Here is a 132,445-nt window from a genome sequence, read left to right on the forward strand (position 1 = left end):
AATTTAAATGAAATTTGTATAAGAAAAAGCGAAGAACGTGGTTGAGAGGTGTGTAGTTGGGATTGTGGAACGAGTGAAGAGGTTAAAATGACAATAGAAGTCATGCAGCTAGAAGAATAGACAAAAGTGGACAATAACAGTACTAGAATGGTTCTCAATAGAGTGTTAAAGGATGTGAGGAAGGCCACTAGTGAGATTTGTAAAGAACACTCGATGAGTGTTCATCGGAATAGAAATGAATGAAAATAAATTAGAAAGGTTCTTTTCTAGTGTAAAATGTAAATCTAATTCTTTAAAAATGTAATAAGAAAACTGTTTAAATCCCTTTTGGCAGCCCTCAATGGGTGAGAATCTGCTCAACCAATTCGATATTTTCCCCATAGAGATTTGTATCGATTAAGCTGTCAATAATTCAAACGTGTCACAGCCGCCACATCTCATCTCGGCACAAAGCCGCACGCGGGTGAGCTTTCATGTCGGAATAATAAGCTGTCAAAAAAAGAACATGTTTTTCGCGGGCGGGGCGCGCGCGTCAGTAATGGACGAGGATTTTCCGAGGCCGACCGCACTAGGGGTGGGAAATCGTCCCTTATCACGCGCGCAACAATGGGGCGAGATTCGCGCTCCGTCTGTTTATCTTGAATTAGTTTTTTCTTCCGGTTTGGCTGGCCCCGAGGCGTTTCGCACGTTTCCTGTGTGTCATCTCGAGCGTGTTTCACCCTCACATTTTTCATCCCTTAGCACTCCTCTTCCCCCCCCCCCCACACAGTCCTCGGGGCGACTTTGAGACTCGTGTTTAGGGGGTGTGAAATGCGCAACGATACGCCGACACGCCACTTCCGTACTGAACACCTTATGATTTGATACTTTTTTTATATTATTTATTCTGATGCTATTTCAATGTATTTTGGATTTTGAATAAAAATGTGAATCTAAAATTTGCCTCGACATTTTTTATTTAATTCATTTTAACTATTTGACTATTTTTCTTTCATTATCACACTCGAATTTAAATAGATAAAGAAATTAAATAAGAATAATTTGTTAAAAGGTTTTTGATTAATTTCTCTAAACATTGTACACCTTAAAAAACACTTTCATTAAAATAAGACAAGCATCTTATATATAATTTCGAAAGAGACTTTGTAAGTTTTAATGTAAATTTTGGTTCGTAGAATCCGTAATGTTATCGAAAAAAATTAATTTTCTAGAACAACGAAATCGATTCAGTTTTCAATTCCGGTTACATATTCCTTTTTTCAGTTCCGGATCAGGATTCCGTTCTCAGTTCCGGATCCCAATTCCTTTTTCCGTTCCGGATCTGGATTCCTGTTTCACTTCCGGATCAGGAATATTCTATTTTTCAGTCCCGGTTGTGTGTGTATAATTCATTTCTGATTGGCTGTCGTTAATTTTTTTTTTTTCGATTAAAATAAATTTAATAAAAAAAAAATTTATGTTTACTATTTATTACATATATTAGCCATTTTTAAGCGGTTTATATTACAAATGCTTAACGAAACCGGGTAAAACCACTAGTTATAAATATACTTAATTTGAAAAAAATATATAAAACAAATAATTTTTGACCCAATAGATGTAATATATACTAGATAGTATTATATAATATTAGAATATATGTACATAAAGAACTTTTGAATAATAAAAAGATTTAAAAAAAAAATAAGAACCAATTTCTCAGAGAAATTCTCAAAGGGATGTTAAATGTGTATGATTTTCTTTTAACTTTTATCTGCATATGATACATATATACATATGTATGTAAATAACGTCTGCCCATGGTAGTCGCTTACGTCTGAATATGGATTTGGAAAAGGAAAAAATATGTACAAAATATGAATTTTTATTTTTATTATTATTTATTTTACATATTTTGCCACAGCGATATTACAGAATACTCTTATACGTCACTGTGACCAGACATATAAGCATAATACAAATACTTAGAATTAGCAAGATATCTATGTTATAGATAAAATTTTTTTAAATCATATTCAAATAGTGGTGGTAAAATGGTTTTTTGCCTATTTGATGGGGGAACCGCCTCAACAATGAAATCAGATAAGAGATAAGAGATATAAAAAATTACCTCTTACACGAAAACCATGTGAACTGTATAATAGGTATGTAATAAATTGGCAAACTCTGATAGGAAACGATCGACTTAGAGTCACAAATATCCAAGTCTGACCAGCAGCATTAAGATTATACTCAGAATAAAGTATTTTCAATCGAGGCCAGCTCACGAGTTCGAACCCGGTGACCTCTTGGAGCTTAGTATCAACGTAACCACCGAGCCACGCTGCTGGCTACATAATATTAAGTACTAGTGGTTTGACCCGGTTTCGTTCGGTATTTTTAACATAAACCGCTTGAACATGGCTAATCTAATAGTAAACATTCATTAAAAAAAATAATATTTAACTACAGCCAATCAGAAACGAATGTTTATTTAATATAAAAGGGAATCGGATCTGAAATCCGAAATGGAACTGAAACAGAAATCCGGATCCGGAACTGAAAAAATAATCGGGAAAGGAATCCGGATCCGGAACTGAAAAAGGAATCAAAATCAAAAACGGAATCTAAATTGATATCGATATCGAAACTTATACTTATTGGAAAGTTCAATTTAGCCCAAATTTTTGGAAATGTGAGGACCATTTTAATGCCATATTTTTAAATGTAATGAAGCATTTTTGAATTTTAATATGGTTTTGCGTTTCTTCCTAAATATAATAGAAATAAAATAATGAACGGAATAATGACTGATTCCAATTCTATATGAATCTATTTCAACAGTTACTTTTAGCCAGAATCAGAAATTTAATAATGTGATCTCAAATATAATAAAGTAATTAAAATTCGTTCATTGTAACTTTCAGTTTATAAACAAGGTCTTCGATTTTAAACTGAATAAAAGTAATTAAAACTGGGTTTATTTATAGATAAAATATACTTTACTTTGAAGCCCAAAATATTATTCAATAATTGGTAATATAATATATAATTATTTTTATACATTCATTTTAGGGAAACAATATACATAATATGCTTTAGCGATACTGGAAATATGTACTAGTTTTCTACTGAATAAAATATGATAATATAATACCACGAAGCAAACTTTAATGAGGAAATTTCGCCATTGGAGAGTTTCATCAAAGTTTTCATAATTTTCCTCACTCAAAGTCTCCAACCAAATATGTTTGAAACCAAATGAAAGTTTGAAAACCAATTCGCCCGGAGGTGGTTTCCCACGTAGATTTGAATTTGTTAAAATTGAATCGGCTCTTGCGCTTCGACGCCCCAACAGTGCATTCGAAGTTGCATAGCTTCGGAAATAAAATGCAAATTTCGCTTTAAATTCATGTAAATTGCGCGATCAATAGTGTTTGCACAGAGGCATCTGGTAGTCGTGCGATAAAATGAAAATGCACCTATGATTCCTAAAGGAAATGCATATACGTACATATGCAACATTCTCGACATGCATACGTATTATAGTATTTCAGCTGCACATTTACATTATCTAATATATAATTTCGAAAGAAACTCAAAGGATTCGAAGACCCCGGGGGCAAACGCGCCGAGGGTGAAGCCGACTTCGCGCCGGGGGCGGAGCCCTAGGGGTAGAAGCCCTAGGGGCAAAACCCTAGGGGGCGCAGCTTCGGGGGCGCAAGCGCCGGATTCTGGTATACATATAATTTCGTATACATATGATTTTTTATAAGAGACTTACTATATATTTTTGTTTGTTCGTGACAGTCAATTTAATAAAAAAAAACAAATGAGTATTCAAATAAATTTATATAAAATAATGCTATTCAAATAAATTTAATAAAACGTTTACTATTATATTAGTGATGCTTACGCAGCTTATATTACAAATACCGAGCGAAGCCGGGTAATACAGCTAGTATTATATACATACATATAATACACATCAAGCGTATAGGTCTACGTTTGCGTTAAATTCTGCGCGCGCACATTAATACGGGAGGAAAAGCCTGTTCCTCTTGTTCCTGTTGTATCCTGCTCGCGCAAATTAAATGAGTATGTACGTGAGTATGTACCGTTTACCATGCACCATTTTTTTTTTTTTTGATCTTTCGACTTAAGATCCGATATTTGCGTTTTCTGTAATTTAACATTCTGTCTCGTCACGGAGACCGCAAGGATATATACTACAAGGAATATATACTATATTAACTTTAGCATCATTAGAGCTCAAGTTGACCCAAGAGAATGTACATACATACGTGTAGTGATAATCAGGCCTGGCTCAAAGGTACAGCAGATTAAGCACGTGTGTACTAGGGAACCATTGACAAGGAGCACTGCGAGACGCCCCCATTATTCTTTTTTTTATTATTAAATTGAAAAAATAAAAAAATAAATAATTTGACTTTTTTTTTAACTTATAAAACACTCCATATTCAACTTAATTTTTCTACTCGAATTAACAATACTGATTGTAAACTACTATAATTTATGAGGAACGCAGAAAGTCGGCTGTCAAATATCAACGACTCACGATTAAAACTTAAGACTTGTAAAGGTGCAAACTTGTGCAAACTGTCGTCGGCACAAATGGTAATTTGGAATTTTATTTAAAATACCACTGAAACATATGTATCATCATCATCATCTCCAGACATTCAACATCCACTGCTGGGTGAAAGCTTCTCCAACACGTTTCCACTCGTCTTGGTTTTGTGCAACTCTCATCCATCTCACCCCACACATTTTTCCTAATTTCATCTACCCATCTTCACTGCGGTCTTCCTTTTACCCTTTTGCATTCTCTCGGGTACCATTCTAGCACTTCTTTTGTCTACCTTTCGTCCATTCTTCTAGCTACGTGGCCTACCCATTACCATTTCAATCTCTTTATTCTATCCACTATGTCCACTACCCTTGTCAAACTTCTCACCCACGTGTTCTGCTTCCTGTCTTTTTTCATGCATGCAGCGTTCCATACTTTTTTGAGTGCATTGAACTTTATGTAACATCTTGTCATTCAGTGTTCAAGTATCACATCCATACGTCATCACTGACAAAACTCATTGACCGAAAATCTTTTTCTTCAGGTAGAGTGGCATTTTTGATTTAAAAACAACATTCATTCGTCCAAATGAACTCCATACTAATTTCATACGTCTCTTTATCTCTTTATCTTTACTACCGGACATGTCAATTATTTGACCTAAATATAAATAAATATTTACTACTTCTACTGGTTTATCATCTAATAAGATGCTATCAGGCATGCAATAACTATTGAACATTAGTTTTGTCTTATCTACATTGTGTCCAGCTGTGTTAGTCTGTTAAATAGGTCAGCTGGATCGCGAGCTTTTAAAACTTTATCGTCTGCGAACCGAAGATGATTCAAAAAGCGACCGTTGATTTTTACATACCTCCTTTACGTTTCACTTCCGATTATTACTCCTGCTTTGTCCCATTCCGAATTCCTGAAAACTCCCTCAAGTACCGCATATGTATTTATATATATATGTACATACATATATATCAGGGGTGGATTTGTTTTACGAAAATAAATATCTTAACCATTCATACTCGAAAGAAGAAATGTCCATAGTTTTCCGTATTTTATTTTATTTTATTCATCTATATAAAATTGAATGTCTGTCTGTTTGTCTGTCTGTCTGTCTCGTATAAGCTCCTAAACTACTTAACCTATTACGAAGATCCTTTCAGGTTTTGTTGTATGCATGTCCGGGAAGCTTAGTGTGAAAAAAAAACGGGAAAAACCTCTTAATAATAACATTCGTAATTACGATTTTACCGACGCAAAAGTTTGAAGCGCCATTGTGTCGTCAAGGAAATGAGTTCGTTGGTAACCACGTTACCAGTTGGTTTATGACGACACGGCGTTGAAGAGAAGTTAGTTAGTTGAGCTCCAACCATCACTTAAAACGGGAACGGGAATTGCATGTCTTGGTTCAGCTAGTTTTTATATACATATAAAACGTGCCTATTTTGAATAAAAAAAAATTTTTTTTTTTTTTTTTTATTAATGTATTTTTCTTCAACATAAAATTAAAAGAACTTTCATCAAATTTATTGTTTAAAAATTTAAGGGGGTGGGGGGCGCTGAAGCTAATGTGCCATATATACGTACCTTCGAGCCGGGTCTGGTGATAGTTTACCCGCTCGGTTAGTCGACGCTCTCGTCCACTTGGGGCTGGAATTTCTTCATTATTCAGGTAGATTCATTTGCTTCGATGGTTGTCGACGATGGTACTCATCGTGGTGAATGTGGTTGTTTAGTTCTTGTCCGTGACACATGTCCTGTGTGCTTGCAATCGATATTCGAGCCAGAGCTGCGGGTCGTCGGAGGCTGTTGACCCAAATACCTACGCCGTAGCCCAGAAGAGCTCGTAGCTCTCTCTCTCTACGGCCTGGGTTTATTCTGGCCCGACCCGTATGTATTTCAGATCTTGGTGGCCGATCGTGAACTACATACATACATTCCGGGCCAGGTCTTTTGTGTCTCGATTAATTTCGCAGATAGATTCGCGCGCGACGAAGGTTCGAGATTGGATTTTTGCAAAGAAATATGAACGGGTGATTTCGGGTTTCAATTTGCAATGACGATTGGGAGTTCGTGGTTTGTTGTGTTTTTGCGGTGATTTGCGGATTTATTACAGTTCGGTGATGTTTGTGCGCGCGTTTCGACTAATTGAATTGCTCGAAATTACGGGGAAAATTTGCACGCGAATGTGCTTATAACACGAATTTGCTTTTCGGATGATTCATATCTGATATTGTTGCCTGCAACGCGATAATAACACTGTGGCAAAATAGTACTTCTACATAATGTTATGTATTATGATGTAAATTTATCTGATTTGTTGGAACGCCTCTTGAAATGTTGATGCCAAGTGTGTTAATTAAATTTTAATATTATACATTATGTAAATTATGAACATTAGTTGTATGAGATTTTATTAGAATGATCATACGTAATAACAACCAGCGTGGACTAGATCATATTATGCTTTCACACTACACTAGTAGTTGTTGGCCAGATCTTGGTTTGTGACTCCAGGTCGATCGTTTCCTTTCAGAGTCTTAGAATTTTTCTGATTTTCATTGAAACGTTTCCCATAAATTGGCGAAGTCTTGAAGTTCGCCAATTTCTATAATAAAATTCTGCAAAAATGTCTCCATAGATGTCACTATCGGTGGCACGACAAATCAGACAACGACGATTCAGCACAACGACAATTCAGCGCAAAATCAATTTTTTCAATAAGTTCTAAATGCGTTTTCGAAAATAATTACCGTATTGAAACTGTCGGCCATATCTACCTACATGATAATTTCATAAATGCGAATAAATTTATTTGATACTCTATGTGCCTTGAAATATTACGCAAGCAGGGTTTCTCAACTAAGGCCGCAAAAGATTATTTTTAAACAGGGTTTCTAAACCGGGCAGCAATTTTTTTTTTCAAATAGCTATCCAAACTTTTACGTATGCCGGGTTTCTAAACTAAGGTTCGCAAATCGTCATTGTGAACTTTTCTTTTGATAAAAATGGGAGAATCTTTGGTTTTCGATTTTTTCCCCAAAAATTATGTTTTAAATCCTCAGCCGAGTTCCGCAAAAATATTTCTTAAAAAGAGTAAAATCTTACGTATGAACGGATTCTAGACCAAGGTTCGCAAGCCTATCTTCATGGGTTCTGCTATTTATATCTAAAATGTACACGTATACGTATGTATGTATGTATTGACATATTTATCGACCATTGATTTAAATTATCGTGCATTTCAATGGGTGACTATATTGTGCATTTCAACCAATTTAAAACTTATTGAAAAAATCGATTTTACGCTGAATTGTCGTTGCGTTGAATAGTCCTTGCGCTGAATTGTCGTTGCGCCGTCACTGTCGATGATGTTTGTATGAATTCGCATTGTATTAATTGTATTGTATTGTATCTGTACACTCGTCACTTTGATACTGAAATAAATAAATAATTTGAATGGGTACAAAAATATGAAAATATATTTTACCCATTTTGGTCATAGGCCAAAAATCTCATGTTGGTTATTTTATAAAAATTCTTTAAAATGTACATTATATTTGTGCCGTTTTAAAGGCAAAATTAGATGAGTCTTCACACGGTTAATATTTAAATTTAAACCCATTCAAAGCTTTGTACGGGATTAAAACGAAAACCGCTTAATTCTCATAGATAACGCCGGGTACTTCCAACTTCAAATTTATATACAGGTTGATTCGAGTTTAAATACCGAAACTTTCAAGCACAAACTAAGCCATTTAAACCCACATTGCGCACACTTTTTCGCCGCGCCGAATAATTCCTCGTCTTGTTGGAGCTTCTGAATATAAATTTATATTTTATGATAAACTCGCTGGCCCCCATACAGCCCCCATGATTATTTTTTAATGCGGGCTATTTCATCAGAGCGGGTTGAAATTTCGGAATATATATGTATGTACATATATGCAAACGTGACACGCAATATTCTTCAACTTTACGAGAAGCTTTCAGCTTCCACTCTCGCATCCTTCAGGAGTGATCCTTCAGAACTCGCGGATGAAATGGGAGAGCAAACACCTCTCGACGGATGATTAATCGCGAGAGCAAACGCATCACTCGACAGCGATTACACACGCAAATCGCTACGATTTGCGTTATGTTTGACTTTAATTTCAGTATATTTGTTTGCATGAGTGGTAACAGGTGTATATTCGATCTTAGCGATGTACAATCGAACAGGTAAATCGATTTGGTACTATGATTGAGCCATTTCAATAAAATATTATATATAATTAAACGGTTTGAAAGGCCTGCCTCCCGTTGATGAAAGCTTTTATAAAATTAGATACTAAAATTTTTCGTCAGTTGATTAGTAAGTTTTAAATTAAATGATATAAAAACTGTGGTCGATTTATATTTTAATTTGGTCAGTGCATACTACAAGCGGTTTTAGTCGGCTTCGTTCAGTATATGTATGTAATATAAACCTCTTACACATGGCTAATCTAATAGTAAACATTCATTTGTTTGTTTTATTAAATTTATTTTTATTTTTTATTACATTTTATGCGAGGAAGGCCTTACAGATAAACCCCAATGCGCCTTCCTGGCCAATTACAATTAATGCAGCATTTTTATTACACCAGTCGCTGAATTACGAGACACTTGAAAACTTGCAAATTAACGAGACATTTTATTGTACATTGATCATACTCAAATAGTGGTGACATAGTAGGTAGGAAGATTTTTAGTCAATTTAATCGGGAACCGTTTCAACAATGAACCGTTTCAACAGAGAAATTGGCAAACTCTGATAGGAAACGATCGACCTGGAGTCACAAATATTCAGGTCTGACCAGCAGCACAGAAAAAACCGGGCTATGCTGCTGGCTATATGAAATGAAAACACAAATTTAACGACAGGCAATCAGGAATAACACACACACAACCAGAACTGAAACAGGAATCTGAAACCGGAAATAAAAAAAAAATGGGATCCGGAATTGACAAAGAAATCCGGATCTGAAATTGACAAATAAATCCGGATCCGGATCTGAAAAAAGAGTCCGGATCCAGAACTAGGATAGGAATCCAAAACCGGAACTGGGTCTGCAAAAGGAATCGGGATCGGGAACTGAAACATGAATCGGAATCGAAATTTGAACAAAAAAGAATCTAAATCGATATAGACGTCATAGAAAATTAGATTTTTTCGATAAAGTCACGGATTCTACCACCCAAACCTTACATACATACTTACATTAAACCCTACAAAGTCTCTTTCGAAATTTTATATTAGATTATTAAATTCATAAAGTTGGCATGCATGAGTAGAATGAATGACGAGGTTGGTAACATGCAATCGGAACACCTTAAATCGTTGTGACTCTCCGAGTAATAAACAATGTTTAAAACCGCCCAACGAGTCTCTCTTTACTATACCGCATATGTCTCCTGACAAGCAGATCCTACATTTGCATATACAAATAATCGATCATTTAAAATTTGTTATAACCGACCTTTTGTATAGTAACCTAAATTTACTGACCGATTTACAGTGTAGAAAAAAAATATGATTTTTTTTTATAATGATGCGAACTTGAGATTTTTTGGACTTTACAATTCGACTTTAAGATTTTGACTGATTCGAACTCAGAATCAGTCACTGATCACGTATTCCTATTCTTATTTTAAATGTGTGTGTTTTTTATTAACTGACCATTTATTATAGTCAAAACTTTTAAAGCAACTGAGACTTATTGAAAAAAGGTATAAATAATTTTTTTTTGTATAAATTATATGTATAATTGGAGTAGTTTTGAGTTTTGTTCTTCGGAAATTATGCTTCAAATTTAGCGAAAACCGTTTGTATGTATTTTATTATAATAAGGTTGAGAAGGTCTGCCAATAAATTAATTTTGTTATTCTCTGAAAGCTTCAGTTACATATGCTTCGTATGTAAATAGCCACTGAAGTATACTTATGTATATTTGAGCAATGGTACCCGGCCTGGGGCCATATGGTCCTTTGCGAACCACACTTTCTAAAGGACTACAAGTAAAAAACATACCATTGCCATTAGAGTCAGTGTAAATATCTGAGTGGGGCCACCAAAACTTTGCTCTCGAAATAAAATATTACAAATGTGAAGGGCAAAAGGACGCAGAAGCAATTTCAAACTCGACGAGTAGACCACGACAAAAAATCTTGATTGGACGACTGGCTAATTAAATAAATAATAAGAAAAGGAATGTAAGGAACCGTCGTTGCGAATTGGAAATTAAACCACATTGAAAATGCCATACGTAGGTACATAAAAGAACGATCTATGAAGGTTTAGCGGACAACGGACAGAATAAATACGGTTAAGTACTACCCCGGAGTGGTGCTTCGGTTTGAAGAATGGATCAACATTGGATGGGTAGGGTCTCCGAATGTGACCCGGGAGGGATGTAGCAAACCCCAAAAAGGGACCACGACCACGAGAGATGGACGAAATTAAAAGCCATATATGTAGGGGACCCGGGGTGAATTGATGTCGAAAGATATCGGACGATATTAAAATGCCTGCGATTTCTAGTCAAAGGAATTCCACCCCTTTTATTTTTGCCGGGGGATTTTCAATTGCCCCCCTTCTTCCATTCAATTTTATTACAATGCCGCGTTTATAAAGATAATAGATGGTAATTTTCGGCAAAGATGATAGTTCGTGACGTGTAACCTTTTGCGTGCCGTAATTAATTCGGAACGGTGGTTGTTGTTCTCCGAGTTTGAACTCTCACCTTCGCGCAGACGTTCGTAACCCATCTTGCGGTCGTTTTCCAATAAAATCTAATATACAGCTATCTGAAAGTGGAAGCCTGTAGACTATTCGGGGGTTAGCTACAAATGGTTGCAAACCACACCCCTGCACGCTCATTTCGATTGAATTTTGACTATTTGAAGTTCAGCATGTACGAAAGACGAGATATTCATGGGGTTGTGCAGATGGCATTTCGATGTACATTGGTGATTGGCAATTCTTAAAATTGAGTTGGATCTTTCTGGCAAGTTTAAAATTGTAAAAGCCGAGACAAAAGTATGAAATGAGCATGCGGCCGCGTGGTTGACAATCATTTGTAGCGGAGCGGCATTTGTATGAGATTTTGAAATTAGTACACCGATACGATATTGTTAAATAAAAAAAGTTTTTTAAAAACATACCTCTTCTATAATTTGTATATAAAATTATTATTTTGAATAAAAATACCAATAATTTTACTTTACCACCGCCATCTATGTTTAAAACTAAGAACTCGATAGACGTCAGTCACTTTTCAGAAATTCAAATTTCAAACGCGTCTTACACGATATTTTTTCAACATCGTAATGGCGGAGGATCCATTTACTTATATTGATGACCAAAATGAGCAATATGGCAAAGTATGAAAACGATCGGATAACAGGCTAGCTTTTTCCTGAATTGTTATCGTAAGTGAAACGTGAAGGCGGTATGTAATAATGAATCGCTAAAAGAAGCGATTTTTTAGTAGTTTGTTTATAAATAGTTTATACACATATTATACCTATAAATAGTTTTTATATTATAGCACCAAGAGATTGTTTGGTTCGATCCCGGGCTAATCTTCAATATACTGCTGGTTAGATTTGAATGTTTGTGAGTCTAAGTCGATTGTTTATTATCAGAGTTTGTCATTTTTATCTGATCATTGTTGAAACGGTTCCTTAAAATTGCCAAAAAAAATCATCCTACCTGCTGTCGCAAATCTTCTGTATCAATGCATGTACAATTTGAAAAAAATTATGTACAAGTCTAAAAATCCATAGATTTTCAATAGATTAATTAATTCATTCTTAATTTTGTGTTCTTCAGTTTCTCAAATTACAATGATTTATGTAATAATAAAATGCTGCATTGTTTGTAATTAATTGTCCAGGAAGGCGCATTGGGGTCTTCCTGTCAAGCCTTCCTGGTATATATCTATGTAAAATAAAATAATAAAAAATATGTGACTTTTGCATCGAAGGAATCCAGACAGAAGAATATTACTCAGTGATATTTGTCTATATTGATTTGGTCCTAAGGAGACGAAACAAAATGTATTATTAACTACAAATATTGAAATCATACTAATTTATTAAGGTAAATATCGGTACGTAAACAATGATATAAGATTGAGAGGCTAAAAATCCAGTTGATGGACTATTGGCCGAATGAACACTTGGCCGATGGACACTACATAGACCGACGGATGCTTGGCCGAACGGACATTTGGCCAAATAAAGACTTTAATTGTTTAAATTTATCAGAAATATCTAGTTTAAGTGAGGTTTGAATATTATCGATACATTATTATTCATTTTTCTCAAAATAGGTCAGACAGTCCTATTAAGTAGCCAATAAGCATCCAATAAATAAGCATCCAATCAGACAATGATAGCAAACAAAGGATAAGTTTGTGAGGAGCCGTTCCAACAGTTAAATTGGATAAATTGGCAAAATATGATCTACTTTGAGTCACATACATACATATATCTAAAACTTACCAATAGCACCGCTGGAATATTTTAAATCATATCTTCTTTTCAGTCGAAGTATAGCCGGGGCTCGAGTTTGAAACCTCTCTAACCTGAGTTGATTATATTTATTTATAGCAAATTGCTAATGAATATATAACAACAGTAATAACTAAAATTATAACTATTATATAACATAATTAACAAAAAAACTATAATTAGTAACCATAACATAATATTATAATGCCAAACATTGCATTTATTAACTTATATAATTTATTTATTTAATAGTTTTGGACCATTGTGGCATTACAGGAAGAACCTAATGCGCCACAATGGCCCACATTTGAAAAAGATATAAAAACAAGTAAACTGTAAATAAAGGAAAAAAGCAAAAGCAGAAAACATGGTAAAATAAAATAATAAAAAAAAGTAACAAAAGGAAAATAATACATCATTCAGAGAGAAAAATAACAAAAGTGTAAAAATCAAAAATAAAATCCATAAATCCCATTCTTTGTTTACACTGAACAAAATTAAAACAGTATATAAAAATGTTAAAAGGAGAAAGAAAAAGTAAAATAAAATAAAACAAAATATGAATAAAAAAATAAAATCACAGCGAGGCCCAAATGGAAGAGAGTAGATTAAGATTCCACTCATTCATCACATTCAAATTAAGAAAGTAATGATGAGCGCAGGTTACCAGATAAATATGTTAAGATAATATCCGATAATCTACGCTCCCCAAGGTGGAAAATATCACATTCAGGGACAGCAGCAACGATTTCATTGAGAAGTCGAATAGCTCTTGGAATAGGAGCCATTCGAAAAAGAACTGTGCGAGCAGCAGGTACAACCATCAAATGATGATGTCTACCACGCACATAATTATTAGGGACATAAAGTCCCTACTGTTCCAGCAACAACGGGCATGACGTATTAACACGCAATAGCTGGAGAACGAAACGAAAATTACATAATTAATTACATCATCTTCCACAGAGGTATCCATTAACACCCTTCAAGAAAGCACCAATGTTATTAGCACTTCCAATGCTCTCAGGAAGGGCAGTATACATTTGAATACCTCTGTAAAAAAAACACCTTCTGTAGTTCTTGCTTTCTTAACTCTGCCTATAATTAATTTATTCATATTTCTAGTATTATAATTATATTAATCTCTATTCCTAACTATGTATGATAATTATTAAAATATTTGAGTAATAGATTCTTATTTAGGGTATATACAAATTTTGAAGTGCTAATTTAAGACTATTTCTAATATCCAACCATTTCAATTCATCTAACATTTGTACTTCTAACATTCTTACGTTTCCTCACATTCAAAATTTGCACGCATAATTTGAGACTAGTAAATGACTTTTTTATGATTTGGGCAGGTATGTTATCTACATTACATTTTTTTTGGTCGTGAATTTAAAGCCGTTCTGCGCACAATGAGCATAGCCCACAGACAGTGTTGTCGGCAGGCTATGTCGTTAGCAGGTATTATCGAAATCCCTCCGAAATCAGCAGTGCGAATTGCGACTAATTAATTCAAATCCGAATTTAATAATAGTGCGCATTGTGAACGACATAATTAAAGTGAACTCGCTCGACTTAAACCGGGGATATAATGTGTCGGATTTGTGTTAAATATGCAAGCGGAGCGAGCGCCGTAAGTCGAGAGAACACATTCATACGTAACAAATGTACGTCGGGGCTTTCATACACCTTTACCAAGACAAAGGGATTACGAAACCCTTTGAGATAATAGAAATATTTACGTGTAAAGGACTAAGTGGCTTAACAAAATATTCTCGTTCCGGCGTCGCCGTTGAAAACTGCCTGGTTCACTCGAATTTGCACACAAATTGGACCGAACCTTCCGTTACGCTTTCCTACCCCCCACATTATTACTATGAATTGCCATAATTTCATTTCAAATTTTCGCCGAATAATTGTTGCGCATCTTGTTTGTGGTCCGTCATTTAAATTATTGCAAATGGCGGCGTGCTTACACCGCGGAATTGTTTGAAGTATCAGAAAAATGGGTATATTTACAAGCCTCATCTATGTTTGCCTTCGCTCGTTCGTCTGACAACATTTTGATTTGATATCCTACATTATTTCTATCGTTTTGAAACTTTTCGATTTCGCGCAGTTTTGCCAACAATATACATAGTATATATTCAAATCAAATACGCCAGTACGATGGTGAAAAATGATCGAAATAGACGAGTTTAGAAAATTCTACAATTTTGACCATCTTGTAAGTTGCCGTATTTATTGGCCTTTGAAGAAAAGGTGGACTTAATGCTACTTTTAAATATTTATTTATTTAAGTTTAATTTTGGATCATTGTGGCATAACAAGAGTCTCTAATGCGCCACAATATTTTTATTTTTAGTTCAGTTATTTATCGGATGGCTTCCATTCCAAGAGTTATCGGACTTATCAATGAAATCGTTGGTGCTGAGCCTAACTGTAATCTTTTCCACCTTAGTGAGCGTATCGTAGATTATTTTAATCCATTTTTTTTATTTTTTTTTATTTTACATATATTTTATTTTTTTACATACATATATCCAAATATACCAGGAAGGCTTAACAGGTAAACCCCAAATGCGCCTTCCTGGTCCACATAATTATTACATCTTTCTCAGAATCGGTACGGGGAGACCCAATGTCGTGGAAATACATATCCGAATACGTGGCTACGTACTCGGATACGTACAACAAGTAAACAGATTAGACGTCCTGAGAGATCTACCATTTATAAGGCGGTACGTAGGCGATATCAAGTCATTCTGGACTGAGCACTGCCGGTGCGTGTATCTCCTTAATCATCAATAAATGCTGTGAAACGACTGTTGGCCTTTTACTTGGATCCTCCACCCACCCCTACGCAACAATATAATAAATAAATAAATTATTATGATAGAATCAATTGCTTAATAAGTTTTAATCAAAGGGTGAATTTCGATAAAATCAAATGGTAAGTTTTATACATTCGATATTCAGCCGGTGGAGGCGCGTTAAGGCTTCGATTTTAGCAAACCAACCCCTAGTAAATTGGTTTATTTTTACATTTTAAATTATAATAGACTACTCGAATAGTCTATTATGGGGAAACGCTTTCATTAGTATCGAATTCAATTTTTGTTTTCAATTTCGAATATGACAATTGCGCCCGGTGGCAAATTCGGGTCGGTGATGATTAACGATCGGCCGTTTCGGTATCTGGCCATAAGCCGATATGCACCCATGGGGCATTAAGCGAGACTTGATTTATGACAAACGACGGAAAATAAACCACAAATTCAATTTAATAAGCCCGTTTCGGGATAATCGAACAATGTCATATTTCTCCATCCCCGTTTCGATTCCCTTTCTCTACGAATCCGGCGGATAGGACACGATGCGTATCGAACAAATAGGATATTCGTACGTTCAGCTAATACGTGTGGCATGTATGTACATATGTACCTACGAAATAAGTTGGAAAATCAATCATAATTTATAATGTGGAAATGCAAGATGAATTTTCATATTTCTGAGAAAAATTCAGCGTTTGTTATATACATTTTGATATTATTGGGAAACCGCTTAACAGCAAATCCGTATCGAAATCGATCGAAACAAAGCCGTATAAGTCTTATAGTATCAAATAATCGAATCACAAGTAATCTGCTGTCGAAATAAATCCACATAAGAGATCGAAACAAATCTGCAAATATATTTTACTAGTGTTGTGCCCGTTGGTTTTAGCAGGTGGCTTCGGAAAGGAATTGATACATGAATTAAAATAAAGTTATATGTTGAATACTAGCTGAACCCGGCATGCGTTGCAATGCCAGAATAAGGCATGCAATTCCCGTTCCTGTTAGAAGTGATGGCTGGAGCTCAACTAACGTCTCTTCAACGTCGTCATAAACCAACTGGTAACGTGCTTACCAACGAACATATTTCCTTGACTACACAATGGCGCTTCAAACTTTCGCGTAAAATCGTAATTACGTATAATATTATTAAGAGGTTTTTTCCCATTTTTTTTTCACAGTAAGCTATTAATATGCAGATGATACAGCTTGCTTCACAAGTAGCAAAAAACCAGACACTATTCTTAAAAATCTTGAATTTGCAATTAAAACAATGACTAAACACTTCACTAAGTGGAAAATTCAAATTAATCAAACCAAAACAGACGCCATATTCTTTAGTGTTAGAAAGCATAAGCCAAGTTCAGATCTGAAAATCCCTTCTGGAGAAAGTCTGAAATGGCAGTCAGTAATAAAATATTTAGGAGTAACGTTTGATAAAAGAATGAGATGGGCACCTCACATTGAGGCAGCGAAATGCAAGGCGATGCGGGGTATATCCTCAATATATCCAATATTTAATCGCCATAGTTCTTTATCAACGCTAAATAAAATAAAATTATATCGCGCGCTCATATTACCATTATTAACCTATGCTTCACCTGTATGGAATAACGCCTCGACTACTAACCTTTCCAAGCTCCAAGTAATACAAAATAAATCCCTAAAAATAATTTATAATACACCCATATATACTAACCTGAAAAAACTGCATGCCATATATAATATTCCGTTTGCTACAGACATTACTAACAAACTAACCAGTAGATTCTATGACAGAATCACTAATAACCATACTAACACACTTGTGAAGAGTCTCGGCGATTACAACAAAATGTATATACCCTTCAGGTATAAACACAGATTACCTAAACACAATCTGCTTTAGGTCATCGACTTTAGAGAGTCTTTAATTAATATTATGTATTAGATGTATTATGAACATTTATAAGGATTGTAAATAGGTTTTTGAGCTCTTTTTCCTATTATTCTTTAGATTAACATTAGAATAATATAATACTGTGATTACTAACCAAATTAAATTAAATTGTAAAATAGAAAATGATCAGTAGATCAGTAGCTATTAAAATAGATATAAGATGTATTGTGAACATAATTTCGTAATAATAAAAAGCATTTAAAAATCAAAAAAAAAATGCATACAACAAATCCAGAAAGTTCCATCGTTATCGGTTGAGTGGTTTAGGAGCCTATACGAGACAGACAGATAGACAGACAAATAGACATTAAATTTTATTTATTTATTTAATAGTTTTGGACCATTGTGGCATTACAGGAAGAACCTTATGCGCCACAATGGCCTACATTTGAAAAAGATATAAAAACAGATATATTTATATACTTGTATATAGATATATAAATATAATGCAAAGTAATTTATAGGCACACGTATTAATCGTAAAAAGTTGCGTACGCGCATTACACCCTCGCTGATCCAACCCGTTCACCCATTCGAAATTATGAATAAATGTGTGTGTGTGTGTCTTTGTAGATATGTGTGTACGCTCATGCGCAGCGCATCTAACGCTGACATCACCCGTTCCAAGTCAGGTACTCATTATCAAGAGCACATACCAGATGCTCTACACTCCCCCACTTTCCCGCTATCCCACTTCCCTGCATCTCCTCGACAGGATCGGTCAACACGCCACATCCCTATGCATAATGTATACTCCTGGTATTCTAAAATTTACATGAATTAAATTAAAGCTATATGTATAAATATAATGTAAGGTAATTTTATATATATGTATATATTAATGTTCTGCCCGTTGATTTCAACGGGTAGTTTCGGAAAGAAATTGATACACGAATTAAAATATAGTTATACGTTATATATAAATATTTAGTAAGGTAATTTATGGGCACGCGGCCACACGTAATATTAATCGTAATAAAAAGTGCAATCATTACACGCTCACCAATCGAACCTGTCCGAAATGATGAAATAAGTGTATGCGTGTATATTTCACCCGTGACTCGGCCCAACGTCACACATGCCTGTCGTCAAAAAACGCTCCACACCCCCTCCCCCTCCCCCACTTCCCCGCGTCTCGAATACTTTGCTCTGATTGGGTGTGTGTCCACGCGTCTGCCACATACCCACATGGTCACATACCAACATACGTCGCGTTCGTTTTTATATATAAAATACATACAGCCAGCAGCATAGCTCGGACGTTAAGCTTCTGCTTACCGTCAAGAAGGTGCCGGGTTCTATCCCTGAATGAAAAATGAATTTTTCAGAGTATGCTGTTGGTCAGACCTGGATTTGTGACTCCAGGTTGATCGTTTCCTATCAGAGTTTGCCAATTTTCTCTGATTTCATTGTTGAAACGGCTCCCGGAAAAAAAATATTGGCTAAAAATCCTTCCTACCTACTATGTCACCACTATTTGAACTTTGATGGATGTACAATAAAAATTTATGTACAATTCATAGATGTCTCGTTAATTTGCGAGTTTTTTCAGTGTCTCGCAATTCAACGACTTATAATAAAAAAATGCTGCATTTGTATTTGTAATTGGCCAGGAAGGCGCATTGGGATTTCCCTGTAAAGCCTTCCTGGTATATATGTAAAAAAAAACAAAAATAAACAAAAACAAAATATATTATATTTTTCTCTTTTGTAATTATTGTTTATATTATATTATATGATGTATTGGGTTTTTACCTGTTAGTAAATATATAAATAAATATGGTCAATTTAAGAACTTTTCTATTCTGCTGGTTAATACTCGCATAATAATTTCACGGTTCATCAAACTGGCTGGTACAACACGTGTGATCGAAAAATAGACGGTCCAAATCAGAGCCCAATCGATTTTCCGGTCATCGTACAATTCAAACTGTTCTATAAATAATAATTATTATTGCGATAAAGCGTATACGCATCGGTGAATGTAAATAAATACGTCGTATTGCGTCTATTCGCAAACTTTTACCGCAAAACTTTTGTGCCCGTTATTCGTATTGGCTAGATAAAAAGGAGCTCCGGCCATCATATAGCGTGTGCCGCCAACTAAAACACTTTTTATAGACCTATAAAACTTCAGACTACGAGAACAGAAAAAATATACTTACCTAGCTGTACACACATATCTATAATATACATAAGTGTAGGAGGAAACTCCCGGGAAAACTTTCGGGTATACGAACGTTTAACGTCGACCTCAACGACACTTTATTAAACTTATAAAACGTCGCGAAGAACGACTGAATTTTTAAAAGCACCGAGCTTTGCTCTCCTTCAGATTTTCCGGAAGCGAGAACATTTTCGATTTTTTTCTACGTCGACAAAGAAAAGCGCTGTACAATCTCTCTACCTGATGCTCAAGGGAGGCTGTGTTTGGTTTTCGTTGCTGTTTTCTTTTTCATATTAATATTTTCTCTCCCCGTTACAAGCTTTGTTCAACAACAACAACAACATCACGTTATTAAAAAAAATGTTATAGATACAATATTCCATAGATAATAGTTATGTTCTGCATCGCAATCTTGTGTATGGCGAAAAAATACAATCAAATTATCAGACAATCTTCTTCTTTTTGCATGGAAAATTTCCATACAATATATGCTTTCATAACCCATAAAAAAAACTCTTATTTTATTTAAGAATCTTTGGTACAGAGTTGTTTTTGAGCAAATGTTTTAGTTGTAATTACACTGAGCAACAAAAAATCACGTTTTTTAGTTACCAGATAGAAGACTAATCAGTCTTTACTAAGTTTGACCCACTTAATTCGAATATTATAATTATTTTTGTTGGTTCACTCTTGTTTACGAGACATGAGTGTTTAAAAAAATGCACACTTTTTACAATTTTTTTGGCTTTTGCGGTCTTTATCTCAAAATCTAGTATTTCTGTGTTAAAAATGAGTATTGGAATAAATAGTCAGATGTTTTTCCTATTGATTGTGAAAGCAATGTAATATCACAATCAATAGGAAAAATATCTGACTATTGATTCCAATACTCAATACATTTCCAAGCTCCAAATAATATAAAGTATATCCCTAAAAATAGTTTATAACACACCCATATATACTAACTTGAAAAAACTGCATGCCATAAATAATATTCCGTTTGTTACAGACATTACTAACCAACTAACCAGTAGATTCTATGACAGAATCTCTAATAACCATACTAACACAAATGTGAAGAGTTTCGGTAATTACAACAAAATGTCTATACCCTTCAGGTATAAACAAAGATTACCCAAACACAATCTGCTTTAGATCGTATTATGTATTATAAGAATTGTAAATAGGTTTTTAAGCTCTTTTTCCTATTATGCTGTATATTAAAATTAGAATAATATAATACTATGATTACTAACAAAATTAAATTAAAATTGTAAAATAAAAAATGATCAGTAAATCAGTAGCTATTAAAATATATATAAGATGTATTGTGAACATAATTTCGTAGTAATAAAAAGCATTTAAAAATATCGAAGCTGGTTGAATTGCATATTTTGATTCTTTCCTATGTTTCTCTCGTCTCGTCCAATTTCGAATTGATTTTAAGTACCCAAAGGGTCACGATTCACAATTATACAAGTTTGTCAGAAGCTTTTTCGAAACAGAACTTTCAAAAGAACTTGGTTGAAGTTGAAAATTAGTTGATTGAATAGTCAAAAACACGCATCGATTTGTTTGCTTAAATCGTTCGAACACACGCATTCATCTAATCTACAGAGGAGCGTTTTAACATTGGCACATTGTTCCAAATGGCAAACACAATATGCTATATAACACCTAATAGGCTATTTTAAACTGGAGTTTTAGTCATTCGGTATTGTTTAGCGTGTGAATGTGCGGCATTCGCGAGTGCTAAAATGTGATGGTGTTAACGCGAACGTAAACAAACGCATCCGAGAGCTATTTTTTGTTTAACGCTGTGGTATTGATTGATTCGAAAAATTCCTTCGATTTGATGGGAATCGTTTAAGTATGTGGTTGAGTCATTTCCGAATAGTAATTCACTACGAAAATCAAATTCAGTGCTGCTCTTGTGTACATTTTGCCGTAATGACGCGCGAATGCTCATTAATCGTGAGTTGTTTTCATGTGATGTATCGATTTTATTTATAAATATGAATCTAACCGACTTTTGCTATAGCTTGAGAGCTTTGCTTTTACCTTATATATTTTAAGGGTTTAAAATTCGTGAAGTTGTTTCACGAAATGCGCTTTTGTTCGGAAGACATTTATACATTTCTCGAGCTTGGCAATTTTCTTATAATACAGTTTCCGTGGAAAAGTGATTTCGTTGATGTATGACACTTTTTGAGTTTCTTTTTTTTTTTGTCGAGTCGTCGTCCCTTTAAATGGCCCTCGGCTGAAATCCAACGTCCGCTGGGAAAATTCGGATGAGATATTTCTGAGACCTTTTGATGATGAGTCTCATCTAAAAGAAATGTTTTTTGCGGTTACCAAATCAACGAACTTTGCATGTTATTTATATTTTTTAAATTATTATACTATTTTTACTTACATATACATATATCTTCATTCGTTTCAAAATGACAAAAAAATTACAACACTAGTGTTGTACCCGATGAAATATCATCGCATGGGTGTTGGAATATTAAGTTATTAAATTAAAAAAAATTAAAAGAAATGTGTCTGTCCTGTGTTTGATCCGCACGCCTTAATTCCTTTTACATATATTTAATTTAATATTTATATTTAATTGTTTAATATGGAAAAAAATTATAAAAACTACCTACCTACATATAAACAATATAAAACACCAATAGAAAAATTATTATTGAATTAATTTATTATTGAAATAAATGCTCAGAGACTTCCGTCGTCTATTGGCCTAGAGAAAAAATTGATAGCAAACAGTACATATAGAAGTTTTTCTTTTGTTATTGTTGCGTAGGGGTGGGTGGAGGATCCAAGTAAAAGGCTAACAGTCGTTTCACAGCATTTATTGATGATTAAGGAGATACACGCACTGGCAGTGCTCAGTCCAGAATGACCTGATATCGCCTACGTACCGCCTTATAAAGGGTAGATCTCTCAGGACGTCTAATCTGTTTACCTGTTGTATAGTCACGTATTCGGATATGTATTTCCACGACATTAGGTCTCCCCGTGTCGATTCTGAGAAAGGACTAATAACAGTCATTGTTTAGCTTAAATGCACTTAGAGTCCAGATATAGTCCTGGAAGTAAGTGCAAACACTTAGTTAATCCGTTAACAGATAACCCTTGAACGGTCACATAGTCTCTGGGATTCTATTCGCTTAATCCGCGGCGTACGTAACATTATTATATACGTACGTTTTCTTGGCATTGTTTTAGCTGTGACGTGCATATGTATATCAAATCGAAACGACTATTATAGCATATTTAGACAGAATAGCGATATTATATATATATATATGTATGATATGTACATATGTATATACGTACATATTTATATATGGATGTACCTCATTATATGTACACACACGATTGTAGCACGCACTTTTTAATGTATTTATTTATTTTACATACATATTTACACAAATATATACATATATACCTGTAAGGCCTAACAGGTAAACCCCAATCCACCTTCCTGGCCAATTACAAATAATGCAGAATTTTTATTACATAATTCGCTGAATTACGAAACACTGAAAAACTCTAAATTAACGAGACATCTATGAATCAAAACTTATACATAAATTTTTCTATACATAAATCATACTAAAATAGTGGTGACATGGTGGGTAAGATGGGTTTTTAGCCAATTTTAATGGAGGAACCGTTTCAACAATGAAATATAGATAAATTGGCAAACTCTGATAGAAAACGATCGACTTGGAGTCTCAAATATCCAAGCCTGACCAGCAGCATTACAGATAATATAATCAGAATTAATTCTTTTGAATCGAGGCTAACTCACGGAATCGAGCCCGGCCACTTCTCGGTGCTAGGCAAAAGCTCAACCGCCGAGCCATGCTGCTGGCTATTATATAATACATATGCAAAACTTATTGAGGTTGCTTTTTTGGATCGCGTAAAACGAAACCGTGGATAACAGAACCCTGGCAAAATCCTCTCGTCAATTTTGAATAAGCTGCGACGTGTGAGGGGAACATAAAGCGCGAGTGGACGCACGATCAATACGGCGAGAAAGCTCGCCCAGGATGGCAAGATTTCTCGACCGCGTAAAATGAGGTATCACATGCAAAAAAAGTCACCTGAGATGACAGACAAGTGAAGCCAAATGATTTTTTCATTGTATTTTTTTTAATATATTGTTTCTTTGGGCGAGGTCTTTTGGAAAGCACTTGTTGTTTCAGTTGGAATGCATGTAATTGTTCTAAGAATGCAATAGACAGATTGAATTATAATTGTTTAAAACCTGAAAATTTAACAACCGACTCATTTATAAATGTTATTGAAAATTGCATTTTTAGTTTATCTGTGTACGTAGTAAAAATAGACGAACTAAGAATAATAGACGAACTAAGAATAATAGAAGAATAATAATAGACGAATTAAGAGACGATTTATTTCAATTCTTAACTCTTTTATAGCCGATTCTATACAAAATTTTATTCATACATGTGTACATCTTTTTAAATCCATTGATTTTGTAACAGCAATCTCATAAATGTTATTGTATGTAGTTGAACATACATATATAGGTATAAAACTTTTTGTGGTTATTCATAATTTGTTAGGTTCAATAAATATACAAATTAAAGTATTTTATATAACTTTTAAGTAGTCATGTACAATAATTCAAAACTCATATACATTATTAAGTCAAAAATACATGTGATACAAATGTCGTTCGTTTTAACGATTCCGGCTCTGACTCCAACTTCATCCAATAAGTTATGACTCCACGATTCCAACTCCAAATCCTTATAAACTTTTTTAAACAACTTTTTTCGTAGCTCTGTAAATACGCAATGATGATATGCTTATATAAAATATCGAAGTTAAGATCGTTATTAACTATATATTTCAAAATGATTTCATAGAAATGGGAAATTTCTTTGCAATACCGTCAATTTACTCTCTGCAAGATTAGTAGACTAGTGGTTAGCATACTATACTTTTGAGCAGAGTGTCACAGGTTCGTTTCCCACTAGAGTACCACTGCTGGCCAGGCCTTGGTTTGTGACTCGAGAATTATCGTTTCTTATCACAGTTTGCCAGTTTTTCTGATTTGAATTGAAACTGCTCCTGCAAAATTAGCATTCCCTCCCCTATTTCTTTCAAAAATCTTGAGTAATTCAGCGTCTTAAAGTTCGGTGGTTTGTATGAAAAATGCTGCAAAAATTTCTCCATAGATTGTCTCTCTGGAAGATTATCGTATAAAAATTCATATTTTATAAATGCTTATTGATAGTATTATATAATAAAAATGATTGCAATGCACTTTGCAATGTTTGAGTATAGATGTCATGTATAATGTAATAAAAATATATAATAATTATGTATTGATATATAATCTGGTGTGTTTCTCGATATGTACCGATATAGTACATTCGTTGCATTGGAGCGATCTGTAAAACGAATGTACATGATTAATTGAATAAAAATTAAAATAATGTCCGACATTCGATGAGTCGATTGATAATTTCATTGCCTCACCCACTTAAGACAATCATGCTTGGAGAAATGTGTAAATGGCAATGATTAATAACATTCCTTTCCTTTTGGTTTACTTTCCTTTATTACTGCTTAACCCTCCCTCGCCGAAGTGGGGATTGAATGCAAGTGGCCCAATTTTTACGTTTTTCGAAATAACTATGTGGTTTTCAAAGCTATACACCCTATATTTCTTGTATTCCTAGAATGAACTACAAGAAATTATTTTAATAGATTTTGTATTGTATATATTGTGATTAGAAAAGGTGTGCATCGTCAAAAAATACATGAATACATTTCTAATATCCAAAGTATGATTTAAAGGCGGTAGCGATAAGTTATGTTTTTGACTGTTCGCTTGCATATTCTTGTTGATTGATGAATCAATGCCAGAGAAAGAGATAGCTATATTTTCGTAAGCTATTGTTTTCGTCGCTTTTGGCGCGTGGCTATTGAGTCACCCAGTCGCCTGTTGGCCTTATCTATATGCGTTTGCATATTGATGGTTGTCGTTTTTTTTAATACAAAAATAGTCAAAAACATGCTATAAGATTAAAACTTTTTTATGTTGATGTATAAAATGATTAATAACATATATATTGAACCCATTTGTATTGAGAAAATCTGTATTTTGATTAATAAATACTGATGTCTTACTCGACCCCGGTTCGGGACACTCGTTTGGTCTTGACACTCCGTCCTTCAAAGGTTGAAGTGAAAGAGGGAGTGCCGGTCGTGTGGCGCAGTGCAACTGGTCACATCACTAAACTATGTAGTAATGAGCTGATAGCAGCTACACAAAGCTTAAGCTAACTGACCGTAGCCCTCTATTTATACCTATAATATAATACATTTAAGTGGGGAGTGGCCATAACAATATGAAGATATACCGATTGATTAAAATTATGTCGAGCCTTTTGTTTCGATCGAATTTATCAGCAATAGCGTGGAAAATGTAATAGAATAGACCGGAATTGCGATCATGCCTGTGTGTGTGGAAACGATCCTGAGTGCAATTTGGCGGGCACGTCACGTGCTCAAAGAAAAATGCTTCAGATATAAAGGTGTGCGGCAACAACGGGGCTGGAAAACTTTTTGGGTCGTTATTTCAGGCACACAGCCTGGAAAAAAAGGCACTGGAAAAGTGATCTATGAGGGATCACGTTCGCTAAGTGAAGGCACGTGATCAATACCTGCCTATCTGGAAAAACGGCACCTGTATAAAATATTGAATGTTTTTTAAAGTAAATTTATATAACGCAGAATTGGTTGATTAATAAAAATAAATAAAATTTTCATATGAGAATGGTTTGAATGAGAAAGCTATCGATCAATGAAAATACATATGTATATTTATGTTTTGTATGGAAACGTCTAAAGAATTATAAAATGTTGAAAACTATGTTAATATGTATACTTAGATCTATGTGAACGGTTGAGGAAAGTTTTCGAATGGAATTTAAAGGGATTTAGTGGAAAATTAGGAATGGAAATCGGAACGTTGTATAGATAATCTAATGAAAATTTATAGGAATGCCTGGTATTTAATCTTGTTTATATGTATGTATGTGTGTACGTTTAAATTTTCCCAAATGAATAATATAATATTCAGTGTTTCTAATAATGTATAGTATACATATTATTTATTTATTCAATTCAATTACTAAGATTATATTGCTAAATAGTAATATTTTGAATGTGCTTAGAGTATTATGAACTCATAACGATTGAAGGAATCATACTATATGTATATATGTACATATGTATACATTTTTTATGTCAAAAGTTTTTAAATAATAAAATAAACTCTTCATGTGATGATATAAATATATTAATAAAGATATGTAGATATGTATGTATATATATATATATATTTATATAATCCATCATTGGATTTTCAAATTACACATTATTATTAAAAAATTGAAATGTTTCTCAATATGTTTTTAATATTTTTTTCAGATCATCTTAGATTATGTTTATATAAAATGTATTAGGCTTTAAATTCTAGCATAACACTTGCCACACTGATGGATAGCGAGTGACCAGGACTTTTGTTTTGTTTTATTTCTGCAAACATTCTGAATGCTGGGTCTTCATATTTGATGTATTCCTCATGAAAGCCTTAATGATTAGAATTATGTCATTACTAAATAAAAACATTGATCAATATCAACAGAAATAGTTATTTTCGTGCAAATATTTTGTACTCATGCCTCAAATTGTGAGAGAGGGGGGGAATTCAGCGATTATTTTTCCATTTCTTGATCTTATTTTATATTATTTGACGTTTATATACGATAAAATGATTTCTATGGCTAATTACAATAATCAACTTTCCAGATTTAGCATTATTTTGACTTAAAACACACATTTTTTAACTGGAAGATTTGCGTCCAGCACAGTGGCTAGCGGATTTTTTAGCACGGTAAGGCAAGTGTTATGTCAAAGAAGAACATAAAAAACACGTTTGCATAATTTATGTACAAGTAGATAAAATATATGTTGGTTGATTTATATCAGTGATAATTAAAGAGGAGTGAAACGATGAACTTGGACTAGTAATTTATTAATAGAACGTGAAATATTATATCAGAAAAGCAAGACAGGATCACTGTTTGGAAGCGTATGAATATAATTTAAATAGTAAGACATGATTGAGAGTAAAAGTTGAAGTAACGATAGTTAGGTATTATAAATGGTTGATATATGTATGTATGTATTTATTTATTTATTAAAAATACATGAGCTTTTTACATTTGACTTAATGTAAATAACAAAATAAAAACAAAAATATTCACAATATTAATAAGATAAAAGAAAAAAAGTAAACATGAAAGATACCAAAAGAAGAAAAATAAAAATAAAATATCTAAAACCGTAACATAATAACTAAAAGAAAACAAAAAAATAGAAATTGGAAAAATGAATCACAAAAATCACAAAAGTTTAAGAAAGACATGTAGCTTGTTTTTAAAAATATAAAGGTTTTCAGAATTGACTCCATTGTTGGGAAGACTATTTCAAACTGTAAACACTCTGTTTGAAAAGAAGGAATCTCTGATTTCATTTATTATTTTTTGAGACCGAGAGTGTGACCTCTAAGATGAGTGTTTTCATTGAACTTAACGAGTTTGGACATTAAAATGATAATTTATTATTTTAAAGACTTCCATTAAGTCGCCTCTTATTCTTCTCTGTATGTATTTAAAAGTATTTCAAAGTATCTTAGCCAATGAAAATAAAATCGTAGTCCGAAAAACTAGTCCTCAGATTATAACCAAAATGTAAAATACCTACTTGTATAATATATGTAAGTATTGCCGACATTTGTTTGAACAGGTACAGGTGTTGACACTTCTCGCTCACGACACACATGCATATTAAACTCAATATATGTAAGTGAATCCTTAAAGCTCGACGATAGTTTGTAATGAATTTAATTGAACGAGACTTTGTTTTGAAAGTTTAATTTCATTAATTGCTTTCAAGTTGAAACGCACGCATTGTGTAGCTTTGAGCGTGCGAGTCCCCCGAGCGGAAGAAGTTTTCTCAGAGAGTGGAATATTAACGAAATATTCCGCGCTAAAATGTGCCAAACTTTAAAACTTCGAGTGTGCAAATTGTCTCGCAAAACAAGGTCGGATCGTGTTAATTACTCCGAACAATTGTACTCTGAAATGCGAATCTAAAAAGCAGACTTTCGTCGCCCCCAAATGCGAATAGATCATTGAAAGGCAAATTGGTCAAATAAATATTTGAAGGGTATTTAATTCCCTACTGGAGGTCCTCATAGAAACTAAAAATATATATTCCGTATGAATATCAAATTTATTTTTAATTATTTTTAAATGCTTTTTGTTGTGAACCATTAATTCATCTCGTCAATTCTAATAGTTACTGATCTAGTGATCATTATCTATTTTACACATTATTTTTCTTGTTATTATTTATAGTACAATCTTATATTGATGTTAATGTACATACATATATAGCATAGTAGAAAAAAGGTAGAAAAACTTTTTACAATTATTCTAACATATTCAATTTTAAGCGAGACGATTTAAAACAAATTATGATAAGGTTTGAAATAAATTCATTAGTCTACGATAAATGGTTTCATTTTAATGTAGAATAAGAAGTTTTGTTTTAGTTCTAGTTTTATCTTAATGCTTGTATGTACATAGAATAAGAAGTTGTGATATACTGTTATTCAAAGTAAAAATATAAAAAATAAATAATACTCTTCAGGATTGGAAACTATGGAATAGCAATTTGACACAATTCTCTAACATGGCAAATGGTAGAGAATTGTGTCAAATTAATTAAGCATTGATAAAAAAAATCTCGTTTTTTTTCCTCTATATATTTCTTGTTTACTTGCTGGAACGGAAATTATTCATTCTTCACTAAATTTGACGGATTAAATTCGAACATGACAATGATTTTTGTTGTTTTTTTGTTTATGCGATATGAGCGTTTAAAAAAATGCGCATTGTATACATATTTTTGCCTTTTGCTGTCTTAAACTCAAAATCTAGTATATATGAGCCAAAAAAGAGTATTGAAATCAATAGTCAGATGTTTTTTCTAATAATTGTTATTTTATTGCCTAAAAATATGTACGTATAATTAATTATCTAGGGTATTTTTAAGTAAAAAATATTTTCGTTCGTTATATTATGAGCTAATTTAGCCAATTTTTCACTTGATCACGTTTATAAGGATTGCTTTTTTTATTTTTATAGTTTTTTTTTTATTTTTAAGCGTACTAATTCAAGCGTTAAATTATTTTAAATTACAATATGAAATATTCTACAACATTTTTTAACTCAATTTAAAATCATTTGCCGCTCGAATAAAAAACCAATTTTTATAAACGTGTTAAAGTGAAAAATTAGCAAAATAATCTAATAATATTACGGATAAAAAATGTAGGAGAAAAACGTATATTTTTGACTATTAAAATTTGCCAGATAATTAATTATAAGTTTTTTAAAGCAATAGAAAAAACATCCGCCTGTAAATTTCATTACTCGAGTTTGGCTCAGCAATACTAGATTTTGAGTTAAAAACTGCAAAAGCCTTATAAACCGAAGAAAGCAACAAATTATTATCAAATTGGAATTCATTGGGCCAAATTTAATAAAGATTGAATAGTTTTCGCTTCATTGTTTGTTGCTCAGTGTACATCCGGGCAGTTATAAAAAATAAATGTGGAGTAACAAATTATTAACCTAAATAATTATATATTTCTTTATATTTATTAATAGAATAGCTTATTTACAACATATAAAAAATTTATAGGTTGGAAATCGCTTCAAAACAAGTGAAACACGACCAAAATGCAGCCAACACATTTTTCCCCATTTTTATACATTTCGCAAATAATTTCAATATTTCAATAAACACGTAGTAAAAATTCATAGTTTGTTCTGTTTTAATATCCTTATGATCCTTATCATCGTTTAATAAATTTTTGTACTGAGAATATCGCTATATATAAGGGTAAAATCAAATTTCATAGAAAAACGCAAATGCGGCTTTTTTTTTGTCGCTCACTGTAATTGATATCAAATGTGTAGGTATATAAAATTTCATTTAAAAATGTCTCTTGTCTCGCAATCTAATTCTAATTATTTTGTTTATAAAATTGTTTAATTCCACTTAATTAATACGCATATTTCGAAAAGGAACTATTCGCTTTTCGTATCGGTAAATATTCTTGATTAATTGTTGCCATAATTAATATTAATTTATTTAAAATTTGACAGCCCTGCCTGGCATGTAAAAACAGATATAAACTTTTGTTCTATTTCAGCACGTTGAATAAATCCAATTTTGCAAAGCCCAGCTATAGAAGATGTACGCTCCTCGGTACATTTGATTATACTGGATGCTGGAATAAATAGTGAACACAATATTGTCGAATTTTACCAACAATTTCTCTTTCGTTTCAAATCTTTAATTAAAATTTTCCGTTCGTACAAAAGGAGAACGCCTCGGAAATAAACGCCCTTGAAACTTTTCCGTAACTAATTGTGACAATTTTCTATTCTTCTTCGGCCCGTTTCATTAATAAAAGCTTTTAAGATAATAACTCCGCGTAACTCTTTGTATCGCGATAACGTTAACTTCAACACTAAAACACAAACGGTTTCCGCGATAAATATTCGAATTTTCCATTCGGAAAAAAGTCACCGTGCAATGTTGAAAACGAACGTTTCAACAATTGCTTCGTAGAAATCGTTTTTACAGCCTGAGAAACATCTGACGACAGTTGGGGCAAAGTTTTTAATGGTTTTAACAGTGGGTCGTTTCGGTGACAATTGCTACAGCATCCGTGCAGAAACTTCTGCAAGTAATTGTAATTGTTTTAACGATTTCTACAACGATTTGACCCACTCGGTGCCTCTCATACTATAAATCAATAGGTACTTTCATGTGTGTGGACTTTTTTTCTCGTTCATCTGCGACAGTGAACAGTCTGCTTTTCTCCCTCGGAATAAATCTCGCAAATTAATTCAGCATCGTGCACACTCAATGAAGTCTCTTTACCTAGTATTATATAAGAAGGAATGATGTCAAAGAAAAATAATGCCTCGGTAAGGGCTCTTTTAGATTATGGCGAAATGCGGGAAGGAACCTTTGGCGAAATTTGCGCGAAATTAATTTCTTTGCCTTTGATCCTTCGCGGAAAAACTTGCAGTATCTTGTTAAACTTTCCATTGCCATACTTTCGCAAATTCGAAAGCTTGCAAGTTTATATTATATTTATCTTGAAAAACTTTGACATTGTTACGTTTTATTGAGAGGGGGATTTTCGCCTTATTATGTAATATGTACATAGTTTAATTTGATTCAGTTCCAAAAGTAAGCTAACGATTTGACTTGTGCTCCGTTTGGTTTCTCATTATGATATGAAAGTTTATCAATATGAAAGTCAACAATTGAGTCGTTCAATAAAAAGGCCTCTAAAGACTACTATGTAAACGAAACGTTACTAAGGCTTTTTATAATTGAATAAACAAACAAAATAAATGATCCAATTTATATTCATTTATTTCGTTATGGTTCATTGTATGTTTTATTTTCTTTCATAAATAAACGATTTTTAATATCAACGAGGACGAAAAAAATATAGGTATTAATTGACCGTTTATATTTTCTACAGCAGGGGCTTAGAAAATATTACATAAATGATTCCTTCAGAGAATTCATGAATTCATTATTGTGACAGTAAAGTGGACCTTAAATTATTATGTTTATTTAACATTCTTCATGAATTTTTAACAGTTTAATTCAACATTAAAAATCATAAGAAATTTTAACCCATCATAGATACATATTCCCTATATAGATAGAGCTATAAATTAATTTGAGATTATTTCGTTTGGCTTTAAATGTTTTTAAATATAAGAAAGTCGATATTTCAAATGGAGAATTTAATTAAGGGAATCGTAATTTTCTACTTATTAGAAAAGGGATGGTCCATTTAAAATAAAAACCATGAAATTAAATGGTCAGTAACTTTAACGAAAATTTTGTGATAATAGTGTAATATACATATGTATATACATATGTGGATAAAAACCAACGATTATTAAACTGAATTTTCTGATAGACAATAGTGAAACAGTCAGTGGCCGATAATATAAATTATTGATCATTTATTTACTTACTAAATCAATTGCAGTTCCTGACCAAACAAATACGAGCCTATTCTACATACATACATTGAGTAAACGGAATCCCATTTATTTTATTAATTAAATGTATTTTTACAATGTAAACATAAATTTTCAGTAATTTTGTGCAAATTTTTTCATACATTTATTTTATTCAATATACATATGAGCCGTTATATTTTAAAATGATCGAAGTCCAATTTTCAGTTCCAAAACCACTATTTCTGTTTAGCTTAATTCACAAATTGTGATTTAATTCATTTTAATTCGATATGTCCATAATCTTGGAGAAGCAAAATAAACGTATTTTTAAATATTGTAAAACACAAAATATTATATTTAATGTTTTGCGAGATATTTCTCGAAATCAAGAAAAGTCAGCTTACGCCAATTACAAATATAACGGCTCATATTATGTTCAATAAAAAAAAATAGAAACAGTAAAGGTGAAAGATTATTATTACTAAATTTTATACGTTCGCCATTTTATTGTAGAAAAATAGCCTTGAAGTCGAGATTGTCAAAAAAATAGTCCTGAACTTCATCTATAAAACTAACAGTATGTCTCGGTGGTTCATTCGTTAATGCTAACTACCGAGATGTTCCCGCGTTCAAGCCCTGGGTTGACCTAGATTGAAGAGAATTCATTCGGAGTATTTCTGCAGTGCTGATGGTCAGACTTGCAAGTTTGCCAGTTTGTCTGATTTCTGAAACGGTTCTTCATCAAAATTGGCAAAAACGTCCTACCTACTTACTACTATTTGAATATGATTTCAAATTTATATACATACGTATAAGTTGGTATGGCGTCACGGTAAAATATATGTAAGTAAAAACATTTTATTAAGCTGTAGTAATGTATGTTTGTTTATATTATAATATTTATGATAAAATGTTATCCAATGAAATATTTACATGAAGTCTCAAACTCATCTGAATATATTGATGGATTTTATCAAAAAACAACACCACTCTTACGATGAGAAAAATTGATCGAAAAATAAGCAAATATATCTCGTGGAAGAAAGCTAGCATGTGCCAAATGAGTATTCGAAATCAATATAGAAAAATTATGAAAGAACTTCTATCGTCAGAATGAATAATAAAAGGAGAAAATGTGTGAAGAAAAAAATGAACGTCACTTCCACAACAATTTAACGACCATTTCTTTCTCTCAAAGGCGACAACAACCTTTTCGATAAAATTTAATGCGAAAAAGCTCTTTATGGCTTGCCTTTTAGGCGCGACCGAAACCGGGGGGGTGAACCATTGTTCCCGCAAAACTTGTAGCTTTACAAAAGCTTTTCGGAAAAGACGGTGAGGTGGCCACGCCGAGAGGAAAATGCGAATGAGGGGGAGGGGGTGAAAAAAGTAGGAATATTGCTGTCATTAATCATATTTGCCTAGACAGTGTGTCCAAGTGGAGGGGTGTTTAACCAGCGTGGGGTATCCCGAAGGATGCTCGCTATCAGTTTGGAGCTGGGTCCTGCCCATAAATATTTATGCAAAAGCTTGCGAAAGCTCGGCAAAAGCGCCTCCCCTAATGGAAAAATGAGAGCAACAGGGTTTTACCTTGGAAATTATATTTATAGTTTTGGCGCCGTGGCCTAATAGCCGACTGCTTGCCAAATCTCGATTATTTACTTACCTCGAATTGAACGACTCACTTCATTTGGACTAAATTAAAAGTAAAAACTATTCACAATACTAACACAAAAATTAAAAGCTCGTTTTCAATCAATAAACGTTCTTAAAATGTATTCGCTTACTTGGATGCTTGCTTTATTAAAAAATTGTCGTATATTTTTACTTACCTCCTTTACGTTTCACATGGCTTTCATGTTAGTGGTTATTTTTATCTCTTATCCAATCGTTTTCATACTTTGCCATATTGCTCATTTTGGTCATCAATATACGTTAATGTATCGTCTGCCATTACGTTGGAGATAAAATATCGTATACAATGCGTATCAAATATCCAGAATCTCGGGTACGGTGACATCTATGACGGTACGGCGAGCTACCATAATCTATCTTCAACCTTTTCGCCTTGATATGGCCATTTTAGATTTTAATTGTTTAATCGCCTATAATTCACTCTATATTTTATAAAATTTGCTCTATAGGTTTTCGTTATCTCTAATATTTAAATATTTATAGTTTTAACTCTCATATGTATATATAAATTTCAAATTTGGCGTCTAGCTTCATGTAATATATTATTGAATATATATTGATTTATGGCCAAATATGTCAAATCTGACATTTCACGGAGTTTTATCTGCGAGAAAAGTATTCAATAAGAAGTTATGTTGTATCTAATTGTTAATATGATTTACAATAAGCTTACATAAATTTAGTTTTTTACAATAAGCTTATTATAATTGTTTTCTTATTATTAAAAAAGTGTAGTATTCCATCCATTTTGTCACACTTCAGTACATGCATACTTTTTAAATTGAAATTGAAATTTAATTTAAATGCAATTTACTTTTTAAAATGAAATTATTGGATTCTGATTATTATTCTTTACTAGTGTTTTTACCCGGCTTCGCTCGGTATTTGTATTTTAAACCAACTAAACATGGCCAATCTAATAGTAAACATTTATTAAATTTATTTGAATTAGTTTTATTTTATTTAAATTTATTTGAATATTCATTTGTTTTTTATTACTGTTAGGATCCGTTAAGAAGGACCATGTTCGGGCTTGTATCAGGATTGTGTTCGGGATCCAGAATGATGAAATCAAATGCTTGCTCCTCTCTTTGTCTTACATTTATTTGTAATTTAAAAGTACACTTTCCTTTGTTGTTCCATACGATGCGTGCCGACGACTGTTGTGTGTATGAATGGGTCTTGAGTGACTACTTTCACGTATCTATCTATGCTTCCGAACTGCTCAGTGATGTGAGTAGTTCGTCTAATATGAGTATATCGGTTGACTACCTCCACGTGTCTGTCTGACTGTGCGTGAGCATTGCACTTTATAGAGCATTACACTGAATGGAGAGGGAAATTGAATGCAACTATGCAAGTCTGTCTGCAAGTCTGCAAGTCTGACATTGAACGTCAAGAAATCTATAACCCAAACAAACATACACACATACATACAAAGTCTCTTTCGAAATTATATATTAGATTTAATGTTCCTCGATTTAATCTAAAGCCATTATTAATGACTAGTTTTTACAACATGCATACTTCACATTAAATGTAATTCCTATATTCAATGAAAAAAAAAACATTTTAACTAAATACAACGTTACTTACATTCACCGATCGATAGATGCCAAATATAGATTTTAATTTCATACGAAATTTTCAAACGTACTCGAATATAATTCTGACACAACTAAATGCTATCGAGAGTTTTTAATATTAAATCATTAAAATTTCAGCTTGCCGGTATTAAAATTCCCTTGAATACTATTTCGGGACTTTTAAATGGAATTTTATCGACATCTCGCATTTTCATGTTATTGACATTCCTTTTCAAACTATCTCCGATGAAATTTTAAGCGATCGTGAACGAATCAATATTTATATAAATTCGTTTATCGTATAAGAATTAGCTCGATCCGTTCGTTGACGACGCTGAAGAATTTCTCGAAAGCTAAAGCCGTCTGAAATTTCGTAATATATCAAACGAAGTGTAAAAATGGATTCAATTTAATTAAAATACATTTATATAAAATCGTTATAATTCCACTCGGAAATAATCCAGATATTTCAACGTAGCTTTCCTTTGCGATCAAAGTATCAAGTACGAGTCCGAATTGTATCCATTACTCAGTTTGAATTAAAAAATATTGTCTATTTTACTATAAATATTACGGTATAGCATTTTCATTTTGATTTATGGCTTATTATAAACCGATATTTCGTTATTAAAAAAATGAGTGTATATGAAATTGTATTAAAATTTCGTATTTACATTCGAATACCAATATTTGCCTTAATTAATCTTCGATGCTTTAATTAATCCTCCCGTTCATTAATCAAAGGGGGATTCAACGAAATGAAATTCTATATCTCCCCATTTTTTTATCCATTGGCAAACAAAAAACGAATCGTTTCTCTTTGAAACAAAATACGAGTATATTTCGTACATTTTCGAATAAAGTCCGTTTCATATGCGTACAAATATATTTCTTTCCACGATAATATTATAAGCCTGTTTTTAATTGTTAATAACATTGAATGCTTTTGGTCAGTTATAATAAATAATCTGCAAATAAAATAAGTAGTCAATACATTCAGGTTAATAAACAGTCAGTTATATATAATGTATGTACATATATACATTATATCAACAAATATCAATAGTTTGTATTTCAATCAAACGTTCAGTATATTTTAACAGTTGGCCTTTAATTTGACATATGAAGTTTTATTTTGTATTTGGTATTTCGCGAAATCCATCAACTGACCATATTTGTAATTCATAATTACTGATCTTTTAATTAAAAATTTCTTGATCATTTCCAACTAATAGCTGAACAAAAATTTAGTTACTTTTAACAAATTGGAATACTTTTAATCGGAGAAAGGAAAGAGGCATTAAATATTTCGAATTTACTTTTCGAATTTATTTCGGTTATTTACATATGATGTTTTGTTTATTCGTAATGTTATTTTCGGCGGTTATTCACAATCGAATCGTGCGAAAAATTTCACCCATTCTACGCTGAATTTCATATTCAAAATCCGATAAACCGACTCGGCCTGAATCCGAATCAAATTTCGATTAATTTAAATAAAAATTGAACCGCGACGAGAAAAGAGCGTCATGGGCGAGATCAGCTTATAGCAAAAAAATCGGGGGAAAATGCGTAAATATACACCCGCTGAAAAAAAAAATATATGTACATATATAAAAATTTTCCGGGTCTGTGAAATCGGGTAAGAGGGGAAATATTGCGCTTTTATTTCGGCAACGCATTGTCGTCATCCCACGGGAACGTATGAAAAATTACGGTTTATCTCGTTGAGTAAAAATAAAAACGTATTATGTACAGAATTAAGGCTTTGGTCACGGTGAAATATGTGACGTGCCCAAGATATTATGGCGACAAAAAATAAATAAAATAAAGGGACATCCCTCCTAAGGGCAGTTGACATTTAGGATCGTGGGAATTAATCTAGTGCGTGTTAGTTTTATTACCTAATTTAAAGAATGATATTTGTCTGACCGATTAAATTCGTTGTAGATTTTTTTGAATTGATATTGATAATGTTTTTATTATAAATTGATATAAAATATTTCAGAAATTATTGATGTTATACGTAAAAGAATGGACTAATACATATGTATGTATTAGTCCGAAATAATCTAATTCAGTTGGACATTTAATTGGTTCAGTTTAATGTCATTCAATCAATTAGAATAATAGCCAAGAAACAAGAGCTTAAAAAACTGATAATTTTATAGTAGGAATTCTTCTTTAAGTGTAAAACTTCTTCTTCAGTCCTGTGCCAATTGAAATGCAGTATTTTGGGACAATTCCGTAAGTTCTTTGATTTGATCTAACAATCTTGTAGGAGACTATCCTCTCGCTCGTTTTCTCTGTAGTGTTCTAATGACTAATAATTTCTGGCAATATGGCCAAAGTAGAAAATATGTAACTAGTTAGAAGTCCTACAAGTCTCTATGAAACTTTTAGCTCCTTCAGACGTTCGTGCGTCTTGTGGTCCATGGAACATCCGCTTCCAGCACTAAATTTCATTGGCATTTAACGTGTTCCTTTCTCTTTTTCTTTAGCTTACATTTCTCGACTTCATCCAATGAAATATAAATCACCAGATAGCATCAGTCCTTATAGAATGGTTTTCCATATATTTGTCAGGCTAATTATCGTCACTTTCGCCATTCCTACTATTCTAAAGATTTTTGATTAGCATCCTCTTTCTCTTGGGATCACCTACTATGTAGATAAATAAAATCGTTGACTTCTTCATAGTATTTTAAAGCAATATACTTTAAAAGAGGCTTGATCTGTTAAAGAAGACGATTTTCATTCTGTTTTTACATATCTCTAAACCAAGGTGTTTACTCTCTATTTCTATTCTACGAAGTACATATGTACATACATAGTATAGTCATTTCATCCTCATTCCTGGCCATTATTATCAAATCTAGTATAATCTTCTTTGAGTATAAACCTACATAATATAGATTTTGTTTTATTTTATTGTTACAATCAATATACACTCGTCATTACAGATCGCTCCAATGCGATAGAGATTAATTAAATCACAGCGTAGCTCACTTGAAGAGCAATTGTTCTCCAGTACAAAGGTTGTGGTTTCAAGTCCCGACCAAATACGCTGTTTGCGAGATCTTGGTGGTTATTAAAACACAGATCGACCATCTCCTGCTAGAATTTTCCAACTTATCTAGCTTATATTGTAACGGATCCAATAAATTGGTATCCTCTCCCCCAGTTTCTCGTAAATTCATGTTTTATCATTTCAAATTTGTTGATTCTTATGAATAGCTGCTACCTACAAACTCTGTATCAACGTATTTATGCAAAATTTGCAGTATATATATTTTTACTTTATCTATGTACGTAGTAACAATAGATGAAGTTTTGTGATCATGCAAAAATTTGAAATCGTTTTTATTGTACCATGTTGTCCATAAATGTACATATCTATCAAACTTTTAGTGCTTATGTACAAAAATAGTCTAATCATTGGGGTGATTCCTGTAATTCATGGAACATATGATAGAAATGCATGTAATAAATGAATAAATATGGAAAGTTTTATTAATATTATGAATATTTCTACAGAAAAGATAAGAATTTCATTTTTATAAAATGCAGAAGTTTGAGCAAATTTTTCGAAGAACTGGTAACCGAAACCATTTTAAAAATAAAATTCATGCTTTCCTAAAAATTAATCGGTTTTTGTAGTTCTTTTTATTTGGCTACCATTATTTTTGTTTTTGTTGTGATTTCTTCTAATTGTTTTACACATTTTTTTCTACATATGTATGTTTTATTTTCTTATTTGAAAGATAAACTCGTTGGGTCCATCAGCGATGTTATTTCTCCCAAGTATTTTAAAGATATCAATATATAATAAGTCTGCATACATATGTATACATGTAAACAGCAAAGTAATTGGATGTATCTATTGTAGTTTGTCTAATGGAACCAGCCGACATAAATAATATTAAATATACTTTACGACATCCATCATGAAAATTATTTATCAACATAAAAGCACATGTATATAATAAAGATAAATAAATTTCAGTGTATGCTTTTGTATCGTATAAAAAAAATTCATGTATGAATGAATCGTATGGTTTAATTCCAATAGAAAAAATTTTTTAAGGTTCTTTAATTATCGTTCAATTCACTTTCGAGTCCACCGACAATTTGATTTTCAAAAACGGAAGAGTCTTGTAGTGTTATAATGGTGAACTTGTGTGTAATAGGTTTCATTCCGAGATATTGCCGGAAAATTCGTGGAAAAGCGCTCTCGTGCGCCCACGCACGACGCGGCGCGAGGGAAAACCCCAAAAATAATGAAGTCGAAGCCCCATTGTGCAAAAGTTGACAAAAGATCTCCTAAAATGTCATTACGAGGATCCTCAGCATCCTATAGATGCGTGCCTACCCATCTGCCTCTAATATATTTGCTTCGGTTTTAATGAAAATTTCGCGAACGCAATAAATCGTTTTTCGATTAATGGCGGAACAGACCGGAAAATTATTATGGGAAAATTTCCAAATTATTCCAACGATGAAGGTTAATTGAAACGTTTGAATCTCCGACTAATTATACGTCGTACATGACGTATTCCACTGCGGCTGAACGTTTCTAATTGATATATGTAATTAATCAACGCGATCATTTACTGGAAAAAAATCATCACATACATAATGTAAGCACACACTTGACTGTATCTAGTTTATTAACATTTGATTGTGACGTTGAATTAATATTCCGCTTGGCGTAGTACGAATTCGAATTGATGTCAAATATTGTCATTGGTCATGAATCACAAAGTCAGTCGTAAATCTTGGTTATTATAGTGATCCGACATGTTTGACATGCGGATTTGACAAATTGTCAGATTATGCCGACGTTCCTCAAACGACATACATGGATGCGAATGTATCGATAGGTATTTATTCAAATCGAAATTTGCATGTATTATAAAATACTTGATGTATTGCAATCCACTATTTACATAGGTTGACTCTTCGATCATATTTAGTCTGTTTTGTACAGATTTTGTATTACAACGAAGTATTGTATTCAATCTATCAAATTCGTACACATCTACTGTAGTTCAAACGCTTTTTATTTAATCCCTAAAAATCATTTATAATACACCCATATTTACTAACTTGAAAAAACTGCATGCCATAAATAATATTTCGTTTGTTAAAGACATTACTAACAAACTAACCAGTAGATTATATGACAGAATCACTAATAACCATACTAACACACTTGTGAAGAGTCTCGGTGATTACAACAAAATGTTTATACCCTTCAAGTATAAACACAGATTACCTAAACACAATCTGCTTTAGGTCATCGACTTTAGAGAATCTTTAATTAATATTATGTATTAGATGTATTATGAGCATTTATAAGAATTGTAAATAGGTTTTTGAGCTCTTTTTTCTATTACGTTGTACATATTAACATTATAATAATATAATACTATGATTACTATCAAAATTAATGTAAAATTGTAAAATAGAAAATGATCAGTAGATCAGTAGCTTTTAAAATAGATATAAGATGTATTGTGCACATAATTTCGTAATTATAAAAGCGTTTAAAAATCAAATCAACGCTTTTTATATGGAGATAGAAATCAACAAACATTTAAATGAAATGTCTTTATTTCCTGTCTAAATCAACACTTATATTTGTGTGTATTATTTGTAGCGGAATTGTTGCTCATTGATCAGCGTTGCTAGGTCAAATAAAAGTTGGAAAAAAATAAGTAAAAAATAATACATTTTCAGAAAATGTGTGGGAAAGGGGCTTTGACCTTGAAATTATGTAGATCTCTTGCAAAAACCAACTACTATCTCAATTCATTAGCATCCCGAATTTTTTCATAAATTTGAGAGTTCATGTCTGTCTGGGTTTACTAGCGTCTATAAAAACCGGACATGAACTTATACAATCACTCATATAAATATGTACAAGTACTTAGCGTTGATTGATTGATATATGAATGTATGTATTAACCAAATTGACCATTTCCGCTCGGAATTTATGAATTTACGTTTACCAAAAATTAAAAATGAATTTCGATAAAAATATATTTTTAGCACCTCTTCACTAAAAATAGTTATCAGACGTTAAAACACATATCTAATATATAATTTCGAAAGAGACTTTATATGTAAGTATTTTTGGTTGGAACATCGTTTCTATGACAACGATTCGATATTTTTTTTTTTTCGATTCAAATAAATTTAATAAAAAAACAAATTAATATTTACTATTAGATTCGCCATGTTTAAGTTGTTTATATTACAAATACTGACTGAAGTCGGGTAAGCCAACTAGTCCTTAATAACACTTAAAAAATTGAATATTTCGAACGAGTGCATAAAAATAATAATCCACACTAAAAAGTATTAAGAATAAAAATTATGTTGAGAAACACTGAAATAAATTAAAAAAAAAAACAAAATCACTATCCTTACATCATGGTTTAAAGCTTTCGTAATTTATAAAAAATGTTTGAGAATCAGGGACTCAAGAATGTTTATGTAATTCCATTAACCCTCTGTACGCCAGAGACTCACCCGTGAGTCACGCATTGGCTCGCCTTGTTCTCCAGCGCTCATGGGTAAGTCACATCGATTTCTCTTCCGAAACGTACAATATTTAAAAACAAATACAATTACAATTACAAAAGTATTCTAGGATTCTTTTAATAAAAACGCAACATATCTTATCATAGCTGCCATTTTATCAATAACATATGTATATCAAGAAACCTGAAACGTATTGATACGTATACTAAAAAGAGCTGCCGAGTAATTGCGATCGGATTGGGCCGGGTAGCGTCCTGAGAGACCGTGTGACCGGTGTAAGTGGTTTTAAGGATTAGCGACAGGCTAAGTGCATGTAGGCTAAACAATGGCGACCGAGTTGGCTGGTATTGTTCCTTTCACAGAATTGACCTGTACCGTGGGAGCGAATGTCGTGGGAAGTCATATCCGTACGTGACCATAACAATAGGTAAACAAATTAGACGTCGAAGATGTCCTGAGAGATCTATCCCTTATAAGGCGATACTTAGGCGATATCATGTCATTCTGGAATGAGCACTGCCAGTGCGTGTATCTCCTTATTCATCAATAAATGCTGTGAAACGACTGTTGGCCTTTTACTTGGATCCTCCACCCACCCCTACGCAACAGTATCATCAAACTGACCCATGTTAAGTTTATGCATGCAAGGTCACACCATACCTCTGGGAGCCTCGAATCATTTTGTCTTGCATGTTCAACTAATTTAAAATTACTGGCGTAAAGATCAAATATTTATTAACTGGAAAAATCTACTTTTTTGACTGCGTTTTATTTTTAATACAAAAATATCGCTTTACAAAAATGCAAATTTGAGAAACACACAATTTAAAAAAAATCTAAAACAGATAAAACTGTTTTCAAGAAGTAACCAGTTGATTTGGGATATTAAAAAATATAGTTTTCATTCATGGTCTATCTTTAAAATGGATATAAAGTTCGTGTCGAGCTGAGCTCGACATACGAGTACAAAGCATGCAGAACCATGTCATACGGAGTGGAAAGTGTTAGTGCGTAACATTTTTCGATACATTACGCTTTTATCTGCTAATCAGCGGCGTAGACTGCAAAAAATTCTCCATAGATGTCACTGTGGATGTTTGTATGAATTCGCATTGTATAAAATGCTTATGTATATTGATTGCATTATATCTGTTTGTGCACTCGTCACTTTGGAGCGATCTATAAAGGCGAGTTTTCATGTTCCACGAAATAAAATAAAAGTGTTTTCAGAGATAGTTAAACTCAAATTTTACTGGCTTGGAATTATATTTAGTACCAAGAGGTTGCCGTGTTCAATCCCGTACTTGTCTTTAATATTGATGTTCAGACTTGGATATTTGTGATTCCAAGTCGATCGTTTCTTATCAGAGTTTGCCAATTTCAATGTTGAAACGTCAAATCGAATTGGCAAAAATCATCCTACCCACTGTCGCAAATATCATGTACAAGTTTAATCCATAGATGTCTTTATGTATTGATTCATTAACCCTTTGAGTGCTGACGTCTTTTCTGTTGAAAGCCCGCCCCGTTGAAAATTTCGTCAACATTTCCAACTAGAATTATTTTGAAATCCAATAGAAAGCAGGTATAAAAATTGTGGCTAATCTAAATACACCCTAGATCACTACCGCCGAGGATTTCGAGTTTTGTAAAGGTGTGTTTAGACTCTAATATATCTTGCAACAATATAAAATAAGTCTATTAATGAATGTATGTATGTATGTATTTTTCCAAAACTAGTTCCATCTTCTTCATTGTTATTAAAATGTAATGCTCACAATCTAAAATACTCATCAGTTAAGGATTTCGATCGAGAAATTATGCTATGGTTATAAATTCAAAAATTTCGGTGTAAGCCAGTCTTTATAAACATTGACACGGATTACACGACCCGTATTCAATGCATTTTTTTTTCAATATTCTTGTGTATTTTTTACATACTCAAAAAACAACGCCTATTTGCGTATTTTAGGCTCACGGACTTGTTGGCAAAACGCAGATCGGCGTTGGTCAGCATACAGAGGGTTAATTAATTGATTAATCAATTCCTAATTTTGTGTTCTTCGACCTCTCAAAATACAGCGATTTATGTAATAGAAATTCTGCAATGTTTGTAATTAATTGTCGAGGAAGACACCTGTTAGGCCATCCTGGTGCAAAAATAATCTATAAAATTTAATATAAATTAAAAATTTTATAACCTAATATTTTTACCTGAACCGGAAGTAGTACTTTTACACTAGATAATCGAGGTTTTTTATGCTTTTCTCAGAAATCTTTTGGTTTATTGAACTGAAATTTGATATCTAGAAGTTCAAGCTTAATACCAAGTTATGAAATAAAATTTGGTAAGCATCCATCAATAGGAAGTGGCAGTTTACTCTCGTTTGATTTTTCTTCCACTATTTTTTTCAACCACTTAAACATGTTTGCTCTTCATGAAAAAAAACAAGCATAATTCTTGTAGTAATGAAATGATTACTAAATTGTTTAAACCGGAAGTGGGATTTCTTCCTCTTTGAAAGATCAAAAATGTTGTGGCCACTATTCTAACCACACCGCTGAACGTATCAAGCTGAAAATTTATATTTATATTTTCTATGTACTATCTTAGAGCTGACAAGGCTTTGTTCAGAATTCGTACACCGGAAGAAGTATGTTTTTTGTAAAACAAAATTTCATTATTTTATTTCGACCTTTTAAATTATTTTTATTTTCTTGATATTTAATTTGTATAATACTGTTACGTACGCCGCGGATTAAACGAATAGAATCCCAGAGACTATGTGATCGTTCAAGGGTTATCTGTTAACGGATTAACTAAGTGCTTGCACTTACTTCCAGGATTATATCTGGACTCTAAGTGCATTTAGGCTAAACAATGACCGTTATTAGTCCTTTCTCAGAATCGGTACGGGGAGACCCAATGTCGTGGAAATACATATCCGAATACGTGACTATACGACAAGTAAACAGATTAGACGTCCTGAGAGATCTACCCTTTATAAGGCGGTACGTAGGCGATATCAAGTCATTCTGGACTGAGCACTGCCAGTGCGTGTATCTCCTTAATCATCAATAAATGCTGTGAAACGACTGTTGGCTTTTTAGTTGGATCCTCCACCCACCCCTACGCAACAATACTGTTAGTTATTTTAAGTAATGAAAAAAATTTGAACAACATCCGACAACCGGAAGTAGAACTTTTGTCTTGTGCAAATTTCCATACATTTGCGCTCAATTTGTATCGAAAATTCTGGCATAGCTATTAGCATTTCATAATGCTGCCGGTATGTGTGAATGTGTCTGTACGGTTCAATATCGAATTCTGTTTTGTGACCATCTTATATTCCTCAAATACATAGATAAAGTCATAGTTTGGTCACATCCGAATTCTTCAGATACTATTTGCAATTTTTACAATACATATTATTTGTTTACAAATTCAAGTTGAAGTTTGACTCAGAAACGTAAGCTTACAGTCAGATATTTTCCGAGCGTGTTACCTGGAAGTTTGAATCGAACATGTATGTATGTTGTACTCGTTTGGAGTAAGTCGCACGGGGTTTAGAATCTAGATGGCACTTGAAGTTTGTTTGTTTTGACTTTTGTCGCAAAGTTTTCTTTTTCGCCGGCATATTTGGCGTGGGTCTCACGGCGAAGATTCTCTCCCTCGTTAAAGGCGAACTTTCCTTCCGGCCAAAAGTTGCACGAGACTTGGCGAAGATTCTAACGACCGGCCGGGGCTTTGGTCTTCTTATTCTTGTCGGACTTATCGATTGGCAAAGTCCCCGAAGATGGTCCGCCGCCACCCCAGTCTCCCCCATCGAAAGAATTAACCCGAGCTTTCGTTGTTCTAGGAGGGGGCCGAGTCATTAATACACGTCCGAATGAAAATTTGTCCATTCGGAGATTAATTGGCGCGAACCGTTTTATTGCCGGATAAATTCTCGGAAGAAGCGGTGCAAAGAAAAGTGTGCGGGGGAAAACTTTCGGCGGAAAATTATTTCGCTCGAATCATTTGTGAGACAATTACAAAATTCGGTCATTTTTCATTTTAAATCGTTACGCCTATTAATCAAAGCGTCGGAAAGTTTGTTTCGATGTATTAAAAGTGGGATTTATTGTACTTTTTATCAAAAGTGATATTCCGGAAAAAGGCAATGCTATATACATTTGATAAAATAATTGACTTTAATTATAGATATATTATATTATTTTTAGCGCATACATACCGAGTGTTAAATTTGTGTGTTTTAACCATGAAATGTATCGTGGTTATAATTGATGTTTTCATCTTTATATACATAGTTCTAAATATAACGAAAGTGTTATGAATTTTTGTAGTTTTTTACGTGAAATTGGCAAAATAAAGCTTAGCGTATGAAAAGTGTAATATTTATTCATGATTCATGACATTGACAATCAAATGAAATAAGCATGAATAAGTACATACATCAGTGAGTGTTTTAAACGAAACCAAATAATAATTGACTTTTTTTAAAAAAAACTTATGATTTTCATGACTTAAAATTCTGATTTGCTAAAATTCTCATTACTAAAGCTTTGTTTGGAATCATTTTAAAGAAACGATTTTAATGTATGTAAACTCTCGAGCATTATGTCATAGATCACGACGATGACTATTATCATTCATTATAAGAAAGAAATACGACACATTTATTCCGAAATACTATTTTTTATACTTTGTTAATTCAGTTTTAGTCAAAAATTATATATTTACGTATTGTTTCTTTGCTTTAGAATCTTAAATTTAGATCTTCGATTTAAAAATTGTTTGGTCAAAAACAATATACATACATACTTATATACGTATTAAATGTATTATGAATATTTATAATTATTGTAAATCGGTTTTTAATATTTTTTCTTTCATGGTGTAAAACCCCCACATTAAAATAAGATAATACTATAAATACTTCCGAATAAAATAATATGTAAAATAGATAATGATCGCTGAATTAATAGTTATTACATAGAATTTATGTATCTAAGATTACTGGCGAACACTATTTATGAACAATTAAAAATCAAAATAAAATATATTTATGTGTTAACTACAAATTCAATGGTCAGTTTTTTCAATAATGGTCAAAGATTTTTACGAAGATTTAGTGATAAGTAATAGTACGATATATAGATAAATAATACTGTTCGACAAATGACGACTTTTTTTTTGAAAAATTCTCATAGAAAGACAATTTAATATTTGTATTATCCCTATTAATTCGTATAAATACTAGTACGAGCTTTTAGCTCGCAATTTTACCGATTTAAAATTCAGCACACTTTCAATTAACCCTTTTAAACGAAAACAAAAAATAGTCTGGCCAGAACACTATTCCAATAAATATGTTTCAATAGAAAATACTCAATATAAAATAGTATTAACAGTGGGAAAAAATTCCAAGTGAAAATACTTACTTTTGACTTTTGATTTGAACTGGACGACTACTTAGAGAGATTTGTAAGCTGAAAAGTACTACAAATGAAAGATAAAATACCATACTATATATTGCAATATTCATTTTAAACAGAAAGTTGACAGATTTTGAGACATCGACCGAGCAACACCAAGATATATAAAAATCGCGCGATTTAAAAAACACATATACATACATATCTTCGAATCTCGAGCCAATCAACATTTTTTATTACCAGATTCATATTCACTGGGCATAGATCTATAAGAAAAGTTATATCTCGTCTCTGAACCATTTTTCGTGTCGAACAGTGTAATTAATGGTCGGTAAACCACTTATTGTTTAAGTATTTTTTTTATATAAACAACAGTTTGGCAGTCTGTGACCGATAATATAACTCAGTGATTCTTTATTTACTAACGAAATAAAAACAGGCCATTTAGAATTAGTTTAAGTATATCAAATTGAAGAATATATTAAATTATAAATATGTAGTGTTAAAAATCGTAGGAAAATTCGACAAAAGTTATGTGATAACAACAGTAGATAAAACATTTTTCACTATCCTCAGAACAAAATGTAATTCTGACTTTACAATGCTTAGAAACCAATGAAACGATATTAATATTGTTTGACGGGCTTTGAGCTTTTATTCAAACAATTTTCAATTCGGACTTGGTTCACTTTCGTCTCTGTCCGTTGATTCATGACACTGCATAATGAATACACACCAAATTGTGGCCAATTTACAAACTGGTCCGTAGTTTGGAATTGACATGAGCGCAAACACCATTAGTGTGTGACTTATAATTACGAGTAAACTATGTATAGCTATTACAGAAATCGGGTCATCATCGAATTTGCCGTTTGTTTTAACATGAAATCATGACATGTACACAATGGAGCTTTCCAACGTTCGCTGGGGCCAATATCGAATATTTGTTCCGTGTAATCAATGGAAACGTATTTGTATTGAAAAAAAAACATTCAAACTGACGTTTTCTTCTTGTTGGGTAATAAGTTATGAATGGATATAAAAAACGTGTAATGTCTTCGTAGGTTAAAGCAACAATTTGTGTGTAATCAACAGGTTGGTGTTTACTCCATAAAAACGGACCGAGTCAGATAACATCATAAGGATCAAATTAGAACTTATTTATAAGCCATTAAAAGGCTTTTTTTTGGTTTAATAAAACACTCGGCTGATGTCGATTGTACTATTTCAATTCCGAAACAAACAACATATCAAAAGTATATTTTTATATAATGCAAAGATTAACTATTCATATTATAAACGTTATTTAATCATTGATTCATATTAATTTTTATATTAAATTGTTTTAAACAGGAAAACATACGTTTAATTGTAGATTTAAATGAATTTGCCAACAATAAAGATTTTATATTAAATTGAAATAAGACTTTTACCATTTTCCATTCAAATTTGACACCTTGCTATAATAATTGTTCAATATCTTCGTCATTTCAAATATTAATTACACTTTTATATTTTTATAATATTTGCAAATGTTTTCTTGATTATATTGGACCATAATATGTATTATAAATTGACGTATTAAATTCCGAAAAAAAAAGCAATATGTGTCAAATTTGAGACCCATCTGGATCGAGATAAAATTAATATTATAAAATGGATCGCCTGACATTGGCGTATGATATTTAATCTCATAGCTTGAAAATATGAATATAAATTGTATTAATAATCCATATTGAGATTCCAAATCATCTATTCATGTGTGTTTTTTATTTGTTAAAAAAAGCATTGACGATTTGGTCAATCTATTTATATACGTTTCCGTTAGTATTTATTGTTCCAAATGAAATATACAATTATAAAAAAAAGAAATGTCAAAATCCTATATGTGTGTAATAAAATGACATTGTTTTAGTAATGAAAAAATATTACGTGTGGTTTTGAAGTTGACCTTAATCGCATTGGTTTGCGGTTAAATGATATATAACGTGTATTTTTGAAGACAATTATAATTCTTAGACGCGTTTATAAAGCTACAGTGTAATATTATATATCAATAAGTGAATGATGAGTATATTAATGGCTGGCAAGATAGATTTTTCAAGGCTGGGGATTCGTTATTTATTGTGGGCTTTGGCCTAATTCGCATTCTATCCTCGACATCAAAGGGATATCCTCGAATGTTTCCAGAAGGTTTTCAGCTTCTTTTCCAATTTTTTCTTCCGTTCGTTTTCTATTCATCTGAAAAGATACGGCCAAATCGAGGGTGACTCCGAATGAGAAATTTGAGAAACGCTGTCGTTGTCAATGATCCAATTTCTCGTCGCACAAAAGAAAAAATCGAAATCTTCCCCTGAACACTCTCATTCGACCCAATTTAATATGTATATTGTATATAACCTTCGAAGATATCAAACTGGAACTGATATTTGGCAAAAGCGGAACTTTCGACGTTTCTGTGTGTGTGTTTGTGTTGAATTAAACGATAAATAAAACGTATTGATGTGATTTGATTTCAGTTTAATTTCACAAAGTACTAACGACATATTTTTGATATTCGTACACTATTATTTTTTTTTTCAAATATATACATAATATAAGTATGAACTATAATTCTCATTTGATACTTCATTGATAAATATGATATATTTCACAATAATAATATTGTTAATAGTTTTACTATTATGTATTTCTCACAATTTTTCAATGAGTAATTACACGTGAAAATATCATAGAAACATTTCATTGCTTTGATCACTTTTGTTTTGAAATATATAATATAATTGTATAATATTAAATTTTGTATGTGTATTTTTTTTTTTGTTTTTTGAAACATCGACGTATATATTTTTGCACAGAATTGCTAAAATTTTGTACTACTGATAGTAATTATAATTAAAATCATTATTGCAGCTTTGATATATATGAACGTTTCTCTTTAAAACACAACAAACGAATGAATTTAAATCATTCTTATAACAAGTTTTAAGTCAATATTTATTCATTTAGATTTTATAATCACCATAAGATTTCTTTTTTTGTATAATAACATTGCTTTTTTATTAAAATTCTTTCACATAGAACACGCTATTCATTTCAACATATTCAAAAAAAAATTCAACAAAGACTGCATTTGAATACACAATTTCCCAAATACAGAATACCATGTTTTAATTTTAGACACAATTTAGTCTCAAGTCTGTGAGAATGGATAGTTGAATTGAAAATAATATAAATAGGGAAAGTTTTACGAAATTTAACTATACATGTGTACAATCTATAAGAATTTTAACCTCTATTGGACCATCATCCAATAATTAAAAACTAATGCGATAATAACTACCTTAACAATGTTTTCTTTTTATTTATTTAATTCGACAAAATATAGATATACTTTAGATATACATTGAAATTATTAATTTATGACTTATAAACACAATCAATAGGAAAATAGTTCAACTACATTTTTTTTGGAAGTAAATCACTAATTAATTATATTATATTCCTTTTATTTTTACTATATTCATAGTAAAAATCGTCTAATAATTCAAATAAATAGAACGTACATTAAAAAAAAATACTGAATAAAAATCAATCGTAAAATTAAATAACATTTTACATGATCGATTAAATGTTTATAAACTCAACTATTCAATAGACATTATTTTAAAACTAAAATATCATGTTTTTGGTCTCGATTTGACTTTCCTTAAAAACAGACGCACGTTTTCAAAAAATTTTCTTTTCATTACGACTAAAAAACATTCTCTTTCATTTATTTATTTCATAGCAAAATTTTCAAACATTCCTCATTTTTTTTAATTATTAATTATTAATTATAATTCAAAGCCTTCACAACGATTCGAACTCAACGCACGTTTTTGATATATTTAAATTTAAATTAAACAAAACTAAATATAATCACATTGCAGCAAATTTTATATAATAATAATAATATACTAAATTGGCAATTCATTTTTAAGTTTCTCATTTAAATGTTTAACATCTACGTTTATAAATTAAAAATACAATATAATAGAATTGATATGATTAAATTATATTATAATATTTTTTTGACACATAATGTAATCTTCTTTTAACCAACCTTATACCGAAGGGAAGCGTACAAATTATTTTGTGCACACGGCAATTTGTGTCGACAAAAATAGCGAAACGATAACCAGTACTCATCGAACAGGTTGAACAGCACTGACGTTGTCGATCGATTTCCACCGGAAAGCAACAGTTGGAACGGCCAAAGTTTGTCAACAAACACGTGTCAAAAATTAATATATTTATCCTCACATTTAACGCGAATACTATATACACATATACATTAGTATATTGTATGTATATTAAAACCGCGAGTCTAGACACGGCGAGTATACGATACCCGAACTCGAAACGTGTCACGTTTTACGACACCGGATAACGAGCAAACTCTGAACGACAAGACTAATAATATACATATGTATAACTGATTATCAGATTTGAGGTAAAATTAACATACATTGAAAATAGAGTGCTATGGTCGTTGTCTTACCTAGATATGAATTCAGCGAACGACAGGCACACGATCGACCGTTTTTTTTTTTTGTTTGTTTGTTTGTTTTTGTTTTGTGGTTTGTTTTAATTTAATCCCTGATGAAGACGAATTCGTTATAGTGGTTCCAGCGGTTTTCTTCTGAATCGACGCCCGGTTTCAATTCGGCAGCACTTCCGGCCGTGCCGGACCCACAGCTTCCGACCAGTTTGAAGCCCTGCTCGTGCAACATGTCGAACGCCTGCTCGATGAACGAATGCTTCAGGAAGAAACGAGACGTGTACCGATCCGTCAAACCGTGGTCTGGATCCCTGCTCTCGTTGAGGGTCTCCCCGAAGACGTCCCTACACAGAGTCACCCTTCCGCATACCAGAATCCGAGACAGCTTCCGGAACTTGACGTCTGCTAGGCCATCTCTTCCGAAGGCGAAACTTCCTCGATAGCCGACCGTGATGCTGCCCTTCTCCTTGGACTTGGAGGCTAGCTCGACGCCGAACTGGTTGGCGAGCGCCTCCAGCATCCCTTTGAGCTTGAAGTAGGTGGCTTCGTTCCGGAGTCCTTCCGCTTCCCGGAAGCTTTCGGGCAGGACGAGCGAGTCGTTCCTCAGATAGTCGAGGACGTAGCGGAAGAGGACGCCGTCGCGGTCGATGAAGTGTTTTCCTTTGGCGTCGCGGGCTACCGGCGTCCTGCCGGTGAAGATGGACGCCAGCACGGAGTCGGCATCCTTGGTGAGGGTGGCCAAGGATGTGGTGTAGAAGACGCCGCCGACGTTGAGCTCGACGATGGTCTTGGAGGCGGTGGAGTCGGCCATGGTCAGGGGCGCATGCCGCGAGCCGCGACCGCACTGAGCCGAGGCAAGAGCCAAGACCCACGACCCGACCGCCCACCCACCCACCCACCCACCCCTCCCACCTCCCACAGCGCCCCGCCTGGGGCGGAGCCCCGCCTCGCGCCCCTCCCGCTCCTGCCCGCTGCCGCCGCTCGCAGCCGTCCCTCTCGAGCCCACGATCAATACGGGGGGGGCGCAGGCGCGCTCCCCCCCTACGCGCTCATTAACCATCTGCGAGCCGGAGACTGCGTTTCATCTCCTCTTTGGCATTTTTATTTTTATTTTACCAAATATCAATTCAATCACAAATTTTTATTTTTTTTATTTATTTTATTGTCAAAAATCAATACACACTCGCCATTACAGATTTGCTCCAATGCGACGGGTGTACGTTAATGAAATACATAAACAATCAGAAATCAGAAATACAGTAATACATACATATTACATTAGCCAGCAGCATAGCTCGGACGTTAAGCTTCTGCTTACCGTCAAGAAGGTGCCGGGTTCTATCCGTGAATGAAAATGAATTTTTCAGAGTATGCTGTTGGTCAGACCTGGATTTGTGACTCCAGGTTGATCGTTTCCTATCAGAGTTTGCCACAAATTTTTATTTTTTTTATTTATTTTATTGTCACAAATCAATACACACTCGCCATTACAGATTTGCTCCAATGCGACGGGTGTACGTTAATGAAATACATAAACAATCAGAAATCAGAAATACAGTAATACATACATATTACATTAGCCAGCAGCATAGCTCGGACGTTAAGCTTCTGCTTACCGTCAAGAAGGTGCCAGGTTCTATCCCTGAATGAAAATGAATTTTTCAGAGTATGCTGTTGGTCAGACCTGGATTTGTGACTCCAGGTTGATCGTTTCCTATCAGAGTTTGCCAATTTTCTCTGATTTCATTGTTGAAACGGTTCCCGGAAAAAAAATTGGCTAAAAAATCCTTCCTACCTACTATGTCACCACTATTTGAAATTTGATGGATGTACAATAAAAATTTATGTACAATTCATAGATGTCTCGTTAATTTGCGAGTTTTTTCAGTGTCTCGCAATTCAACGACTTATAACAAAAAAAATGCTGCATTTGTATTTGTAATTAGCCAGGAAGGCGCATTGGGATTTACCTGTAAGGCCTTCCTGGTATATATGTAAAATAAAAATAAAATAAAATAAAATATACAATCAGAATATATAGAATATGACAATTAATCAGAAATAATAATCATAGTGACATCTATGGATTATTTTTAGATTTTTTTTTTGTATACAATTTTTATACATACAATAAATACGAAATTATAGAGATGTCGGTATAAAATTATTATATACCCGTATAAAACTAAAAAAAAATCCGGAACCGGAACCGTTATTTTCGTACACTCTCATAGATAGTTTTCAATTCTTTATTTGTAATAATTTTCAATTCTTAAAGTTAACGTTAACAAAATGTTAATTAAAGTTAACAAAATTTAAAATTTTCCGATTATACACAAACGGTCATTGACCTCGTAACGTTAAATATTATTATTACACATTACAAATTAAGTACAAATTCATATGATGTGTATTTACAACACATTTCCTGGGCGAGGATATGGCGTGTGGTGCGGGCCCGTGAGCACATCGCGTTTGGAATCAGAGGTCCGAGGCTCGATTCCCGGCGCCCGCCCGTAAATAAAATCAATTTTTTTCGAATATCGTCAAAATATAAATAATTTCAATTTCAATTTAATTAAAAATATATATTTAATTGTTTTATATGAAAATAAAAGGTTCAAAATTGGTTTTAATGGTTTTCTATCTCAATATTTTTTTTATCTAAACGTACTAACTAAAGCGGTAATTGCAATTTAAATTCTTTCGTTGTATATATGGTTGTATCGCGTATATGTTAGGTGCAAGCGAGATGGCATGTAGTCCGACCGCTGTACTCTGTGAGGTGGATTATATGCCATCTCGCTTGCACCTAACATATTACGCGATACAACCATATATACAACGAGAGCATTTAAATTGCAATTACCGCTTTAGTTAGTACGTTTAGATAAAAAAAATATATTGAGATAGAAAACCAATCCTTATAAACGTGGTGAAATAAAAAATTTTCCAAATAAATGAAAAATAGCACGGAAAAAAAATCCGTAATAAAAAATATATTTTTGACTTTTAAAATTCGCTAGACAATTAATTAGAAGTATTTTAAAGCAATGAAATAAAAAAAATAATAGGAAAAATATCCGACTATAGATTCCAATACTCACTTTGAGCGTAACAATCCTAAATTTTGAGTTAAAGACCGCAAAAGCCAAAAAACTGTAAAAATCGCGGATTTTTTTAAACGCTCATATCTCGTAAACGATCGCCCACCAACAAAAATCAATATCATATTCGAATTCAGTGGGTCAAACTTAGTAACGATTGGCTAATGTCCGCTCTGGTATTTTTTTTTTTGTTGCTCAGTGTAATTATATACTACTTCTACTGGTTTGTCATCCAATGAGATGCTTTCAGGCATGCAATAACTATTGAACATTAGTTTGAACTTATCTACGTTAATTTTTAATCCCACTTTCCTACTTTCCCTGTCCAGCACATATGAACATACAAATATTGAGTAAATTTTACGCAATTCAACCAATCAACATTTGACAAACAGGCAGACAGACGTATGTAGATTAAAACCCATTTAACCATAATTATGTGCATGCATACATACACATAAAGACGGACCATTAGTTCCCGTTTATTATAACTATGACAACAAACCAATATGCACTTGAACCAGAGAATTGTTATAGTAATAGAAGTGGCTTTAGGCGTTATATTGCTGTCAAGCGACGATTGTCCAGAGACATACCTAAATAATTTTAGCATCAGTCGTATTTAATGCTTGTGGTCGACGTAAGTCCGATAAAAACTTATCTGGGCAAGGGCAATGGGCAAATGCATCGTTAAAAATTGCACAATGGCATTCAAAAACACATAATAAACAACATGGGATACATTTTTACAAGTAAATTGATCATTTAAGTAACATATTATTCAATTAAAATCGCAGTTTGACAGTGTTTAAAGGTTTCATGGCGATCGCCCGCATTCTACATAACATTTCAGGGGTGGCACCAGAGAAATGTAAAAATTATTTTTAAATAAATGTAAAAACATTTCTCTTCATTGCACCGAATACTCAATTATATTAATAACCAATTATTTAAGTTTAATTAATTAATATAAACATCGTTCATTTAATGCTATACATATTTTTGTTGAAACTATACATTACACGTTAATTTAAAAGTTCCCAAGGACAGACAAATACAAAAAAGTGGATAAAAATGATCCGCCAACTGAGAAAAGAAACGCATTGGCCACCAACGCCCAACACCACCATATACTCAAATTGTTTTATTTTATTTTACATATATACCAGGAAGGCCTTACAAGTAAAGCCCGATGTGCATTCCTGGCCAATTTCAAATTACAATTATAATGCAGCATTTTTATTACAAGTCGTTGAATTGCGAGACACTGAAAAACTCACAAATTAACGAGACATCTATGAATTGTACATAAATTTTATTGTACCATAATCATACTCAAATAGTGGTGACATAGTAGGTAGTAAAGATTTTAGCCAATTTTTAATCAGGAACCGTTTCAACAATGAAATCAGAGAAAATTAGCAAACTCTGATAGGAAACGATCGACCTGGAGTCACAAATATCCAAGTCTGACCAGCAGCACTACAGATATACTCAGAAAAATTATTTTCAATCGAGGTCAGCTCATGGAATCGAACCCGGCGCCTCTCGGTGTTAAGCAGAAGCTCAACGACCGAGCTGTGCTGCTGGTCAGACTTTCCACTTTCACTGGACACTTTCGCCATTCCTACTATTCTACAGATTTTTGATTAGCATCCTCGTTGACTTCTTCATAGTATTTTAAAGCATTATACTTTAAAAGAGGCTTGATCTGTTAAAAAAGAGGATTTTCATTCTGTTTTTACATACCAAGGTATGTTTGCTCTCTATTTCTATTCTATGAAGTACATACATACATAGTTTAGTCATTTAGTCAGCCAGCAGCATAGCTCGGACGTTAAGCTTCTGCTTACCGTCAAGAAGGTGCCGGGTTCTATCCCTGAATGAAAATGAATTTTTCAGAGTATGCTGTTGGTCAGACCTGGATTTGTGACTCCAGGTTGATCGTTTCCTATCAGAGTTTGCCAATTTTCTCTGATTTCATTGTTGAAACGGTTCCCGGAAAAAAAATTGGCTAAAAATCCTTCCTACCTACTATGTCACCACTATTTGAAAAATTTGATTGATGTACAATAAAAATTTATGTACAATTCATAGATGTCTCGTTAATTTGCGAGTTTTTTCAGTGTTTCGCAATTCAACGACTTATAATAAAAATGCTGTATTTGTATTTGTAATTGGCCAGGAAGGCGCATTGGGATTTACCTGTAAGGCCTTCCTGGTATATATGTAAAATAAAATAAATAAATTTCATCCTCATTTCTGGCCATTATTATCAAATCTAGTATAATCTTCTTTGTATAAACCTACATAATATGCCTAATAAGGGATTAATTAAGTCACAGCGTATCTCACTGGAAGAGCAATTGTTCACCAGTAGAGGTCGTGGGTTCAAGTCCCGACCAAATACGCTGTTAGCGAGATCTTGATGGTTATTAAAACACAGATCGACCATCTCCCGCTAGAATATGCTGCTGGATAATTTTCTGTAGTGATTATGTGATGACCCTGATTATATTCCATGCGTTTTAGCGTATTTATGGAAATGTACCGCGTAATATTACCAATAATTTATTTATTGGTAAAGGCGCTTCTATTATTATAACATTTCTCTGACTTGAACGTGTTAATATGGTATAGATTATTCAATTCTGATGGAACTGTCTGTAACGGGCACTAAATAAATATATTTTGAAATAAAAATCCAACGATATTCCCGACCCAGGGTGGTTGCTTGGGGGTTAGCACCACATTTTCGGTAGGCATCTGTAGGGAAACATCCGCGGGAATGAACCGTGTCATCTGAACACACCTAAGCAAGGCCTCTCATTGCCCGACCAATAAAAGCTTTAAGGCACAGGCTCAACATAATGCGTAAACGAGAGGGCAATAGCTACTGAGTTGGCTACCCCTGACTATAATCTGGTCGCGTGCACTCGAACCCTGTTGCTCGCCAATCACATTATACAATATTATTATATATCCCACTAGACGCCCGCCAGTTAAAACTTTGTGTGTTTGTAATTCGTTTAAAATGCTCGAATGTGTGTATTCCTAAATTGAATTCAATCCAGTTATAAAAGTAAACCCAACAAAACTCTCAACTAACTCAATTCCGTAATCTATATCACCATCATTGTCGTCCTATCATACATATGTACGTTGCTGGACACGTCCATTGCTTCTCAAACATGTATGTACATATTTTATTTTTATTTTATTTTACAAAATCAATTAATCAAGCACACTCGTCTAACAGATTGCTCCAAAGCGACGAGTGTGCTAAAAAGATTAAGAAGTACAAAAGGAAAAAATCCAAGTTAAGAGGGCTGGACAGCAGCGTCTTGTCCATACAAACGTACTATACTTCTCCCTTCCTCAATTATGGCACTAGAGAAAGTATTTTTTAATATGCTATGGATATCCACCATTGGGGTGCATCTATCGTTTTATTTTTTTGATTAATTATTTTTTATAGGAGCTAGGAGCCGCCAAACATCTATAAAATCGCCTCTTTTTTACACCGACGAAACGAGTCCAGCGTGCTTATTTAACGGTCGATTTAAAAAAAATACGCCAATAGATGCACAGAAAGTATCTTTCTCATACCGATGATGAAATTTTTTTAAAAATTGGTCTAGTTTTGGAGGAGAAAATAGTAGAATACGAAACCTCGATTTTGTCAATTTAAAATACGTTTTATCTGGTCGAAGCGCAACTGTCGCATTCACTCAATATATATATTGATATATATTGTCGCATTCACTCAATATATACATACACTCAATATATATATCGAAGAAAGGAACGGTAACAAAATTAAGGTTTCGGGTGTACAGCCCTCTTAAATAAACAAATTATATATACAAATATACAAATTAAATAAGGAAAAGATAACTAAATAAAACATGAAATCATAATTAAAAACACTAACTCAACCTTTCTATATGGTCGCGACCTCCATAACGGTTAGCTGACAACTCGTTCACAGATTTTCCGTAAACCGATGATGCGCTCCAGGCATTACGTATACGGCCATCTCTTTCTCACCCCGTCTGTTCACCATGATCTTGTTTACTATGCCATTACGTATGCAGCCATCTATTTCACAGACCGTCTGTTATCGGTGAAAAAATGGTCTGTGAAAGAGATGGCTGCATACGTAATGGCAGAGTAAACGAGATCATGGTGAACAGACGGGGTGAGAAAGAGATGGCCGTATACGTAATGCCTGGAGCGCATCATCGGTTTACGGAAAATCTGTGAACGAGTTGTCGTGTCACCCTCCATAACTTAGGAAGTGGTGCAGAGAATGAAGAGAGACGTGACAAATGTCAATGGCACCATCCAGTGAATTTAAGAAACGGAGGCCGCGAGGAATGGGAGAATAACTGAAAGCCACAGTTCTAGCCGAAGGAGTGTGAAAAAGGGGACGATGGCGGGTCCATATCACACTCTCTGGAGCATGAAGGCCCAACTCAGCCAGGATGGACGGACAGGAGATATAGCCTCTAAATATGGAAAACAAAAACTTGATGAGGGCAACACTCCTCCTGTGGTCAAGAGAAGTATATGTAATTTCAAACATTTTCCTGTTATCTTCAATCCACTAACATCATCGTAACCAGCAGAATAGATTAGTGGTTAGCATATAATGCTTTGAACAAATTGGTTCAAATCTAGGGTTGCCAAGTGTCATGGACAAAAAAATAAATGTATATAAAAAAACCTAACTGAGAAATCACCAAATTTTCTCTCGATTTTTAAATGCTTTTTATTATTACTAAATTATGTTCACAATACATCTTATATATATTTTAATAGCTAATGATCTTCTGATCATTTTATACTGATAACAATCAATTGATTAATTAATTACAGAATTAATACATTGAGACAACTATGGATTTAGATTTTGTACATAATTTTTACAAATTATACACACAATAAATACAGAAGATTTGTGATAACAGGAAACCGTTTCAACAATGATCAGATAAAATTGGCAAACTCTGATAAGATACGATCGATTTGGAGTCACAAATACCCCCAAATCTAACCAGCAGTATGGCGGATTGAACCCACTGATCACTTGGTGCTAAACATACACGCTACCATTAAGCCATACTGCTGGATATATATTTTGGCTATATATTGATTTTTGATTTTTAAATGCTTTTATTATTACTTAATTATGTTCACGATACATCTTATATCTATTTTAATAGCTACTGATCTACTGATCATTTTCTATTTTGCAATTTTATTTTAATTTTGTTATTAATCATAGTATTATATTATTATAATGTTAATATGTACAGCGTAATAGGAAAAAGAGCTCAAAAACCTATTTACAATATTCTTATAAATGCTTATAATACATCTAATACATCATATTAATTACAGACTATCTAAAGTCGACCATCTAAAGCAGATTGTGTTTAGGTAATATTTGTTTATACTTGAAGGGTATAGACATTTTGTTGTAATCACCGAGACTCTTCATAAGTGTGTTAGTATGGTTATTAGTGATTCTGACATAGAATCTACTGGTTAGTTTGTAATGTCTGTAACAAACGGAATATTATATATGGCATGCAGTTTTTTCAAGTTAGTATATATGGGTGTATTATAAATTATTTTTAGGGATTTATTTTGTTCTATCCGTAAACTTTGATCATGATTATTGCAAAGTGCTCAATCTGCCATAGCGAGAGGGGGGCGAAAAGGGAAAAAAACGATCAGAACAGTGTGGACGATAAACGTCACCGTGAACGAAGATGCAGTATTTTCAAACGTGTCTATAACGATTATTTTTACACCATTGTAATGACGGACGTCATTTCCACTTATATTGATGACCAAACCGAGCAAAATGACAAAGTTTAAAAACGATCGGATAAGAACCCAAACTTTGTCACCCGACAAAATAGATTCTGAACTAAGAAGAAGTTAGTAATTAGTAAAAAAAAAAAAGAGAACATCTAACAAAAACTGTTAATTTTTTACAAATTTCTTTATAATTGTGCTGGTTATTATTAAAATGAAATAAGTCCTTTTAGGGTACCAAAAATACCATTATTTTACAAGGTAATCGTAAAATTCCATCACTACAGGAAAGATTATATATCTACATAATGTTTTCATATATTTTATGTAGTGTCAAAATACATAAAATATACATCGTTGTATAAACTTTTAAATCTCGTTTCCTTCTACATTAATCTAAAAAAAAAATTATTTTTTAACAAATCATCAATATCTTTAAACTTCATACTTTCACTGTATAGAATTATCAACTATTATGAAACTCGAGTACTGCAGTACCCCGACTAAAACATTTTTTGTATGAAAAAAACTATATATAGACAAACTTTTCCACGAGCCGCCACTGCTATGGCCTACTTTGCTTCCTCGTACTCTCTTGGGTACTATTCAAGAATATCTTTCATTCATCTTCTTTCCAAATTTCATTTCGGCTTCATTAGGTCCACTACTTTATTCATACATCATAATGTATGAATAATATTTTAATATCTGTCCCCTTACAATGTTCCAAGAACACTAGTTTTGAATCTTTCAAGCACTAACGTACAAAATTAATCTCAATTTTATTCCCATTTACTTTTTTAATATGACATATTACTTCCATTGAAATATAACAATGGTGACAATTTGTATGCATTAACCAAAACACCACACTGCAATTATTTAATTTAGTTCAATCTGTTCTCTTCTACTCGTGAATCATTCGTGCGTTTGGATGAATTGATCATTCGGATGATACAACATGATTCTACGTATGTGAGTGTTGGCTTCTTTTTTTTTGTTTATTTATAATAACATTTTATGTGAGTAAACATTCTGCCAATAAATTAAATTCCCCGTTTTGAGTTCTCCGAACGGCTGTAAACTTTTCGGAATATCAACAGGCACTAAAGACCGCCGGCTTTAATGACCCATCGCACAATCTGTAGCACTTGCTCACGGATTCAACGGTGTTTACCGAGTGGCAACTCTTGAGATATTTATGGTAATCTGTACGCGTGTAGTAAGCCATGACTTTCGAAGCAACACGGCTATTGTTCAGAAGTTGCCTTTGAACGTTTATCTAGGGATTTACTTTCCTCGCACCCTCTCAAGGGAAGTTGTGGAAAGGGGGGAGGGAGCAGGACCTCTGCCGGCTCCAATGTTCGGACAATTTCGCTCAGACAATCGGTGGGACGATTTATTAAATTCCCGGCGATGTGGGTCACGGTCGTGGGTCCCCCCCTTATTAATAATTCGCCGATACCCAACTCCATTATAGATTTGGGAGATCTGAAAGGAGGAAGAGACTGTGGAGGCAATATATTTCACCACCATTGACCCCTACAGTCTGTCTTATATTATACCTATACAATATCTAATTTTTGGTGTATAGTTTTTGTCCCGAGAATATCCTCAAATATCTTCTCCTTTGTAGCATTTTTATAAACCTCTTTTTAGTTTCACTTACGATTACAATTCTGAAAAAATTTGCCTCTTCTCCGATCGTTTTCATATTTTGCCATATTGCTCATTTTGGTCATCAATATAATTAAACGGATCCTCCGCCATTACGATGGTGCAAAAATATCGTGTTAGACGCGTTTGAAAATTCTCCCACGAATTAGTGCCTGACGTTAATATGGTGGATTTTTCGCCTATGTTTGGACCAAAAACACAATTTGGCTAAATTTAGAACTATTACAATGGCCTAGTCCTAATTTTTATATTCATTTTATGTCGTATTTTACCTAAATAATCGAGATTGCAATATGTGGATTTGTAATACTATTTCAGATACTGTTTTTTTTTATCTTTATTAATTATAAAATTCATATACTTCTTAGTCTTCCAACTGAGCATTATGTTGAATATAATTTTCCAAATGTAATAATACGTACTTCCGGCATCCTAATTTGTATTCCCAAACGCGTCAACTGGAATTGTTTTTTATTTAAATTTATTATTCCGTTTCTGCTGAAAAGGGTTGAAAACCCGTGCTCTAAAGTCATTATTTGCTAATTAAAGTATCGTCGAGTGTCTCCATATAACGTGTGGCAACCGCTTTCTTCAGTTTAACTTGGTCGCCTTAATGAGTGTAACTTTGTTTCAACTAACAGGGTCCCAACTCGATTGTTAGTAAAGCAAATAAAATCGTCCCTTCGTTCACGAAGAATATTCCTACAATTTACTTACTTGAGTTATGCTTGTTATTACAAAGAATTCGTTGGAATTTACATATTTGTTTTTCTTAATCAAATAGCTTGAAATTAAATACGAATTATCATGATTTTTAAATCTCGAACTATTCTGCTTCACCATAACAAAAATTTTTCAAGTCACCGGCTAATAGTCATTAACCATTTGGATTTTTAAAATCTAATAGAATTCGAAAGGACTTTGTATATGTACAATATTACTCTTATTCGGTATCAATAACTAACAGATGTATACATTTGTAACTTCACTTTGAACTTAAAATCCAAGTGGTCAACATAACTTTGATCTCCCCATTCTCTATGACTATAACTACATATACATAGATCTATAAACTATACTTCAATATTTGTCGTTTTCTTTTAATAAAGAGAAAACGTTAGATTGGGACTCAAACCATAATATGTATATGTAATATGTTTTCCAATTTCTTAAAGAAGTCTACCCCCCATCTACTATTTCCTTCATCACAAATCATCGCATTATATCAGACCCCCTCCCTAATTTTACTTTCTCGCTCATGATGATATTAAATAAATATTGTGGCAACCCCTCAGGTACTGTCCGTAAACCAAAGTGTGATACATCGAGTCGGTCAGTGCTTCGCGGGAAGTAACTCACTTACTTCCCGGCCGTCAGAATAAACAGTAGTGCATTAACTACATGGTCGTTTCTCTCTCACTCCCCTATAATACTATGGCTTCACAAACTATATGCTAATTTATATATTAACAACAAACTTATATATAGGTCTGTTACCGAAAGTTGGTGCGAACAAATGCATTTGTGTTGTGTCGGTGAATAGGTGTTTAGCATGCTGGCACACTGCATTCAATAATAAAAAAGATGCTCTGTCGCTTTCGCGCGCTTCTGTTTGAGTACGAGAGCGCCCCAACTCCCAGTAACGGTTCGGTGATTACTGGTCACTAAGCACTGGTCACAAAGTCACTAAAATCTCTATAACGGAACATCTGGCAGCCGAAAAGTCCATCATACTAACAATAACTATCATACTAACGAGAACTTGAGTGCCAAATATTGCGTATTCGCGATTTTCATCGCAAAAATTGTATTTGTGACCACCGCAATGTGACTAATAATCCAACTACCCCCAGTAACAGACTTGTACTTATAGTTCATCCGCAGTAGGAAGATATGCACGTAATTGCAATTTGCACAATAATCCGCTTACCGGTTTTTCCATTGCCCTGTGTACGGCAGAATTTAAAATGGCAAGGACCAATGATTTTCTCATATTAAGTTTGTGACTCACTATAGTTGGTCCGCTGTAGAAAGACACTTAGACAAAGCAAAACGTACATGCTGTCCCTTACACCCCATCTCGACCAATAGCATTTGGCACATACAATGTTTTATTGGCCGTACGAAATGCTATTGGCCAAGAAGCGGTGTAAGGGACAGCAAGTGCGTTTTACCCAAGTGTCTTTCTACAGCGGACCAACTAGAGTGAGTCACAAACGTAATATGAGAAAATGGGTTTGGTGCAAACGATCGAAATGCGCCAGACATATTGAACCACAGATTAACAAGTCGAGTTTTTAATAATTTAATAAGGAAAAATTCGGAACTAAAGTATCAGAAGCACAGAACGTATACAGGGTAGGTATGTCGGGACTTCGGGTAGATTTCGCTTAGTGTAAGTGCGAGCAGTGCGCACGCATAAGGTACACGTGTCGTTAATCTGTGGTTCAGTCTGTCTGGCACTTTTCGATCGTTTGCACCGCATCGGAGAAAATCATTGGTCCTTGCCATTTTAAATTCTGCCGTACATAGGGCAAAGAAAAAACCGGTAAACGGAATATTGCGCAAATTGCAATCGCGCGCACGACAATCGTTGTCACAAAAATCGCGAATACGGAATATCTGGCACTCGAGTTCTCGTTAGTACTTTTGGTGAATTTTCGAAATTTTGGGTGCCAGATGTCCATGATCGAGATTTAAGTGACGTGAGCGCTCGCTTTTTGCGGAATAATCACCGAACCATGAAAACCATTAGAAAATTCTAAGCGCTACAAGGCAAACAGGTTTCACACTCGATAGCCGAATAATCATTAGTTGTGGTTTTAATTTTCGCCGATAGATCGTGCTTATTAACTGTCACTTTGACGTTTCGAGCACAGACTAAACATTCTAAACAGTTCTTAGCATTTGTACAATTCACGTAATCTTCTTTTATTTATAATGCATATTATATTTTAATCATATAGTATTTAAACCAAATATAAGTATTTATATTCGATTATTAAGTGCGTATTTTTAATATTTTTGAAACTCGAGTTGAGGTTATGTTCAATTAAATTCTGATACATATACTTACTGATTTCTAACATGCCTCACCTGTGACTTTCCAACCTAGTTTTAATTCTAATCAAGAATAGTTTTGATTTGCTTTTCACCCTTTATATGAATCCATATGAATATGAATCTATACATCTTTTCCAGACGTTCAAAAATGAACAGGTCCAGAAAGAAGCACTCAAACTACAGTTATTCGAAGCTTGCGGATAGAGAAGACTTTACCGATGAACAGTTTCAATTGCCGCCTACGAAGATACCCTGGAAAGCAATATGTTTGGCCACATTTTTGTGCTGCGTCGGATTCGTCCTACTTCTGATCGGAAGCCTCATCATCACCGGACACATTGACTCGCAGTACAGCGACAGGATGTGGTCCCTCATCGTACTGGGAGTAATCATGTTCCTGCCAGGATTTTATCACTTACGAATAGCTTACTATGCGTTCAGGAATTTTCCCGGTTATTCATTTGATGATATTCCGGAGTTTGAGTAAACTTCTATTTACTCGATCAAAATAAGTATTATAATAAATTTTGAGCATTTATGATTGTTATATATTTGTATTTAACTCTAATGTGGATTTATAATACAATCGCTATTCGCAATCACATACATATGTAAATGTTAAAAAAACCCGTTTATATGATTTATTCAAATGTACTGTATTATTTATTTATATTTGTTAAATGTCTATGTGATTTATAATTTAGACATAGAAAATAAGTGCCTTTTTATTTAAGTGTTTTATGAATATTAAATTATATTTATATCATGCAATTATTATAAAGTTATTACATAGCTATTTGAATGTAGAAATATATATTGTAATATTAAGGCTTATCTTGTATTTTATTTTATTTGCTTGACAATTAATACTACTGTTGCGTAGGGGTGGGTGGAGGATCCAAGTAAAAGGCCAAAGTCGTGTCACAGCATTTATTGATGATTAAGGAGATTGTTACGGGGACGAGAAGGAGATGGTGTACAAATATTATAGTCACAGTTTTTTATAAGATCTTCATTTAATAGTAGTAAGTATACACGAGATTAATATACAAGTTTGTATTACACGTTACTAGTTAGGCAGTTTAATCACAAGTGCCTTGTAAGACTGTTTGATCGCAAGTGATCAGTTACACTATTCAATCTCAAGTGATTAAATAGTGTAAGAGTGTTTGATCGCAAGTGACTAGTTACACTGTTCAATCGCAAGTTACTAGTTAGAGTGTTTGATCGCAAGTGATCTTCCATATGTTTAACATCAGTATATATTCAATAAGGGTAACAATTTGAACCAATCATAGCTCGTGAGAAAATAATATTTTAGGGGGGAACTCGAGTTAATTAAAAACAATATTTTAAGACTTTAATACTTTGACCCTTGAGTGTATCGAGAAATGGTTTACACACAATTAGTTACACAATTAGTTACGCAGGTTTAAAAAGGAGTCGAGTCGTGTGAAAAATGCTGGTAAAACTAATTAAAGACAATATTTTAGTGTTTGCATATGTATCCCTTGAGGTTAGATATACACAATTCGTTGTGCGGATTAAGAAGGGTTTTGATATTTGGGGGAAACATAATTTGTCACGCTGGTGGCGTGTGAATAAGCAATAAAGTTAATTAAAAACGATATTTTTAGTGTTAAAATATGTGTCTTGAATGTATCGAGAAATGGCTGAGTAGATGTGCACACAATTTGTCACGCAGATAGCATCGAGTCGTGAGAAAAATGCAACTAAAACAATAAAGATTTTGGAAGTCTCATAAATAACATTAAAGGAAAATATCAATTAAGCGTGCGTTCAAAGAATCAAGATAACAAGCGGGAATAAAGAGTAATATAAGTACATACATAGGTTGTAAGATATTCACAACAAAACAAGATACATGCACTGGCAGTGCTCCGTCCAGAATGTCTTGATATCGCCTAAGTACCGCCTTTTAACGGCTCGGTCGCTCAAGGCATCCAGTTACTTCCCTATTATTTAGGCATGTACCCGGATATGTATTCCCACGACACCCAGTCCCACGGTATTGGTCACTTCTTCGAAGGGACCAATAATAGTCACTTTGGTGGCCATTGTTTAGCCTACATGCACTTAGAGTCTAGAGATAATCCTTGAAACCAATTATAACGGTCACACAGTCGTGGGATGCTACTCTGCCTAATCCGAGTGTACGTAACACTACATTAACGTGGAAAATGTAAAAATGTAACTAGTGCGGTCTATGCTTAGCTTTGTATGTGATTGTTGATGTCGGGGACCTAACTTAAGATTATTTTAGTATTATTAAGGTGCAAACACTGAATCGTACGGAACGGACACGTTCTTGGCCTCATGTGGTGGAAAATAATAACACAAAGATTTTTGGCTGGGTGTCATAGTATAGATCAGGCATGCTGGCGTTTTTTTTACATGTGTAGAGCTATCTGAAAAAAAAATACGTGCCGTGTACTTCTCAGTGTGCCTTTATATTTAGCGTTTGTACAGCAGAGATCGCGATCGGGCGGGCAACTGGGGGAATCCCGCATTGTTATGAAAAATATCTGGTCACATTATTGTAAATGGTTGAGTCGAAATGTTTCAGATGTGCACAAGGCTAAGTTTCCAATTATGCTTTGTGTAATTGGAAACGGTTCCCTACGATTTATAATTTTAATATAAACGGCCACTGAACGTAGTGTTTCTTTTAACCCTTTGAATGCTGAGCCCAAATCTGTTGTTTTCGTGCAAAGCTGGTGTTCTTGTCCGTAGGACGATAGCTGTCAATGACTGAAGCATCAAGCTTTGATGACTTGAGGACAGGAACAATAGTCGTCCTTGAAAACTCTTCAGGTACATGTTCATGCAAAATCATCGGATTGAAAAGCCTAGCAAGGCTTTTCAATAGATGAAGAAATTCTTGCCACTGTGCAGAACATGATCCGTACTGATGCTGTCCCAACCAGTTGCTTTCCCTCCAGACATTGACCTTAACGCAGATTCAACTTCATCGCCAGCTATGACACAAAACGAATCTTCTGAGTTAGACATAACCACATCAGCCATGGCCATCAAATCCGAAACACTCTTTGAAATGCTTGCTAAATATATTGGCAATACTCCGATGGTTGTAAATTCCGTTAATATGTACCGGAATACTATTATTTACTGCTAAAATAGCATTTGTAGAATTCCAAAATTTATTTTTTAGAAAAGTCTTTATTTCGATGATGTAGAGCTATCTTATGCATAACACTTTGGTTAGCGTTGCTTTAACATACTGTAGGAATATAGCACGACTTGTGCTATTACGAATCAAAATCAGTGATCTCATCAACGATCCTGTACACATAACTCAAGGGCAACGACCCTTCGACCATTCCAGAAGAAAGAATTCATCACTCGATCGTAAAAACGAACGAAACCCAACAGTGCTGTAATCAGGATAGCCAAACACGTGAAAGTCGTTAGCGCGTGGCACATGCCCGCATTCTCAAACGAACGATGTTCTGTCGCTGACAGAGAAGTGTTATACAAGTGTTATACAGAAGTGCCTTTTTGAACAAATACCCTGTGTCAAACGCGTTCACAGTACAATAATTAGTAATAATAGTTGTTTCCGTCACGCTCGTAAGCGTGTCCGCGCGCGAGAAAGAGTCAGAACATCGTGTCTACGTGCCAGATTTTAATTAACAGATCTTTTTTTACGAACGGAGTGTGGCTGCAGCCACACCGCAACTGTCGACACTTTTGATGCCTTAGGGCACTTCTATTGTATAACACTTCTCTGGTCGCTGACCCCATAAACCACACATGTATCGAGCACGCGCCTCGAAAATAGGTCAACACGTGTTCCCAACGCTCGTGTCCTGGAAACGAAGACAAAGCAAATGCACACGGCACGCTCCAATCCAAAACGTATATAAAGTAACGCAGCAGCTCGCAACACCAGAGTGAACCTCTGGAGTTCAACCAGATCACTTCTCCGAAGCTCAACCTCTTCGTACATACAATAACCATTGTAACAATTGAACAAAAATAAACGATCCTCTTTCAAACTCAACTGAGTTTCCATAGGCCGGTAAACGGTCGAAACCTTTAACCCGTACTATAATACCTTCAGAGCTTTTTCAAAAACATGTCTAGCATGACGACGTCGGTCGGCAACTTCTCCTGTAGAAGGGCGGCCCGCTGCGACCCATTCTATGAATGAGTTTCTTGAATCTAGGTAGAGTGACGCTACCTGATCGTTCCAACCAGGAACCACCTTAAACCTCTTATCATTATTTTGATGCGTTGGTGAAGAAAACGATGTCGAAGCAGCATTTCTCAAAACATCTACAATCGAATGATAGAGGTAATGAATGCAAGTCCTATGCTCAGTATCTGTGCATTTTCTCAAATTGCAATTTTGAAGACTTTTATCACATACAATTCAGACCATTCGAAGCAATTATAACAAAAAGCGGGCGATGATCTGACCATACTACGTCAGTGTGGACTTTAAAATCTTGAATGGATCGTAAAATTCCTATATAATTTAAGAATGACGGCGTACCGTGATGTGTGATGTGAGCTAAGGTCGGCTAAAATTTTTATGGCATAGAATGCCATATTAAATTTTTCATTTTCCTTAAAAGGTTTCTGATTTTCACTATCACTACTGAGAAATTCTTCAACTGAATTCGAATCAATTCGTGATTCGACTTCAATATTTTGATTTTTGTATCTTTGATGAAAACATTCCTCCGGAAATGCGTCGATTTTTCGTTCCTCCCGCACAAATATATAATATTTTTTACTGCTACCATATTTGAAATTTTCCCTGACTTTGCCATTTTCCTTTATTGACATGTTTGCTTTATAAATAAAAAAGTAATTTTAAAGATCTGTGATATAATTGCATACCTCCTGCTGTTAATTTGTATGATGCAACATCTAGTAATTGCCTTGTTTCAGGAACTGGATCCATTATTCGATAAACTTTTTGTTCCATCATTGCCTTTGAATTTTTAATTCTTAGTGTGATGTCGTTAAGAAGTTCAATAATACAAATTCCAATAGACGGAACGGAACGAAGCTTGGTTTTAATATGGCTTTTGAACGTCCAAAAGGACCTTTAAATTCTATTTGTTGTAGAATCACCCATCATTGGGAAATACTTTCGAAAACAATGTACCCACATTTCCCTGCACGAATCCCAATTTTTACTAAAATATTCTACAAGAGAAATTTTTCTATTTTTGGAAAATATCTCCACCATTCTTGTTTCCTTCAAAAAATCAGTTTTATTTACATCATACTCTTCGGGTGTCTGCGAATACAACATTTTTTTGAATATTCTTATAATCTTCTTATGTACTATGTACTGTATGTACAAATAGCCAATAATTCGTCGATACTGTATGTACAAATAGCCACATTCAATAGAAAAACGATATTGAGTACTGAATACTCTTTAAATCTCGTTCTGAGTAGATATGATCGGTGAGGTATCGTTATTTCGTAATAGGATTTTCGAGTGTTTCACCCATACATACAAAAAACCTTTTTCCTTAGCCAGGGACTTCACCTTGGTCAGCAGCATTTTGTTAGAAACGGTCGGGTGGTCATTTACAAAAATCCGTTTATCATCGGAATAACCGAGATCCTTTAATGAAAGCGACTAAACGCCGCGCTGCTAGCATAAATTCTTCTTTAAGATGATAATATTATCAAAAGAGGCCACAATCGGTTTAGAATTATTATTACTACGGGAAGGAACCCTCGAAACAAAGTTGATTTGACTAGTGTTTATGGGATAATTCATTTTCTTGCTCAGTTTAACAATGGTATCAATCAGATTTTCGCTTTTAGAGAGTGGCACCCCTTTGATTTCAATATTATTTCTTCTTGACCATTGCTCCTTCTCATTTAATTTCTGTTCAAGGTGATCAATCTTGTTTTGGATAGTTGCTGTCTCGAGGTTTGCCTTTTCTAGAGTATCTAACCTAGACTCTAGTTTATGTATCTTCTGTGTAAAATCATTTATTAAGGAATGTGCCATCTACAAAGAGTTCTTCAAATCAGAAACATCAGACTTCAGGGATTTGATGTCATCTGACATTGATCTGAGAGGGGCTAGGTCCATCTTGAAGCCTTTTATTTCAGCCAATAGAAGATCAACGGGGAGCTCGACGTTGGGTCACTTCCGGAAGGGGCTGGAATAAGGCCCGTCTTGCATGAAGCACACTTCCACTGGAGCTTACGGTTTGAGCTTATGATGAAGTATGTTTACCAAAATTATCTCAATTTCATCCTATAAATAAAAATTATTACATTTAAAATAAATAAAACAAGCCAGCCAAATAATAGATATGTGTATTTAATTATCATTTATCTTAAAACTATTTAAATAAACTGCAATGAGAAGAAATGACATGAAAGGGGGGCACCAGAAACATCATGGCACGCATGCAGCCAAAATGTAAGAATATTTATATATTAACAGTATTTATATTTCTTAATGAAATCGTTGCTGCCGAGACTGAATGTGATATTTTCCACCTTAGTGAGCGTAAATTGTCGGAAATTACTCTAACCCATTTATCTGGTAGTCTGCGCTCATCATTGTTTTCATGATTGATTGTGATTTATGAGTGAAATTTTGATTAACTCTCTTCCATTTGGGCCTTACAGGGATGTTTTGTATTTGTAGTTGTTTCTTACATATTTATTGAAACTGGCTGTAGGTGCAAGGCATTCCTTATGCTATATTTTATTTGATATTTTTACTTTATCTGTTATTATTAAATGCTATTTTTTATGTTTATGTATGGATGTATTTATGTTTATGTTCAAATGTATTTTTTTATGTATAATTGATGAGTATATTATTTTCGTTATGTATTAATTTATGTTTAATTGTTATTTTGTTTTTTTTGTGTTATATTTTTTGACCATTGTGGCGCTTTAGGATTCCTGTTATGCCACAATGGTCTGTTTAGAATAAAATAAAATAAATAAATAAATAATAATAATTTATTTAATATTTATCCCAGTATGCATTTATTGTGACCAGAGGGTAGATTTTGGAGTAAATGATTTTAAACAAATTTCACACTTAGGCTTTTACCTGGTGTGAGTTCTTAAATGTCCCACAAGTGCATTTTTTCGAATAAATGATTTTAAACAAATGTCACATTTGTATGGTTTTATGTCAGCATGCGATTGTTTATGTCTCTCGAGGTAAGGTTTTGGAGTAAATGATTTTAGACAAATTTCACACTGGTATGGCTTTTCCCCCGTGTGAGTTCTCAAATGTGACACAAGTTCATCTTTACGAACATATGATTTAAAAAAAATGTCACATTTGTGGTTTTATCCCAGCATGCAATTTTGTATGTGTCTCGAGGCTAGTTTTTTGAGTAAATGATTTTAGACAGATTTCACACCTGTACGGTTTTTCCGCCGTGTGAGTTTTCAAATGATTAAAAAGTGAATTTTTTCGAATAAATGATTTTAAACAAATTTTACATTTGTGTGGTTTTATCCCAGCATGCAATTTTTTATGTCTCTTGAGGCTAGATTTTTCAGTAAATAGTTTCAGACAAATTTCACACTTGTAAGGCTTTTCCCCCGTGTGAGATCTCAAATGTATCACAAGTGTATTTTTTCGAATATATGATTTTAAACAAATTTTACATTTGTGTGGTTTTATCCCAGCATGCAATTTATTATGTCTCGCGAGGTTACTTTTATGAGTAAATGATTTTAGACAGATTTCACACCTGTAAGGTTTTTCCGCCGTGTGAGTTCTCAAATGATTAAAAAGTGAATTTTTTTGAATAAATGATTTTAAACAAATTTTACATTTGTGTGGTTTTATCCCAGCATGCAATTTTGTATGTGTCTCGAGGTTAGATTTTTTAGTAAATGATTTTAGACAAATTTCACACTTGTAAGGCTTTTCCCCCGTGTGAGATCTTAAATGTACCAAAAGTGCATTTTTTTGAGTAAATGACTTTAAACAAATGTTACATTTGTGTGGTTTTATCCCAGCGTGCAATTTATTATGTCTCTCGAGGCTAGATTTTTCAGTAAATAATTTTAGACAAATTTCACACTTGTAAGGCTTTTCCCCCGTGTGATATCTTAAATGTATCAAAAGTGTATTTTTTTGAGTAAATGACTTTAAACAAATGTTACATTTGTGTGGTTTTATCCCAGCGTGCAAGTTTTTATGTGTTTCGAGGTTAAATTTTTTAGTAAATGATTTTAGACAAATTTCACACTTGTAAGGCTTTTCCCCCGTGTGAGATATCAAATGTGTCACAAGTTCATTTTTACTAACATATGATTTTAAACAAATGTCACACCTGTAAGGTTTTTCCGCCGTGTGAGTTCTCAAATGATTAAAAAGTGAATTTTTTCGAATAAATGATTTTAAACAAATTTTACATTTGTGTGGTTTTATCCCAGCGTGCAATTTATTATGTCTCTCGAGGCTAGATTTTTCAGTAAATAATTTTAGACAAATTTCACACTTGTAAGGCTTTTCCCCCATGTGAGATCTTAAATGTATCAAAAGTGTATTTTTTTGAGTAAATGACTTTAAACAAATGTTACATTTGTGTGGTTTTATCCCAGCGTGCAATTTTTTATGTGTCTTGAGGTTAGATTTGTAAGTAAATGATTTTAGACAAATTTCGCACTGATGTGGCTTTGCCCCCGTATGAGATATCAAATGTGTCACAAGTTCATTTTTACTAACATATGATTTTAAACAAATGTCACATTTGTATGGCTCTTCCCCCGTGTGAGTTCTCAAATGAATAAAAAGTGAATCTTTTCGAATAAATGATTTTAAACAAATTTTACATTTGTGTGGTTTTATCCCAGCATGCAATTTATTATGTCTCTCGAGGCTAGATTTTTTAGTAAATAATTTTAGACAAATTTCACACTTGTGAGGCTTTTCCCCCGTGTGAGATATCAAATGTATCTCAAGTCTATGTTTTTGAATATATGATTTTAAACAAATGTCACATTGAAACCCCTTTTCTCCAGGATCAGATCTTTTGTGTAAAATAAGTTCAGATTCACTGGGAAATGGCTTTAAGCAAATTTCACTATCCTTTTGGTGAATTGTCGATTGTGAAGGCTCATCGTCCCATATTAGATCTTCCAAAAAAACTTCTTCAGTCTTGATGTTCAAGCTATCGCCTAACCTCAGTTGAGACGTTTCGTGGCTTCGAAAACAAGCCTTTCGAAAGCTGATCAACAATTCGAGATTGGTCTTACACGAAAGACACACCGTGTCTGGCAACCCATCGCCTCTTTTAACCTGCAGATGAAATGAAAAAAACAATAGGATTGAGCGGTGAAAAGTTGGGAGAACCAATTGGGTCCACAACAGTATTGTAACCTGTAACCAGTAACCTACATTAATTTGACAGCAGGTCCGAATGCGTTGCTCCAGACGCTCTGGATGAGGATCGCCGAAGATGGAGAAGGAAGACTCGGCCGGAGCTGAACCAAGACAAAGCCTGCACTCCATCGTCCCTGTATTTTACTTATGTACAGCAACCAGACGACTTGCCTTCGCCTTGTTATTTTTTTTAGTGACACCTTTGGTCTAAATTTGGTACTACAGTATACTCTCGATTATCCAGTTTGCGGATTATCCGTGCTTGAAAAAAATTTTTTTTTTCTTATATGATTATGAGACGCACCGATCGTAAACACGCGTGTTATTTGATTCTTCGAACAAGATTTGGAAAAAGATTCATTCCGACATGGAAACAGATTAAGTGGATTCTGAAGAGAATGAAGCAAATGATATATCTGAAATATATGGATTATTGGAAAATTTAAAATGTTTTGAAAACGTGGATAAGGAAAAGATCTAGGAGTGGCTCAATCATGATTTTAAGTGATCCACGTTTTAAACGCATGGATGATGCAGCTATCGTTTCTTTTTTTTTGCTTCTCTAGAGGAAGAAAATGAGAGTAACACTACAAGTGGAGAAGATACCAGTCATTAGTTTGTAGGCGGGGTAGGTATGTTTTGACCGTATCCCAGCCTAACGAAACACTGTTGTGCTTGTTTTAATAAAGTTTTATTGTTTGTCAATGGTTGTACAAAGGTATTATATTTGGGCAAAAGTATGTCGTTCAGCGGTCTCTGGATATGGTAGAGTGTCGCTGGCTCGGCATTCAGCTATGTTCAGAAGGTCTCTGGATGCGGCAGTGTGTTGCTGGCTCGTTCGGCTGGTTGATCTTCCAAGTCCGCGTAGTGTAGTGGTGGCAGGTCAGGAGCTGGTCGACTGGTCTGGTGCTGTGTGTCGACGCTTGCTGTTGTGGGTCGACTGGCGTTGCCCCTTCTTTGTGGCTGCGTTTTAACGATAGTTTATAGGGAGTGCCACTCCCTTAACCTATCCATCGAACGTGTTGTATGGGATCGGACTCTCGGTGATGTTTGTGGTGCGGGCTGGCGGCTGCTCGCTTGTGGGGTGTTTGTTGATCTGGAACACTAAGCAAAATTAGTGCATCATCTGTGGGATACTGTCGGGGTTAGTGTGTTAGTGGGTGGTTAACGGGTATGGACCGTTTGGAGGTGGTTGAGTCTGGTTAATTAAATTGGGTGCTATTTTAGCCTATACCCATCTTCAGAATGTCGATGGGTCTTTGATTGGACGTGAGTTTGGTCACACTGAGGGAATTGATCAGGGGATTGTCTTGTAGGAATCTCGTCATCGTCATCGTCATCGAAACATTCGAGAATATTCCACAACAACAAACCACATTCCTCGCAGAAATCACCACACGTAAACAACCCGTGCACTTCTTGGAATCAATCGCCAAATCCTTCGAGAATGTTCCACCCCTCACACTCAAGCGGAACAAAACCAGTCGAACCACACCTGCAGCCATTATATTAAACACAAGCGGAACGCCCCTACCAGTCGAGCGGAATCAAAACGGTCGAAACACGCCGCCACCATTAAACTACATCGAGCGGAACGGCGCCAATCGTTCCAGAAAAGTCCACCCCATCGACAAAAGCAAATTCCTCGCTTACGCATCAACAACCACCACCATCGGTCAGGTGATTCCAGAAACACTATAAAAGGAGGTACAACCCAAACAACGCCAGTCGACCCACAGCAGCAAGCGTCGACACACAGCAGCAGACCAGAGACCTTCTGAACATAGCCGAACAACGAGCCAGCAACACACTGCCGCATCCAGAGACCTTCTGAACATAACCGAACGACGAGCCAACAACACACTGCCGCATCCAGAGACCTTCTGAACATAGCCGAACGACGAGCCAACAACACACTGCCGCATCCAGAGACCTTCTGAACATAGCCGAACGACGAGCCAACAACACACTGCCGCATCCAGAGACCTTCTGAACATAGCCGAACGACGAGCCAACAACACACTGCCGCATCCAGAGACCTTCTGAACATAGCCGAACGACGAGCCAACAACACACTGCCGCATCCAGAGACCTTCTGAACATAAACGAATGCCGAGCCAGCGACACTCTACCATATCCAGAGACCGCTGAACGCCATACTTTTGCCCAAATATAATACCTTTGTACAACCATAGGCAAACAATAAAACTTTATAAAACAAGCACAACAGTGTTTCGTTAGGCTGGGGATACGGTCAACACACATGTACCCCGACTACAGTCTTTTTTGCCAAGAGACTTGAAGTAGTTCACGGCAAGTTTGTGTACGTGTTTGTCGAGGTAGTCAATGCTTAGGTCATTGTGAATTATAGTGTTTCTTGTGTACCAGTCGTAGTTGCCCATGGCACGCAAGAATTTGTTTTGAATTGTCTGTAGTCTGAGTATGGATCTGTTGGAGATGGTAGTGTGAGCCCACACGGGGCTCGCGTACGTGATTTGTGGGCGGATGATGGATTTATACAGCAAGCACTTGTTTTTAAGCGAGAGCTTGCTGTTTGGTTTGCATAGTGGGTAAAGCTTTGACGCAACTGCCCTAGCTTTACGCACCGCGTTAGTGATGTGGGGTCTCCAGGTTAATTTGCGGTCGATTATTACCCCCAGGTAGCGGGTAGACGTGGTCCAGTTGACTGGTTTGTCATTTATAATGACTGGCTTGGCTGGTTTGCACCGTTTTTTACGTCTGGAGAAGAATATTGCCTGACTTTTATCCGGGTTGATTTTCATCAGCCATTTATCGTACCACGCTACCAGTTGGTCCGAGTACTTCTGGAGGGCGAGCGAGACTTCCTTGGGGCCGACGGAGCTCGCTAATATGGCCGTGTCGTCGGCATACTGTGCGATGTTTGTGTACCTATATGTAGGAGTGGGTATGTCGTGTGTGTAAAGGTTGAATAGCGTGGGGCCGAGGATGGAGCCTTGGGGTACCCCAGCGGAGATGCCTCGCTGAGTTGATATGCGGTCCTTGAGTTTGACCTGAAATCTCCTTTCTCTTAGGAAGGATGCGATAGAACGTATTGAGTGGGGGGTGATGTTGGCGGCAATCATTTTGTAAAGGAGGCCAGAGTGCCAGACTTTATCGAAGGCTTTGGAAATGTCTAGGAAGATTGCTCCAGTAGACATGTTGTGGTCGAAACCGTCTATAACGGTTTCAACAACTCTGTGAATATGGTGAACGGCAGAGTGTTGGGGTCTGAAGCCAAATTGTGTTTTGGGAAGAAGGTCAATTTTTGCGATTTCGCTGTTGAGATTTGAGATTAAGATCCGTTCCAGGATCTTACTCAGTGAGGATAGCAAGCTGATGGGTCGGTAACTTGTTGCGAGGGAGGGGTTCGAGTAGGGTTTTCTGATGAGAATGACATTGGCGAGTTTCCATTGACTCGGAAAATGGCAGATTCTGTTGGTGGCATTTAGTATTGCTGTGAGTGCAGCGATGGCTTTTTGAGGGAGTTCTTTTAGAGCTTTGTTGGAAATTCCGTCAGGGCCAGGGGCCTTTTTGGCGGCGATAGTTTTGATGATGTTTAGGACTTCAAGCGGCGAAGTGGCGACAATGGGTACTGGGGCTGGGTTTTCGAGGTAGCTGTTGACGGAGCTTTCAACCATTTGGCAAAAGTAACTTTGCAGGTTGAAGTTTGAGAGAGAGAATTGGTCCTGGAGACTGTCGGCTAGGGCTTCCGCTTTATCGGCGGTGGAGTAGACGAACTTGTCTCCAACTTTGATCCTGTCGATCCTGTTGCCGTTGCTTCTGAAGATTTTTGACAGTTTCCAGAAACCGTTATGTCCGTCTTCTAGCGCTCTGAGTTTGGTATCCCAGTTGTCGTTTCGTAGTTGCCACAAGGCATTTTTAACGTCTTATTGAAGTCTGTTCATTCGCTGTTTGAGGATTGGGTCCTTGTACCTTTGGAATGCCTTCCTAGCTCTATTCTTAAGGCGAATAAGATCTCGAATGTCGGGGGGTAAAGCTTGCGGGTGCAGAGGAGAGTGGGGTGTGGTGGTGGTGCTGGCGTCTAAGGCTGACTGTATTTCATCCGTGAGTATGTTAATAGCGGAGTCTATTTCTTGGGTGGTGTGAATTGAGTGGGGGTAAGTGACGGTGTGATGAAGGAGAGTTGAGAATTTCTCCCAAGATATGGTACTTCGGAGGATGGGGTTTATAGTTACGGGTGTGTTGGTGAGTTCTAGTATGACCGGGTGATGGTCGGAAGAAAGATCATTTACCACAGTCAAGGACTGCGCGCCCGGAAAATTTTGAGTTAGAACGATGTCTAAGATATCGGGTCTGCCTTTGAAGTTAATGGGGATTCTTGTGGGTTCGTCTGGGGCCGTGACGGAAACTTTTGGGTTTGAAAGTTGGGAATAACTTAAGAGAATTTTCCCATTATTGTTAGTGGCTTGACTGTTCCATCTGGAATGTTTGGCGTTAAGGTCGCCTGCGGCAATGGTGGCTTTGTTAGTGTTGAATATTTTGTCCAAGTCTGTGGTGAGTAAGTGTTGTTTTGGTGTATTGTAAACTGCGTGGAGGATGAGTGGGGTGCCAGTGTTAGTCCAAACTTCTACCGACGTCAGTTCTATCCCTGTGGTGATCGGCCGCGGGGCCAAGTTGTGTTGAATTGTGTGTTTGATGAATATGGCAGTGCCGCCGGCGGCTTTGCCTATTCTGTCGTTTCTGTATGTGGTGTAGTTTGGGAAGTTTAGTCGATTGCCAGGTTTGAGCCAAGTTTCGTTTACTAGTGCGATATCAATGGAGTGTTGGAGTAAGAATTGCTCGAATTCGACACGCTTGCTGAGTATGCTGCAAGCGTTCCAGTAAACGATCTTGAGGTAGCAAGTCATTTTTTATGTTGGTGGGTGAGCATGAGCAGGATGGCATTTATCGAGTCAATGGACTGTTCGATTTTGCTCATCCGATTTGAAAGGTCTTGGTTTGGGTTCCAGCTAGTGTTGATGTTGGGTTGTTGGGTGGGAGGGGTTAGGGGAGGGAAATTTGAGTTTTCGTGTCTATATTGCGGTACGTTGGTCTTCGTTGGTTGGGGGTGGGAGGGGTTGGGGTTTCGGGGTTGACGGGAGTTCTTCCTGCTTTTGTTGTTGGGATTTGAAGGGCAGCCTCTGTAGCTGGAAACGTGAGGGCCTCTGCAGCTGGTGCAAGTTGGAGTGGAGGTTGTTGACACACAGTCAGTGGTCAAATGGGGTCCCACACATTTGATGCACAGGGGGGGCGACATGGCAGTTGTAGGAGCCGTGACCAAAGCCTTGGCAGCGGTGGCACTGCGGTACAGTGTCACCACGGCGAAGTGATTCGATGCGAACCAGTTGGCCGAAGATGCTGGAGAGGTTGAACAACTTCTTCCCCTCTTCGTCGCGTGTGGTCTCGACAGTGAACATGGGCATGTCGCGCTTGTCACGTCGTGATTTCATGACGGTGGCTTTACTGGCTTTGTAGCCAAGATTGGCCAACTCGGCGAGGACTTCTGACTCGGAATAGTTGGGGCTAATGCCTCTAATGACCAGTTTGAGCGGTTTGTCTTCCGTTAGAGGGTGGGCATAGAATTGGAATTTTTCATCTTGGAGCACTTTGGTGATTTGGCGGTAATCATCGATGGTGCACGGTGTGATTTTGACTCTGTTTTCAGAGTAGACGGCTGTGAATTTGTGGTTACGTCCGTCGAGTTTCCTTTGAACTACCTTGTAGTCCGATGGCAACCTTGGAAAGATTGGAGCAACTTTAGGTTTGGGAAGCACATCCGAAACGGTGTTTCTGGATAGGTGAGCGGGGCTTGTGGTCTGGGGGGGTGTACGAATTTGAGCTGTGAGAGGGGTTTGGGGCGTGTTTGCCGACGGTGTGCTGAGGGTCGCTTGTTGGGTGGGTGTGTTGTGAATTGGACTGGATATGTTTCCGATTTCGGATGATGCCAACAGGGAAGGAGTAGTCCTCCGGTTGTGGTGCAGGTGTTTGTGTAGGTGCAGGTGTTTGGGTAGGTGTGGGTGATTGTGTAGGTGTGGGTGGTTGTGTGGGTTCAGGTGCGGCTGCTGATGCGGGTGGGGACTTGGCAGCGGAAGTAACCTCCATTTTGTTAGACTGCACGGAGTCGGAATCGGAGTCGAAGTCGGATTCTGCGAGAGCCGCGTATCTGTTGCTGATGGGTGGGGGCGACTGTAATTGTGTGTGTGTGGTGTTGGGTGGGCTCGTCATTCTACGCTTACCGTTTTTGCGGGGTGACGTCTGGGGGGATGTAGCCATGTCCTTTGTCTTTGTGGTCGTTGTCGTCGTCGACTGGGCCTGCGACATGTTTGACGCGAGGTTTCCCAGTTGGGCGGAGTGGGCTGCTTGGTCAGCTGCTCGTTGGGCTGCGTGAGTCGCGATTAACTTTTTGAGGGAAGCGTTTTCTTCCCTCATTCCTTCACGAGTTTTTTGAAGTCGTGTTCCGTGAATTTATGCGTTTTAGCGCTAGTGTCACTGCCACCACGGCCATCACGCCGCACACTGGCCATCTTGTGGGTGGGTTTGTTTGTTTGTTGTGTCACTGTCACTTGTCACTTGTCACTGTCACTATCACTTTTGTTTTTTTGGCTGTTGCTAGGACAGCTTCTCATTCCCAGAGGGACGCGTTCGGAGAGTCGAGCGGTAGTTACATCGCGGTTTCGGCGACGCAGCTGTTAACGGGACAGCTGTTTGTAGCGCGGGTAACGACAACGACAGCGCGGCGGGACACGTCCGAGCACTGCGGGCGCTGGGCGCGGACCTCTACTCGACTGACTGACTAACTGGCGTTGTTTGGGTTGTACCTCCTTTTATAGTGTTTCTGTGGTCACCTGACCCATGGTGGTGGTTGTTGATGCGTAAGCGAGGAATGCGCTTTTGTCGATGGGGTGGACTTTTCTGGAACGATTGGCACCGTTCCGCTCGATGTAGTTTAATGGCGGCGGCGTGTTTCGACCGTTTTGGTTCCGCTCGACTGGTAGGGGCGTTCCGCTTGAGTTTAATATAATGGCTGCAGGTGTGCTTTGACTGGTTTTGTTCCGCTCGAGTGTGAGGAGTGGAACATTCTCGAAGGATTTGGCGATTGATTCCAAGAAGTGCACGTGTTGTTTACGTGTGGTGAGTTCTGCGAGGAATGTGGTTTGTTGTTGTGGAATATTCTCGAATGTTTCGATGACGATGACGATGACGAGATTCCTACAAGTTATTCGTCATAAAGCGGTACAGCACTAGTACTAACTACTAACGGCCACTTTTTGCTTAACGATGAGCGTTTTTCTTAATAAATAATGAGTATTAAAATTATTATGAATCAAAAATTTGTGTTGTAAATATGATATTTATGACAAAAAACAAATACTTAAATAGTATTTGTTTTTTGTACCTTTCTGTTGGAAAGAGACAAAACACGGTCGGTGGATCGCGCGCGGGCTACGGAAATTTTGTGATCACGACAGGCGAGTCGTCAGCACCCAAAGTGTTAAGTGAGATTTATTCTTTCCCAGCGGCGTGGACTAGTGATTAGCATATAATGCTTTCACTAGTCACACCCTAAAACTGGTCACGAGAAAACTGGTCCCACCCTAAAAGGTCTGTTCATACTTAACAGCACTGCACGGCTTCAGCACTGCACGACTCCGCTTCAAATATGTCATTTTATCACATTTCTATTCATATCTACCTACACGTCGCGGTCACGTCACGTTCACAGCACTTTGGCCTAGTGCAAGGCAAAATCGGCTTACTTATACATTACAAGCCATGACGATACCGCGCAATATTGCTTACGTCGTATTGTCGAGTACTTACAATATGAATGCATACACGTGCATTCGTAGCTACGCGTCAGAATACAATTCAGCAAAAATGTTTCGGCGTTTATCGAACGAAAAATTATGTATAATCGCGTTTTTGTTGGAAGAAGAAGCTCAAGAAGGCAATAAAAAAGCAAGGAGGCATTTTGATGTGCATCCCATGTTAAAAAATAGAAAATCGAAGGAGAGTTTTGGACACTGTATAAGGAGCTTGTGGATGATGGACAAATTTTTTTTAAATATTTCCGTAAAAAAGTTTTTTTAAATATTTTTTCAATATTCGCGCCAACACCATGTCGAAAGATTGAACAGCTGTCAACTGTCACTATCGATAATTAGTCCAAAACAACAAAGCGGCAGACTCATGGCACGTAATTCGCGTATATATTTCCACGATGGCCAAAAGAAAGGATACGATACGTTGACGGATGTTGCTGTAAGGTATGAACAGGAAATGTTGGGTACTGCTGTAAGCTTGCCGTGGCGTAAACGTGACGGTTGGTATGAATATACCCATACAAAATGTACCAAAGAATACTTTTCCCTAAGCCAGCCAACCGCTGGCTTAGGGAATCTCATATTTTTACACCTAACCTTCAGCAGCGTGTGCCAGAATTCTTCATCCGGTTATATTTATAATTCGAATCTTTTGGCAATAGGAAGTTTATTTACCACATCTATAACAGTACATACATGCCTGGTTACGGCTTACTTGAATGTCATATTTAGTGCTTGTTTATGTTCTGTTATCAGTACATTAGCAATTGTTGTATATGAAAAAAATTCAATGTTTTCACATGGGTCTATTTTCTTAGTAGTTTGTTCTCAATGTTCTAGAAGCGCATGGAATTTTTTTAATTAATTTCATATTTAGAACTATACCAATAGCTATATGTTTTCATTGTCATCGACATACAATGAAAATTCATTACATTTATGTTTTGTTTTATCAGTCGTGAATATCATTTAATGTAATTTTTCTTCTAAATATGTTATACGTATATAAAAGCCTCAAAGTATCTATTGAGCTATTTTTTCACACTGAAAATTTTAAGTACATAGATTTTGCTCAAAACTGCAAAGATTTTATTTTATTTCCTGGAAAACGAGTTTTATAGTCATCGATGATATATGCGGTCTGAAAATATTGACGTTTGCCACATCCACTAGGTTTAACCGTTTGCCCGCGGCCGTCTTCTATGGAAGCTTTGCGCGACAAGTCTGTAGCGCGGCTGTCTTCCATAGAATTTCTGAACTTTGCACAGGATTTTGAGCCTTATATGCGCCTATTTCAACTGTTTTAAGGTTCAAAATTGGTTGAATATATAACTGAGAGTTGAATGCCATCTATTCAATTTGCTTAAATTCATATATACCAGTCAAAATTAGTTTTTTGTGGAACCATACTGAAACCTCGTTTATGTGACGTCACGTCTGTTGAACAATGGCGACGATACGTCTCAATTGTATGAAGAATGATTATTTGACAATTAAGCCAAAACTACGAGATATATTATGCATTTTATTGTTTAAAATAATACTTTGTGTTAATTAACATATCTGGTTACTTGAGTAAATATTAAAATCTGTATTTAAGGTCGAAAACTCGATTGCCAAATTCGCGAAAAAAGTGCCACGTACAGGGCATGTTCGCTATATTTATTGCCGCGGGCAAAGGGTTAAGTATTGATTAACTGTAAAATAGAAGTTCGTTTGCTTTATATCGGAATCAAGTATAGTCTATGTTGACCGTCGAATCATTACTAGTAGTATTAAATCACAAAAAAAATATACATATTTAATATATCGTAGAATTAGTTAATTAAAGGAAGATATAATCATTAAAAAAAATATTGTATTGAATATTTAGTTTCAAGACTCGTTGAAAGTAATTCAAGTGTAATTTTGCAGGTTTTGGAGCACTATGAAAACCCTCGCAATGTCGGCTCTTTGGATAAAAAGAAGAAGAACGTCGGAACAGGATTGGTAGGTGCGCCGGCTTGCGGCGACGTGATGAAACTGCAGATCGAAGTAGACGATCAGGGAAAGATCATCGACGCAAAGTTCAAAACGTTCGGGTGCGGCTCGGCCATAGCCTCCAGCTCTCTGGCCACAGTATGGGTCAAAGGAAAGACGGTTGATCAAGCGTTGAAACTCAAAAATACAGACATTGCCAAAGAGTTATCTCTTCCTCCAGTCAAATTGCACTGCTCTAGTGAGTCTCGCATTGTGTATTTCTATTAAACTATTGTACAACGTTTATTTTATTATATTAATTTTCATTTTCAGTGCTGGCCGAGGACGCTATCAAAGCGGCTCTTTCAGAATATAGGATAAAGCAGCAGATGAAGGACGAATAAGTCGACGGAGGCTGTGAAATGTCGAGTGTAGTGTGGGCCCGTGAAATTATACGATCTTATGGATATCCATGATCTAATTCAACTTGAAACATGTTTGCAATCCTTTTTTCTCTATGCGTATATTGTTATGAGTGTGTTAATAGAAGTACAAATTTCTTGTTTTTATTTATCTCTTAGAGAAAAGAATGTATTTTCAGAAAATGGCAATAAATAAAGCATTATAAAATGTACTTTTCTTTCTTTTTGTATATAAATACATTATTTACAGTAATTTTCAATCCACATTGACATTGATTAGGTATATATTTAAAAGTTCGTTCAGAATAAAATTTAAATTTATTGAAATATCTATATACAATCTGCTTTAACAAGATAATTGCTATTTTATTATTAATTGCACTTACACGATAGGTTTTTTATAGTAAATTTCAATTTTGTACTCTACTCAAAATAAAATTTATTGCATTTCGTAAAAACACAAAAACCTTTATAAAAAAAACACACATCCAAAGATCACATGTTTAATAAATTCATTCATTCACATGTTATGTATTAATTTATGTTTAATTGTTATTTTGTTTTTTTTGTGTTATATTTTTTGACCATTGTGGCGCTTTAGGAATTCCTGTTATGCCACAATGGTCTGTTTAGAATAAAATAAAATGAATAAATAAATAATAATAATTTATTTTATATTTATCCCAGTATGCATTTATTGTGACCAGAGGGTAGATTTTGGAGTAAATGATTTTAAACAAATTTCACACTTAGGCTTTTACCTGGTGTGAGTTCTTAAATGTCCCACAAGTGCATTTTTTCGAATAAATGATTTTAAACAAATGTCACATTTGTATGGTTTTATGTCAGCATGCGATTGTTTATGTCTCTCGAGGTAAGTTTTTGGAGTAAATGATTTTAGACAAATTTCACACTGGTATGGCTTTTCCCCCGTGTGAGTTCTCAAATGTGACACAAGTTCATCTTTACGAACATATGATGTCACATTTGTGATGTGATGTCACATTTGTGGTTTTATCCCAGCATGCAATTTTGTATGTGTCTCGAGGCTAGTTTTTTGAGTAAATGATTTTAGACAGATTTCACACCTGTAAGGTTTTTCCGCCGTGTGAGTTCTCAAATGATTAAAAAGTGAATTTTTTTGAATAAATGATTTTAAACAAATTTTACATTTGTGTGGTTTTATCCCAGCATGCAATTTTGTATGTGTCTCGAGGTTAGATTTTTTATTAAATGATTTTAGACAAATTTCACACTTGTAAGGCTTTTCCCCCATGTGAGATCTTAAATGTACCAAAAGTGCATTTTTTTGAGTAAATGACTTTAAACAAATGTTACATTTGTGTCGTTTTATCCCAGCGTGCAATTTATTATGTCTCTCGAGGCTAGATTTTTCAGTAAATAATTTTAGACAAATTTCACACTTGTAAGGCTTTTCCCCCGTGTGATATCTTAAATGTATCAAAAGTGTATTTTTTCGAGTAAATGACTTTAAACAAATGTTACATTTGTGTGGTTTTATCCCAGCGTGCAAGTTTTTATGTGTCTCGAGGTTAAATTTTTTAGTAAATGATTTTAGACAAATTTCACACTTGTAAGGTTTTTCCCCCGTGTGAGATATCAAATGTGTCACAAGTTCATTTTTACTAACATATGATTTTAAACAAATGTCACATTTGTATGGTTTTATGTCAGCATGCGATTGTTTATGTCTCTTGAGGCTATATTTATCAGTAAATAATTTAAGACAAATTTCACACTTGTAAGGCTTTTCCCCCGTGTGAGATCTCAAATGTATCACAAGTGTATTTTTTCGAATATATGATTTTAAACAAATTTTACATTTGTGTGGTTTTATCCCAGCATGCAATTTATTATGTCTCGCGAGGTTACTTTTATGAGTAAATGATTTTAGACAGATTTCACACCTGTAAGGTTTTTCCCCCGTGTGAGATCTTAAATGTATCAAAAGTTTATTTTTTTGAGAAAATGACTTTAAACAAATGTTACATTTGTGTGGTTTTATCCCAGAATGCAATTTTTTATGTGTCTCGAGGTTTCTTTTATGAGTAAATGATTTTAGACAAATTTCACACTTGTAAGGCTTTTCCCCCGTGTGAGTTCTCAAATGATTAAAAAGTGAATTTTTTTGAGTAAATGACTTTAAACAAATGTTACATTTGTGTGGTTTTATCCCAGCGTGCAATTTATTATGTCTCTCGAGGATAGATTTATCAGTAAATAATTTTAGACAAATTTCACACTTGTAAGGCTTTTCCCCCGTGTGAGATCTTAAATGTATCAAAAGTTTATTTTTTTGAGGAAATGACTTTAAACAAATGTTACATTTGTGTGGTTTTATCCCAGCGTGCAAGTTTAAATGTTTCTTGAAGTTAGATTTTTTAGTAAATGATTTTAGACAAATTTCACACTTGTAAGGCTTTTCCGTGTGAGATATCAAATGTGTCACAAGTTCATTTTTACTAACATATGATTTTAAACAAATGTCACATTTGTATGGCTCTACCCCCGTGTGAGTTCTCAAATGTTTAAAAAGTGAATCTTTTCGATTAAATGATTTTAAACAAATTTTACATTTGTGTGGTTTTATCCCAGCATGCAATTTTTTATGTGTCTTGAGGTTAAATTTTTTTGTAAATGATTTTAGACAAATTTCACACTTGTAAGGCTTTTCCCCCGTGTGAGATATCAAATGTATCACAAATCTATGTTTGTGAATATATGATTTTAAACAAATATCACATTGAAAGCCCTTTTCTCCAGGATGAGATCTTTTGTGTAAAATAAGTTCAGATTCACTGGGAAATGGCTTTAAGCAAATTTCACTATCCTTTTGGTGAATTGTCGATTGTGAAGGCTCATCGTCCCATATTAGATCTTCCAAGAAAACTTCTTCAGTCTTGATGTTCAAGCTATCGCCTAACCTCAGTTGAGACGTTTCGTGGCTTCGAAAACAAGCCTTTCGAAAGCTGATCAACAATTCGAGATTGGTCTTACACGAAAGACACACCGTGTCTGGCAACCCATCGCCTCTTTTAACCTGCAGATCAAATGAAAAAAACAATAGGATTGAGCGGTGAAAAGTTGGGAGAACCAATTGGGTCCACAACAGTATTGTAACCTGTAACCAGTAACCTACATAAATTTGACAGCAGGTCCGAATGCGTTGCTCCAGACGCTCTGGATGAGGATCGCCGAAGATGGAGAAGGAAGACTCGGCCGGAGCTGAACCAAGACAAAGCCTGCACTCCATCGTCCCTGTATTTTACTTATGTACAGCAACCAGACGACTTGCCTTCGCCTTGTTATTTTTTTTAGTGACACCTTTGGTCTAAATTTGGTACTACAGTATACTCTCGATTATCCAGTTTGCGGATTATCCGTGCTTGAAAAAAATTTTTTTTTTCTTATATGATTATGAGACGCACCGATCGTAAACACGCGTGTTATTTGATTCTTCGAACAAGATTTGGAAAAAGATTCATTCCGACATGGAAACAGATTAAGTGGATTCTGAAGAGAATGAAGCAAATGATATATCTGAAATATATGGATTATTGGAAAATTTAAAATGTTTTGAAAACGTGGATAAGGAAAAGATTGGCTCAATCATGATTTTAAGTGATCCACGTTTTAAACGCATGGATGATGCAGATATCGTTTCTTTTTTTTGTTTCTCTAGAGGAAGAAAATGAGAGAAGAACACTACAAGTGGAGAAGATACCAGTCATTAGTTATTCGTCATAAAGCGGTACAGCACTAGTACTAACTACTAACGGCCACTTATCTGCTTAACTATGAGCGTTTTTCTTAATAAATAATGAGTATTAAAATTATTATAAATCAAAAATTTGTGTTGTAAATATGATATTTATGACAAAAAACAAATACTTAAATAGTATTTGTTTTTTGTACCTTTCTGTTGGAAAGAGACAAAACACGGTCGGCGGATCGCGCGTGGGCTACGGAAATTTTGTGATCACGACAGGCGAGTCGTCAGCACCCAAATTGTTAAGTGAGATTTATTCTTATTTCGGCCATTCCCAGCGGCGTGGACTAGTGATTAGCATATAATGCTTTCACTAGTCACACTAAAACTGGTCACACCCTAAAAGTGGTCACACCCTAAAAGTGGTCACACCCTAAAACTGGTCACACCCTAAAAGGTCTGTTCATACTTAACAGCACTGCACGGCTTCAGCACTGCACGACTCCGTTTCAAATATGTCATTTTATTACATTTCTATTCATATCTACCTACACGTCGCGGTCACGTCACGTTCACAGCACTTTGGCCTAGTGCAATATTGCTTACGTCGTATTGTCGAGTACTTACAATATGAATGCATACACGTGCATTCGTAGCTACGCGTCAGAATACAAGTCAGCAAAAATGTTTCGGCGTTTATCGAACGAAAAATTATGTATAATCGCGTTTTTGTTGGAAGAAGAAGCTCAAGAAGGCAATAAAAAAGCAAGGAGGCGTTATGATGTGCATCCCATGTTAAAAAATAGAAAAACCAAAGGAGCTTGTGGATGATGGACAAATTTTTTTTAAATATTTCCGTAAAAAAGTTTTTTTAAATATTTTTTTAATATTCGCGCCAACACCATGTCGAAAGATTGAACAGCTGTCAACTGTCACTATCGATAATTGGTCCAAAACAGCAAAGCGGCAGACTCATGGCACGTAATTCGCGTATATATTTCCACGATGGCCAAAAGAACGGATACGATACGTTGACGGATGTTGCTGTAAGGTATGAACAGGAAATGTCGGGTACTGCTGTAGCCTGCCGTGGCGTAAACGTGACGGTTGGTATGAATATACCCATACAAAATGTACCAAAGAATACTTTTCCTACGGCCGGATACCTGCTGAAGTCGGTACGTGCTGACTAGGTATGAACAGACCTAAAATCGGTCACGAGACAACTGATTGACCGATTTTAGGGTGTGGCCAGTTTTAGTGTGACGGGTGATCACGTGTGACCGGTTGTCCTGTGACTGGTTCACATTTGACTAGTAATCACCGAACCGAAAATATAAATTGAAAATATAAGTTGAAAATACGGTTCGGTGATTACTAGTCAAATGTGAACCTGTCACAGGACAACTGGTCGCTCTAGATCGGTCACTCGTGATCATCCGTCACGCTAAAACTGGTCACGAGAAAACTAGTCAAACGCTAAAACTGGTCACGAGAAAACTGGTCACACGCTAAAACTGGTCACGATAAAATTGGTCACACGCTAAAACTGGTCCAGAAATTAAAACTGGTCTAAGACTACTTTCGTACTCCCTAAGCCAGCCGACCGCTCTCTACCACGCTAATGTCAGACTTGTAGGAATCTCGTCGTCGTCATCGAAACCTTCGAGAATATTCCGCAACAACAAAATACATCGAGCGGAACAGCGCCAAGCATTCCAGAAAATACTACGCCTCGACGAAAGCAAATTCCCCTTGTACGCATCAACAACTAAATGCTCGTACGACCACTTCCATCAAGCATTCCAGAAAATTCTACGCCTCGACAAAAGTTCATTCCTCTTGTACGCATCAACAACTAAATGCTCGTACGACCACTTCCATCAAGCATTCCAGAAAATTTTACGCCTCGACAAAAGTGCATTCCTCTTGTACGCATCAACAACTAAATGCTCGTACGCATCAATAACCACTTCCATCAAGCGTTCCAGAAAATTCTACGCCTCGACAACAGTGCATTCCTTTCTTACGCATCAACAAACCACCACCATCGGTCAGGCGATTCCAGAAACACTATAAAAGGAGGTACAACCCAAACAACGCCAGTCGACCCACAGCAGCAAGCGTCGACACACAGCAGCAGATCAGTCAACATACAGCTCCTGACCAGCCACCACTACACTACGCGGACTTGGAAGATCAACCAGCCGGACGAGCCAGCAACACACTGCCGTATCCAGAGACCTTCCGAACATAGCCGAACACCGAGCCAGCAACACACTGCCGCATCCAGAGACCTTCTGAACATAGCTGAATGCCGAGCCACCGACACTCTACCATATCCAGAGACCGCTGAACGACATACTTTTGCCCACAAATACCATACCTTTGTACAACCATAGGCAAACAATAAAACTTTATAAAACTAGCACAACAGTGTTTCGTTAGGACGGGATACGGTCAACACACACATGTACCCCGCCTACATTGGTACTACCCCGACGTGATCTACGCAACCTTCTGATCATCCAACAGCGCTGTCAACACACATCCCTACCCCGCCTACATTGGTGACCCCATCTTTGAACTACGCAGCCTTCATAGCAGTCAACAGCGCAGTCAACACGGCAGCCCACAGTGCAGCCTCCACAACAACCAACAGCCGCCACGACAGCAGTCAACAGCGCAGTCCACATTGCAGCCCAGATCGCAGCCTACATAGCAGCCCACACCGCAGCCTACATAGCAGCCCACAGCGCAGCCTACAAAGCAGCCAACAAACGCCACGACAAGGCAACAGCCAGAAGCCTTCACGCAACCGCAAGCTTCGAGCAACCACAAGCTTCACGCAACCGCAAGCTTCAAGCAACAGCAAAACGCCTGCACAACAGCACCGTCCAGACCGACACAAACCTTCACTACCATTGTAACGACCGCAACAGTAACATGGTGTGAAAGTACATATGGACCAGCTACCAACACAACCCGCTGTTGAGTCAACCCACTCCAGCACAACCGGCGAAACAAATCGCCACTGAGCCAACTAGCTCCAACACAACACAGCCGCTGTCGAGACAACTAACTCCAGCACAACCAGCAAAACGCCTGCACAACAGCACCGTCCAGACCGACACAAACCTTCACTACCATTGTAACGACCGAAACAGTAACATGGTGTGAAAGTACATATGGACCAGCTACCAACACAACCCGCTGTTGAGTCAACCCACTCCAGCACAACCGGCGAAACAAATCGCCACTGAGCCAACTAGCTCCAACACAATACAGCCGCTGTCGAGACAACTAACTCCAGCACAATCAGCACAACGCCTGCACAACAACGCCAGTCGACCCACAACAGCAAGATCCGCTGTCGAGACAACCAACTCCAGCACAACCAACGAAGACCAGCACTCAACGCACTTCGTCAACCAACGTTCTTCACGCAAGATCCGCTGTCGAGACAACTAACTCCAGCACAACCAACGAAGACCAGCACTCAACGCACTTCGTCAACCAACGTTCTTCACGCAAGACCCGCTGCCGAGACAACTAACTCCAGCACAACCAGCAAAACAGTCACGCGAATGACTCCACGCAGAACACAGCAGCCTGCACAACAGCACCATCCAAGCCATCACAAACCTTCACTACCAACGCAGCTCGCCCAAAATAAGCAACCTGGTAGAGAACAAGACTTGGACCGGCATGCAACACAAGACCCGCTGTCGAGACAACTTTCTCCAGCACAACCGGACAAACAACGACGCCATCGAGTCAATAGACTCCAACACATCAAGATTCCCACAAAATCACACACATCGCTAACACTCACCGGAGAGCCATGTAGGAATCTCGTCGTCGTCATCGTCATCGAAACCTTCGAGAATATTCCGCAACAACAAAATACATCGAGCGGAACAGCGCCAAGCATTCCAGAAAATACTACGCCTCGACGAAAGCAAATTCCCCTTGTACGCATCAACAACTAAATGCTCGTACGACCACTTCCATCAAGCATTCCAGAAAATTCTACGCCTCGACAAAAGTGCATTCCTCTTGTACGCATCAACAACTAAATGCTCGTACGACCACTTCCATCAAGCATTCCAGAAAATTCTACGCCTCGACAAAAGTGCATTCCTCTTGTACGCATCAACAACTAAATGCTCGTACGCATCAATAACCACTTCCATCAAGCGTTCCAGAAAATTCTACGCCTCGACAACAGTGCATTCCTTTCTTACGCATCAACAAACCACCACCATCGGTCAGGCGATTCCAGAAACACTATAAAAGGAGGTACAACCCAAACAACGCCAGTCGACCCACAGCAGCAAGCGTCGACACACAGCAGCAGATCAGTCAACATACAGCTCCTGACCAGCCACCACTACACTACGCGGACTTGGAAGATCAACCAGCCGGACGAGCCAGCAACACACTGCCGTATCCAGAGACCTTCCGAACATAGCCGAACACCGAGCCAGCAACACACTGCCGCATCCAGAGACCTTCTGAACATAGCTGAATGCCGAGCCAGCGACACTCTACCATATCCAGAGACCGATGAACGACATACTTTTGCCCACAAATACCATACCTTTGTACAACCATAGGCAAACAATAAAACTTTATAAAACTAGCACAACAGTGTTTCGTTAGGCCGGGATACGGTCAACACATACCTACCCCGCCTACAGACTTACTTATCTTTTTATTGTTATTGCACCACAGCTGTCTATCATATTTTTACACCTAACCTTCAGCAGCGTCTGCCAGAATTCTTCATCCGGTTATATTTATAATTCGAATCTTTTGGCAATAGGAAGTTTATTTACCACGTCTATAACAGAACATACATGCCTGGTTACGTCTTACTTGAATGTCATATTTAGTGCTTGTTTATGTTCTGTTATCAGTACATTAGCAATTGTTGTATATGAAAAAAATTCAATGTTTTCACATGGGTCTATTTTCTTAGTAGTTTGTTCTCAATGTTCTAGAAGCGCATGGAATTTTTTTAATTAATTTCATATTTAGAACTATACCAATAGCTATATGTTTTCATTGTCATCGACATACAATGAAAATTCATTACATTTATGTTTTGTTTTATCAGTCGTGAATATCATTTACCTAGTGAATAGCCCGATGAAACATAATCGCTTGGGTATAAAATTATTATATACTCGTATAAAACTAAAAACGAGATATGGCGAGAAGGAATATTTCAATTAATGTTTAAAAAAAAAAGGCGAAATGAAAAATTGGATTTGGCGCGATGTCCGAGACCATTAGCTCATTAGACCCATATTCAGGCTATTTGGGGTGATCGGTTCGAGTCGCGACAAAGTCGTCTCGTCGAAAAGTGAATTAATCGATTTTTATCGATTCGTTCATTATGTTCGGCGAGAGTTAGGACACACACACACACACACACCCACACCCACACACACACACACAGATTACCGTATTTATATATATATGATGTTTCTTCTAAATATGTTATACGTATATAAAAGCTTCAAAGTATCTATTGAGCTATTTTTTCACACTGAAAATTTTAAGTACATAGATTTTGCTCAAAACTGCAAAAATTTTATTTTATTTCCTGGAAAACGAGTTTTACAGTCATCGATGATATATGCGGTCTGAAAATATTGACGTTTGCCACATCCACTAGGTTTAACCGTTTGCCCGCGGCCGTCTTCTATGGAAGCTTTGCGCGACAAGTCTGTAGCGCGGCTGTCTTCCATAGAATTTCTGAACTTTGCACAAGATTTTCAGCCTTATATTCGCCTATTTCATCTGTTTTAAGGTTCAAAATTGGTTGAATATATTACTGAGAGTCGAATGCCATCTATTCAATTTGCTTAAATTCATATATACCAGTCAAAATTAGTTTTTTGTGGAACCATACTGAAACCTCGTTTATGTGACGTCACGTCTGTTGAACAATGGCGACGATACGTCTCAATTGTATGAAGAATGATTATTTGACAATTAAGCCAAAACTACGAGATATATTATGCATTTTATTGTTTAAAATAATACTTTGTGTTAATTAACATATCTGGTTACTTGAGTAAATATTAAAATCTGTATTTAACCCATTTGAACCCAGAGCTCGCGTGAAAACACATGTCCCATGTGCCCAGGACTATTTTTTCGTTTATTTTCCAAAATCTTTGAGTTATTTCATGGGAAATATTTTTTATAGGATAGGGATGGATAATTAGTTGATTTTTCAACATTTTTAATTTTTTTCAAGGTGGTGTCGTGAACGACCTTTGGGGCTAATGAAACATTTTTTTTAAAATAATACAAAAACCACAATGGAGTCACATAATCAGTTATAATACTTTCTCACTGGTTATTTGTAATTTTATTGTTAAGAAATTTATAAAATTAATTTTAAAAATAACAAACACGCATCTCTTCGATAAAATGATATTTTCAAATCGCATAATATAACACACGTAGGTACATATATTGTGACATATACACATCGTCAACAAAAAAAGGGTGCACCCTTTTAAAAGAAGAAGTGTTATAAACGAGATTTTGGGTTCAAAAATCGTAAAAACAAAATACATGAAGACAAAATAATTAATTATTATGATACGGTACAAAACATTTGTCATGCAATGGAATTTCACAGTTATCACAAGCGGAAAACGTTTTATTTTTACAGTGTCCACAATTTCTCCTTTTCTGTTTGACCAATATCAAATGTCTTCCAACTTCCTTTTGATTTTGATTAACTTTGCCGGGTCTGAATGGGACCAATTGTTTTCGTTTTTGACCATAACACTTGCACAACGTCTCTGTTACCTGTCTGATAAATCCTAATTTATCAAGTTTACAACCAAAACTTTTGCTAAGAATCCAAGCGTTATTCACAGCTACATCGATGTTCCAAAACAGAATAGGCATGTACCATTTTTTCCCTCTAATACTTATGTTATAGTTAGAAATATGGTTATCCATTTGATTAACCCCACCCATATATTTATTATACATATTTATACTAAATGGTTGATTGATTTCCACCCTACTTTTTTCTTTAACCGAATGTCAGTTTCCAGGGGTGGTAATATGTATGTATATGGAATCCGGAAGTTGAGACTCGTCCCAATTATCAATTTCTTCCCGTATCTCTGCAGTAGTAAAACTGCATTCTCTGGAAAAAAATATGTGTCATTATCCCAAGGAGTCATATACGACTCCGTCGACTTTGATTTTTTTTTTCAGGAATATGAGATATGTAAACGCAATTTCTCTTATTCATATTATACAATTAGTCCTACTGTATTAGAAACATAAAGATAAATAAAAAATATGTAAAAATAAAAAAATTACGTATGTTTTCTCTTCGACATATCTGCAAGTCGAAAAGCGCTCGATGTTATTCCTTCAAAACTCCAAAAGGAAATGATTTAATTTCGTGTGACTTTCTTAAAATTCATCACCAACATCTAACCAAGCGTAACGAAAGGTTTTACGGCCGGCCTGAGTGATCCCTTTATTTTACGACGCAAAATTGTAAAATGCCGTGAATGACCGCGCTGGCATACATCGAGTAAGTTCATAACTGACCGCGTGGGTTCAAATGGGTTGAGGTCGAAAACTCGATTGCCAAATTCGCGAAAAAAGTGCGTTTGCTTTCTATCGGAATCAATTATAGTCTATGTTGACCGTCGAATCATTACTAGTAGTATTAAATCACAAAAAAAAACATACCTACTTAATATATCATAGAATTAGTTAATTAAAGGAAGATATAATCATTAAAAAAAATATTGTATTGAATATTTGGTTTCAAGACTCGTTGAAAGTAATTCAAGTGTAATGTTGTAGGTTTTGGAGCACTATGAAAACCCTCGCAATGTCGGCTCTTTGGATAAAAAGAAGAAGAACGTCGGAACAGGATTGGTAGGTGCGCCGGCTTGCGGCGACGTGATGAAACTGCAGATCGAAGTAGACGATCAGGGAAAGATCATCGACGCAAAGTTCAAAACGTTCGGGTGCGGCTCGGCCATAGCCTCCAGCTCTCTGGCCACAGTATGGGTCAAAGGAAAGACGGTTGATCAAGCGTTGAAACTCAAAAATACAGACATTGCCAAAGAGTTATCTCTTCCTCCAGTCAAATTGCACTGCTCTAGTGAGTCTCGCATTGTGTATTTCTATTAAACTATTGTACAACGTTTATTTTATTATATTAATTTTCATTTTCAGTGCTGGCCGAGGACGCTATCAAAGCGGCTCTTTCAGAATATAGGATAAAGCAGCAGATGAAGGACGAATAAGTCGACGGAGGCTGTGAAATGTCGAGTGTAGTGTGGGCCCGTGAAATTATACGATCTTATGGATATCCATGATCTAATTCAACTTGAAACATGTTTGCAATCCTTTTTTCTCTATGCGTATATTGTTATGAGTGTGTTAATAGAAGTACAAATTTCTTGTTTTTATTTATCTCTTAGAGAAAAGAATGTATTTTCAGAAAATGGCAATAAATAAAGCATTATAAAATGTACTTTTCTTTCTTTTTGTATATAAATACATTATTTACAGTAATTTTCAATCCACATTGACATTGATTAGGTATATATTTAAAAGTTCGTTCAGAATAAAATTTAAATTTATTGAAATATCTATATACAATCTGCTTTAACAAGATAATTGCTATTTTATTATTAATTGCACTTACACGATAGGTTTTTTATAGTAAATTTCAATTTTGTACTCTACTCAAAATAAAATTTATTGCATTTCGTAAAAACACAAAAACCTTTATAAAAAAAACACACATCCAAAGATCACATGTTTAATAAATTCATTCATTCACATGTTATGTATTAATTTATGTTTAATTGTTATTTTGTTTTTTTTGTGTTATATTTTTTGACCATTGTGGCGCTTTAGGAATTCCTGTTATGCCACAATGGTCTGTTTAGAATAAAATAAAATGAATAAATAAATAATAATAATTTATTTTATATTTATCCCAGTATGCATTTATTGTGACCAGAGGGTAGATTTTGGAGTAAATGATTTTAAACAAATTTCACACTTAGGCTTTTACCTGGTGTGAGTTCTTAAATGTCCCACAAGTGCATTTTTTCGAATAAATGATTTTAAACAAATGTCACATTTGTATGGTTTTATGTCAGCATGCGATTGTTTATGTCTCTCGAGGTAAGGTTTTTTAGTAAATGATTTTAGACAAATTTCACACTTGTAAGGCTTTTCCCCCGTGTGAGATCTTAAATGTACCAAAAGTGCATTTTTTTGAGTAAATGACTTTAAACAAATGTTACATTTGTGTGGTTTTATCCCAGCGTGAAATTTATTATGTCTCTCGAGGCTAGATTTTTGAGTAAATGATTTTAGACAGATTTCACACCTGTAAGGTTTTTCCGCCGTGTGAGTTCTCAAATGAATAAAAAGTGAATTTTTTTGAATAAATGATTTTAAACAAATTTTACATTTGTGTGGTTTTATCCCAGCATGCAATTTTTTATGTGTCTCGAAATTAGATTTTTGAGTAAATGATTTTAGACAGATTTCACACCTGTAAGGTTTTTCCGCCGTGTGAGTTCTCAAATGAATAAAAAGTGAATTTTTTTGAATAAATGATTTTAAACAAATTTTACATTTGTGTGGTTTTATCCCAGCATGCAATTTTTTATGTGTCTCGAGGTTAGATTTTTTAGTAAATGATTTTAGACAAATTACACACTTGTAAGGCTTTTCCCCCGTGTGAGATATCAAATGTTTCACAAGTCTATGTTTGTGAATATATGATTTTAAACAAATGTCACATTTGTATGGCTCTACCCCCGTGTGAGTTCTCAAATGATTAAAAAGTGAATCTTTTCGAATAAATGATTTTAAACAAATTTTACATTTGTGTGGTTTTATCCCAGCATGCAATTTATTATGTCTCTCGAGGCTAGATTTTCTAGTAAATAATTTTAGACAAATTTCACACTTGTAAGGCTTTTCCCCCGTGTGAGATATCAAATGTATCACAAATCTATGTTTGTGAATATATGATTTTAAACAAATGTCACATTGAAACCCCTTTTCTCCAGGATGAGATCTTTTGTGTAAAATAAGTTCAGAATCACTGGGAAATGGCTTTAAGCAAATTTCACTATCCTTTCGGTGAATTGTCGATTGTGAAGGCTCATCGTCCCATATTAGATCTTCCAAGAAAACTTCTTCAGTCTTGATGTTCAAGCTATCGCCTAACCTCAGTTGAGACGTTTCGTGGCTTCGAAAACAAGCCTTTCGAAAGCTGATCAACAATTCGAGATTGGTCTTACACGAAAGACACACCGTGTCTGGCAACCCATCGCCTCTTTTAACCTGCAGATCAAATGAAAAAAACAATAGGATTGAGCGGTGAAAAGTTGGGAGAACCAATTGGGTCCACAACAGTATTGTAATGTGGCGGCTCGCTTATACGACATGGTCGAGTTTGGTTGCCTTCCTGCGAGTGGGGACCAACCCGGCTGGGTTCGGAGAGCTGCTACCCACTCCGTCTTCAGCTGTCATATAATAAACACGTGCATTAACATGCCAGTCGTCTCATTCGTTCATCCCCTATACTGGTGACCCCCGACATCGAGCCACGCAGCCTCGATCAATTTCAACATGCCAGTCGTCTCATTCGTTCATCCCCTATACTGGTGACCCCCGACATCGAGCCACGCAGCCTCGATCAATTTCAACATGCCGCTCATCCCTGCCTCGCCGAGCCAGGCGGGGAAGCTACCCGCCGCGCCCCCATCGCCATCAACACGCGTCGCGGCCCGCGGGTGACAATAAACGAGCAGACACGGCTACCTACCTATCTACCTATCGACTGGAGTCCAGCCACAACGTCGACGACAGGTGTTTTTAAAAAATGGGGGAGCGAATGAGACGACGATCTTGACAGCTGGATGTGGAGTCATGCGCGATCCACTACACACAGAACGGTCATCCAGCACCACAAGACATACACCACCTCAGCACCATCATCATCATCAAGGCCCCGTCCGTCCCCACGAGCGTCGTCACGCCGAGACGGGCGGTAGCGCTACAACACCTCCACGAGCCACAACGACTCACAGTCCAGCTCGGAGTATCATCAACCACATCGATGCCCCTGCCGCCCCCGCCGCCCCACCAACCGACATCAGCCTCGGAAGAGCGGCGCCGCCGCAGCATCGCATCGCGCGACCATCGGACCACCCACCGTCCTGCTCGCGACGTCACCGCCCTCGAATCTACCGACCATTCAGGGCGGTACACCTATGTACACAGCGGATGACCCACGTCAACATTTTTTTTTTTCTCCCCACGTAATAATTTTTTCTCTTTGTGTAACAATAATTTTTTTCTTTTGTAAAATTTGTTTCTTTGTAATTTTGGTATCGCTGATGCTGGGGGGGGAGTGATGTGGCGGCTCGCTTATACGACATGGTCGAGTTTGGTTGCCTTCCTGCGAGTGGGGACCAACCCGGCTGGGTTCGGAGAGCTGCTACCCACTCCGTCTTCAGCTGTCATATAATAAACACGTGCATTAACATGCCAGTCGTCTCATTCGTTCATCCCCTATAGTAACCTGTAACCAGTAACCTACATAAATTTGACAGCAGGTCCGAATGCGTTGCTCCAGACGCTCTGGATGAGGATCGCCGAAGATGGAGAAGGAAGACTCGGCCGGAGCTGAACCAAGACAAAGCCTGCACTCCATCGTCCCTGTATTTTACTTATGTACAGCAACCAGACGACTTGCCTTCGCCTTGTTATTTTTTTTAGTGACACCTTTGGTCTAAATTTGGTACTACAGTATACTCTCGATTATCCAGATTGCGGATTATCCGTGCTTGAAAAAAAAAATTTTTTTCTTATGGTGCGTACGCACCAAGCCAACGAACGGCCCACAGGCCAGCTTTTAAAACCAGTAGCGTACAAAATATCGAAATAAAAATTAAATTTAAAAATTGAAATTAAATATCAAAATTAAAACTATTATTATTATATTAAAATTAAATTCAAGTATCAAAATAAAATTATAATCATTTTATTAAAATTAAAATTAATATTGAAAGTTAAAACAGAACATGCACAATTTAAATAAATTTTCGAGATTGACCTAAAATTTATTAAAACATCTTAAGTAATCCTCGACTTAAGATGTTTTGACTTACGAAGATACGCACTAAGATCGAAAAAAAATCAAAGAATTATTATTTTTACTTCCCCGTAATGCGCAGTTACTGAGAATATATCATGTATTAGTATGGGTGATCCAACGATTTTTGCTAACCCGGGGTGTTGTCGGTCACATCAAACGGATTTTTTTATTCTTCAATTGTTTCTCTCGTCGAAATAAATCAAGTAATTAAATCATTTCAGAGGTAAAATTTATCGGATAATGTGTGATTATTAATTTTATTTCGACGAAAGAAAAAAAACCTTTGACAAATCACCGACATCCGACACCGCGTTTTTTATGAATTGTTTTTTTTTTATCGATCATCCACCTGGAAATACAGTAACATCTCGTGACGACTTTAACAATATTTTTTTTCGCTCGTAAGCAGAGAAATTATAATATTTCTCTGGTTTTAAATGCGTATCGTCGTAATTCAAAACATTGTCGTCGTTGGTTTAGTCCGTAAGCACCATTATATGATTATGAGACGCACCGATCGTAAACACGCGTGTTATTTGATTCTTCGAACAAGATTTGGAAAAAGATTCTTCCTGACATGGAAACAGATTAAGTGGATTCTGAAGAGAATGAAGCAAATGATATATCTGAAATATATGGATTATTGGAAAATTTAAAATGTTTTGAAAACGTGGATAAGGAAAAGATCTAGGAGTGGCTCAATCATGATTTTAAGTGATCCACGTTTTAAACGCATGGATGATGCAGATATCGTTTCTTTTTTTTTTGTTTCTCTAGAGGAAGAAAATGAGAGAAGAACACTACAAGTGGAGAAGATACCAGTCATTAGTTATTCGTCATAAAGCGGTACAGCACTAGTACTAACTACTAACGGCCACTTATCTGCTTAACTATGAGCGTTTTTCTTAATAAATAATGAGTATTAAAATTATTATGAATCAAAAATTTGTGTTGTAAAAAACAAATACTTAAATAGTATTTGTTTTTGGTACCTTTCTGTTGGAAAGAGACAAAACACGGTCGGCGGATTGCGCGCGGGCTACGGAAATTTTGTGATCACGACAGGCGAGTTGTCAGCACCCAAAGTGTTAAGTGAGATTTATTCTTATTTCAGCCATTCCCAGCGGCGTGGACTAGTGGTTAGCATATAATGCTTTCACTAGTCACACTAAAACTGGTCACACCCCAAAACTGGTCACGAGAAAACTGGTCACACCCTAAAAGGTCTGTTCATACTTAACAGCACAGCACGGCTTCAGCACTGCACGACTCCGTTTCAAATATGTCATTTTATTACATTTCTATTCATATCTACCTACACGTCGCGGTTACGTCACGTTCACAGCACTTTGGCCTAGTGCAAGGCAAAATCGGCTTACTTATACATTACAGGCCATGACGATACCGCGCAACATTGCTTACGTCGTATTGTCGAGTACTTACAATATGAATGCATACACGTGCATTCGTAGCTACGCGTCAGAATACAAGTCAGCAAAAATGTTTCGGCGTTTATCGAACGAAAAATTATGTATAAGGCGTTATGATGTGCATCCCATGTTAAAACATAGAAAAACCAAAGGAGAGTTTTGGACACTGTATAAGGAGCTTGTGGATGATGGACAAATTTTTTTTAAATATTTCCGTAAAAAAATTAATTTTTTTTTAAATATTTTTTAATATTCGCGCCAACACCATGTCGAAAGATTGAACAGCTGTCAACTGTCACTATCGATAATTGGTCCAAAACAGCAAAGCGGCAGACTCATGGCACGTAATTCGCGTATATATTTCCACGATGGCCAAAAGAACGGATACGATACGTTGACGGATGTTGCTGTAAGGTATGAACAGGAAATGTCGGGTACTGCTGTAAGCCTGCCGTGGCGTAAACGTGACGGTTGGTATGAATATACCCATACAAAATGTACCAAAGAATACTTTTCGTACGACCGGATACCTGCTGAAGTCGGTACGTGATGACTAGGTATGAACAGACCTAAAATCGGTCACGAGACAACTGATTGACCGATTTTAGGGTGTGGCCAGTTTCAGTGTGACGGGTGATCACGTGTGACCGGTTGTCCTGTGACTGGTTCACATTTGACTAGTAATCACCGAACCGAAAATATAAATTGAAAATATAAGTTGAAAATACGTTGGTGCGGTTTCGTACTCTGCGCGAGTGGTGGACCTGGCCAACGATTGAATACTCTGCGTCGCAGTCGAGTTTGACACTTGAACTGTCAACTCGTTCTTTTGTCAGGTGCTGCATTTATCCGCGAAATGTCTGGAATTCAATTGGGGCTGAGACGTGCTGTCAGCCTCACCCGGCTCACCCTCCTGCGCCCTCCACGCTCCCTAAGCCAGCCGACCGCTCTCTACCACGCTAATGTCAGACTTACTTATCTTTTTATTGTTATTGCACCACAGCTGTCTATCATATTTTTACACCTAACCTTCAGCAGCGTGTGCCAGAATTCTTCATCCGGTTATATTTATAATTCGAATCTTTTGGCAATAGGAAGTTTATTTACCACGTCTATAACAGTACATACATGCCTAGTTACGTCTTACTTGAATGTCATATTTAGTGCTTGTTTATGTTCTGTTATCAGTACATTAGCAATTGTTGTATATGAAAAAAATTCAATGTTTTCACATGGGTCTATTTTCTTAGTAGTTTGTTCTCAATGTTCTAGAAGCGCATGGAATTTTTTTAATTAATTTCATATTTAGAACTATACCAATAGCTATATGTTTTCATTGTCATCGACATACAATGAAAATTCATTACATTTATGTTTTGTTTTATCAGTCGTGAATATCATTTAATGTAATTTTTCTTCTAAATATGTTATACATATATAAAAGCTTCAAAGTATCTATTGAGCTATTTTTTCACATTGAAAATTTTAAGTATATAGATTTTGCTCAAAACTGCAAAAATTTTATTTTATTTCCTGGAAAACGAGTTTTATAGTCATCGATGATATATGCGGTCTGAAAATATTGACGTTTGCCACATCCACTAGGTTTAACCGTTTGCCTGCGGCCGTCTTCTATGGAAGCTTTGCGCGACAAGTCTGTAGCGCGGCTGTCTTCCATAGAATTTCTGAACTTTGCACAGGATTTTGAGCCTTATATGCGCCTATTTCAACTGTTTTAAGGTTCAAAATTGGTTGAATATATTACTGAGAGTTGAATGCCATCTATTCAATTTGCTTAAATTCATATATACCAGTCAAAATTAGTTTTTTGTGGAACCATACTGAAACCTCGTTTATGTGACGTCACGTCTGTTGAACAATGGCGACGATACGTCTCAATTGTATGAAGAATGATTATTTGACAATTAAGCCAAAACTACGAGATATATTATGCATTTTATTGTTTAAAATAATACTTTGTGTTAATTAACATATCTGGTTACTTGAGTTAATATTAAAATCTGTATTTAAGTTCGAAAACTCGATTGCCAAATTCGCGAAAAAAGTGCCGCGTACAGGGCTTGTTCGCTATATTTATTGCCGCGGGCAAAGGGTTAAGTATTGATTAACTGTAAAATAGACGTTCGTTTGCTTTCTATCGGAATCAAGTATAGTCTATGTTGACCGTCGAATCATTACTAGTAGTATTAAATCACAAAAAAAATATACATATTTAATATATCGTAGAATTAGTTAATTAAAGGAAGATATAATCATTAAAAAAAATATTGTATTGAATATTTGGTTTCAATAGACTCGTTGAAAGTAATTCAAGTGTAACATTGCAGGTTTTGGAGCACTATGAAAACCCTCGCAATGTCGGCTCTTTGGATAAGAAGAAGAAGAACGTCGGAACAGGATTGGTAGGTGCGCCGGCTTGCGGCGACGTGATGAAACTGCAGATCGAAGTAGACGATCAGGGAAAGATCATCGACGCAAAGTTCAAAACGTTCGGGTGCGGCTCGGCCATAGCCTCCAGCTCTCTGGCCACAGAATGGGTCAAAGGAAAGACCGTTGATCAAGCGTTGAAACTCAAAAATACAGACATTGCCAAAGAGTTATCTCTTCCTCCAGTCAAATTGCACTGCTCTAGTGAGTCTCGCATTGTGTATTTCTATTAAAATATTGTCCAACATTTATTTTATCATATTAATTTTCATTTTCAGTGCTGGCCGAGGACGCTATCAAAGCGGCTCTTTCAGACTATAGGATAAAGCAGCAGACGAAGGACGAATAAGTCGACGGAGGCTGTGAAATGTCGAGTGTAGTGTGGGCTGTGAAATTATACGATCTTATGGATATCCATGATCTAATTCAACTTGAAACATGTTTGCAATCCTTTTTTCTCTATGCGTATATTGTTATGACGTGTGTTAATAGAAGTACAAATTTCTTGTTTTTATTTATCTCTTAGAGAAAAGAATGTATTTTCAGAAAATGGCAATAAATAAAGCATTATAAAATGTACTTTTCTTTCTTTTTGTGTATAAATACATTATTTACAGTCATTTTCAATCCACATTGACATTGATTAGGTATATATTTAAAAGTTCGTTAAGAATAAAATTTAAATTTATTGAAATATCTATATACAATCTGCTTTAACAAGATAATTGCTATTTTATTATTAATTGCACTTACACGATAGGTTTTTTATAGTAAATTTCAATTTTGTACTCTACTCAAAATAAAATTTATTGCATTTCGCAAAAACACAGAAACCATTAAAAAAAAAACACATCCAAAGATCACATGTTTAATAAATTCAATAGAACATTCAATATCATTTCAAAAACGTTAACTTTTTGTACAAGCTATTGCCACCAATTTTGAATCGCCAGCCAGCCATTAGACCGGTTATTGCCAACAATTTGTTTGTTTCGATATACTGGAGAAATAAGTAAGTACGAGTGGAAACTAGACATGAACTATTTAAAATCGTGACATGTGACATTTTTCAAGAGCTACGAAAAGAGCGGATCTCCTCGTCCGTTGAAATGCAGTAAACTTAACGAGACGAACGGTACAGCTATCGTTCGACTATAAATTCACCGCGCTCCTAAAAAATATGCAAGAATTACAAACGCAATCAGAAAATCACCACTTATGAAATATAACTGACCTGTATCGCTATGAAAAATAGCCGTCTCGAATGAATTCCAGTTCAGAGAGGGCTAGTACATATAATAATTAAAAAAGCTAGATAGTTTTGTATCCGATAAGCACCTGCGCGGATTCTATTACAACTTGTGACAAATTAAACTAAATTACCACAGTAGTGAACACCACAAGTATTGTCACCAGAGTTACAACGAATAAGCAGAGTCAACAACCAGTGGTTTGCGATCACAAATTATTCGCTTAAAAGAGGCAATCGATATATATATATCGTAACAATAGATATGATATATACATATGTATGTAGATAGCAGTGTTTCCCATTTGGGAATAAGCAAGGAGTCGTTTAGGGGTAACTTTTTTGCCAAGCGTTGCATGGGATGGTTTTCTATTAAGGATTGCAATCTACCGGTAAAATATGTAAATTAAAAAAAAAATTACGTGGATTAGATAGCTGTATGTGGTTATTTTTCCTTAAAACTTGCATCCAGATTGAACCATAAAAAATTACTTCAATCAAAAACGTTAACAAACCTTAAAAAAAAGTTTTTTAAAAACATACCTCTTCTATAATTTGTATATAAAATTATTATTTTGAATAATAATACCAATAATTTTATTTTACTACCGCCATCTATGTTTAAAACTAATAAACAAACGGTGGATAAACGTCAACGACTATCTCGCCGGGCAGATTTCAAACGCGTCTTACACGATATTTTTGCACCATCGTAATGGCGGAGGATCCATTTACTTATATTGATGACCAAAATGAGCAATATGGCCAAGTATGAAAACGATCGGATAAGAGGCAAACTTTTTCCTGAATTGTAATCGTAAGTGAAACGTAAAGGAGGTATGTAAAAATTAAAAATAAATTTAATCAAGTCCATTCGTAAACATTAATAAATAAAAATTAAAAATCGGCCACTAAAAAAAAATTAGATATGTAACTGTGTGTGGTTACTTTTCTAAATTAGTCTAAATTAATTAATAAGGTGAATAATAATGTCCATTTGTAATCTAATATATAATTTCGAACGAGACTTTGTATGTAAGGTTTTAAGGTTCGGGTGGGAGCATCGAAAACAAATCAAATTTTCTATGACGACGACATCGATATCGTTGAATATTATTATTTTTCGATTCAAATACATTTAATAAAAAAACAAATGCATGTTTACTATTAGATTGTTTTGCCATGTTTAAGCTGTTTACATTACAAATACCGAGCGAAGCCGGGTAAATCCTCTAGTAATACATAGAGTCCATTTGTAATCTAATATATAATTCCGAAAGAGACTTTGTATGTATATTTGTTTGGTTCGTAAAATCCGTGACTTTCAATTTGATAAAAAAAAACAAATGAATATTCAAATAAATTTAAATAAAATAAAACTATTCAAATAGATTGAATAAAATGTTTACTATTTAGATTGGCCATGTTTGAGCGGTTTATATTACAAATACCGAGCGAAGCCAGGTAAAAACACTAGTAATTAATAATCATAATGGAAACAGCCATCTTATCGATGTATTACGACTTGGTTGGTCCGTGTTGCCACTACTATTACGCCTGCGTCAGTGTAGCCACTCTTGAGAAAATGCATCAGTGGTGTTGCTACAAGAGAACTGTCAAACTGATAAAAGGCTGGCTGCAACTTGTAATATATCTAAAAGCTAAACTTCATATGTACAGTAAAATGAGTAATTGCGTGCACGCCCAAATTTTGCAATATATGTATCGTATTCTTATTAGAGCAAGCAGTGCTGCCAGTCGTAAAAATGCTGTTTAGACTAAAAAATTAGACTTTCCGGACATTGAATACTGAAAATAAAACAAACTCCAGACTACCTAATCCACAATACGTCATTCGCATCGATTTTAAATACAATAATATGTTTGTATATGTACTTAATTGCCGATTCATCGGTAAATCGGTAGTGCAATCCCTATATCTATTCGTTTATAATACTAAATGAAATTACAATTGTAAATTGTAGGTATCTTGTATTGATAAGCGTCTGCTTTGCTTTTCGTATTGTACTATTAAGTGCAAATTATAGAATGAGTGTTGAAAGAGGTTAATTTTTGTAAGTAGTAGAATATCTTAACACATTGCTTGCGGGTCAATCGAAATTGCCCCTTGCGGTATAGCCGGAAAATCAGAGAAATTTTCAAAAAGACTCAAAAAATTTATGAAAACTTTTATAAATGTTTGTAAATTGAACAAAAGTTTTAAACCTATCAACTGACTCAAATAAAATTAAAATGGAATTGTTTAGAGCCTTCTAAATAATCGATAGTATTTTTAAAAAGGGGTTAGTATTTTTAAAACCTTTTTTATACAGGAAATTTTTTAGAGAAAAAAATCTAAAAATATTTATGGTATAAATGATTGCAAAATTTTAAATATAATAAATTAGGTTTATCTCACGTCAAAAATTTTTTTGTATAAAAAAAGGCTGTTTATCCAATTCAAAATTTTATTTTGTTTTAAATTTTGCAATAATTTATATCATTAAGACGGTGGGAATATTTTTAGATATTTTACTAACTCTCAAAATGTTGTCGTATTAAAAAATGGTTAGCTACCTACCCCTGTCCACGGAAATCACAGTCGGAGAGCAAACGAAAATCGCAGTCTCTCGCTGTCAAGCAACAATACTGTAATTTCCGTTTCCCGCATACAATGTGCTAATATGATAACCAAATAAAGTAAGTGAAAGGATGATAGGATACAACAATATACAAACTTAAAGATCCAATCTGGCGTAGAATAAAAATCACTATGATCAAAAAATCATACTTTACACACGTTCAAAAAGTCACATTTAATTATACATATTTCAAAGACTAGGGTTCAAATTTTCGTTCCAATATTTAGTCAACTTCCACTTCATTATCATACAAAAAATATATAAAATATAAATTTATATAGCAGAAATGTTATCGATTGTAAAAACTATCGATGGACATATTCCGACATTGCTAAATCATCGAACCTATGACACTAAAATGGTACAAAATAACAATAATTTACATGACTTTCGATTCACCACTACTCTACTACATATAAAACAGCTCGGGCGGTGAACAATTCACGGTATTATTCCCAACTTTTGCAAACAAACGGTAGCAGCATCCGCTTTCGCTTGCTTTTTATTTGCACTAGCAACACTGGGCTGATATTCAACACCATTAACAGTCACCTTAAACACAAAAAAAAGCAACATCAAAAAACCATATTCATTAAAGAAAACATACGAAAGTAGGTGCCACTTTAGTATGCGGTCTACCTTCACATATCTACTTTAGTATGCGATCTACCTTCACATTTTTACTTTAACATGCGGTCTTACTGTCTCAGTTCTCGCGTACGACAGCGAGACTGAATAATACCGACCCTAACAACCTAATCTTAAATAAATAGGGTTAACCCTAACTTAACCTGACCCCTAAAAAAATAGATGCTGGCTGCTAAGATATGTTTTTTTTATGTACGCGGCACCTTTTTCGCGAATTTGGCAATCGAGTTTTCGACCTTGAATACAGATTTTAATATTTACTCAAGTAACCAGTATTATTTTAAACAATAAAATCCATAATATATCTCGAGGCTTTGGCTTAATTGTCAAATAATCATTCTTCATACAATTGAGACGTATCGTCGCCATTGTTCAACAGACGTGACGTCACATAAACGAGGTTTCAGTATGGTTTCACAAAAAACTAATTTTGACTGGTATATATGAATTTTAAGCAAATTGAATAGATGGCATTCAACTCTCAGTAATATATTCAACCAATTTTGAACCTTAAAACAGTTGAAATAGGCGCATATAAGGCTCAAAATCCTGTGCAAAGTTCAGAAATTCTATGGAAGACAGCCGCGCTACAGACTTGTCGCCCAAAGCTTCCATAGAAGACGGCTGCGGGAAAACAGTTAACACCTATTTACTGAAGGTTAGGTTAAGTTAGGGTTGGCCCTAATAATTTATGATAAGGTTGTTAGGGTCGGTATTTCTTCGCTGCTGACGATATTTTGATAGAAATACTTCGACAACATTATGGGGCAGCAGGAAAAAACAAAAACTATAATATAAACAGGTCGTTGCTACGGTACAAATAAAAAAAAAATAGTCGACTGCGATTCAAAGGTAAAATTGCATGCTAAGGTAGACCGCATACTAAAGTAACACCCGAAAGTATACCTTAAATAAGAAATTCTTCTTATGATCCGGCCCACACTCGAAGCAAAGAGTGTACGAGGGTACACCCAGTTTACGCTTCGAACAGTACTCTCCGAGCAAGGACACCGGATGCTTACCGGACAGGGTTTTAACCGTGGGCACGAACGGCCTCTTCATGTTGTTGCGCTGCCTCGTCTGGAAACAACCACCGCGTTAAATTCGAACAGTTCACAACAATATACACGTGTTATAATGTACGCACCTCTTCTTTGGCTACCAGACCGCGCGTGTCGAGTTTGACTTCTAATAATAACGGTGTTAGCGTGCCATTCTTTTGTTTACCGAGACCTTCACCGGGTTTCCAGCCCATCTTCTGCAGCAAATGCATACCCATTCCGCTGCTAACGGGTGCGGCAGTCTGGAGCTGATCCTAAACAAAGTGCATAATTTTCGTCGTTCAGAAAACATGTATTGTTGAGATTGTTCGTCAACGTTAGTAATAACTTAACATTATTGCTGGCATGCGACAAAAATTCTCATTTATACATATATTAGTATTACACATTGATATCTTGAATAAAGGGACATAAGCGAAACATTGTTTTTTGCACTTACAATATAAAGATAAATGTTTGTTTGTTTGATAAATTTTAAAACCACTAAATCTAGATTGATACCTCACTGTACTCAACTTTCATCTACCCAAGCAACGCCAGGCAACTCGGCTATACATATAATAAAAATATAGCCAATTACCCAGCATTGCTCCGATGAATGAAAGTCTGAAAAACTGTATGGGAGTAAATAAGGGTGAAAACACACTGAATGGTATGGGACGTCACGTCCCTGGCTTGTAAGCAGTGGGTGTTCCGCAAACCGAATTCGGGTGTAGTTGCACGTGCAGAATGCATATGTTTGGGAGATCACAAGTGTATGCATATCCATACGGAACCAACAAGTTTACCCTACACTTCGTCAAATATGGGATTCACGGTTATCGATCACTGTCAAGCAAGGATAAAATATCACCGAAAACACTACAGGGGGTGATTTTTGGGACTGTGTACCATGTACATGTGCTAGGGGGTGCTGCATATTTAAAATTATCTAAAAAAAAAACATGTACCACGTACAACTCAGTGTGTTTTCGCCCTAAATGTACTGTACATAGGATCATGAGATAGGATGTCCAGACCTAATGGAATTCGTGCATAGACAATAGACATCCCGGATTAGGCTAACAGGACCCACAAGTGTCCAGACAATGGACGCCAGAGTTCTCACAGACCTGGTTGAGTTCATGCGTTAGCAAAAGGTAGACCGACCGGACACGTACGTGTCCAGACAATGGAGACAGAGGCTGTGCTGTGCAAATTGTCCTTTAAAACGAGGTACACACAGTAGATCAGATCGGTTTCATGTGGAACGTATTATAAATGCTGTTAACCGACTTTGGTCTTTCATTTGGATCCTGAACCTACCCTTACACAAGTCAGGGCCGCTATCAGGACTATTAGAAAAATACCTATATGTTAAATGCTACTTTTTGAAAGTATGATATAACAGGTACGATTTCACATGGACACAAAGAATGTGCGGATCGAAAAATAATAAGCATTTAGCATTAAAGAGCTAAATTAGCAATATCAATCAGTTGAATGTCCCAATAGTCCGGGCCCTGGAACTTTAACCCCAGCTTTCCCCCCTCTCAGCGGCCCTGGCAACAGTACTATGAGATAGAATACCAAATTTAGTTGATCTGAATTGAAAACCTTAGGCAAGTAATCATTCAAACGAGCGTTTATCTTTATACAGTAGAGGACATTTAGAATTAATGTCTATTAGGTATTGTGAATTTAAATTTTCAATCGTATATACTGTTACGGTAAACAAACGAATGTCCCTTTACCGAAATAATAAGGAAAACAAAACAAATAAAATATAAAGCACATACATACATAAATCACCATATAACATCATAAAATACATTTGGAGTGAAATATATTCTACTTTTATGGAATCGAAATTGAGTGATTTTACAGCTGAAGAATGTAGACTAAATAAATTCGCCATCGAAAAGTGGCGAGACAGACTTTAAATCATTGAAATCAGTGAAAGTTTTAAAAATTGTACAACAATCACAAGGATTTGAGATATATGTAATAATAAAATAAAAAAAATAAATAGCTGACGGTTAAATGTGATAGAGTTCTGGGATTATTTTAAACATTGGTCAAAACGAAAAAATGAGTTTTTTGCAAGTAAAATTTTCCCTCCGTTGCCCTTTAGTGCCAGCTCCGCCCCCTCATCCCCGGGAGGGAACGTTTTCAAGGGCAAAGCTTTGGCACCAAAGGTACTCACCTACCAAATCAGACGCACTTCGGCTCACATTTCACTCCTCGGTAACTAATCAAGAGAACTGTGTCGGCCCTATTCAAATATTACAGCCGCGTGTGCACGTGGATATATCGAGCCTGTCACTGAAAGTTACCTGTAACAGATTTTCAGGCGTTCTTTCTTCCCATTAATGAACGAGTCGGCACGCAACAAACAATCAATTTTGGAGGGCAACGGACGTTCAATACAGAACGTCCATTCTCCAAAACAAACAATTCGAACTTTGTTTGATGCGAATCGTATTTTATTTGCAGAGAGAATACAATATTTTCAAAAAACAATCAATGCTGAAACAACATGACGCATATCTTCCATTGCAAAAGTGCCGTCTTTCAACGACAAAATCGAAACATCAACACGTCTCGTTTCGTCGTTAGAAAGCGTCACTCTCTGAGTGTGTGGAAAACATGCCCATGTCAGAGAACAGAACACCTGAATATCTATTATCTGATCTACACTGCAAAAACTTGGAAGTAAACGAATGCTATTATATCTGTAAAAAAAAAGCAATTTTGGAAGATGACTGAACAAGTCATGGACCAAAATTGTCATTGCTCTAGCTAATCCGCTTTTTAGAATGCCCAAAATATCGTGAACATGTGCACAGAACTCTACCATCGAAGAATCCCACAATACACGTCCAACAAACATTGAACTGTACCGGAAATAAAATCGACCATTTTCAATCACCTATGTAAGTCTCTAAAATAGTACAAATACTTTGGGCATGTAAAAAAAGACACCTGTGGATGCATTACAAAAGATAAACCAAGAGCATGGGGGCACTAAGTCTTGTGACCGATTGTCCAGCTAGAAAAAAAATTTCATTATAGTGAAGAAGCTGAATTAAACAACAAAAATATCGACACGTAGATACGTTCAAATGATAATGCACATTTCAAGTAAATACGCATTGCTTATTTTTATTGTATTTAATTTCAACTTCGGTGAAAAGATGTCACGGATGTCAAAAATATAATCGCGTTTCATAATTAGTATATAAATATCAAACATAAATATGATTCGATTGAGTGAAAATATTTAATGTGAACACTTTTTCAATATTTTAGAAATTTTTCAGTATACATAAAAGTTAGTTTAAAGCGAACTTATGTAATATGTAATATTAATAAACTTATTAAATAATTTGAAAATAATTATATATCCATACTAATATTATTTATACATGCAGATGATAAAGAATTCCCAAAAGCATTAAAAAATTACAGTATACGTTTTTACATACATATACATATGTATGTATTCTTTTATGTTAATTCTTTTCATTATATCTGCATTTTGATTGAAAATCTTTTTATATTATAAAACAGCGGTGGCGTACCAAGCAAGTGAATTTCCATAAAAATTGATAAAAAAATTATAAGTTCTCTATAACTTCAGGCAGCAGAATAGCTTGGGGTTTGGGTTAATGCTAACCACCAAGAGGTTGCCAGGTTCGATCTCATGGATTTAAATTGACTGAAAATCTTTCAAGTATTATATGTAGTGCTGCTAGTCAGACTTGGATATTTGTGACTCCAAGTCGACCGTTTCCTATCTGAGTTTGCCAATTTATCTGATTTCATTGTTGAAACGGTTCCTCATCAAATTGGCAAAAATTATCCTACCCACTCTGTCACCACTATTTGAATATGATTTCAAAAATTTATATATGTACAAGTTTAATACTATAGATGTCGCTCACGGGCAACCCAAAATTGGATAAAATAAAGTTGTGTCCATCGGCTACGTCGCCTTTCCCAAGAATTAAAAAAATAATTATTATTTTAATCATATTTGCACCTTTAATGTCTGTCTGTCTGTCTGGGATAACGCTCGCCGTACTATAATAGTCGTTTCGATTCGACATACATATGTACTCGACAGCTAAACCACTGCCAAAACTTATACGAAGATATAATAATAGAAAAAAGCTTCTATATATACGGATCGCTACTAATGTTTCCTCTAGACCAGTGGTTCTTAACCTGGGTTCGATGAGTCAGTCTCAGGGGTTTGGCGGAGGTCAAGACACACACCTGACTCATATGATTCGGGTGCCAAGGATTCCATTAAGGGTTTGGTGAATGCGCGTATGAAACTGATGGGGGTCAGTACCTCCAACAATCAAGAACCACTGCTCTAGACTAAATAATACAAATTAAATAACAATTTCATTTAAAATGAATTCATGGAGAAAGAGGGGGAGTAGTTATTATTTGGCTATTAAAGGTAAAAGTACCACTGACTTGAGAAATAGATAATGATTTTTGAAAACTCAAATTATTAACAAGCTCAAAAAGATTCGCCACCGCTGCAATACAATCTACTACTTATGATGATAAATATAATATCCGAAAATTAGTATGTACTTTATCAATATTCAAATATACAAAATAAACTCTTGAAACTATTTCAATATGAAAAATAAAACGATCAAAGTTTCACTTTAAGACGTTGGAAAAAATTGGTATACTTTGCGCTTCGGATGATAATTTAGCGAGCCGATAAATAAAATGTTAACATTTCGCACGATTTACCGAGACAAAATCTACTTACTCGTCTCGCCCAAGCTTGATAACCACTAGCTAACTCTTTAGGAGTTAAAATCTGTGCACCCGTACTGCCCGTGAACTGTCCTGGTTCTTGTTTCGACTGAGCCCACCGGGACATCTGCAAACAGATCACGCATAAAACAACGATACAAAATCATCACGACACACTCGAATACGAAAGACGAACTTCTTGGTTAGCTTGAGTGATTTGGTTCATCGCAACCGCATCGTTGGGATTCTGCTGCAGACGTCTGATTGCAGTCAACCTTTGGGACACTATCGATCCTATATCCATTGTCTGTAATCAAACGCAACTAATTAATACCGATGTGGCAATATATAATAGTGCAATGTACGTCGGACGAGTTCACATACCGGAGGAGTCACATCCGTTGGGAAGACTTGGGGTCCTGGAGGAACGGCCGGTATATTGATCGCTTGAATCATACCAGGCACTGAAAATATAAAATAAAATAAGCGAAATTAGCAGACAAAAAAACAAATCACACATGGATTTATCCATATATGAAACAAACGCATACTCGTAGATAATATAGCGTGCTCGATAGGTAATGGGACAGGATTTGCATGTGGTGTTTTCGTCTCGACGGGGGTTGCAGGTTTAACTGGAGTTCCACTTGCACTATTGTCTGCGTTTTGAAATCTGAAATGATATACATACATATCTGATTAGAAATCAATGACGAAAATAAGTATACTCATCGTACAATGTCCCAGTGGACATTGCAAGTATTCTTAAATAAATTATTTAATAAATAAATTAAAGCAATTAGATGTTCGGTGATTTGAACATGAAATATACACTAGCTAAATAAAAACATACTATAATCGAACCTACATAAATAGCATGAGACTTACGTAAAATGTATAATACTCCCCACTCGTCTCGTGATGGCCAATTAATTACATTTGGTTTCAGTTTCACATATTTCAAAGGGTACGATTTAACTGTACAGTGATAAAAATAGTTTTCGGTGCATTAAACAATCTCGTATTGTGCATCGAATAAAATATTTTGGCATTATAAAGTGACAATTGAAAAATATGAAACGATCATTCGAAAAAATAGATTTTAGCATTAGAATGGATACAAAAAGTGGCAACGACTGATGGAGCTCATCTAAACAACATTATCATCAAAACGTGACTTTGTGGCATAATGCTATTGTAGCATATGCTAAAAGGAGCCGCCGTTATAATTCATTTTCCGAGGATTATCTCCAGGCTTAAGTGCTATCGGCTAACAATGGAGATCCCCGAATGGACTTAGTGGTCGGTAACGGTATTCGGTCACTTCCCGCTAGAGTACTCAGAACTGACAGCGCGAAAGCGTGGGACTGCATATCTGGTACGTGACTATAAAAATAGGTAAACAAACGTGTCGAGGAAGATGCACTAAGCGACCTGCCCTTTATAAGCAGGTATTTAGGCCATACCGAGGCATTCTGGAGGGAGCACTGGCAGTGCGTGGATCTCCTTAATCACCCAATAAATGCTGTGAAGCAACTTTGGCCTTTTATTTGGATCCTCCACCCACCCCTACACAACACTATTTTATTTCGAGTTTCAAATTGTGTAATTGTTTCCGCCCTGTCCTGTAAAAAGAAAATTTTCATACGGTTTCGGAATGTTATTGGTAACTGGCAATGCAACTGTCGGTGGTGAGACTGGTCTCCATTCATTTTCAGCACCGCGATGCTGTGAACCGGATGATACAGGAAATTGTTGTCTTAAAACTTTTGTCTGTTCTATAGTCTTCTCTTGGAAGGATTGGGTCGGGAGAGGTGTTCCACCCTAAAACAAAGAAAATTAATCAAAAAGGTATTTAAGGTATATTTTGGGTATACAATCAATACAATGACACATCCAGATTTAATGTGTTTCATTTTATAGTAGTAGTCCATAACGTATCATATATGTAAGTTGTAGCAAAGAGGATACTAGAAATATTATATACCTTAATATTTAATACTATAGGAGCTCTGTCTTTGAGTTGGAATGGATTATTGAAAGGTTTCGTCAAAGTATCTGCGGCATCGCCTTCTCCGTCAGATCCTGAGGTAACAGACGACAACTCTCCGATTGCTTCTTGTCTAGACAGGTTTTTACAAAAGTCGGTGAGTTCGTCTACAGATTTTCCTGCAACCATAAAAAATATATGATACAAAAATTCAAATAAAGCTGTTCCAATAAATAAATTCAGTAAACATACCTCCACATTTTATAGCTGTAATCACTTTTTGTTGAGCCTGTACTCCTAAATTTGCCGCAGCCGGAAGGTTACCGGTCTGTAACATGGTTATTGCATTTTTCCTAGCTATTTCAAGCAACCGCTTTTTATCAATTTCTATTCTATCTTTTTCTTTGGATCTGTGGCGATCGTGTCGACGGTACCTAAAATGTTAAAAGTTGAAACTGTTAAAAGTTGATCAACGTTTCAAAGTCAAACATATTGTAACGTGGGAACAAGAGAGACAGTATTCACTGTCTAAGTGCATTCATGAGTGAACAATAGAGACCCCGGATTAAGCTAACGGGACTCAGTAAGTGCCTGAACAAAGGATACGCTGGAGTTCTCACAGACCTGGGTGAGTGCGTGCATAAACAATAGACTTGCCAGGGTAGACCTATAAGTGCCTAAACAATAGACACATTAATGGATCGGGGAAGTTGTGTTGCTTGTCCTTTATGAGGAGGTACACACGGTAGATCAGATTATGTATTCTGGAGTGAGCGATGGATGCATGTGGACCTTTTGAATCGTCGAATAAATGCTGCGAAGCGACTTTGGCCTTTCACTTCGATCCTGAACCCGCCCCTATGCTACAATATTATCATTATTGAATCAGAAAAATGAGAAATAAACCTGGTCTCGTCATATTTGTCGTGATAATGTCTCGACTTGGATCGGTGACGACTACCAGATCGTCTACTATCCGACTTGTCCCTTGATCGGGATTTACTGCGGGACCGTTTATGCGACCGGCTTCTGGATTTCCTGTGTGACTTTTTATCGGATTTACTTTTTGATCTACTTCTTGATTTCCGAGATGATTTTTCACTAATAACTTTGGTTGGGTATTTTTCGCTGAAAGTAATAATAAAACGCAATTATTAAAAATACATACATATATACAATTAGGAATTCAACCATTCTATATAGTACTTACCCATTTTCACTGTTGTGTCCGCTCGATTTTCGTTCCGTTTTTTCGGTGCTTTTGGATAACAAGTCGCGCAAATCAATAGATTTCTTTTTTTCTGCTTCGGAATCAGTTTCGGTTATGATGACTGCGCTCTCACTAGAACTAGAGCTACTCGAATCGGTGAGTTCACCGTCTTCATACTTTTCCGCTTTCTTACGAGCCTCCTCTTCCGCCTGCTTTACATTAGCTTCAAATACTGAGCTGAATTTGAGATTCTTTATTTGGATTTTATTTGAATTTTTGCCTTTATCTAGTGAAGAATCTGTAACATTCTTACTCCCCGACTTTGACTTTTCTTCGGGTAATTTGATTTGGGAAATATCTGGCATTTTAGGAATGGGAATTTCTGCCATACCGTTAGCTTCGTAAGATTTTTTACTGTCATCGTTCAAGGCTTCCTCCTTCACTTGTAAGTCAGATTCTACGGAATTCACAGAGGATTTTTTACGTTTGGATTTAGTCTCACCTTCTTCTAAAATAACATTTTCACCGGAAGACCCTTCCGAGTCTCTTACACTTTTGCGACGTTTCCGCTTTTTGTGTTTGCTCTTTTTGGACTTCTTCTTGACCTGTTCGGAATCGGACTCTGACTCGCTGACATCCGAACTACTTCTGCCTTTCTTCTGAGACTTTTTCTTTTTCTTCTTTTTATGTTTACTTTTCTTTTTAGATTTCTTCTTCTTTTTGGTGGGATCGATGATTATGATTTCATCAGAAATAGTCGGCGGTCTAGCATTGAAGACGCCGAAGAGTTCCGAAAGGATTTCTGTCGAGGATTTGGTGACTTCGGTAGCCGCCAAAGTCTCCTTCTTAAGCTTAATCTCACTAGCATTTGACAGCTCGGCGAGGGCCATTTCGCGTTTATAAAAAAATGAGCCGAAAATGGCTACTCTAAAAAGTTATTGTGATTTATAAATAAGGACTACATCTATGCGTTTGCAAAATGTCCAAATGCAGTTGAAATACGCTTGAATGAACCTTAAAACGACGCGAAAATAAGCCGTCAATATGTCAAACGCCGGCCACCTCGCGTAACATCGCCGGTACTAAACTCAACACCACAAATAACGACCTAAAACTGTTTTCCTTCATTCTTTATTTAAACGTTTCTTATCTCTACAAAAATATTATATTGATCATAATTGAAAACACACTTTTAAATTCATAACTTCCATCACCTAACTTTTGTTCTGAAAGTTTTGTAAAAAAAATTTCGACAATGGTGGATTTTACTTGTATTTTTCTAGGTAAATAATTGTACAAATGATTAGTATTGTTGCGTGGATGTGAAGGCGGCTTCTAGATCGGAAGTTTAAATGAGAATCACATGCGAATATTATCCAGAAGGGAATGAATTTAAAATTTTTAGGTTTATAGCTATGACAATTCGCCGAACAATAGAGACATCCACATACAAAGTACGGTTCGGTGATTACTAGTCAAATGTGAACCGGTGACAGGACAACCGGTCGCTCTAGATCGGTCACACGTGATCACCCGTCATACTAAAACTGGTCACACCCGAAAATTGGTCACGAAAAAACCCAAAAATTAAAAATTGGTCGAATTTTTGGGTGTGACCAGTTTTTTCGTGACCAATTTTCGGGTGTGACTAGTTTTCTCGTGACCAGTTTTAGTGTGACGGGTGATCACGTGTGACCGATCTAGAGCGACCGGTTGTCCTGTGACTGGTTCACATATGACTAGTAGTCCGTTTACCACAAAGTACATAGGTTTGTATGTATCACTCAACCAAGGACGTCATTTCAGCTTTTTCCAGGGGGGGGGGGGGAAGCAAAAATTTTCACCAGTAAGGAATGACTTTCTAGGCAGGAAGGGTGTATTATATTTTAAAAAATGAGTATATATGAATTTTAACTATTTCTTTTAATATTTTATTTATTTATATATTTTTATCAATAAAATTAATAGTTAAATAATTTAAAAAAATATATTATTAGATTTGGTTTGTTGGTTTAGTATTTTAGTATTTTAATTCATAAGAATACATTAAATAACATTGATAGTCCCGTTCAAATCTAGGGGGAGAGGGGCGATTGCCCCCCTCCTCCCAATGATGCCCCTGCACCCAACTAAACGATCGTTTAAATATTTATAACTATTTCTCTCTCACTTAAATTTTTCATTTGTCTTTCACTATTATGCCCGCTCTTGACGTTAGCCCCCACTCTGTAAAATAAACTTTGCGTATGTGAGGAAGTGATATGAGACCAAACAACGTGATTGTACCTGTTTTAAATTTTGCCAGCACCCAGGATGGCCAATCCAGTGGCGGCTCGTCCTAATGGGCTGCCGGGTTGCAGCCTCTCCTATAAAATTCTAAGATATACGTTTAATAATACATTTAATATTTTATTTATTAATGATATTTTTTTTATTAGTTGGATGGACGAACTATTGGGGCCATCGACAGAGTAAATATTACTTAGAATATCACCCATATCCAAAAGGGTGATATTGTAAGTAATGTTGACCGTTTCGAAGACCCCACTAACTTGTATGGTGACAGATGAATTAAAATGTTGCTGTACTGGCTGTAAAGTGTTACAGCGCCGCGCTGAACGCTGCGCAGCCCGGAGTTTCGGAACGAGAAAGAGAAAGAGCTATTTGCAACTGCAGATAGCTCTTTCTCTTTCACTCACTCTGCCGTTTTGGGCTGGACAGTCGGCAGCCTTCGCCTATTAAACGACATTCATCTGTCAGTTTGTTTAAGATTTCGCGCGCTTGATCTTACATTTGATTAGTTGAATCGCACGATCACAGCTTTATTCGTTTTCGTTACTCTTAATTGGTTGTGTACGAGCCCTCATCAAATCTTCGGTGAGTCGTTTTCATTTTGATAACAGCAAACTTTTTTCAAATCTGTTTAACTTTTTCTCGTAATTTTTATTTAAATATATTAAGATTTTTTTCTTTTAAAAATGGAAGAACAAAAGAATTCAGTAAAATATTTACAAAATTTGCACTTTTCGCGACTAGAACTTAACGAAAAAGTCGCTATAAAAGCATTAGGCTGCCCCACGCCCAATTTAATTATTTCACAGCCTGCAACTAGTAGATCTTTTAGTTACTCGCGAAAATTTAATCCAGACATTTATAAAAATACAATTGGTTAACGAGATGTACAGAAAAAAACGCGTTATTTTGTTATCCGTGTCTTTTGTTTGGAGGCGAGTCGCCAGGCGAAGCATCTTGGACGAAAACAGGAGTTATTGACTTAAAACATTTAAACGATAAATTTAAAAACACGAGGGAAGTGTCGAACACTTAAAAAATGTGTGTAATCTCACGATTTTGGGAAGCTTGTCGGCGGGAAATAGATAAGCATAACGAAAACGTCAAAAAAAATCGGGATGTTTTATTTAAAATTATTGATTGCGTTAAATTTTGCGGTAAATTTGAAATGCCAATGAGGGGACACGATGAAACAGATAATTCAAAAAATCCAGGAGTTTTTCGGGGGCTTCTAGAATATTCACAAAATTTAGATTCTAGATTCTTTAAAAAAACATTTTCAAACTTCTTCGGTTTTTAAAGGGACATCAAAAACTATTCAAAATGAACTTTTAGATTGTATTTTGAACGTGTGTAGGGAACAAATAAGTGCTGAAATAAAAAAGCAACTTGTCTAGCTGTTATGGCAGATGAAACAACCGATGTATCGATGCATTGTCAACAGGCTAATGTTTTTCGTTACGAATTAGGGGGTTAAGTTTTTGAAAGGTTTTGGGGTTTTTTTTAATCCGCGTCGCGAAACCAGCAAGAACGAATTTTTTTTAGCAATCTTACTGGAGTACCAGCGTATTTTTCGAAATCTTCATCGCGTTTGGACGCACCCCTTTAATGGGTGGTGAATTTTGCTAGTTTTTTTTTCAATAATACTTAAATCCACATGTAAGTGGTCGTACGCCAAAAATTGTGCTTATTTTGTCCTGTTATGACATGATAGAATAATTATGGTGACATTTTTTAGACATCTTTTCAGTGCAGCCCCGCCACTAAAAATTATCACGAGCCGCCACTGATGGCCACACAGACTATATTTGAAATATTACCACTATAGTTGGTCCGCTAAAAACGTATATGTTGTCCCTTACACCGCCTTTAGACCAATAGCATTTCGTAATACAGCGATTAATGTAGTAAAAAAATGCTGCAATGTTTGTAATTAATTGTCTAGGAAGGCGCATTAGGGTTTACCTGTTAGGCCTTCCTGGTATATATCCATGTAAAAATAAAATAAAAAAGTTTTCGTATTGATATCGTCAATTAAATATTATTTTTGCAATTACGGAGATTTCATTAGCTTTTATATTTTTTAAGAAACCTGATAGTTTTTAGATGATATCTACACGATGCTATTTTGACATTTTAATATTATTTATTAGAAATATACAAATAGATGGATCAAGATGTTGTATTTACTAATTTACCTGGGACCGGCCATTCCGATGAAATACGACTAGAATATATTACGGAAACATGAATATTGCTTAAGTTTTCTTATATATATATATATATATATATATATACTTATTTGTATGTATATTTGATACAATTATTGAATTTTTATTTATTTTTTCGAGGAGCGTGTGAAATATTAGCAAAATAATAGTACATGGCCTATAATAAATAGTCAAGCTGTCACCGACGATTATTGTAGGTGTTTGAATGAAAAACTTCCAAGAAAAAAAAGAAAGCAACCAATTGTAGAAATACAGTGCTTTAGAAAGAAGTGCGTAAAATCGTGAAGAATGTTATTCATTGTAGGGTCCGTACCCATTCCGTTTTTACGTGTGAAAAAATATGAACAACTCGCATTTGGAAATGAGAAAATGATATAAATACACAATAGAATGTATCTCGGGAGCACCTTTGAAGAAACGTGCTTTTCAATTTGCACACGCCAACAGTTTCAAAAGATCAGTCTCGAAAAAGGTTAATCTTTTTACCTGACGTACAGGTAAACTTTCATTAGATCCAATCCGAAAAGCTTTTTTTTCAGTTGAATTGTAATCGGTTATTTTAATGGTCGTCATTATTTGAATAACATGGTGTAAAATGAATAATTTTTCACAAGGCTTTTATATATGATACATTATGTGACCGTGAAAAACTTTGGAAAGCTCGGCTGACGTTGTGCGAAACGTACCGTGAAGCTCAGGCTGGCCAGAGATACTAAACTGTAAAATTGTGCCGTTTGCGAGACGATATTCTATTATGTAATAAATGTGTTTATTTTTTTCAACCAAATATTTTTTTTATAATTATTTTTTAACAAAATGAAATTTTCTCAAACAGAAGAGTTAATTCGCAAAAAAACAAAATGTCATAAAATTATGGTTAAAAATATTCATCGATTGTTCAAAATTCAGTATTGCATAATATTATTCCTGCCTATTCCTGCCTATTCGGGTCAGAACTAATGTGCTTGATGACTCACCCCTTTCAAGAGCCATTCGACTATTTAACCTGCTTTCTGGGAGCCTTGATGTTTTTACTTCATCATACAGTTCTGTCAGGTAGCATATTTTAAATGACTTCTAGCTACATACATATTTACACATGTTGTTTTCATTTTTTAATTTTATTATTTAGCATAATGTGTATGTATGTTGGTTTTATCTTTATTTATATATGTATGCTATTTTTTATTTTTATATATATGAGTAATTTATCTTTATTTATGTGTTTATGTGTATATGCATGTATAATGTTTGTATGTTTATGGATGTATGTAATGTATGTGTATGTGTATGTGTATATGTATATGTATATGTGTATGTATGTATATGTGAATATATATATGTGTAGGTGTGTATGTATGTATATATGTGTATTTTTATATTTATGTATGTATGTATGTGTATTTGTGTATACGTGTAAGTATTTGTGTATATATGGATGGTGTACATATATGTTTATATAATTGTATTTGGCCAGGAAGGCGCATTTGGTTTACCTGTTAGGCCTTCTTGGTGTAAATTAAATAAAAAAATAAAAATAAATTATAATTTAAAATGTTCAAATTTCTTTGATTTAGGGTTAGGAAAAATTTGGGTGCACCTTACGGCAGCTGATGAAGACTCGAAAAATGAACTCGAAAAAATTCTTCTTCTTCTTCTAATGCCGAATCCATATTCGGACGTAGGCGACTACCATGGGCAGACATCGTTTATGGCCCGTGCGAATTTTTCCCTATCATGGGCAAGCTGAAATAACTTTTCGAGACCGAGTCCCATCCATGACCTGATGTTCCGGAACCAAGAGAGCTTCTTTCTCCCAAGCCACTGATTGCCTTCTATTTTCCCTTCTATGATTGTTTGTAGAAGGCGATATTTGGGGCCGCGAATAATGTGTCAAGAAGCTCTCTCTTTTTATTATGAAGAAGCTGGAGGACTGTTTCGTTTCTTACATGCTCCTTCCACGAGATCTTTAGCATCCTCCGGTAACACCACACGAAAAAAAATAACTTGTACCAAAGCATTAAAATTAGGAGTGGGGGTAGATGTTTTACAGGTCAGTTACGCGTGTATGCGTGAGATTCGTGGGAGAAGCCGATGAAACCGTCTACCCCCACTCCTAATCTTAATTCTTTGGTACGAGTTCATTTTTCGAGTCTTCATCAACTCGGAGTTTATGTCGTAAGGGCCACCGGAAAAAAATAAATGGCACGAACTCCAAATTCGAATGTTTTAACTGAGTAATTAGAATTTACTCTCCTAGATTAGTCGAAGATACAAATAATAACATTTGCATGAAAGTTTTGTGCTATAAATACTGAAATATTTACTGTAAGGGTTAGTTTTTATATCAAAAACACTTTTTATGTATATATGTATGTATGTATTTTAATTCATACAATTTTATCCGATTCGGCATCAGTAGTCATAATATAATCATTACAATTTACAATTACAATATTTTTTTATATTTTTCTCATTCTTCGGCTTGACGCCCTTTGAAATGTGCCGCCCTTCGGTGCCACTTTAAGGTGAAATCACACAGAGAGGCACGTGGCACGTGGTTTTTTTTTTAAATACTTTGAAACATGCGAAAAAAAAAGGAACATTCCTAGCATACAGTCATTGCACACAGTCTCAACAATCACCCCTGGAGTGTTTTTGGTGATATTTTATCCTTGTATTGATATAAACTTGACAGTGATTGATAACGGCTAATCTCAGATTTGAAGAAATGCAGGAAAAACTTGTCGAAATAATAACATTGTACGAATTAACAATGAACTGGGAACGACCTTTGTTGACTCGAAGCCTAGACTGCGTGCCGTGCCGTTCATCTCTGTGTTTTCGCCCATACTTACCCATTCCTGCGGGACGTACGTGCAAAAAATAATATACATATGTACCCGATTTGAAAACTGGATCTGACATGATAAAAAGTCAATTTTTGAAACCCACAAAGAGAAAAAATCACTCATCTCGAGCCTAATGTCTTTTTATTTCATTTCAGAAGGGACGTAAACGCAAACGAATAATTGCCCAATACATATGGTGACGTTTTAGAGAATTGTAGTACAACGTCTATTTTCCGTATTATCCAAAACAAAACAAGTTTGCAATAACCTGAACTATTGGCTGTTTGAATACAACCAGTGGATCAGACTTTTTCTTGCAGATGAAAATAATGAAGAAACAATAAATTATCCTCCACGAGAAAATAAATTTAAACAGTATTGTTATATGGCAGCAGAGAATTTGAATTCTTAAGATGTGTCAACTTTTAAGGAGCGAAATTTTGAAAAGATCGGTAGTTCGTTCCAATAATGCAGCAGAAAATAATTTAGAAGATATCATGAAAGCAATAAGCACAAATTCCAATATGCAGAGAATGCGATGAAGAAGATATTACCGAGTAGTTAAATTGCAATGTGACCAATGTCTGGATTACAAAATTTTAATTAAGATTAAATAATTATGGAAATATCCGGCGAGTGGAGATTATTGATGGGGGGAGGGAGATACCATTCTGAAGCTTTTCAATGCTTATATGTCGCTATGAAGTAGTTTGAGAGGCAAGCAAAATTTAGCTTGAAAGAAGTTATAAAACTTTATCCCTAATTAGTAATCACAGATGCAAAAGAATACATCAAATAATACGTCAGCGCATGCGCATAGACTGTCAGTGTTCATGCGACAAGCCTTTTATACCTATATATATACATATGTATGTATGTATATATATATATAAATAGGTCTGGAAAAAGTTCTTATTCTTATTCTGGAAATAGCTTGCGATCCAGCTGAGTAACTTAATAGCTAACACAGGAAAAGTTGGAAAATAGTACTAACAATTAATGTATATCAAAGCAAACTAATGTTCAATAGTTATTGCATGCCTGATATAATTTCATTAGATGATAAAACAGTAGATATTTTGGGCACATAATAGACATATCCAGAGTATAGAAGAGGAAGTAAATTACGTATGACATTTAAATGGAATGAATTTGGGCGAATGGATGCACATTTATGAAAAAACAATATTAATTCCAATGTTCATAAACAGGCCCATCTCAAGGAAGTCGTTGATTGTCTGCCCCCTTACTTTTTTTAGATTTTGGGGAAAAATAAATAGTTTTCTTCAAATTCAAATTCTACACAAGACTGGTTAATATTGTAACATACGCCGCTGGTTAAGTGCAATCGGATTAGGCCGAGTGGCATCCCCGCTATTTCCCAAAATCCAGTCGAGCGTAAGACGGCGCATCCCTGACACTATGCGACCGTTATAATTGGTTTAGAGGATTATCTCAAGGCTAAGTGCAAGTAGGCTAAATAACGGAGACCACTGAATTGGCTTAGTAACGGCACCCGGTCCCTTCTCAGAACTGACAGCGCGATAGCATGGGAGTGAGTGCCTTGGACCGTGGGAATGAATATCCGAGTACGTGCCTAAACAATAGGGAATTAACTGGACGTCGAAGATGCGGTGAGCGACCTGTCCTTTATAAGCAGGTACTTAGGCGATATCAAGGCATTCAAGGCCCAATAAATGCTGTGAAGTGACTTTTCATTTTATCACTGGACCACATATTGTCCATCAAAGAGTCGTTCGGCAGGTGCATTTGTTCCTGGTAAACAGAGACAATATTCAACTAATTTGCAAAGTTTTTTTGTAGGAGATGATCTTTGTTGCTAAAGGCTTTGAATATTTCATTACATTCTGTACTTATTTTATCTCCCGACTTACCAGAACATATACCCAAAAATTCACTACTGTACTGGTAAAACCAGTACGAATGGTCACCTTACGCAAAGAAGATGGGTGGACGAAATTATAAAAATGTGTGAGGTGAGATGGATGAAAGTTGTGCAGTGTCCAGATCTGTGAAGTCGGTTCAAAATTGACGACTCATCACCAGACTAAGGCGGCCAGGATGCTTTTACCCACAAAAAATGGTTCACTTTTAACCTACAAAACAAGAGAGGAAAAAAAAGGTTGACAATAGTGAACCATTTTTTTCAACCGATTATCTCTGGTCATCTCTGATGACTAGAGGTAGGATAGTCACAGTGCTATCCATTGTTCGGCAAACCTTTAACAATGCATTTACAACCTTTGAAGAATACACGGCCCCCTCAGGCTCCGGTGACTACTGATGACCAGACTTTGATGGCCAGGATACTTTTACCCACAAATAATGTTTCACTTTTGTCAATTACTATTGCAGTAGCGTCGCTAGCGTTGGTGTCACCTAAAAATATTTTTTATTAATTACACTGAGCAACAAAAAGTCACGTTTTTTAGTTACCAGAGCAGAGACTAATCAATCTTTTGTTATTACTAAGTTTGGCCCATTGAATTCGAATATGATAATAAATTTTGTAGGTTCACTCTCGTTTACGAAATATGAGTGTTTAAAAAAATGCGCAATTTTTTGGCTTTTGCGGTCTTTAACTCCAAATCTAGTATGGCTGTGTTCAAAATGAGTATTGGAATCAATAGTCAGATGTTTTTCCTATTGATTGTGATATTTCATTACTTTAAAATACTTATAATTAATTATCTAGCGAATTTTAAAAGTTACAAATATATATATTTTTTACACATTTTTTTTCATGCTATTATGCGTTTATATGGCCAGTTTTTTAAATCACTACGTTTATTGGTTTTTTATCTCAATATATTTTTTTTTATCTAAACGTATTAACTCGAGCGGTAGAAAGGTTTTCGTCGCGTACAAATTTTTAAAGCAGATAGCGTTGGTGCAAGCGAGATGGCAAGTAGTCCGACCACAGAGTACAGCGGTCGGACTACTTGCCATCTCGCTTGCTAATGGATATTAGTTTCCATGGGTTTCCGGAAACCCTTTGTTAAAAATCAAAATTTTCCGGAAACCCGTTATTTAATCTAAAAATTCATATATTTTTTGCCAAAAATTATACAAAATCTTGAAAATTTTCATGTAATAGTACCTTGGATGAAAAAAAATGTATATACATATGTATATATTTTCAAAATAATTTTATTGGAAAAAAAATTGGAAACCTGTTGTTCCGAAGTTGGGGTGACACTACTGGCTATAGTAATGACTAGACACCGGTTAGTCACAGTGCTTTTTCTAGGAATCGGGGTGGTTTAGTTCCATTTACAAAGCTGGGGTCCAAAAAAAAAACTTTCTGTGAACCTTTAATAATGCAATGAACAATACACAGCACCCTCTGGGTCCGTTTTTTTCAAGACGGCACCTTGGTTATCCGGCCTTTAGTAATGACTATCTTCGGCGGTGGAGCGTACTTTTTCCAGGAAAGAGGGCGTTTTGGGGCTGTTGTCCAGGAATCAAGGCAAACCACAAAGTTAGAGAGCAAAAAAAAATTATATATATTCTAAATATTATCACTTCGATTGAAAATATATCTATAGAAAAGTCAAAAATCTATTTGGGGGGGGGGGGGGGGGGGGGCGTCCCGATTTGACTTGTATGAAATCTGACAACCCTAGTCTTATGGCGGCCTTAATGTTTATTGGATAAATGGCGCAGAAAACGCTTCTGAAATGATCTATGTGAGTTTGGTAATAAGGAGACCACATAACTGAAGCATACTCCATATTACTGCGAACCAAACTGTTATAGATAAAGCCAGGACCCTGAGGGGGCTGTTTATTCTTCAAATGTTTGCCGAACCTTTTTTACAAAGCATTTACAACAATTGAACAATAAACGGCACGCTTCCGGTCCTACCTCTAGTTATAGAGCAATATTAGAGTATGCGGATTCTTAAAGGCCTTCGCAACTCAGCAGATCAATCCCAATAGTTTGTATGAATTAGTGACTATATGGTTAAAATGCTAATTTAAAATTAAAGCTGAAACTTATTTTTATTTATTTTTTATTTTATTCATTGAAAAATCAACAGACAACAAGATGTAGAAATGCATAAAAATAAAGAGTAAATATATAATATATATATAACATCCGAATCCAATTACAGATTTTTACAAAAATAAACAAATGAAAAAGATAAATACAAGATAAACAAATGAAAAGGAAAATAATTAAAGCTATAACATGACTAAATAGTACATTGTATAACTAAACTGAAGTGTTAAAATATTGGAAAAAGGTTATAAAATAGAATAGAATCTCTTGATGTTAGTCCTGAATTGATTTAAGGAAATACCGAACAGATCAACCTCATTCAGCTCCCCGTTAAACGTACGATAAACACGCTGCAGATAAGAATATTTGTGGGAATTGATATTGAAAGGATTAATATAATACCTAACTGGGATCCTGAAATCAATCTTACTCAGTAAATCAGAACAATCAAGGAAACCATTTATGAGCTTAAAGAAGAATGTAGCATCAGTGAGTCGACGCCTGACAGAAAGATTGTTAAAAGATAGGATTTTTAAAACATCGGGAACAGTGGAATGGGTCGGTCTCCGTCACGGGATTCTGTATCCACAAAAAATTTGAGAAATCAAGGTTTTTGAAATAATTGGAAAAATGCAGCACTAAACCACCCAAGTGGTCAATAAAAAGATTTTTACTTGCTTCAATATTGGCTGTGGCCCAGAAATCTTTGGAAAGTGAAAACATATCCAACTCATTCTTTTGTAAATTTGATTTCCATAACTTAACTTTTTAATGAAAGCTTTTACTTTGTCTTTTTGAACAAGTGGACGTATTTGTGATCCTTGCACTGCTTTATTTAAACCGCTCAATTTTCCAAAAATTTCAACCAAATAGGCAAGTTCATGTCTCTTCGTGTTGGTTTTCTTCGAGAAAGGTTGCTAATTAAAAGTGTATGTATATAAAAATGAAATAAAAATAAAAATAAACATTCACGCATTGAATTTTTACTGTTAAGAGGGCTGTACACCCGAAACCTTAATTTTGTTACCGTTCCTTTCTTCGATATATATATTGAGTGTATGTATATATTGAGTGAATGCGACAATATATATCAATATATATATTGAGTGAATGCGACAGTTGCGCTTCGACCAAATAAAACGTATTTTAAATTGACAAAATCGAGGTTTCGTATTCTACTATTTTCTCCTCCAAAACTGGATCAATTTAAAAAAAAAAATCATTATCGGTATGAGAAAGATACTTTCTGTGCATCTATCGGCGTATTTTTTTAAAAATCGAACATTAAATAAGCACGC

General features: G+C 35.4%; 10 protein-coding genes across 11 annotated transcripts; 5 read left to right on the forward strand and 5 right to left on the reverse strand.

Moving 5' to 3' along the window:
- Positions 1 to 53,160: 53,160 nt before the first annotated feature.
- Ktl (BTB/POZ domain-containing protein Ktl) lies at positions 53,161 to 53,922 on the reverse strand. Its single transcript, XM_077430997.1, has one exon. The coding sequence runs from the start codon at positions 53,889 to 53,891 to the stop codon at positions 53,172 to 53,174; it is 720 nt and encodes a 239-aa protein (XP_077287123.1). The 5' UTR covers positions 53,892 to 53,922; the 3' UTR covers positions 53,161 to 53,171.
- A 12,589-nt stretch (positions 53,923 to 66,511) lies between these two features.
- LOC143911862 (transmembrane protein 230) lies at positions 66,512 to 67,589 on the forward strand. Its single transcript, XM_077430938.1, has 2 exons — positions 66,512 to 66,613; positions 66,895 to 67,589. Exon 2 carries the CDS (start codon positions 66,905 to 66,907, stop codon positions 67,241 to 67,243), a length of 339 nt encoding a protein of 112 aa, XP_077287064.1. The 5' UTR covers positions 66,512 to 66,613; positions 66,895 to 66,904; the 3' UTR covers positions 67,244 to 67,589.
- Positions 67,590 to 73,810: 6,221 nt separating this feature from the next.
- On the reverse strand, positions 73,811 to 76,348 carry LOC143911889 (uncharacterized). The gene is made up of 2 exons (XM_077430979.1): positions 76,163 to 76,348; positions 73,811 to 76,063 (listed from the first exon to the last, which is right to left on the reverse strand). Exons 1-2 carry the CDS (start codon positions 76,274 to 76,276, stop codon positions 74,084 to 74,086), a joined length of 2,094 nt encoding a protein of 697 aa, XP_077287105.1. The 5' UTR covers positions 76,277 to 76,348; the 3' UTR covers positions 73,811 to 74,083.
- Positions 76,349 to 82,487: 6,139 nt separating this feature from the next.
- On the forward strand, positions 82,488 to 87,005 carry LOC143912402 (uncharacterized). The gene is made up of 7 exons (XM_077431678.1): positions 82,488 to 82,552; positions 82,647 to 82,703; positions 82,782 to 82,884; positions 83,580 to 83,664; positions 84,654 to 84,763; positions 85,906 to 86,209; positions 86,284 to 87,005. Exons 1-7 carry the CDS (start codon positions 82,488 to 82,490, stop codon positions 86,352 to 86,354), a joined length of 795 nt encoding a protein of 264 aa, XP_077287804.1. The 3' UTR covers positions 86,355 to 87,005.
- Positions 87,006 to 87,052: 47 nt separating this feature from the next.
- On the reverse strand, positions 87,053 to 89,740 carry LOC143911516 (uncharacterized). The gene is made up of 2 exons (XM_077430408.1): positions 89,533 to 89,740; positions 87,053 to 89,433 (listed from the first exon to the last, which is right to left on the reverse strand). The coding sequence occupies exons 1-2, from the start codon at positions 89,644 to 89,646 to the stop codon at positions 87,373 to 87,375; spliced, it is 2,175 nt and encodes a 724-aa protein (XP_077286534.1). The 5' UTR covers positions 89,647 to 89,740; the 3' UTR covers positions 87,053 to 87,372.
- Positions 89,741 to 90,084: 344 nt separating this feature from the next.
- On the forward strand, positions 90,085 to 98,926 carry LOC143912403 (iron-sulfur cluster assembly scaffold protein IscU-like). The gene is made up of 5 exons (XM_077431679.1): positions 90,085 to 90,155; positions 90,293 to 90,408; positions 91,661 to 91,728; positions 97,966 to 98,269; positions 98,344 to 98,926. The coding sequence occupies exons 1-5, from the start codon at positions 90,085 to 90,087 to the stop codon at positions 98,412 to 98,414; spliced, it is 630 nt and encodes a 209-aa protein (XP_077287805.1). The 3' UTR covers positions 98,415 to 98,926.
- Positions 93,570 to 94,749, forward strand: LOC143911518 (uncharacterized). The gene is made up of 2 exons (XM_077430411.1): positions 93,570 to 94,150; positions 94,239 to 94,749. Exon 1 carries the CDS (start codon positions 93,690 to 93,692, stop codon positions 94,092 to 94,094), a length of 405 nt encoding a protein of 134 aa, XP_077286537.1. The 5' UTR covers positions 93,570 to 93,689; the 3' UTR covers positions 94,095 to 94,150; positions 94,239 to 94,749.
- Positions 98,922 to 102,010, reverse strand: LOC143911517 (uncharacterized). Its single transcript, XM_077430409.1, has 2 exons — positions 101,744 to 102,010; positions 98,922 to 100,482 (listed from the first exon to the last, which is right to left on the reverse strand). Exons 1-2 carry the CDS (start codon positions 101,855 to 101,857, stop codon positions 99,190 to 99,192), a joined length of 1,407 nt encoding a protein of 468 aa, XP_077286535.1. The 5' UTR covers positions 101,858 to 102,010; the 3' UTR covers positions 98,922 to 99,189.
- A 2,332-nt stretch (positions 102,011 to 104,342) lies between these two features.
- Positions 104,343 to 106,758, forward strand: IscU (Iron-sulfur cluster assembly enzyme). The gene is made up of 3 exons (XM_077430413.1): positions 104,343 to 104,695; positions 106,080 to 106,383; positions 106,458 to 106,758. Exons 1-3 carry the CDS (start codon positions 104,588 to 104,590, stop codon positions 106,526 to 106,528), a joined length of 483 nt encoding a protein of 160 aa, XP_077286539.1. The 5' UTR covers positions 104,343 to 104,587; the 3' UTR covers positions 106,529 to 106,758.
- Positions 106,759 to 108,519: 1,761 nt separating this feature from the next.
- On the reverse strand, positions 108,520 to 120,836 carry Son (Son RNA binding protein). Of its 2 annotated transcripts, XR_013260580.1 has the most exons (13): positions 119,747 to 120,836; positions 119,443 to 119,664; positions 118,789 to 118,970; positions 118,534 to 118,715; positions 118,195 to 118,370; positions 117,098 to 117,219; positions 116,931 to 117,010; positions 116,743 to 116,853; positions 116,560 to 116,673; positions 113,965 to 114,094; positions 111,866 to 112,033; positions 111,625 to 111,798; positions 108,520 to 110,622 (listed from the first exon to the last, which is right to left on the reverse strand). XR_013260580.1 is itself a non-coding variant. In XM_077430412.1 (12 exons), exons 1-12 carry the CDS (start codon positions 120,634 to 120,636, stop codon positions 110,512 to 110,514), a joined length of 2,532 nt encoding a protein of 843 aa, XP_077286538.1. In that variant the 5' UTR covers positions 120,637 to 120,836; the 3' UTR covers positions 108,520 to 110,511. The 2 variants fall into 2 exon arrangements, 1 of the variants encoding a protein (XP_077286538.1); XM_077430412.1 differs by lacking the exon at positions 113,965 to 114,094.
- Between the last annotated feature and the right edge of the window lie 11,609 nt (positions 120,837 to 132,445).

The sequence above is a fragment of the Arctopsyche grandis genome, chromosome 5 (genome assembly GCF_051622035.1).
Source record: "Arctopsyche grandis isolate Sample6627 chromosome 5, ASM5162203v2, whole genome shotgun sequence".
NCBI classification, from domain to species: domain Eukaryota; kingdom Metazoa; phylum Arthropoda; class Insecta; order Trichoptera; family Hydropsychidae; genus Arctopsyche; species Arctopsyche grandis.

What these genes read in the sequence shown, in the direction of transcription:
- Ktl (XM_077430997.1), bottom strand. Translation starts at nt 53,891, where the DNA reads ATGGCCGACTCCACCGCCTCCAAGACCATCGTCGAGCTCAACGTCGGC.
- LOC143912402 (XM_077431678.1), top strand. Translation starts at nt 82,488, where the DNA reads ATGTTTGACGCGAGGTTTCCCAGTTGGGCGGAGTGGGCTGCTTGGTCA. An exon ending in GACAGCTGTTTGTAGCGCGG is followed by an intron (nt 82,885 to 83,579) that starts GTAACGACAACG and finishes TCTGTTGGAAAG; the next exon opens with AGACAAAACACGGTCGGTGG. An exon ending in AGTCAAATTGCACTGCTCTA is followed by an intron (nt 86,210 to 86,283) that starts GTGAGTCTCGCA and finishes TTTCATTTTCAG; the next exon opens with TGCTGGCCGAGGACGCTATC.
- Son (XM_077430412.1), bottom strand. Translation starts at nt 120,636, where the DNA reads ATGGCCCTCGCCGAGCTGTCAAATGCTAGTGAGATTAAGCTTAAGAAG. An exon ending in CAACGGATGTGACTCCTCCG is followed by an intron (nt 116,854 to 116,930) that starts GTATGTGAACTC and finishes GTTTGATTACAG; the next exon opens with ACAATGGATATAGGATCGAT. An exon ending in ATCAAGCTTGGGCGAGACGA is followed by an intron (nt 112,034 to 116,559) that starts GTAAGTAGATTT and finishes CACTTTGTTTAG; the next exon opens with GATCAGCTCCAGACTGCCGC.
- LOC143911862 (XM_077430938.1), top strand. Translation starts at nt 66,905, where the DNA reads ATGAACAGGTCCAGAAAGAAGCACTCAAACTACAGTTATTCGAAGCTT.
- LOC143911518 (XM_077430411.1), top strand. Translation starts at nt 93,690, where the DNA reads ATGACTCCACGCAGAACACAGCAGCCTGCACAACAGCACCATCCAAGC.
- LOC143912403 (XM_077431679.1), top strand. Translation starts at nt 90,085, where the DNA reads ATGAGAGAAGAACACTACAAGTGGAGAAGATACCAGTCATTAGTTATT. An exon ending in GTCAGCACCCAAATTGTTAA is followed by an intron (nt 90,409 to 91,660) that starts GTGAGATTTATT and finishes AAACTGGTCCAG; the next exon opens with AAATTAAAACTGGTCTAAGA. An exon ending in AGTCAAATTGCACTGCTCTA is followed by an intron (nt 98,270 to 98,343) that starts GTGAGTCTCGCA and finishes TTTCATTTTCAG; the next exon opens with TGCTGGCCGAGGACGCTATC.
- LOC143911517 (XM_077430409.1), bottom strand. Translation starts at nt 101,857, where the DNA reads ATGGAGTGCAGGCTTTGTCTTGGTTCAGCTCCGGCCGAGTCTTCCTTC. An exon ending in GGACCTGCTGTCAAATTTAT is followed by an intron (nt 100,483 to 101,743) that starts GTAGGTTACTGG and finishes TTTGATCTGCAG; the next exon opens with GTTAAAAGAGGCGATGGGTT.
- LOC143911516 (XM_077430408.1), bottom strand. Translation starts at nt 89,646, where the DNA reads ATGGAGTGCAGGCTTTGTCTTGGTTCAGCTCCGGCCGAGTCTTCCTTC. An exon ending in GGACCTGCTGTCAAATTTAT is followed by an intron (nt 89,434 to 89,532) that starts GTAGGTTACTGG and finishes TTTGATCTGCAG; the next exon opens with GTTAAAAGAGGCGATGGGTT.
- LOC143911889 (XM_077430979.1), bottom strand. Translation starts at nt 76,276, where the DNA reads ATGGAGTGCAGGCTTTGTCTTGGTTCAGCTCCGGCCGAGTCTTCCTTC. An exon ending in GGACCTGCTGTCAAATTAAT is followed by an intron (nt 76,064 to 76,162) that starts GTAGGTTACTGG and finishes TTTCATCTGCAG; the next exon opens with GTTAAAAGAGGCGATGGGTT.
- IscU (XM_077430413.1), top strand. Translation starts at nt 104,588, where the DNA reads ATGTCTGGAATTCAATTGGGGCTGAGACGTGCTGTCAGCCTCACCCGG. An exon ending in CCGCTCTCTACCACGCTAAT is followed by an intron (nt 104,696 to 106,079) that starts GTCAGACTTACT and finishes GTAACATTGCAG; the next exon opens with GTTTTGGAGCACTATGAAAA. An exon ending in AGTCAAATTGCACTGCTCTA is followed by an intron (nt 106,384 to 106,457) that starts GTGAGTCTCGCA and finishes TTTCATTTTCAG; the next exon opens with TGCTGGCCGAGGACGCTATC.